At 32.3% G+C, this 144,179-nt stretch overlaps 2 protein-coding genes across 3 annotated transcripts in view; one reads left to right on the top strand and one right to left on the bottom strand.

The window, feature by feature from the left end:
* Positions 1 to 5,265, bottom strand: part of LOC149909100 (uncharacterized) — a 15,648-nt gene extending 10,383 nt beyond the window's left edge. Inside the window, exon 1 of the mRNA XM_090120229.1 lies at positions 5,133 to 5,265. The gene's annotated coding sequence lies outside the window, so the exon portion shown is untranslated. The remainder of the gene's footprint in view (positions 1 to 5,132) is intronic.
* A 31,080-nt stretch (positions 5,266 to 36,345) lies between these two features.
* Cad86C (Cadherin 86C) lies at positions 36,346 to 141,356 on the top strand. Of its 2 annotated transcripts, XM_090120699.1 has the most exons (15): positions 36,346 to 36,621; positions 67,299 to 67,391; positions 114,059 to 114,252; positions 114,655 to 114,899; positions 115,796 to 115,879; positions 116,392 to 116,517; positions 116,864 to 117,128; positions 134,840 to 135,032; positions 135,354 to 135,597; positions 135,718 to 136,303; positions 136,605 to 136,950; positions 137,058 to 137,205; positions 137,541 to 137,671; positions 137,985 to 138,311; positions 138,485 to 141,356. In XM_090120699.1, exons 3-15 carry the CDS (start codon positions 114,060 to 114,062, stop codon positions 140,934 to 140,936), a joined length of 5,340 nt encoding a protein of 1,779 aa, XP_089976825.1. In that variant the 5' UTR covers positions 36,346 to 36,621; positions 67,299 to 67,391; position 114,059; the 3' UTR covers positions 140,937 to 141,356. The 2 variants fall into 2 exon arrangements, with proteins under 2 accessions (XP_089976825.1, XP_089976826.1); XM_090120700.1 differs by lacking the exon at positions 137,985 to 138,311.
* The last annotated feature ends 2,823 nt before the right edge of the window (positions 141,357 to 144,179 follow it).

Raw genomic sequence — 144,179 nt, 5'->3', positions numbered from 1 at the left:
CCAACAGCATGGATTTGTCGCTGGTAGGTCAACCGTATCGAATCTTCTTGTCTTTTCCAATTACTTATTCAATGCACTGGATCATAAACAACAAATAGAAACGATATATTATACTGACTTTAAAAAGGCATTCGACAAGGTAGATCACTTACTCTTACTACAAAAATTATCATTTAATGGAATTAAGGGAAATCTGCTACGCTGGTTTGCTGCTTATTTAAGCAATCGAGTACAATCAGTTGTTATTAACGGTTACACTTCCACTCAAGTTACTGCTTCCTCGGGCGTCCCGCAGGGCTCGATCCTCGGGCCCCTGCTTTTTGACTTATTTATTAATGATATTTCACAATGTTTTGAAAAATGTAAATTCTTGTTGTATGCAGACGACCTAAAGTTGTACTCTAATGTTGTTGATACCAAGGATATACTTCATATTCAAGATGACCTAAATAGATTGGATGATTATTGTAAACGCAATAAATTATTTTTGGCTTATAATAAATGTAAACATATTACTTACTCTAAAAAGAACAACAAAATTCCAACAGTATTTAATCTGGGAGGTCACCAACTGGATTCGGTTTCCTGCATTCGTGATCTCGGTGTCTACTTCGATGAATGTTTAATACTCGATCAACATATAGACCACATACTCAGTAAGTCTTACCGCATGCTGGGCTTTATTACACGCGTTACTAAGGCTTTCAAGGACGGAGACGCATTTGTATGTCTCTATAAAACTCTTGTGCAATCTCAATTGGAGTATGCCTGTCCCATCTGGAATCCGTTTTACAACATTTACATAAATAAATTGGAGATGGTTCAAAATAAATTTCTACGCATCCTAAATTTCCGCCTAACACCTTGGCCACGGCGGCGCGACCGACGGCGCGACCGGCGGCGCGGCAAGTCGCGCGGCGCGGTAAGCACGCCACGGGCAGTTGCGTTCGCCGCCGCGACCAGTGTAGACGAGGAGACGAGATATAGCTTTATCAAAGTTAGCTCGACGTTGTTTGGAGAGTAGCAGCTTTTTTGCTCAAGATTTAATGTTTGGAAGATATAGTGGAGTACACGAATTAAATAGAAATCGTGTTACAGACGGAGAATTCCACCAAAAATATGAAAAATATAGGCATGATGAAAAATTATGTTGCGGGTGGCTAGACTTCCAAATAGCTGGTCTAGCTAGAATTTCTGCAATAAAAGCTTCCGTCTCCATTTTCGCGAAAAAAAAACAAACTATTTTAAATTAAGTTCGCTCCGGGAGTAGTCGCCGCGTCTGCCGCTCGACTCCGTGGCCTGCGCCGTAATAACTCATACATTTGTTTCGATCGCTAGTCGTGCCGCGCGATTCGCTCGGGGAAATTCGCCGGTCGTCTCGCTGGTCGCCGCTGCGCGTGGCATGCCCAGTACATTTCCATACATTTGATTCATTCGCAAGACGCGCCGCCAGTCGCGCCGCGCGAATTTTCGCTATAGCGAATTGTCCGTGGCCAGCACGTAAGTGGTGGTCGGCAACATTACGAGGATCTTTTGCGTCGTTACAATTTTCTTTCGTTAAGTCAGCGCCGAAATTTAAGAATGAATGTCCAGTTTTTATAATACCTATATGAATGATCTTGATATGTATTCTTGTTCCTCTTCGTCTTACAAAATGAATGTAAAAAAATTGCTATTCAACATGTAAGAATGTTAATGTGTAAAGATTTTGCAAATACTTGTTTACCTCCGTTTTTATGTACGCATGATAAATATTAGGCGCGGGTGAAACACAAGCGGCGCGGGCGCGGGCGTGCCATAAGCGCACCTCTTGAATCTGTTTTGCACCACGTCCTTCTTATACATTTTGTATGAAAGAATTTTGGACAGGCGTCGAGACGGCACGCCACGGTTGTGCCAAGGTTGCGCCAAGGTTGCGCCTTTCCAAAATTATTTCATACAAAATGCCAATAGCGCACCCGATGCACGCCGGCAGCTCGCCCGCGGCGCGCCCGTGGCGCGCCGCGCCGCTTGTATATGTTGCGCGCCTTACTTATCGATTATTTTTTCTTGTCTCTCTTACTGCTGAGTGTTGGCAAAAATAATAACATATGTTCCCAGTGAAAACACTATAAGGAGGCATTTTCATGTATCTTTAGTTAATAAGATTTTTTTGTTTTATATATCTCTGTCTTTGTCTCTGTATGTTTTCCAATAAAGAAAATAAATAAAAATAAAATAAATAATTATTTTGGCAGTGTACTGTTTATACAATGGAGAAACCGATCGCGATGTAAACAACAAACGTTGTACTTGTTGCCGAATTATGTATGTTTTTATCCAACTGCAGTAAATAAGAGGTTTTATTATTTTAAATTGTGAGTGTTCAATGCACTATATAATTTAATTTTAATTCAGTAAATTACCATTGCTACAACATAAAAAATATCTAAATTACACTAAGAAAAATGTCAACGTCAAAAATACTAGTGAAGACAAAGCCTTACAATTACATAACTTTCATAAAAAAATATACATAAAAATGTTCTATTTTTAACACATGAAGGCATTATCTTGAATAACAAACAGTGCTAGTGGAGCTATTTCTGCTGGTATAAAAATATTTACGAGGGTTTGAAAGCGAAGGTACTCGGCAGAGACGTCGCGGGATTGTTGCCTATCATGCTCCAATTTTGCTCAAGTACTAGAAAAATCGAATAAACGGGGTGAGAAAATAAAACACGTGTATGTGAATGTTTTGGATATTGATACTTATGCATTTTGATTGGAGTTAATTGTAATAAGAGTTTTTCTGATGTTAAAGGCACCAAGGAAGGAAGGCAGTTATTGAAGAATTTGTACAGAACAGTCAAGAATGCATTGAGTTTAACATTCTAAAACTTTATCGTATTAAGTATTATATTATTCAAGTAAAACTTTGATGGTTTAAACGGAAATTTAATGAAATTACAAATTAAAATCTACATTTTTTTAAGAAGATTGCCTTAAAATGTTGTTTGACAAATTTTATCTTTATAAGTCATTGCTTCTCTATCGTTCATATAAAAAAAGAATAAAGACAATATTTGATTTATCAGACAATAATTATTTAACTTATTTCTATACAAAAAAGAGTACAATAAACAAAAGTGTTTATCTTTGACACACAGTTTTTATAGATTAAAAAAAATATAACCGACAGTAGAGCTTTCAATGATTATAAAAGATAAACAATTTGTTAAATAATGTTTGTATATTTAAATACCAACAACTGGCTTATAATATCATGATACATATTGGGTGGATAATATCAAACTACTCAAAGGGAATTAAGAGCCTCCCTGTTTTTTCAGCTTTTCCAGTATAGTACGAGTATTGGGTTTCAATAATTAATTAGTGAAGAGACGTTTTTACGTTATGATTTTTTTGTCATTGATATCATGTCTTTTAATTTTAGCACATTATCTATATTAGTATACTTTAGTCACTGCTAAAATACTGAATCCTAGTATTATTGTCTTTTATTTTTATTATTATGAACAACTCAAATTCCATTTATTTCCACTTAGAATCGTTGCATTTTCTAACAATGCTCACAGTTATTGAACATTTCTATCTAAAGCTCTTCAGCTTGAGGATATTATACGCAGTCAGATATTGGACAAACTTAATCTCTTTCTTCAAGAAACAATATTTCTCTGCATTGTAAGAATTATGGAAAATGTTCGTTGGATGAAAACAGACGACCGAGACGTTTTGCTAACATCATTTTGGTATGTATTATTGGTAAGTAATCATCGTATTTTTTATCATAAATTAAGATTTAAAATCATTTGTTTATTTATAAGTCGAGCTTCATTTAGAACTGAAAACTGAACTGAAGATCGTTAATCCTACTTTTACTCTTAGTCAGATGTTATTAAAAAGAGTCAATTTATAATAAAAGTCAAAAGTCATTTATTCTGGCAACATTCATCAATAAATTGAATGCTTATAATGTACGTTATAGAATTTCCTAAGCTAACAAGCAATTGTTTCTCAAATTGTTTGGGACGTCCCGGAAAATCTGACCTACACAATGTCTTTTCAATAGTTTCGATTCATATCTGGTCAAATACAATACGAAATAGTTATAAATTATCGGAGAGAGGATTATTTAGCTATAGTTTGAGGTATTAAATTAATTCATTATAAATTCATGATCCGGTGAGCAAATGGTTATTACGCGTTTATGTAAGATATTAATATTTCGGGATTACGAAACAAGTAGTACTAATGATAAGAATGACGTTGATACATTGAACTGTTCATGAGCATCATTTGTTCTGTTACATAATATGTTTTAATATGGTTATTGGATGTATTTTTATAACAAAATCGCTAGGCATGTTTTATCAATAGGTATGACTTGTAGTTTCTTGTCGTCTTCTGCATTTTGTTAATATAAGATATGTAGTTTAACTTACAGAATAATTAGGAAATAGGATTAAATATATTGTCTGATAGATATTATTTGATCAATTTCAATTCGCTTTGCTGGTTTTTAATAACACAACAACTATTTATAATTCGATTAGTTTGAGATGAGCTTTTAAGTTGTAAATTATTAATTGATTGGTGATGTAATAAGTGTGTAATAAATATTCATTTAAATATTAACATAGTTGTGTAAATTTATTATAATATAGTTACTACCCACCTAATAACTTATTTATGCAAAATATGTTTCCACTAAAGGGCTTGAGTTAAAAGCTCTGGAGAAGACATAAGAGTACTTGTCGTCTGTAAAAAGCACGAGAAATTTATTTATCAAACCAAATTTCCAATCGATTTGTATCTATATTTTTAACCTCTTAACATTATAAGATAGGTACTTAGATTTTAATATTTATGTACTGACATTTAAATAATTTAAAAGGGTTGCTATTTTAATGAAAGCTCTTGTACTTTGCACCTTGTATTTCAGTCCTTTCTCTTTAATTTACTTAATTCTGAACCGGACTTTAATGAAAAGGGTGCTAGGCTAAAAATAAACTCTTAAAATCTTATAATAATAGTTAAATAAAAATTAAGTGTCATTTAAAAAATAAACTGTCACATATCCTTCTAAAATAAAAAAAAAACACTATATAAAAATAATCATACAAAGTTACCTGTAAAAAATTGGTCCAATTTTAAAACGGTGTAAAATCACAATACATGGTGTTCTTTTTATCTGTCACTAGACGCGAAGTTTGCGCTGTGCTTGAAGGCAGTTGTTGCGACATTCGCGCCGGCCGGCGTCGGGCGGCAGACTGCCGGGCCCCGCACTCGTGCATTCGCATTTCGAACCTTAGCTGTTTTGATTTATAAACACCGTGTCTGTTTGACATAATACCCGAAATTTTTGTATTATGTGGACTGAATAGCATTGTGTGTGAGTAGAGCTTTATCTGCGTTGTGCTTTTAAAGCGTACGGGCAGAACGATATCTTATTTGAACCGTATCTTTCGCCCTATTGCGTCTAGCGGTTACATGATTATTGATAAACAATTTTAGATAATTTAAGATCACTGAAGTATTGAAGATTTCACCTTTTTCATTTCATTTATTAAAGATTCTTTAACCGCAACCAATGAACTAGACCACTTAACTGTTTTATAACGTTTCAAAGTTCTTCATTTATGTACCTTTTTGATTTCCCGCACATTTTGCGATAGACACGTATCAGTAATTGGTTTCCGTTATGCAATATGCAGGCCGAAAAATTTGCAATCGCATATTCGAAAACAATATCCGGCGCGATCGCCCTCAGCGCGCCAATTACCCGACGCTTATACACGACGTGTACGACTAAATCTCGAATTAAGATACACTCTGTATATTGCAATATTCGAAATAGATCGTATTAGTAAATATGTCATGGGAATTTCAATAGGTTATACTTTATAGGATAGATTCATTTACTATTAGGTAGGTATATAGCAAGTCAATTTTGTAAAATAATGATTTGTAAGATAAGGTAGCATTGGCCACTAGATGACCAATCTAATGAATTGCATTTAGATAATAGCACCTAGAATTTGTCATGCGATTTTTTCTGGGACGTGTTAATGTTTTATCCTACCTACTTGATAAAATATAACACTCAACACTTATAAGAATTTTTAAGCTATTGCATAGCTTCTATCGCGGGCCTTGAGCGCGGGGACTGAATCGAGAAATTCCGTAACGAAAAAACCTCACGCTTCCACTCCGACGGACACGGAGGTGTGGCTTGAAGGCATGCTATGCATTAGCTTTACCGCGGCAGTCCCCGAGTGCCACACGTCTTTTTTTTTTCAGAAACTACCTAAAGCTACCTACTCTATCAATATTAAAAATTATTTTACCATTAGTTTTTTAGCGAGAAACAAAAGCATTGTTTTTGACTTGGGCAAACCTTTTGTAAAATATTTGAGGAATAAATAAATAATCTACTTACATAAACATGAACCCAATATATATTTGAAAGCAGTATTTCCCTGAAATGATTCCTCTCCAAATACAGATTTAAGTCCTCAAATTCAGACAAAAATCAAATAACCCTAACGTCCTTTCTTAGCTTTAATAAATAATACAGCATTCAATATCCATTATGAGATAATACTGAAATTAGTTTATTTTCTTACTTTATTGTGCCATCCTTCAAAAAGATCTAGAGAGATTTAAACTAATAACAACAAAGGTTTATCATTTTAAAAATATCTTCAAGAGTTTCTCTTGTATTTTGTAAATATGTTAAAACCATAAATGTTTTTACTTCATATAATTCTGTCAATATTTTACCTTTTACATATGTATCTTAATTTCACAGATACATTATTATAATTACGAACAAAATATATGAAACTAGAGTAGTGAAGTGGTTTGCTTTGTATGCTAAAGTATAGAGCTATCAAGAAGGATCACTTCAAAGTACAATTGATGTTTTAACCGTTTTCATTTAGTACATAGATTTTTTTATGTATAGGATTGTAATGTAGTATACAATTACTGATATTAGTGAGAGTTTTTTTTATGAATAGCAAAGGCATTCGAATACAATAATACTAAATATTTAAAATAAATTTATTTTATCATATTTTCGCAAAAAATTTAGTATCCTATTAATATAGAGTTTAGTGACTCTATATTAATACGAAACTAAATTTTTTATTTCTCTTTATAGATAGACACACAAACTACAAACTATAATTTTTTTCGGTACAGAGTAGTCATTTATTTCTATCTAAATATATAAAAATGAAACCCGTTTTCCGTTGCACGGCATCACGCGTGAACGGGTGGACCGTTTTCGATAATTTTTTTTTAATTATATTCCTTGAAGTACAAGGATGGTTCTTATGTAGAGAAAACGTAAATATGTACCACGGGTGAAGCCGGGACGGACCGCTAGTAAAGAATACATATCAGAGATAACCCGCTGAACCTTACACTGGTACATATTATGAAAAAACCGTGAATTATTTTTTATGATGACTTTTCTTGCCATTATCATGAATGATTTGGATAAAGGCATTAAACATCTATCTCTACATAATAAAATATTATTATTTGAAGCGAGATCACTACAAGGCAAGTAACCAATAACTAACACTAAAACGAATATACGATCATACGTATTTATAACATTTATAATTATATTATAATACAGCGTATGAACTTCCTCTGGCAAAACTTTTATCATCATAGCTCGCATAGTTGTAGCTCATAAATGAAGTGAAACTTTTGCCGAAACAATAGCTAACTAATCGATCGGCAAAGAACTTGAGATTGATATTATATGGTTGATATTCTAAGTTACCGCCGATGCGATGTAATAGATTTATCTTTGTAATTCAAAATGGTAATACTATTTATAGAGGCAATAGTTTAAATCCTTGCTAAATTGTTCAAGAACTTTTATTGGAGTGCATAATATAATTACTATTAACATTAATGCAAACTTGTTTGTTCGACTTGTATTCTTTCACGGCATGACGGAGCGATTATTTGGTATGATTTTCATATTTTGAAATTGAGTAGTGATACATAGAAGGCTAGAGCGACATAGGCTACTTTCCACGAGGTGTTAAATCTCTTCTCAAGGGAATTTCTTTTGAATACGTAGATGAAAAGCTAGTCTATATAATAAAAATGAATCGCCAAATGTGTTGGTAAGCGCAAAATTCGAGAACTGTTAATATTTTTTTTATAATATTCCTTGAGGATAGGATGGTTCTTATGGAGAAAAACGTAAACATGTACCATGGTCTGTACCACGTGTGAAGCCGGGGCGGACCGCTAGTTTAAGATAAAACTCTTTACGAAATTCCAAAACATAAATACCTATCACTGTTCATCGCATTTCACATTTACAACAATGATTCAAAAGCTGTTATCTTTAGGGTCATAGTGTAAGTGTCAGATATGTCGAGCAATGTCGGGGAAATTTAATTAAACTCTGAATGCGACACAGATGGCCTCTTCCTCGTTTGTAATGTAAGGGTAACTTGCTCTATTGTTTTCAAATATTAGATTTTAACCAAACAATTAAATTTCTAACGTCGTTTCTATTCATGTTTTATATTATCTGCTTTTGTTCTTGAATATTTTCTTTGAAGCCTGCGTCTATTTTGTTTGGAAAGCTCAGAAAGGTCCTGAAATCTGAATGTAGGTATTATTCTCCTTTCAAGCCTATATTTGTGTATGTTTTCATTGTGTAATACTATAATTTCTTTCTGCTATAAGTAATTTTAAATTTAATTATGATTTTTAAAATTACACTGGGATTTATCCTTCTACAAATATAATTCATTGCAGTAACTACACTACATATTACACTATGTATGTAATAGTGCATCTTTACATCATAAAATTGAAGCGACTGTATCTACTATTATCACTATTAGAACTAATTTTACATTGGAAAATATTTTGTGGTTATTGTTTCATACTACAACAATGTTTCTTATTGTAAACAAAGCTCAGATCAGAATTCTATGAAATCAACAATGATATTTTTCTTACGGCCAATCGTTTATTAAGTTGAGCTGTTTTCGGAGCGTGACTTATACAATTTTCAGAAAATTGGGTCAATTTTACTACAGACATTTGACACGTTTATATTTCTATATTTCTTCCCTCATTTATGTAATCGAGCATTAAAATGTTAGTCTTCTAGAATTATAATAATTAAGGAAAATGAATCACATTAGAATTAACTGGTTTCAAAAGCAAATTTAAATGAAAGTTAAAAGGTATAAAAATCATAGTTGTGTAGCTTTTATTATAGTATTTTTAATAATTGGAATCACTAGAGCATCCCTTAAAATATACGTTCAAAATAAACGCTAGCATAAATCCTCGAAAATATTTTCATTTAAATTTCAAGGGAATCATATAACAGCGGCAGTCCGGAAAAGTATGTAACGTTAATGAAAAGCATTCCGTGAGGGCCTCATTCGAAAGGCTTACTAAGTTTGACAACGCGTCATAGTGTTAGGAATAATATTGCTGCCTAGGTATTTAAGTATAAAATATGGGAACCTGAATATTTTTGGGAACGTCGGTGTGAAATAAATATAGGTCGTCCAATAATTCGTGGTTTCAAATTTCCTGTATACCTATAATATGTTTGGCGAGAGCCTTTTAAATTGTTGCTAGCTCGACAAGTTTATTGCGTTATATTGGTATTTCCTTTTAAAGATAAGTAACTTGAAATTAAAAATTATGAAAAGGAATGAAAAAAAAAATTACAAACAAATTATTATACAAATAAAACATTTTTCCCCTAGTTTAATTACAATACTGTATGATCACAATAGTGCAAGAATGAAATTTGATATTAAAATAATGTTGAATAAAAGTTTTGTCTGAAACACCAGCATGGACGTTTATAAAACGCAATTATTCGCATACCAAGCCAAAAATAGAACTCCACCGCTGAAAAATGAAATGCAATCTCAAAGGCACGAGTTGCAAAATGCCTCCTCTAATTATTGTTTCAAATCCGAATGACTGAATTTTAAAATTGAGAAGCGCTCTGCAAAATAATAAGCAATTCTGTAACTTTGTTGTAACTATACTCGTGCTTTATGACTTAAAAATTGACGACAAATAAAAGGTTTTGCAACAAAACTACAATTGTTAGACAATCCTTGTTTTAATACCGAAAGAGTGTTCTGTGAATGCGTAAAACCTACAATATTGATAAAAGATAAGTCGGCCACGAAGTAAATAAATATACATTGTATTTTCAATATTCAAAATGAAATGACTTTTCATTGGACATTGATGTTTAAATTGCGTATGATAATAAATTCGTATGATAATAAAATAATAAATTGCAATTCATTGCTGGATTTAAATGGTGTCCAAAATATTATTATTTTATTACTGCGGTTTTTATATGATTTTGTTGTCAAAACTATGAACTGAGTATGTAACTCGGCGAAACCATCAAATCAAAATATGTCATTAGTACCTAGCTAAACTGAATAAAAGTGTGTAAACAAAAAACAAAATGATTTATGTAAAATTATTGCATAAATAACTTTTACTAGCTGCCTGTTTAGACCATTACTTTTTAGCAATTAACAACAAAAGTTATTGCCTTTTTAAAATGGAACGCCACAACGCGTTTTAATAAGTTTGCTGCATAATTTTAACAGGCGTTTATAAATTGCGATGCTACGTGCATTGTACATAATTGTAATTGCTTTTAAATGTTGAAGACGAAAATATAAACATACTGACTAAAACCTGAGTATGATGTGTCATAATATGATAATATGGTAAAATTTTCGAATTAAAAAGCATTGATTTGCAATAAATTTTGACATAGGCCGTACTACATATAACGCATTGACTCGGGTAATTACTGTAACTGAGTTTCAAAATAACTACGTTATAGCTAACTATAATTGTTAGTTTAAAGAGCTAAAAATTATTCTATATTTATTTATACCTACATTTTACAAAATGGATCAACGTTTCAACGCATTAAAATACATTGCTGCTTAGAACGATTTCCTTTTTTTCCGTAACATTTTCCTTTTAATTGTCAATCATTGAGAGCGAATATAAACCGTTTTATTTTTCAAACCGTCTAGTAAGCATTATCCTTCAACAATAAGTGCATGAGTAACTCTGAAATATCCAGTAATTAAAGCCTAATATGTTAATCTGTAGATACCAGTCGGCACCACTGATGCCAATCGTGTGGACTGGGGTCAACTGACCAACGACCTATGCTCCGTTTATGTCATTGCATGTTACGTCATTACCAGTCGCCAACGTGCAAGCGAAGCTAACACGAACCACCAACTAAGAGGTCAAATTGATTTTGTGTCGTATGGACTATGGAGCTCAGGTTATTCCATTTTGTTTATTATAGTTGATGTGTTGTATGTTATTTTATGCGATGTACTATTTTCTGGTCTATTAATAACGTTAAATGAGCTGGATGGGTTACATTAAAAATTATCTAATTGTTCTAGAGCTCTAGAGTAGTAGAGTTTTAATTGTTTCTACGTTCCACTATGTACATGTACACAAAAGCTAAGTGTTACTTAACTAATGCAACATATACTTATAAGTAAATAGTTTGTGTTAACGTCAATAGAATAATTCTAGTGTGTAATTTACCAGAACTAAATACCTAATACATTAGTCATACAGCACATGTTATATTACGAAATGCATGCAAAATCTGTGATTCCATTAAAGCAACGTCGCTATGAAGATCACGGTGCATTAAATTAAAACTGAAACGTGCAGAGTTCAATTACATTAATGTGTAAATGTCCACATAAAATGCTAACAGAGGTCACATAATGTTTGCCCTGCTTGAACACGTCCCTCGCTCGCTCAAAACATTCCCTCGCCTCGTCTCAGCTATAAAGCTTTGTAATTACGGAATAACTCTGTACCTGGGCTAAACCGGGATATTTATTTAATCATTTTGACGAGAAAATAACGCAAGTACGTTGTATCCATAGTTGAGGCTATATCGAATAAGTGGCCATCGATGTGGTAGATAGATTTTATGGTATGAGTCACTGTGTACGGTTGTTTCGAGAAATCATGGAAAAGGAAAAGCTCTTGTTGTTCGTCCTTAATTATTAATAGGAGATAGCGCATAGACGGTAAAAAACTCAGGGATTGGTTATTCATGTAAGGCTCAAATGTAATTAAATACAATTTTCATGATGATAAGTTTCAGTGCAAACATAGTGCAATTTAATTACAATCCTTGTTAGACAGGTTTAGGTTCTTTTTTTATTTTTCTCTTTTTATGCAATTGTGTATCCACGTGTACGTTTACTATATTTTTGATCTCTATGGAACTTTTAATTACTATTTGCTGGAGCTATTAATAATTTGTTTTTGAATACTTTATATATTAATGGATATGTTATAATATTATGTTTTCAGTATGATTTAATAAATTAACTATATTTGCTACGCTAATACTTAAGAGCACGTTTTTCAAAAATCACATTGTTTCAATTCTCTCCTTCGATAAAACATTGAAATTGTAAAAAAGAAAGTTTTTAGTGAGCGAAGTTTTGAAACAAGTAAAAGAAATTGCTAATGCAAAAGTTTGTATTAATCCCATTCCAATTTGGTAAAACGTAGGTATTTTCTAAAAAATTAAATTTTGTATCGATTTATTCGGATATAGTATTTTATATGGAAGGGTTAAACTTTTTTCAATTCGTCTATTATGTAATCTTTAGTTAATTTTTATACATATAACCATAATTAAATTGAATACCCCGGTTAATACACGGAGTTACATGTAAAACTTTGTTGTGTAGAGCCTTCCCGCATATTTCATATTAAAATCGATCGTCTTATTAATAACTAGTTCATTAATCGATACACACAGCCCCCGTAGAGACTTCCTTATAAGGATAACGAAGTCATGTTAGGAAGCTATACGATGTACTATAATTTATACGATGTTCTGACTATTATGGCAATGGATGATTTATTTTTACTTCCGATGATCAAGCTGGTTGTAAATCAAATGCATTATATATATTTAATTAATAATTACTAACTTTGCATATGTATCAGTATTATAGGCATATGTACAATATTATATTATTGAAAACGTTTTTGTTTTTCAATAACAGAATTAATGATGATGACAATATTTTCATGAAATGTTACAACGCATAAAACGTTTAATATTACTGGCCTATTTAATGTAATCGTAAACGACTGAAAGACGGGCAAATACACTTTTATACCTATTTCTTTTCTTCGTCTCGAATACAATTCATTATGTTACTTTTATGCTTAAAAAGCACATTTGAAAAACACAAACTTCTGCTTCAACGATTAATGATTATGATTACATTTACGTGTTTTGAATTAATTTTATAGTTTTCAATTTCTGACTCGTGTATTTTTATAAGAAAACTAATTCTGATCGTCTTATTTAATTGTTAATACTAAAATAATTGATTGCCATTCAGTTAAATACAAGTACGTTTTTATTGCAGACATACTTAATTGGGACATAGATTCAACAGATGTCGTTTGTACGACAGAATCTTAGGGCATAACATGGCACCAATTAAAATTGTATGAAATTAGTTATTATTATGCAACATGTTCTGTTTTAATTTTTATAGTTTTAACCGACTTACAAAAAGTGAGGTTCTCAAATTGCATAGTATTTTTTTGTGTTTGTAACAGCCTGAAAACTAGCATTTATGCTGCCTTAGAATTAGTATATAATTTGGATTTTATATGTAAGCGAATAACACACGATGATCATATATATCGCACTATCATACATTTATTGTTTGAATTAGCTTCTTCAATACGTGCAAATTTCATCTCAATTAGTACAATATTTTCTGTAACACGAGTGTGTTTCTGTCTCCCGGTTTCATCCGGGACATAAACACGAGAAAAAATTTCAAACCCTATTTCAAACTAACAGACAGAATTTCTTATAATATTTATAACATTTATATATGGCTCTAGACCAAATATTATTTGAATTCAGTTCTATTTATGTAACTTTTGTTACAGCGACACATTATATTACGTTAGAAGTAATTAAGAAAAATTAAACGTTTTACGAAAACACGTACCGCGTTAGTAATTAAAATTAATAACTTACAAGTACATGATTTTTCAAGAATTGGGGCCAACACATACATGTCAAAAGGAAATATTTATGTTGTATGACTGATGAATACGAAACTAATACATTACGAAATTTTATTAAAAACAAAAAAACATGTACTTACACATTTACTGTAAAATTTTACAAAATTATGTTGAGTCTCGGTAAAAAATACTGGTAGGGTACACAAGTTTTAACTTTGTGAACTATTTTTATTTCAAATACATATTTGAGAAAAAATATATTATTAGCAATGTAACAGACGTACGATAATTTGTTTCTTCAATAGAAATTCATCTTGAATATCGGAAGAAAAGACGTACGATATTTACAATATGGTAAGTAAGGTAATACAGATTACAGTAACTTTTCAAGACGTCGTAGGCAATATAAACTGAAAGGGAAGCAGAGTACGGGCAATCTGTAAACTTGTGGGGGCCTGTCAAAACTACATTATCGGATCGGAAGCGTTGATAACTACAACAACCAACCCACCTACATATTATGTAGGTTTAATATATGTGATATGGAATCATTTATGATAGTTCTCTGTTGATTTGTTGCGATCTTTATGAATGTAAAAAACAACTGCTTGCATGTTTTTATACCACTGTATAACTATGGAGTCTAAACGTACTTACACAAATAGCATAGTACAACTCAGATTTAGTATAATATTTTATTTATTTTCAATGCCTGAACAGATTTTTATAATTAATGGAGTATCATTATAAATCATAGAGTTAATATTGGTATAGATTTCGTGCATCTTTCGTATCTAATAAGTATATGAGCCTATTTCAATAAAAGTTGAATCTATTTCTGTATTCGCATTTTTCGGGCTTCTGAAAAACAGCCAAATCGGTGCGTGGGTTAATGGAATTTATTTTAGTTCGAATCTTGAGATATTGATCCTCCTGGAGGCAGTAAATAAAAAACTTATTATTTCCTTTCTGAACCTTCATCTGAGAGTTTCTTTATACCAAAAAATACACGTTCTTTCCCACGCAGATTATCCATAAGTATATAAATATTACTGTGAATAGGTTACATGTTTTTCTTACCTTTTACTGTTTGACATTAAATCATAGAGTTGTTTATATACACCCTATGAGTTTATTGCATTTTTTTGCCAAGAGACAACGTAATTTATTGTTCAGAACACAATATTCTATTCATTCTAATGCTACAGTTCCAATACAACATTAAATAACTTTAAATACTTTATATTTTTCACTAGGGCTAATAGACTCTACCTCTAAAGTAAAGCTTATTATTTTAAAATTACTTTCTTATTTATTGTCAGAGGTAAACCACTCAACAAGAAACATTACTATAAAGTTTTGTAACGTATTATCACAGATTAGGTAATAGTAACTTGTATCATGGTGAGATTTCTAATAACCACGCCTACGCTATTTATTTATGACAACTGTTCAACAATACAATTAATTGTTCATTGTATTGACAATAAAACAATTCATAGTCGAACTAAATGTTAACAATTCAGAGTATTTTAGATAATTCAATTGAGTTTTTGCTTTTATACCAGTTAACTCTGATATATTGTATTAACATGCGTTTAAACGATGTAAAACACTACTAAGTTATAGATAATTAACTAATTAAATTGAGATAATGGTTGCAATGAGGTTGATTAAATAAAAAACTAAAGTCGACTGATTAAAGGCATTTCAAAGATACGAAGACGAAAATAAATGGAATTTTTCACATTTTACAAGCAAAATAATGCAAAATAATGTCGTTGCGCCGGGGCTTGTTTTAAAAATGCTTTAGTTCTCGTAATGAACGGTGGTTACATTCCTAATGACATTTCACACGACAGCACAAGTGGTACACTTTGTTGAATTCGAGGTAATCTCGGATGCTGATCGTTGTGAGGCTCTAATAAACGCCAGGCGGGTTGATTAACAAGCCTGTTTATTTTTTAACGACATCGTTACGTCGTGGATTCAACTGTCTTTAAATTAATTTGGAATGTGATTTACTGAGAAGTTCTGGCACGTCAAGCGGTGCTTCACGGTCGGGTTGGGTGGTTTTGGAGGTTATATTTTAAAATGAAAAGGAGATAAAAATATACCTACAGAAATATTTATATGAAACAAGTTACACTGGAATTGAAAAAAAAATATTGTTATTAATAATATTATTATTACTAAGTATACACTAACATTATTAACGAAAGGTTGTAAGACACGCAATAAATTTCTGATCCAAATTGGATGACAATTTTTACAGAGATAGATTAAAGTCTGGATAAGCTACTTTTTACCCGGGTACAATGCAAGTGACGCCGCGAGTTCCAGCTAGTATTTTATAAAATGGGTCACCAATACAACAAAAAGAAGGAAATAAAAATATATTTGTATGACGCACAAACAAAACAGTTTGAATTTTTATTGTTCTGTATAAAAGTTTCGGAAAATCATTCCTTAAAAGCTGTATTGTTCTCGTATTTTTTCAACCATTCTATGAGGATATTTTTAAACGAAACTGACGAGAATCCGTATTATTTTTTTATCTTTTTAAATAGAGAGTATTTCCGTTTGTTTAGAAAATTGAAAAAGGATAAGACGAAATCGATAGGGGTTAAGTTACAAATTGAGGGCTTGTCTGTAAATACATTTTTATTCATTAAAGTAAGATGATTATATGTATTATATTAAGTTATGAGATAATTTTTAAGCTTTAATCGATAATAGGAGTGGAACAATACAGTTTTTAAAAGGCACTAAAAAAAGTTAAATGTATTATTTGATAAAAAATCAATATTCTCATTTATTTTCTTTATTTTATACCTAATTGTTCTATTTATTTTTAGGTTACGTATTAAATAATGCTATTTCCTATTGCTGTTTCATTATACCTATCCTTCTTATCCGCTTTAAGCTAAGTCCATACTCCATATCCTTGCCAAATGAGTTAGACGTTATGACAATGTGATCGACCGCTCTTGCTTTCGAATGTGCCCCAGTATGTCAAAATAACAATTATGCAATGCGCTCCGCGGTCAGAGGCGTGGTATAGTGAAAGCTCGAAGATCACGACTACAGCATTTGTCCTTTATACCACATCAATCAATGTAAACATCTAGAACTGTAAGGTAATGGGCTTGTTATATTTCACACTCGAATCGGTGGTAGCATTTCCTTTTAGGTTCGAAAGGTCTGAAACAGATAGCGAATCGAGGCGTGGTCCGGCGTCAGTACACCCGTTATGTAAATATATGTTTATAATGGTTAGAAATTAAAGACTTTTTAACGGATTTTAAACGCGATTTATTCATTCTATTATTTTCCCGACGTTTCGAACACTTTACAGCGAGCGTGGTCACGGGGAGACTGAGATGTTATGCGTCTTGACGGTCATTCAAAAATTGCTGTTTGTAAACTACCTCCACCTATTCCTCCGTAGTTGGTATGTGGAGTATTTTTCCGGATGTTGGCAGTATTGGCTGATCGTGTCTTCTAGTCTTTTGGTATGTTTGACATGGGGTTTTAAATTCTTAATAACAGGATCCCAGGTGTTAGAAAGTTTCAAACCATCTTCTCTATTGAAATTTGGGTGTTTTTTAATTTCAATAGCCTCGCGCACAAGTCTTGGAAAATATTTATTTTCTCTGGCAAGGATTTGTGGTTGGTCGAATCTTATGAAGTGGTTGTTGTCCAGTGTGTGTTCACATACCGCAGACTTCTTATGACGCCGATGCTTGATATCCGCAATGTGCTCCTTCAGTCGGTTAGCAATGCTTCTTTTTGTTTGGCCGATGTATGAGAGTCCACAGTCACAGTCTAACTTGTACACGCCTGCTTCTCCGTTAAAAAGTCTTTAATTTCTAAATGTATAATACTCGCGTAAAATCAAACATCAGAAAATACTTTATAATGGTTGTTCGTTTGTTTAGGCATATATAGTTGTGTTGCTTTGAAAGGAGATTTTACACGAAAATATATAAATAGTGAAGTACAATGCTAATTAATATGTACGTTAATATAATACCTAAAGCTTGATGAGAAAGAGTAGAGAAAAGAAACAAATTTTAGAATACTACACAATAAATAGCTAGGGAAACAATCGAGAGCAATCTTCGTGTACCAATACCTCATTACGGACATAGTATTTTGTTCTCTTATATGATATCGAAAACATTCTGATTTATTAGATAAAATGTGCATTATTTTCACCCGTATTATTTTCTTTTATAGTTTTAAACACGTACAACATAAGTATGTTATTTGCCCTGTTAAAATCACATTCTTAATGATTGTAAAACACGATAGTCGTACCATTAGTACTGACTATAAATAGCAACTCAACAAGTAAATTACTATCCCACTGGTCTCCCAGTTAATTTAGTTAAAATGCCAGTTACCCAAAACGTAAAGCATGAGCGCTTTTTGGTTTTTGTAATGTTTTTTATCACGCCTAAATACAATTCGACTTGCAATGATGTTGGTGGAATTACGCCTGTCAAAAGGTAGAGTCACTGACTATGACGATTCAGGATGTTGTATGGTGAAGGAACAAATCAAATAATCAATTTCATTTAATAAGGTGTCTCTAGAGAGCTTTTTGCACTTCTACTTTTTGTTTTGTAGTAGGTAATTCGCAGCTTCCTACGACTTTTTGTTATTAAATTGAATTTGTACAGTCAGCTTAATTAAAAACGTAGCTTATTATATTCTTATAAAGCTTATTTGTAATATTATCATTTAAAAAGGTTTAAAAGTAAAATTAACTTTGTTATGTATTTATAGTTATGAGTTATAAGGATCGCATTAATAATTATTCTAAATACCTAATATAAACTCCCTAAATAAATTGATCTTTTGTTATATCGAGAATGTTCAGTTCCTTTAAGATACGAGTATGAGGGAGTTTCGGGATTGATGCTAGCAATGAAATCTTATCTAATCCCGGCGTAGGTAAGCTAAGTAGTTTTGCTGCAATGTGCTCTTTATCGTACCTAATATATTATTTCCCCCCGTATGCCCACGTATTGTATTTTATTGAGATTATTTACAATAAAGCAACCTTTCATTAATCTAAAGTAGATTAGATTGTTTTTCAAATTATTAAGAAAAACTTATCCAATATTTCGATAATCAAAAAGCTTTCTAATTCATTGTCAACAATTAGTAAGTGTTTATTTAGTTTATATATTATAACGAAAAATTAATGACGTTCTTATTCTCAGTTTGGTGTAGGTAGCAAGTTATATGCAGTTGAAAACCATGATACCATAATGTAATTATCTACAAGTGAAGTTAAATGCAAAACTATCGCGGATGCGTTGCCGATCCACTTCGACACCATTAGTTGAGGTGAAACTTTGTAATTTGCGACCATGAGAGTACTCCGACAGTTTGCGAATTAATCTAGCCAGAACACTGTTCTTTGAAAACTTTGATGGTTGGCAGTTAATAGATAATTTTAACGTAGCATGCTTTAGTGTAGTTGGTAATGTTACCATGAGCATGTGCTCATGCTCCATCGATCGTCGAGGCGCACAGATTCTAGGCATCGCCATATGGTGGACGTTCCATGTACCCGGACTAAGCGGTTCGATTCCACATTCTTCATCCGAACCGCGAGGGACTGGAACGCGCTTCCTGAATCTGTGTTCCCCGACGAGTACAGTATGGGGGGTTCTTCAAGCGAAGAGTGAACCGGTACCTACTAGGGAAGCGCGTACCATCTTAGACCACATCGTAGCTTTACATCAGGCGAGATTGTGGTGAAGCGCTTCCCTATCTAGAATAAAAAAAAAATGCTAATAAATAATGATTTTATTAAGTAGTAGTTGTAGTAATCATTGATTTTTACGTGTTTTGAGATGTTTTATTACACTACTAATTGGACACTATTATATTTTACATGGTAATGCTTAATACAAGTTTGTTTATCAATTTTAGAGTAAGGTACTAACATACCTATATACTTTTCAGATTTATAATAGTACTATATACATTTGGGTGTGAGCTAATTTAATAAATTAGAATGGAATATAATCCATTCAAATCAATACGCAAATTAAGCCGTGGTTTATGCCTTAAAAGTTTTCAGTTGTCGCAATAGCCCATTAGGGCATAATCGTGTCTAAAATAATTCTTTAGTTAAGTAAGCACCTTTAACAGTACAGCTGAAAGTTTGACGTCAATTACGATCAATTGACGCCGACTTAATGTGACCATAGTGTCGCTTGTGTAATATATTATCTAATTATTTCCTCGGGCACATTAACCTTTCGAAATATTATCGCGTTATCTGGGTATGTCCGATTTTTATTTATTTGTTCCGCGCTGTTAAAGCGTATGTACCGTAGAGCTCTTTTTACAGTTATACTGCTTTGTACTTTTTACTGCACCTGAAATACCTATGCTAAGAATTTTAAAATAATCAGTATAAATAGACATGGTATTAGTAGTCATAAATTACTTATTATCTCCCGAAACCTATTGATAAATAACATTACTTTTCAAGATAAAGATAAAAACCTTTCTATACTTTCACTAAAACTCGATGTTTACTTTCAAATAATTGATTAACCAATTTTAACTACATACCTCTTCAGATTAACTGTAATTAATCTTTCCAATTATATCTCAGGTAGTTGCTGTGAGATAATGTTTATTGATTTCCCAAGAAGCAGATTATAAAATGATGTAACGTATAGATAAAATACGAACAATAGAAAGAAGAGTACATATTTGTTTTTTGTTTCTATTGTTTTACCTACATTTTAACCCAATAGCACATTTTAGTACTTGCGTTTTAAATAACTTAAGGCGCCACAGATTCAATTGCGTATGCTCGTATAAAATACAAGCTATTCATCTATGAAATTTCTACTCAAACATGTCACGTACTTCTTTTGCTACATTGCACCTACTTCGGTACTTTGATTTTACGTGAACGCGGGAACTCCTGCGTGTACAAACCAATGTAACGTGGACACATCGATGTCACACGTCCGTGAGACGTAAATTGACGTCATTAGGTATCGTCATGGAAAGCGAGAGTTGCAATTATTGCACAAATTTGTGTTCTCTTTGCAGCTTTTAGAGACTGCTACTGATTCGTGTGTTAGGAGGTGCCGCGCAGTTTAAAAGAACTAGGAGTGTTATTTTTTTAGAGGTATATGGATGCGAGTAATAATTGTCATTCTATAGGGTATTCATATTATGTCATAATTATGTTCGTGAGTAGTGTCGCCTAAATTGACGTGATTACATATCGTCATGGAAAGCAAGAGTTGCAAATATGCACAAATTGATGTTCACTTCGTAGAGCTTTTAGAGATTACAAATTCCTTGATTGGGGAGATAGTTTAAACGACTGGGTAATATAAGAGTGTTATGTTTCCAGAGATGTATATTTTTCGCATAGGGTACAGAAGAATGTGTCTCGCGTACGATAGTGATCGTTTAGAGTAAATTGACGTCGTTACGCCTTGTTATAGCGAGTGACAGTAGTTGCAATTATTGCATGAATTAACGTACATTTTGGAGCGGAGCTTTTGGATAATGCTACTTCTATTTCGTATGTTAAGAAGTTATAAAAATAAGCGGCTGAATAATGTGGTTATGTATTGTTTTAAGAGTTAATGTGTGTAGGTATGTTAGGTATAGGTTTAAGAGACTTTCAGAAATGTCCTTATTTATGTTTAGCTTGCTAATATACGTAAGTTGACAATTCACTAACGTATTTTTAAAGACAATTAAACACAATAAAAAACTGGCGCCAGATCTCCAATTATTGATCTGTATATTTAAGAAGTTTGTCAGAGACATGGTTGCAGCGACTGTCGATTGAGTAGTGAATTAATTTATCATAGTTACCATTGAATCATGAAATGAATTGCTATCGGATGTTGTTACGATTCAAAAAATTACAAGTCACTATATTTATTGCATTTGAGACAAAATACATATTATAAATACAAGGGAAAACAAGAAATGTGTATCATGTTCTCTATCATTAATAAATTTCACACTTTAATTAATTATCATTGATTTGTATAAATTAACATTTATATTCATGTACTAGCTTTCCGCCCGCGACTTCGCCCGCGTTTTCAGATAAAAACCCGTTCCCGTAGGATTTCCGGGATAAAACCTATCCTATGTCCTTTCTCGGGTATCAAAATATCTCTATACCAAATTTCATGCAAATTGGTTCAGTAGTTCAGGCGTGATTGAGTAACAGACAGACAGACAGACAGAGTTACTTTCGCATTTATAATATTAGTATGGATTAGAACTTTCGTCTTTATGCATGTAGGATGAACAATACCTATTGTGATAAATTACAATTAGACATTTTAACTATGTACCTAGTTTCACAGAAGCAAGTTAGCTCCGAAGTTTCTGTAATTGTATTGTTGCATTTCTAACTTCATAACTACTACTTTGAAAACAAAGTTCCCTTGTTTTATTGTTAAATCATAAATAATAAAAGTATAATCTACGAGGTCTATTTTTTAAATTTAAAATATTTTGAGAAGTAGTGCTTGAAATCTTTACATAACTATTCTACATATAATAAAAGCATAACTTCTCAACAAAAACCTTGTTTATTATCTGTATTGAAGTATCTTTAATCTGAGTTTCAAAAGACGAACACACATTTCTCTTGGATTTTTACAACAAGACTCCAGTCGGAATGATTGTCCAAAATAAAGTTCTGATAAAAGATCGTTTGTGTGAAGATAAAAGTGATATTTCGTCCTCATTACAGCTGAATTCAGGGCAAGCACAAAGCTTTGAGGATTCTGTGTGTTGTTGAACTCGCATCTAAGTAAGGATAACTAGCCTGGTATTGCGTGAACGCAACAAAGATCCCTACTTTATGTAGTCTAAGAGACAGGTGGAATTATTCGTTGTTAATGTTTTCTTATATTAAATAGGTGCTGTATCTAATCTTTTTCTAAGCATTGAGTATCGAACCCACACTTATGAAGAAATAAAGACTAATGTAATTTTTTTAATATTGTCGTTAATGTGTGTCTTTATAGTTTTCCTGTATCTAATTGCATAATCAGAAATGTTGTGACTGTTTAGAAATTGAGTCAATATATATTTTTGAAAAATAAATCCACCTGTGTAGGATAATAATGTACTTGTATTATAATTATTTATTAATGTACAATTTGGATATAACATAATATAATTGGAAAAACACATGGCATGCTTCGTCAACTATAGAATCTTACTTTTCTTTATTTTTGAGAGAGCTATGCTATTGACTCTACATATCACTCAAATCGTACATTTATCTTGAAGAATCGCTTCTCCTTCCTCTAACTAATTCATAAATGCCTCTACAAACAAACATCAGATAACGTCTCCAATCCTACAACCGGCTCTCGGACTACTAACCTCTGGGAACCGTTCCGGGCGCTGTAATAAGGAAATCGTTCCTGACTCGCACGAAAATCGCTCCGGCGTGAGCGAGCCCTCCGTACGCCTAATAACCGGCCGTGTTCACTCCTGTTATTTTCTCCACCTTTTTTATGCATGTACGTAATTGCTTGATTGTAACTGGTATTGAGAGGTTTTGGTAGATGCAAATACTATCTAACAAATTACGAGTAAATGTAGGCACTTTAAAATCTGGTTCAAATAATAATAACTGCACAAATACTTAACACTTCAATAAAATTTAACTTACGGAAACCCTGACAACTGTTTGAAAAAAATAGTACCTTTTGGGCGGTCGCGTACACATCTAATATAAAAAGCATTGCTTTCTGCAACATTTTTTGTACTTAGGACAAATAAAATTAAACAATAGAAGAAATTCAAATTCAATTAAGTAGCTCATTTTACAAAGAACTAATTTTTCTAGGTATGCATAATTTCTAGAGCTAATTGAATTTTCCTTATTAAAACTATACGAAAATCAAGCATTCTCATGTGGCACTTTATACCATTCACAGTGAGAATATAAATAATCTACAAATCCAACAGGGACCCGCATATCGCTATAGAAAATTAGCCACAGCTCCATAATCGGTCATCAGCTGAATTCCCAGAAAAGCGCTGTTAGCGCAACAGAAGTTAAAATATTGTTAACTTACCCCATTCAAATCCTAAAGCATATGATAATAAGCATATACATTTGTGGGTATGCCAGTGTTTTCTGAATCTATAGGCGTCACGATACAGCCTTAAACTGTTAGGGACATCGTAACTTCAGCGTTAATACGACGATTGCGTTTGACAATATTGCACTTAAACGTTAAGTAGTTAGAATTGAAAATGCATTGTCCCGTGCGAATAATAGGATGGGATGCCGGAAAAGTGGACACACCGACTGACGATGTGATGAAGGAATTTAACAAACTGCACGTTTATCTTAACGTTCGCTTGTACGTGGGAAACGAAATTCTACAGGGAAATAGATTTGCATCTTTAGTTACTTTTTTGTTTTATACGATCGGACACAGGTTCGTCACGATCTATTAATTTTCTCAGGCAACACTTCCCAATATTTGCATAATACAATTTTTATATGCACACTGTTGCAGAATGCATCAAATATATGAATGATATACATGTAATATTCATTGTAAGTATAAGGCAGATGTGTTAGCATACTAGATTGCACTTCTCAAATGCAGCTTAAAGGCCAATTTAACTATAAACATATGCTAATATAAATTGTAATCCTTATACAACATATTATCGAATAAAGAAATTACCTTAAAACAACTATGTACTTATAAGTGACGTGACCATGTTACACATTGTAATTCTGATTAAGTTAATCCATCCAAAGTTGTCCAACTATAATTGCTTACAATATCTTAAACGTGATAGTTCAAGTAGCAAACAGATTGTATGGTAATATCTCTTGAGTGAAGAACTTGGGCACTTATGAGTACAATAGCATAGTATAAAGAGTAAAGTTGGCCAACTCCCAGCGTTTAGGAGCGCACGGTACACGCGCTTTAAATAATAATTGTATATAAACAAACACCGAACCTCGGTTCGAAGATATCATACTTCTCTCTTTTTACTATGACCATAGTGTGCTTGGAGCCTTATCAAACATTACCATGTTTCAGGTAGCCGTAAATAACATTAGGTCTAATAGACGGAACTGAATATAATAGATGTGTATGATAGGAAGACTGTTTACTGCAACAATGTATGAAAATAATTGAAAGCTTTCATCCATAGTTAATATTATATTTAATAGATACAGAATTGTGTTGTTTTCTTGTTCAAAAGCTTCTCATAAAAAGGCTATATTATTATGCCCTTTAACAATGTGCCTTACTACACACTTGATATTAGGTGAACTCTATTACATTTATTTATTTTGAACACTTTATTGTGCTGCCAATATAACAATAGTAGGTACATTAAAAACTTAAGCTAGGACATACAACACAGAAGGCGTTCTTATTACTAACAAGTAATCTCTTCCAGGCAACTAACAGATTGTGTGAAAAACAATAAACAAGTACAGCGGAGGTAGGTAAAAAGTCATTCATTCTTTGTAAAATAATAATATGTTAATAGCTGAATTCAAAACCAAATTTAACTATAACCATATTTTTCTTATAACTCGTAAAAAAAAGTTCGTACTATAAGCATATTACATTTAAGGCAATTTAATTACTCTCAATATTAACGTTTTTATAATATAATGAATCTAGCATTGTAAGCAAGTCCATTAGATCAAATTATAATGTTACTATTTATAAGTATTCTACATTATATTACGTGGCCCACATGATGCTCTCTTAGAAAAAATGGTTATATAATCTTAAGATGATTTACTATAATTAATTCAAATATATTCAGATTAATTTACCGCTTTAATTTAAGATATCAAAGTATCATAAATAATTGCAATGACAAGAATAGGTAAATGCTAACTAAATGCATTTGGCGCCAACATCTAGACACAACCATTAACAGTTGACTGTAACAGAGCAACAAGTAATCTAGAGTTGATTGTAATTGTATGCTAAGTGCAGGGCTAACGGTTTGTTTTTGGATAATATTGTGTAAGTGAAATAAAATAAAAATGTTGCATATAGGTAACATAATTAGTTTAAATAATTATGCTTTATTTGGTAAATAAGTCTCTACATAATATTTCGCATTGCTCTCCAAATGCTTTAATGTGAGTTGGGTTGTAATAAGGGCTGTAAATTCACTTTTACAAATACATAAAATAATTCTTTGGTTTCAATTTATTTTTTAGTGATAAAAGCTTATATTTATTTCCAAATTTATACGATAGAGCTAGAGCCATAATATATAGAGAAATAGTATAATGCATGTGCTGCCGAAGATTTTATAAAATTAAAGTATTTTTGCCAAATATTAATTTCCGAAATGAAAATTCCAAGAAGGCTAAATGAGAAAATGCTTACGACGAGATTCCCACAGTAAATAAAGGTGTGACTATTATCATCTCGAGAAACATTGATTCCACTATTTACATCGACATTTTCGCTTCGGCTCAAGCACTAGCGTACAATTCATATTGCATGTCCAGTAATGCACCGCCCACGGCGAACCAACGATGGATTCAAAATACAATCTTAATTAATCCTAATGTCACAACATGTCTAATTTATTCACAGAAAATTCAATTCTAATTGCGAACTGTTTACGTTTATTCTTGAGCGACGTATCAATTGTGTTAACGTCATGTCGCTTATGAAATTACAGGCTTAGAGTCATAGAACAAAAATATAAAACAATCGCACAAGGTTCGAGTCGGACGGACATACCATGACTCTTAATAAAGTCAGACTCTGACCTCTACATAACATGACAATGGGGCTCATTATTTGTTGGAAACGAGCGGTAGCAGACTGCAGGCTCTGGGTGGATACGCTAAACGTTTCCTTGTAGGAATATGTATAATGTATACGTCCTAGTTCAAGTTTCATATAGAGATCTTAATGTGCTCAAGTCGAGGTGGGTAACTGTATAAAGTTATAACATTTGAGTCTACGATACAATGCGTAGGACAAGAGACAATAGTTTATATAAATAAGCAGACTGTAGCTGCTACGTTTCATGCTGTGTTATGAGTGGGCGTTTTAAACCAAGGACCATTATTAGTATTTTTTATCAAATAATCAACATAAAATATAGTCAAAATAACAAATATAAATAAATAAAATAAATAAATATTTCGGGACAATTTTCACACACGGCACGATCTGATCCCATACTAAGCTTTCGCTTGTGTTATGGAAACCAGATGGCTGATAAACATACATATATAATATAATTTTAAATAAATACTTATATAGATAATTAACACCCAGACACAGAGCAAACATCTATGTTCATCACACAATTAATATATATTGTATCAATTATTTACGCAGCAAGCAATATAATATAAGGTTGTGTTTACCATTTTTTTTAAAACACGGTTTATCCTATTGTCTGTCTCAAAACTAGACATGCAACTTTGCTAAAATGTCTTTAAATCCTTGACCATTTAGATAATTAGCATATCGTTTGTGTGTCAAGTCCTCGCTCCAGAAGATATATAGCTTTGAGCTTTGGCTTATAACTTATGATGTCTTAACCATTACGAATGTTCAATACGTTTCTATTTGCTATCGGCTTGTGCCGTCGTATATCATTAACATCCATTGGAATCTGCGCTGGTCTATTAACATTCGCGAGCCAACTTCTTGCGTGACTGCCTACATTTTGTAAACCTCACAAACTATACCCTAAGATAACAGGAACATGGGGCGAATGTAACGTACTTTAATTAAAAGATTGCAGACCTTCATTAACATTCATTTGTTCAGTTCTAGTGTCACGATTTATTGTGATCTCGCTGACCGATGACTTTTGTTTCTGATAAGCACGCGGGTTATGTGCATTTCGGTTTTGTGTCTAATTGCTTTCAGGATACGGAAGTCATCTATGTAGTTGATAGTGTTCATGTAAAGGTAAGACAGTGAAGACTCATATACAACAGTTATCATTTATCAGTAATACAACAAAGTATACCAATAGATGGCACATGAACAAAAATAGATCGATCTTATTCAAAATCTTTTTGGATCGCTATTATTATTTCCCTATCTTTGCCTCTATATTTTTACACCATACATTGTTGTGAGTATATTTAACAATATTTTACGAGAGATAAAAATATTCTTTATTCATTTAACTAAAGGCATTGAAATAATTCTTTTTCTTTTATTGGAGGCATTCGATAGCTATTTTTCATGCTAATAGTCTTGAACACACCCCACCATTTAACTAAAGAACTTTTAGTTCTTGCAATTTTAGCTTCATTCTTCGTAAATTTATTAGCATTCTTACCGCCACTTACACCTGTAGATATTATTATCAACGCAGACGAAGTCGTGATCAATTTAATAGCTTATAATAGAGGCAAATAGCATCTTTATTTTTAAGACATATTTCATATCTAGTCGACTTTTTTTGAATATGCACAGACAGTTTTATAGGCTAAGAATGTAAATACAATTTACCATTGTATCAATTAATATACAAAATATACGGCACCTAGAAGATTATATTGTGTTTTCGGGCAAATTATTGATTTGAAATATTACAAAATTTAAATATAATCTGGTAGATATTTAAAGTAGAGCTACATTCTTGGATTCTTTAATCCTCGTGTATCTTCAAAAATTTTCTAATTATAAGTAGTGATTTATAATGCCATTAATAAGGTAGGGTAACTTGTAAATATCTCCTGTAAACGAATAAATAAGAAGACGAATCAGAGAAGAGATGTGATTTTTAACTTTTTGATTATTAAATTATATCTTGAATCGCAAAATATGGAGCCGTGTGAAATTAATCAACGCAACAGTCAACGTGTTACTGTCCGGCCGCAATTATGGATTGAATATTTATATATTTTTTACATTTTACATTAATTATTTACACTATAAATTTATAAACTGTTTTATATCACAGTACCTAATAATTGTATCAACGTTCATAGGTCATCGTTATTAGAGTGTTCATACCTTCACTATTATTTTTAAATCCAAGCTCACTCAAAACAAGTAAATGTTTTCCATACAAAAATATACATCACAAAACACAAAACAAACCAAAAGCGTACAAAATACAAAGTGCAGCCATCAAAATAACTTAGTAAAATGTTCCCGTATCCTCTTACCTATCCCGTCGATCTAAGTGGTAATGACATCGTAATGCGTCCCATAAATTTAGTGAGGCCGTAATATATACACTATAAATATACGAGCAAGTCTAAAGTGGTGATTTACCCGTGTGGATGAACGGTCAAATATAATGGATCGTTTTACCGTAAACGGCCGTGGTCCACCATTTAAGAGTCGTAGGAGTACATAAAAACGAGACTAAGTGAGCTATTTAATAAGCTTGTAATGCTGTTTTCTTGTTATACGAGATTGTTAAAGATTGAACATTAATTTTGATATCCTCTTTAAAATTAATAAGCCTGCTGTAGGTCTTTTTTCGTAAAACACGAGAGCTTCACGCAAAAATAGGGTAATAGCGGGGATGGATATAAAAAGGATTAAGGTGCTCCTTCTTTCTTATTGATTGAACATTACGTATATTCAAATTTTTTGCAATCGTTAAAATATATTAAGTGCTTTTGACAACTACGTTTTTTATAATAATCTTCTTTTTAGAATGGATCATCAATAAATTGTACAGTGCATTTATTATTAATTGATTTGAACATAATATTTTAACTATATCTACATATTCTCTCATATCTATATTTCTTTGCATTCTTAGATACGTAAAGTTATATTTAAAAAAAAATCGTTCGGTCGATGTTTGATCGATCACAACATGGAACTAAATCCTTTTTCAACAGTGTATTTCGTTTATTTCAAGAATATTTACATGTGAAGGATCCAAACTAAGTAATTCATTTTATTCAACCAAAATCAAAATGTAATCTAAATAAGCAAAAGCCTAGAAAAATCTCCTTAATATAGCGGTTCCTATTTAAATTTAACGGTGTACACTAAAACATTACATAAAATAATCACGCACCATGCAACGACTTAATATAAAATAGGGTAATTCCATCGCCCAATAAAATTATCGAAGTGCATTCGAATCACAATATTAAACCGATATCCGATCTCTTGATGTTTGTAAACTTTTAGATAGCTCGAGTCAATAAAAGCAAGGAATAACGTCCCACGCGATCCCATAAATAAGTAAGGAAAGCTACAGTAATCAAATTATTATAACGTTAAATCGATTATAATTCCCGGCCCTTATAAATATAGTTCGTGAGGACAGATGATAGGGTCCACATCACTCTGCGTTTTAGGAAACCAGTTCCAAGATTGGAATGGAACGAACAATTCAACAGTTTTTTTATTTTTTTTCCCTTTTACGACTCGAACATTTATTGGCTCTAAAAGCAATGAACTTTTTTCATTGGAAGTGTGAGTTTTAAATTTGAATGTGTCAAGTATTAGTTCAGCCATGATCATAATATTTTTTATGATCGAAAAATATTTTGTTATTGTATGTGAAGCTTTAAATTCTTTTGGAGTCACAGATAACTTCCTTGTAGTGTCATTATTCCGAAATAAACTATTTACTAGGAAGAAATAACAGGTTTAAGAAAAAAATTAAAAAAAATGTATAGCTCGTCGATATCATGTTTCTATCGAACCATGATTTATAATATTATTTGTTCAAGCAAATTGCAGTTAAACGCACGTGCACAGTTTTTTAAAGGCATTTAAAAAGTCTTATATAAAGAAACCTCTCTCATTAGAGCACTGAAATGAGAGAATCCATATGAATACAGTTTTTTATTCTTAACCGAGCGCTGAGATTAATATTTTTTCTGATGATTAAATTAATAACATTTTGAAATTATTAATTTTAAAGATTTCTTTGTGTATATTTTCAAATAAGAATTCTACATAACTTTTCCTGAATTTATTATAATCCATCTAATTCGTAACATTTTAATGACTGTATATTGTAGCGCAAACTACAGCGCAAGTCAAGAATAAATTTTATTTAAATATTACGACATAAAATTTAAATATTTTAGTTTAAAAATCTATTAAGTTTTTGATAATATCCTCGGTTGAACGATAAGTTATTTCCATACGACAATTAGCTATTTAATTTACGTTGTATGTAATCACTCATCGCCATACCCAACACACTTTATCTAAAACCTATTCACCCTACTATCAACTCCAACTTACATCTAGGAATTCAATTAATACGGCTTCACCCGGTTCGTGACCGTAATTACATATAACAATAAAAACTACACAACGTCACCACACTCAAAAACGTGTTGAAAAAACACGTGCCCGTAACAGATACCGAACAATGAACGATGATATGAGATTCTCTTGTAAACAAGAAGTCTTATCAAACCAATTCTGAGAAGCAGTCGGAGTCACGATCGAACTGTACTAACTAACAAGCAATGGACTATAGACAAGATTTACACTCGCCATTCATCATCGGGAAATGGAAATAATATATTTATGGTAAGCAACCAATCTTCTTAGTTAAAACAGTGCTAGAATCTATCATAGAGCGCTGTTAATTCTGCGAAAATTGTACTGGTATGATTTACTTCAAGGTCAGGAACAGTATACTATGTAACGGTACTTGATCTTATTTCCGTATCTAAAATAAATTCTTTGTGAAAACAATATGTTATTCATAAATTATTAACGTTTAGTTTTTCATTGGTTAAAAGTGATCAAAGCTCTTTTACTCTGCCAACTATGCATTTCAAATATCATTGACGCCAATCAGACGCTGCATAAAAAGCCGGGACTCCAACAAATCCTCAGAATCCTATTTATCTCGGCATACCTGTTCACGTCATATTTCTGCGGGATAACAAAGCGCGGGTTCAAGGCGTGACCTTTAGGCGAACGGCGCGGACGCAGCAAGACTTAAAAAACAGCCAGCACGAACACGCAAATGAAATCGAAATAGCAAAACTCTAGACCGAGCAAGCCAGTATGAGATACGGCATTTTGATTAACTATTGTCGGGCACCGGCCCGAGAGGCGGCGGTCGCGTTTGATATTCCCTATCTACATCTTTGTCACAAAAACCGTATTTTATATGTTTGTTTAATGCAGAATAGCTTTTTTTGTGAGAAACTTTGGGATACGTTTTATGAGCTTGGTCCTAAGAAGTCTTTTAGACATTCTAAAAATCTCGACTGTTCATTTATTTATAGAAAAACTTAGTTTTACAAACATATTTCACACACTCATAAATAATTATTTATCAATACTTATGTAACATAATACACAACAGATATTTGTTATAAGCAATATTAGTCAAGACAATGACATCTCCAAAAGAATTTAATGCAAATATATGGATGCCGACGGTGTATTCTTTTTAAATTTGCATAACCCGTATCGAACATTCGTATATCTTTATTGTTTATTTTGTTACGTATAGGTTTTGTAATAATATATTTATCAAACAGTTGTTCTTTTATCATAGACTTAAGAGTTAAGACAGCTTAATAACTCTTAATTTGTTTCGAGGAATTTTTCTTGTTGGTAAGTTAAAGGCAAGCTTTTGTGTCATTAAAAGACTCTTTCAAATGTAATTATTGTTTGTTTTTTGTTTATGTTATAGATGCGATAACGATACTTCAAGTCTGTATAATGAAGCGGCTGAGAAAAATGCTATTGTACAGATAAAACCAATAATTATTATTCAATAAAAGCCTGTGAGTCAATAGAATTTGTTTTATTGATTTGTAAATTTAAATAAAATAAGCATCCAAACCGCTGGATCGATTATGAAAATTATTTCACTATTTAAAAGCTATATTATTCTAGAGTGCAATGGAGAATACTTTTGTTTAATTTTTATCTTAAATTCCTAGGTTTTCCAAGGTCGGAGTAAGGGTAAATGACTAGTGTTTTACAACCACACACATTTGTATATGAAAATTTCCATATTTTTATATCAGATTAACACAATATTTATTTACTTCATAGTTAAAATATGAAATTTATTGTTTATCTTTTGTGTGGGTTTTCCTTCATTACGCACCCTTTTATTGCAATATGACGTTAAATCTGAGAAGGGTATTCGAAGTCACGCGGCTAAAGTTCTTTGAAAGCGAGAAATGCTATTTAAAGTTCACGACTTTCTAAATATTGAGGAAAATAATAGAAATATACAATTTTATTGTTTTTTTTGCAGCTTAAAAAATTATATAAATGTTATTAATTAGAATTACTAATGGATAATAAACTGTATCAACATAAGATGTCGCAATAATTTTACGATTATTTTACTTTACATTGCTCAGTTATCAAATCAATCATTGTGTTTGATTAGCTTCAGTGAATCGAAAAATAGGATTATAGCCCTTTTTACGCAGTAATAATACAAACTACATTTAAGTGTCAGAATTATCGGAATCATTTCATACTTATACGAAATAAAATCAAATTGCCATTCGATAGTAATGTAGGTACACGTAGAAGACATAAATCGTATCGTAACCATATCGTATCGTGTAAAGGTAAGCTACCGAAAACTAGCAAAGTTCATTCTCTTGGTAATTATAAGTGAACGGCTATTTCACCCTACATACGTCACGCAATCTGATGCTTTTCGAGTTAGGAAAAAATGTGGCAAGAAGTAAAAACACCCTCCTTTGTTAAAAGCTAAATAAGTTACTGTTTTGATTTCTTGTTCGGTTTCTTTTGTTACATGAAATATCTCTTCTAATAATTGATTGAATGTTCTATTTATATTAAACTAGCTTTCCACCCGCAGCTTCGCCCGCGCAGTCAAAGGAAAACCCGCATAGTTCCCGTTCCTAAAAAGTAGCCTATGTCCTTTCTCGGGTCTCAAAATATCTCTATACCAAATTTCATGCAAATTGGTTCAGTAAATAAGGCGTGATTGAGTAACAGACAGACAGACAGAGTTACTTTCGCATTTATAATACATATTAGTATGGATGTATCTAACTTAAAATTATATTAATTATCCTTGTAATTCAACATACCAATAAACTTTTCTGTACTACTACTTTACTCTATAGTCTATACTCTACATGGAATTAATTTTTGAGGGAAAATTAGTACCTATATTGGATACGAATTGAAATTCATACAAAATTTTTTTTTCCTCAAAAAAAAAAAACGTACAGATGATAAATATTTATTTACGATGGTAAACCACAAATTATTTTATTTTATTATTCATAAGAAGCTTATTTATTTTTTTATTCTATACGGTTGTTTCGTAATATTATCGAAACTGGCGCCATTTGATTGACTACACCTTGTAAAACGCCAGTCAATATTCAAATTAGAAAATTTAGCGAGTTATGTAAATTTTTTCTATTTATATCTTTTTTTTGTGGTTTTTAACTAAACATAGATAAAAACTTGAAAGCGTGTTTTCGAGGTAAATTATCTTATTAGTAGGCATATCGCATTTTAATTGTGACTTTTCAACCGACTTAAAAAAGGAGGAGGTTCTGAATTCGAATGTACTTTTTAATTTCTTTACAGGTTTGTTACCGCAGAACTATCGACAGGGTTAGCCGATTTTGATGATTATTTTTTTATTCGGGAGATGATTATTTTCTTATATTTGTTCTTAGATTTTAGTAAAAAAAACTATTAAACACTAGCTAGGACGTTTAATACTTGTACCTTACATTACATAGGACAAAATATCATATATAAGGTATTTTAAAGAATATAAAAAGAGTCGAGAGAATATAGAATGTGTCGGCATAATTGAGTCACGTGCGTAGTAAAGTTACCCTCTTCAATTTTTAAAAGAAGATCGGTGGCAACGTTGCAACTTGCAATATCCAATGTTCTTTTATAAGTGACAAAGAATAGTTTTTTTTTAATACGAAAGAATGTAATAAAATTCTTTGAGAGTGGGGTTCAAAACTGCCTTGATATCCGTCGCTTCAGAGTAATTTTTGTTTGCAATAAGTTTTGAAAAATATTTTATGGAATCATTTTTAATTAAACGAAAACGTATATTTTAATTATTTAAAAACCTAACTTCATTGCCTTTTTTCAACTTTACTGATCTATACTGGTGATTATCAAATTTATAATTAAATTTAGGTTAACTGCTCAGTTTCGACTAATAGTCGTGAATAACCATACCCGGCATTCATGCCTCAACATCGTACATAGTAACGTTCATTAAAACATTATTATCTACCGATAAAAACCAATATTGGAAATTTAAAAGTATTAAACATAAAAAAAAAAGTATTTAAGTGTTGGGAAGTATGTAACAAACATAAAATACGATACATTAAGCTAACACCAATTAAGCACTTATGTTCTTGCCTACTGTATTTACGTTCTCTAAGTATTTTTAATTTGAAGTGCCATACACGGAAAAATAGCCATCAATACTTCCATGTTAGTCAAACCTGTTGCCATGAACTTAATTAATATTTCATTACGGCTTCAAATCAATCCATATTGTAAACGTCCCATCGCTATAACACGTCAATCTGTAGTAAATTACAACGTTTATCCTCGGTATACAACGAGTTTACGATCTTATGCAGGCCTGGAATAAATTTCTATAAGATACAACCAGGAACATAGCATAGTGAAGTGAGTTCACGATACTTGATCGTTCAAATGTACACTCTATGAGCCGGCTGACTGGGAGCTTTGTTAATCCAAACTATCAAACGTTATTCGAGAATCATTTTCATACTAAACCTTGTTTTTGTCCTGTTTATAGCTCGGACTTATTTGGATGCAACGTAATATTCTATAAAGCTGTTTAAATTTTATGAGGCCATAACGCAAGCTATTTAGTTTGTTTTATACGTTTTACTAGAAAATGAGAAATCGAATTTATGGCTTCATCAACTTAAAACCGACTTTGCTAATATAGGTTAATGACTAAGGAGATACGAATATTATTTGTAAAATATGTATATTATTACCCAAACTGCATTTACAAAATACAATTAAAAAATATATTCTCACGTACGCTACCTAGAGAATTATGACCTAATCCATAACAGGCTCGATATAATTTAAGACTGAACTAGTTTTCCCTTCAAGCATTTTCCATTTGACCTTCCTCGCGAACCACCCTCTAGCCCATAATCCCAACAAAAGTTTCCTTAGCCAATACATAATAAGTTCACGTGTACGGTGTGTCCATCGCGCTGGTTAACTCGGTAGCCGGCGGTCGCTCGCTTTGTTTCTATCCGCTAGTACGTTACGAGCCTACTTGCGTGGTGGACGCGCGCGCTCCACGAACCGGCGCGCGCATACATAAACACGACAAACATTTTTAAGCATGTGTGACTAATATTCAACAACATTGAACTTTCTGTGACTGTGAGACTTAGTGAGGTGATATTGGGGTGGTTTTGGCGCGAAACGGAGTTTAACATAGTTTTACATAACACAGAGCTTTCGCAATTGTCTCGTGATAACAGTAAGTAGAACTTTGATTTAGTCGTAATGGCTTTTGTGGCGGTTTGAAATATGGACAATGATAACTGAATGCTAATTAAATTTTATTTATAACAATCGTTTGTATCGAACGTATATGGAGTAACCGTAAAAATGAACAGTTTTATATTACGTTTGACTATTCCATCAAGTATTGATAAATTAAATTATATCAATTAAGATCTAATTAGAAATAATTTAAACTACATGTTAAATGGCTTCGTGTATCACTCTACAATCTACATACTAAACACTAACATATACAATGACGTAATTTTAACATAAATGACGCTTAAGCTTTTTCGGAGCTTTTTAAATTAGCATAAATAATTACATTAAACTCTACATTTTCAATAATTTTAATAACCTACTTTTTAAATGCAATTTTATCGATTTACCGACCATTAATTTTCCAATAAGAATGTTTCCGAAAAAGTTTAGCGGCAACAATTATCGCAGTTCTTTATTACAATAAGGAAACAGCAAGGTATTCAGAATGTTTGCAAAACATTCGCCATGCAGCCGACTAACGAGGCTCGGTTGTGATAAGTGAAGTGAGATGTGTCGTTTAGATATTCGTAGAAATTCAACCGAGATGAACAATCTAACGTCTTTCTAGTATTTCAGACGTGTCAATAGTACCTACTGACTTCCATAGAGCTTTTGTAATGAATAAAAAATTGAAAATTAACTGCCAGTGTTATTGAATAAATGTATTGTCTCTTGTTCGTTGTATTTGGTTGCTGTTTAAATTTCAGATTGTCGTAAAATGTAGTAAGAGCTTTCACTATTTCAAGTGTATATCTACTCCATGCTATAGTTAAATAAATAGATATTAATAGTACATATTTGAAGTATAAGAAATACTTATTAGGGTTGTCCTAAATTTGAATAAATGATATATATATATATATATATATTAGGGTTGTCTTAAATAGGCGATAATATATGACAATTTTATAATTGTATAGTGTATAAGAAAATATGTATATATGTAGTGTATAAGTTTTTAGTTCAGAATAAATGGGCTTTTTATTTTATTTATTTTATTTATTAATATATGACACAATAAACTCTAAATAATTTCAGTAAGGGGTTAAATATAGCTGTATAATGTATAAGAAAATATGTATATATGTAGTGTATAAGTTTTTAGTTCAGAATAAATGGGCTTTTTATTTTATTTATTTTATTTATTAATATATGACACAATAAACTCTAAATAATTTCAGTAAGGGGTTAAATATAGTATTTGATAATAAATTGACGTAAGTCTATCCAACGTCTACTTATTTAGCGCGAATTATAACTTAAGCCTTATTTAGATTGATAAATGTTATTATACTCAATTTAAAAGATAATCGTGTATGATATATTTATTATAATACTTCAGATATAGATCTCATTGAAATTCCTATGTATGTAATTGTTAAATAATCTTAAGATAGTATCAAACATCGCGAGATCGCATATCTGATATAATCTGCGATCTTCATGCATTATTTATCGTTAATACGATACTTTTAAACCCGAAGTCACTTGATGCCGGCTTATCGGCCAATTTTATCTTCAATTATTATTAATTATGCGTATCATTTTATAACGAGTTGATTATATGAACCTTAAAGGATTAATTGAATATTGACTTTAGATTTTAAGATTGTATGCTTTCATTTAAAAAGAGGATTTACAATTTATTGCCCTTAATTCATAAGATACATTATATAAATATTTTATAGCTTAATATGACAGATATATTATGATCTTAAAATAAACGTAATAATTTCAATTTGAATTGTGCGCGTATCGTTGAACTCTTTCATATGTGCGAGCGCAAGCTACTCCTGCGCAGCAATTATAAGTACATTCTATTAATAAATGTTCAATTATGAATCACCACTGCGTGAAATAATTGAAATTAATTCTAGTTTATTAAATATCCCTATAAATAAAAAATAAGGGCCTATAAAATTACTTTAAATGAAGTAGTTATGCATTAATTCATATCAAATACCAAGAATACGCAATTGCTAACTAATTCCGAATTAACGAACGTATTTCAAAATGGAATCCAAAACGAGATCTTTAACAGGCTTACCAAATAGGCATGAGACAATCGTGAGGTCTCGTTGGGAAGACAATATGACCAAGTCGCGGATAGCCCATTAGAGAAATGTCTCCAGCCACTTAGAGCCAATTACAATGAACGTCTTCCTAACTTAGTTCTCCCATAAAAGTATCTTAGCAGCATTGTCGGCCCGATTCTGCGATAACTTGATATTCAGCTGATATAACACTTACTTAATTATGTGGTGGAATACATTTTAATTCCATGTGTAACGACTCTATATTTTGTTAAACTGTTTTCATGATTTTATACGTATATACAAAATAACATTTGTACTACATTTTTGACATATTACATAAGTACAAAGACTGTACAATTACAATAAATTGTATTTATAAAACTATTATTAACTTTCTAGTACCTACAATTAATTGCGACCTCGCTGTTTTTTATTTAAATCGCGGTGCTATACTAATTCATTGTGAGATATAATCTTAGTGAAATGTAAGGGCAAATTGAACCTTATTACAATGGAGGTGGAACAAAAGGGTTTACAAAAATGAGCACGCGTGGTAAAGAGTAATAAAGGACGAGCGGTTGTGGTCACCCTTCGGCTGTGGCTACTTATAGCTATATTAGACCCATGGACCTCAAATTGCTCTGGAGTTTATTACAGTATTCTTCTTGAATTACGCAGAAGCTTATTTTTTATTTTTCAAGGAATATCAATCTATGTTGGTTTGAGGAATGTTGGATTTTATTGTTAAAACTAATTATGGTTTAAGACATTTATTTCTCAAAAAGATTACATTTGAATCACTTACAGAGAAATAATAATATAAATTATAAACATTTTTGCTCGCTTAACGTTGTACGTAGTAAGTAGTTTGTTAACACAAATAGAATACATCCAACAATAATAACAAAAAAATGGTCGGTAATTTTTATAAACATAATTTCAGACTACCCCAACGACATTCTAATTTTAAGTTAATTCCGTGTATCCGCTAATTTTATGTAATGTCCAAGCATGTTAAGATTATTTTACAATTTTTACATAATTTCGATATTATAATAGAAATATCTATGCAACTACATATATACTTTTTTGTGCAATATCGAATATTACCAAACTAAAACTTATTATTGAATAATCTTAGATGAATATAAAGCCCATATATCACAATTAAGTCTCTCAAAATTACATCTAATTTTTCACTCGAAGGTTAAACAATAAAAGCCGAAATAAATCATATAATATTTCAAATAACAAGTAAGCTAATTGTATAGCCGGTTTAGATCTGGGCCAAAGTTTCGTACGTGCTCTCCATTATTCATAGTAGATTGTTAGTTTGACGTAGATTCGTTAGCGCCCTATGACTCATTAAAGAAATTCAAGTGACCGACGTTATTTTATGCTATTTTGTTTGATAATAATGACTCAAGTTCTAGATAAGGGGTTTCGAAATGCAAGACTTGTATTGTCGGATATTTTATGTTGAACTTAATTTACTGTTTGATTGCGTAGCTTATAATAATCATTATTCGTTGGTGCAATGTTCGCACTAATCATTGGTATACAATTGATTTCGAATCAATGTAGTGTTACAATGAATACAGTTTTTGGCTTTTAAATCTAACATTTAAAAGCTTGTAAAGTAAACATTCTGGTAACAATATTAATTTTTTAGAGGTGTTCGTATTCTTATTATATTCACTGTTCAGTACTACTCTCAATAACAAAACAACGTATCCTCAAAATAATGAAAAGCACGAAAAAATTGTAACAAAAAATGTACGTACAACCAAAACATTTTTTGACCATGTCTAAAAATATACCTTTTGATTAGCTATAACCAATACAATTAGTTATACCTTGCAAAAAGTTGTTTTCGTATTGTCTTCGAAATATATTAAAGATTTCCAAGGCATGTTCCAAGATAAGCATAAAAACAAAATAGTAATTATGTTGTACCGGAGCGTGAATGAGCGCTTGCTCTTTTTGAGATGCCTTCGATATTTATGAATCGAAGTTTTCAGATCGTTTATCGACAATTTCGTGGTTGATCCTCGCCTCGGGTCTTTTTATAAAACGATTATTCATTTCAAAATAAAAATCAATGAAGAGTTGAAGCAAAAGTGAAATTAATACGCATGCTTTAATATGAAATTTTATATGATCAATAACACCCACGCAAACAGACGTCAAAGCGATACATTGTAATATTAGTAATGGGCATGATGCGACAATTTTTACTGTGAATAACTTGGTTTGCCCTTGAGGTCTAGACCATTATATGCGTCGTAAGAACTAAACAGTAAATTTTTTAATACTGATAACCATATTTTAATTAAAACATTTTCTAATTATCATTTTCAATTACATCAGAATTTTTGAAGTATATCTACACATCAAATGACAAAAAGCTCTGATTAAACTGTATGAATAAATTTACGATGTTTAAAAAAGTATTTATATTAAGTTAATACATATTGTTACATGACATAGTAGAAGAAAATAATATAACGTAATCTCTCCTTAAGTTTCTTGCAAAAATGCCAAATGAAGTTGAAAGGCATTTTTTTAGTCATGAAAATGAAAAAAAAAACGTTATCAAGCTTATAAGTAAAACTATAAATGATAGAATTAAATCGCGTAGCGCGTTCTCGGAACAAGAGCTTCAACTACAGGCCAAGTTCACCGCAGTTGGATGTTCTTGGTGTCAGAATTTCAATTTCAAGCCTTATTACTTGAGCGATAATATCAACGTTTCGTAAACTCGGCTATAGTATGGCTATAGTGTTGGATCACGCGAATAACCCCTGTAACCTTGTCAAAGTGCTATGATATCACTTCGCGTAATAACTATGAATGTCGTGTAAAACTATTTTTGTACCGTTAATATGTAGTGTCAAATTGATTGCGGTTTATATTAATCATTTTAACCTTTTCAACTTTCCAATTGCAAAAAAGAACGTACGTATGTAAATTTATACTTAATAATATTCCATGTGTAGAGAAAATTTCAGAAAAATAAATTTTGCTATTATTTCGTTAATGATATCCTCTCTCTACGCTAACATAAATAAAAAAAAACTATGTAATAAGTAATGATATTTTTATATTAAATTGAAACTTTTTAGATAACATTCTACATTAATTAGTTTTACATATGCCTTAAATCTAACTTGAAAAATTAATTATCAAGCATCGGAAGGAATTTGCAAATTATTTGCGCGCCTATAAATCTCACAGAGTGATTAAGGCTACGTTTTTAACCCTAGAACAAAAATATCGCCTGAATAAGGAAAACATTAAGTTACACTTAGGCTAATGTAGTTCTACGTGCTACATATTTCAATGACAGTTTTTTACTCGAGCGCATTACAAAAACATTACGATAAAAACACGCTCTCCTTACGCTGACCTCACGTCGTTTATTCGATAATGGGCACAGCTGTATCAAATTGAAATAGTGTGTATAAAAACAGTTATTTATGTGATTTCTTTGATTTAAGAGAAATTTTTGTATCAATGCCAGTTTCACTGAAATCTTTACATGAAGATAACGTGCTTGACATTGGAGGTATCTTGTATTTAGATTTCACACGATGCGATTCGAATAGTCGAGAAAAACAGCTTGAATGATGATCGTTGACGAGCGGAAATATTACAGGTATCATATAAATTACGATGGTCAGCGATGTTTTGCAGAGATTATTTATTAAAATATGGCAATATTATTGTATGGATCGAATATAATTCATCCATCTGTCACACTAAAGATTTAAGTATAAGTATACTCTAGACTCTATTACATTATAGGGAATGCATTGAATTTTTATACGTTTATAATTTGTTGATTCCAAGATAGACTGAAGATAAAATCGACTTTTTTATTACTTAACTCATCAAACAACTTTGTAAAAACAAAAAATAACGTATTGATTTTATATGAAACCTATCTAGTGCATGAGATTCTGCTTATTGAATAATCCGAGCTTGTTATGAAGATACAATCGACAAGAATTATCTACTATTGGTTTGCTTGCGGCAAGTTTTCGCTTCAATTGACATTTAATTATCCAAAGGCTAGATTGGAATGAGAGCCTTTGCGTATCTCGATAGAAAATGCGTGTGCGAAACCCCTGTTTTATTCAACTTGTCAGCCGATAGGATCGGACTGTTATAATAGATTTGTTAAAGACCGCTTGTGCGACATTTGCTTGTAGTTTTGGACGTGTGTTTCGTTGCTCGAACATTTATCTTTCTTGGAATTGCTTGTAAAACTGTTCGTGCCTTGTACTTGTTCCGTATATGTGGTACATGAGCTTTAAGATCAATGAACTATATTAATTCTAATACGCTGAAAGCAACGGCGATTATAATTATTGATAAATTTAAGTAACTGAGAGTTTATGGTCTAATTAACATCATTGTTGTGGCATTTCATTTTATTTTTAATTTATCTATATTAACATTGATATGAGTTTTAGGATCAAGCTGTAATGTTCCATTGTATAAATATTTTAATAGCGGAAAATTAGATGATCGATAGATACGAATCTTATTTCGGTTTTTCACTCTTGTTTCACTTTCTCATCATTCAAGTGTCAATCTACCATCAGTGCTGATGGTCAGTGAATACAAGTAACATTTGCCGGCGCCATACCTGTATTTCCGCATCGATTGAGCTTAATTTATTAACACAGTGCAATGCCTTTTGCTCAATTAGCTACCGTCTTAGACCGATAGATTGTTTATTTACTATGAATATAGCTTTTGTATTTAATTTCTCCTTATCATAATAATGTGTTGTCTTGTGTCTGAAAAGTCAATACTTTTGCATTTTATAAGACTAAAGTTCCATAATTTAATTAGAAATAAAAATCTCCATACGAATAACTTTACGACTTGCAAGTTTGTTGATTACAGTTACCGATAAATATTCATAATATTTTGCATGTTGCGCCAATTCTCAGATATTAGTAGTTAACATATATTGGATATCTATATAAAGAAGTAGAGAACCTACCGCATTACGTGACTACATCCTCGATGCATATTCGCGGATGTTTCATCGAATCAAACTCATTTGGTTAATTAACGAGGAATGAGAAATGCATCGCGTACCGAGGAATAAAGTGTAACCAGCCATAAATAGCTTTATCGACGTAACATCCTACACGATTGCGTAAAATGTATATCTTAAAAGCTAAAGATTGATAGATAAAATATCCGCAGAATATCTCATTCACATGTCTATAAATGGGAAACTAGAAATATAAGCGACCGCGGAAAGCCGCTCTGTGCGAACATGTTTTATACATTTAGCAAAAAGTCAACATCATACGTTGTTACTCCGCGATAAATCTGTGATGTTACTTAATATTGCGCAGATATGACGTGGAGGGCTTATGAACTTGGTGTACCGTTACTAACACTACGAGTTTAGAATACTAAAACTTTGGTATTAAACTTTCCATACAACTTTACGAGTGAATTACCAATCGCTGTACAGCGAACTATTCCTATCAATAATTGTAGAAGATAACTGTTCGAACCCGTTTCTATTCGACTGAAATTCAAATAAATTCAAAGTTTACCTCGCACTCGATTTGAATCCAATTCTGATAACACATTATAAATACAGTTCTGTGTTACACTTTGTAAATTCAATACGTCCTTAGATCTATATCATATAAATACTAGTTACATAGGCCTTAACGGTGCCCGTCTCTACTGCCGTATTTAAACAAGAATATGAGAATTACTAAAATTAGAATAGATAGGTTTATTGCGGAATGTTTACGGAAGTTTACGACTGAGTTCATCCATATTTTGTATTACAATGTCCCTCGCGCTGGAGACAAATGTTGCGAAGTGAACTGAAATCGGAACATACAAAACGATCTGGAATCGTGACTAGAGCGGGGCCCAGTCGAAATATCTATTAGGGTATATTCGAAGCAATATGTCACAGTATAGGATCAGATAGTATGTCGATGGCAATAACGGTCAAGTCGGGACAACGGATTTATCGCTTGTAGGGCAGATAATAATTGTTTGCTATCATTGTGGGATCGTGGGTGCGCTGTTGAGAGGAGTCGTCCACGCTGTCCGTCTGTGCGACTGCGACGGACATACCAGAGTCAATTGCCGCTGTCATTTGCACTGTCTATGCTCTTTTTTACTGACCTTTCATACGTAATGATCATTACGTTGTAGAATATCCAACAAACATGACATTTTATTGAATTCTTTAAACATTGTATAAACAAGTACTTGGCCATGAGATAAACTTTGAACTACAAATAATTAAAGACTTAAATTACTTTTACAGTTATAAGTCAAAACTAGACTACATTGCGGTATTATAATAAAGGGAAGTTCTCATAACTTACATGGCCCTATCATGTGACATTTTAATGTCCGTTCTACCACAGGTTCTACGACCTCTCAAATCACACATAAATAAGGCACCTAAGCGGAATTATGTTACGGACCTCAGAACATCAGCTCAAACTGTACTTTTATTATCTTGTGCGACATAAATCCGTTTTATTCCAAAAATTGTCATATCTGGGAGAGACATCTTTAATATGCGAATGCTTGGCCGAAATAAACTGTACTTTGTAAGCTTTAAAAATACGTTCAATCTAGTTTTATACTCTTTATATTCATAGCGCATCATTTCATTCATTTGTTTTCATGTCAAATACTAAATGACGAGCTCCCGTTTGAAAAATTCAAAAAAAAAATAGCCATACAGGAATAATGTTGGTACCTAGTCTTCTACTGGTACAAGAATGTTTATAATCGGTCACATAGTATATTACATAATATTTTTTCATGAGAATAAGAAAACTTCTAAGAATAAGAAATCCAGTATTATTTCTTCATGATTAAATCAGTGAAGGCAAACTATTGACTTCGACTGTTTTGAAAAAAAAAAGATGAAATTAATTACGGACCGCAAAATCCAAAAGGTTCCGCGTTACAAATTGTGTCGCGTATAAAAATATAAATGAACCTCAACCCGTTTTCGATCAGTTACCATCTGATACATATATTAATTAGTGAAAACATACCAAATGGAGTTCTTCGTGTATAATAAGAGGGTTTAATTTACATAGCTCGTAATTTATGAATCGGGGTAGTGCTGACAGTGAGGACTGTATTTTGCCCTTTGTTTTGTTCCGAAAACTATAATATTAGACTCATACGAACGTATAGTACGTAAATAATTTTTAAGCGAAGAATATGCTTTTTATCCACTTCTTATAACATACTTTCGAGTTGTACATGTTCTCAATTCTAAGCCTTTTTTTATCAATACGTAATTTAATTATTGTTTCTATTAAACTACGCTTAAATATATTTTTAATTGCTTATGACTAACATACAGCGAAGAGACGTTTTCATGTTTACAAAGATCGATATATTATCTACGAAAACAACGTTAGCACACAAGTAAATAAATTATACAATAGCGCTTTCAACAAAACAAACATCGAGGAATCTAATCAAACGTCGCACATCACTAGCCGAGTCCAGTCAGCCGTGTGTGGTCCTTCGTTGCCATGGTTACCAATCGCCTTAACTGATGGACACAGCTAATTGTTGTGCCAAAGAGCAGACGACACGCTTTTAAATGTCACTCGTCGACCCTTATCTGTTACCTATACAAATTAGTACGAGCTCCTTAATCATGACCGTGGGTCCGCTTGTAATTATCCTAACCCTTGAACAGATTTCTTATATAAGGGACGGAGTTTTTGCATGGTTTGTCCATTTGCATCTTTATTCTACCTTTTTTATAATAAGAGAGATGGTGTAAATACGATTCGAATAGGTCTACATGGTTGTATTATTAATATTCATAGTAAGTGACACACCATTTGATCAATACCGACGAAAATTAAATGAACTTTGTAGCCTATCTTAAGGACGAGAATGTACTAGGTACTAGATGTAGGACGGTAAGATGCACTATTAGAAAGTTTTTTTATTTATAAGCCGTTTTGTAATTTGATCTGAATAAGTAAGGTTTTATTTTGTTATGCTGTACTATCACAACTTTCTTCCATCCACTATACAAATCTTACACCTACTTACGTATATAACGTATATAATAAAGTACACTCTATTTCCGGATACAAAACAATCTTAAAAACCTTTTAACCATCGATTACAGAAAACATGAGTGTATTTTGAATCGCTTCCTTATCAATTAAAATGTAATAAAATTCGAATTAGTTCAATACCATACCGAAACCGGTTCCACAATTAAGCAATCACTATTCACTGTGTGTGATCGTTGTGAATCAAAATGCTTTCATTATATTTAAATCTATTACGTCTGCTTCAATAATTTCAAGAGTTACACGCGAATGCTTATAGAAAAATGTTACCTACATTGTATTTAGGTCACAACTCACAACAACTAATTAGAATGGTGAACTCACGCAAAATACTAGCGGTTCGTGTAAACGATGTATTGGTGGTAAAAGCAGTTAAATAAGCGTAGTATGCACGATTTTATAGTACACTTAAATAGTAAACCAGGCCAGTCTGACGAGCGTAATCAATAAGGATAAGTGGACAGGTGTTAAGCCCACTTTATCCTTTAAAGGTATTAATGATTTTATTGATTGTGTAATTGTTTACAATAAATAGTTCGGTCGTGATTGTCGCGATGGTGCAAGCGAACCTTTATGGAAGCTTTGTAAGCTTTTAGCGTGAATCTTGCTTTTAAGGAGGGAAACTTTATAGATTTTTTAACCACAAAATATACTTACCCCCATAATGAGTCTATTTTAAAATAAAGTTTTTTTTTAATATGTGAATTAAATATGTAATTATATTATGCTTTTTTGAAGAGCTTTCCTAGCTAGAATTATATAACTAATATAAGTTTTCAGGAAAACCAATATTTTTTATATACGTAAATAGCTTCGTGTTTTTACAATATATTTGTTGTCAAAATAGAGTCAAATACGCTTATAAAATAAATCTTAGAATCTGGTGTAAAATATGACTTTCTGTTAAAAAAATATGACAAACACAAAGTCCTCGTAAACTCTATCATGTTGTATGCCATCAAATTATATGTTACTAGCGACCCGCCCCGGCTTCGCACGGGTGCAATGCTGATACTATGTAAATACACTACAGAAAAACTGTGAACGTTGTATATAAAAACATAGCGTCGCCCGCTCCGGCTTCGCACGGGTATAAAATAGATAGCCGGGCGGCCGGCCTGTAGCGCTGCAAACGCTACGTCCCGCAATTTTTAAATCTGTAATATCTTCGATAATATTCACTTAAATCATACGGTGTAAAGGGCCATATAGATCTATATTAAATGAACAATGTATTCAAGGTATTTAATTGGTTAAGGATTAATGCTGTATTGGTTAAAATCGCATCGAATATTAGCCATTATTTGTCGTAAAAAGTAAATGACAAAAAAAAGTTATTGTGGGTTATCCATAAGAGATAGACATATACCATCGCGGACTTTTCTGTAGACCTTTTCAATGTGTATAATACTTAGTACATTATTTTGATAAAACTCGTAGGGTTCAGCCTGCGTTTGCAATGTAAGCGGAAAAAATGTAATTTTTTACGACATCACATTAGAAACCTCAAAAATAACAGTATTTCTCCACTATTTAATGGATATTATTATACATATAAACCTTCCTCTTGAATCACTCTATCTATTAAAAAAAACCGCATCAAAATCCGTTGCGTAGTTTCAAAGATTTAAGCGTACAAAGGGACATAGGGACATAGGGACAGGGAAAGCGACTTTGTTTTATACTATGTAGTGATGATGATAATTACTGTTCTGTTCCACTTCCTATCGCACACAATGCCTACAATGCAATATAAATAGATTAATTTCCCATACGTCCTGAGATTGATTATCTTTCCAATTTTCCTGATCGCGGGCTTACATCTATTTTATTACCAGAATAATTATCTATTGATTAATGACCGCGCTTCCAATGTGGTTAACCGTATCATATGTCAAATGTCTGTCAAAACTTCACGCTACTTCTGACCTTTGCGGATGAATGGAGCCCACACATGTGTGACTTTTTAAGCACATTTAATGCGGTCTTCACTAGATAGAATACAGAATCGTTTCCCGCTGTCTTTCCCTATATTATATGCTTAGATCTTTAAAAGTATGCAACGGATTTTGATGCGTTTTTTATAGATAAAGTGATTTTCAAGGAAGTTATTCATTAGTTACTTCATGTATTTTTATTTTATATAGTTAGCGAGCGAAATTGATACTTACCGATGCCGTAATTACATGAAATATCAGGTGTTATCTATTATGTGTGTATTGTGTATTGTCATAGAATCTCTTCCATTATTCTACGAAGAGCCCATTAACATCAATCAACCCTGCTTTAAGCCTTGGAAGAATACACAAAAAAATAAAAAGTTATTGGGGGCATTATATTAATATGTACTTAACATTATTATGGCAATTCACAAAACCGAATTAAGAGTTTAAAAATTTAGTGACAAATCAATTTGAAACCGATTAATTTCATCAAGTTATTTGAAATTTAAAGTCATAAACAAAGTAGGTGGTCGTTATTGTAAACCCCGTAACAAAATTTATTATCTTAAGTCTTATCAAAAAGTCTTATAATATCAGGTAAGTTTACAAATTTCGCCCACCGTTTACAGAATTAATAATAACATACTCTCAAAGTTCTTGCTATACTGTGAGTCATAAATATCTTTTATTTTTATGTGGATTCGTTACACATTTGCAATTTCGTCTGGACCTGACGAAGGTTCTTTGGAAACATGTCAGTCTGGAATTCTAAAGTTTTTGCAAATATTACATTTACGTCGAACTTAATAATTAAATGTTTAAAACGATTTGGGAAAAGATGTGCTATAATAAATAGTTTTAAACACCTGTTAAGCTAAACATTTTTAAATTTAGATTTAATTTAAAATCCGTTGCGTGTTCAACTCTATCTAAACCTGTAAAGGTTCTAAGGTAAGATACTAATCAAAAAAGGTCAACATGGCTGGACCAAGGGTAAATTAGAGCAAGAAAAAGATTTCTCGATTGTTCTGAAACACGTTGCCGAGTTAGACTGGGGTAGAAGCCTTTAAAAATAATGAAAAGATAAAAAAAATCGCAGTCGGATGAAACCCATTAGAAAAGGAGGGGAATATGATGAAAATAAAAGGAAAAATAAATTACGGTCAATCCGAGTTCGGGAAGTGGGAGGGGGGAGCTTTTAAGAGAAAAAAATGGTTTCTCCTGATTTCCGACAAAACTACAAGTCCTATAGAAAAAAGTTCAATGGCAAAGTTGTAGGTAATTAAAAGTTCTACAACTTTTGTATTCACAATTTTTTCACATAACCTCAAAATTTAGATGAAAATTTCAAAATACCAAGTTTTTGGTCTTTTATTTTTAACTACTTCAAAATTTATTTTTTTTTCTACGAAATTTGTTGGAAACTTACTTTATTATGTCCCAAATACACTGTAATTTATTTGATTGAAAATATTTATTTTTTCGCCTTATTTTGAATTAATACCAAAAAAACAACCTAATTTTCAATCGAAAAGTCACCCGTCAAAATATCAGCTTTTTTCAAAAACTTGGGGTGCCTTTTATTCATTGAAATCTCTACTTTCATATGGTGTAAAAAAAACAAACACCACTATAGTAAATGTTCTCAGGAAATGCATACAAACAGTGTGATAATGAGCTTTTACTAAATCAGGCACACTTCTCGAACTCTATAACTTCTCTTGTATGGGCTTTTCGGTAATATTTCAAAAGAAAAATAATTATCTGTTCTAAGTTTAATATTTTACACCATATTCAAAAGCAAAATGATGTCGATAAAAACATTTCAGGTAGTTCGAGAAGTGTGCCTGATTTAGTAAAAGCTAATTTTCACACTGTTTGTATGCATTTCCTGAGAACATTTACTATGGTGGTGTTTATTTTTTTTACACCATATGAAAGTAGAGATTTCAATGAATAAAAGGCACTCCAAGTTTTTGAAAAAAGCTGATATTTTGACGGGTGACTTTTCGATTGAAAATTAGGTTGTTTTTTTGGTATTAATTCAAAATAAGGCGAACAAATAAATATTTTCAATCAAATAAATTACAGTGTATTTGCGACATAATAAAGTAAGTTTCCACCAAATTTCGTAGAAAAAAAATAAATTTTGAAGTAGATAAAAATAAAAGACCAAAAACTTGCTTTTTTGAATTTTTCACCTAAATGTTGAGGTTATGTGAAAAAATTGTGAATGCAAAAGTTATAGAACTTTTAATTACCTACAACTTTGCCATTGAACTTTTTTCTATAGGACTTGTAGTTTTGTCGGAAATCGAGAGAATCCATTTTTTTCTCTTAAAAGCTCCCCCCTCCCGCTTCCCGAACTCGGATTGACCGTAATTTATTTTTCCTTACATTTTTATCATATTCCCCTCCTTTTCTAATGGGTTTCATCCGACTGCGATTTTTTTTTGTTTCAAAAATTATCTACTCTAGCCTAAGTCTTGTAAACGCACCTTCGACTTATCCTCAAAATCAAACTGAGCTTTAATTATTTGCACCAGCTTGTATTGTTTAAGTAACTTTATTAACACGTAACTTTATCTTAAGTTAACTTTTAATCGAGGCTTTGTAATTAGACGCGAATCGAGGTAGCACTTTAAGTTTAGTTTGTAAGGGGTTAAGTTTTTAGTCACATTTTTTTTAAATAAAAATGACACACACACATACTCTTAATTTACTTTTTCATTTTAGATACAATAAAATATTCATGTTAAAACATATTATACTCAAGATTTTATAAATAAGACACAATTTTATGTTAGTAGTAATTATATAAACGCGTATTTATGTATCGTGCAATTAGAATAAAAAGAAGTTTAAACATATTTTGTTAAACACAGACACTATTAAATACACAAGCATCTAAAAGTTACAAATTAAAATTATTAGTTCAATTTGTTAAATTCATGCCCACTCTTAAAATTGAACTTGAGCTTTCGTTCAACAAACACACATAAAGATAACAAGCTAGCATGTGGTCAAAAGGGCCCGTAAACTTGAAACCCGGCGGTCTCTCGTCACACGTTTTTACGAGCGATGCTATTGGTATGCCATTTAATAGCTTCGAGGACCATAAAGAGTGCTATTGGGATCGGATATCTGATCAAAACTTCACAGTTTCACATGTTTTTAACAAAAAATAAGGATATTAACAGGTGATTAATATCACTAGGAGGACTTGTATCCTGTGAATCAAAGATGACGAGTTGTATTGTCTTTCGCTGTCGAGATTTATTTAGAATTACCTTATTATTCTTTGCCTTGTTACGTAATGCTACAAAAATATTAAGTACGCTAGTAATGTATTAAGAATTTACGGTGCTTAATGAAGCAAGGAAATTCTTCAAAAACCGTGTTAACGTCCTTGTTATGTCACTTTTTATTCGAATATTATCGACTCTTTGGCCGTAAACTTTTACGTTTTTCGTTGCCAATGTCTTCTGTTTCTCTGCTCTTGAGTAATCCCGCAAAACTGGTTTTACATATACTTTTTATCTTTAAACAATTATTCCATTCATCCGTTGCGTCCGGAATTCCTTTGCATGTTTATGTTGAAGATATTTTACGAGTTTTTAATACGACTGCATATACCTACCACAACTTTTGTTTAAGCTTAAAACAAAAGTAATATTCTCAAGCAACTTGTAATATGTGCAAGGTAGGAATAGTGAAAGGGGAATCAACATAATTTCTATATATTCAATCGAATCACTTAATGATAAAATTTATTTCAATGAACCCGAAAATGAAAACATAATAATATTATGATAACCATTAAATTGTGTTTATTATCAGAGATATATTTTTCCAAAATTCCATTATCTGAAGATATCATCTATAATGTTCTAATCGACACATATTTTATGAATGTTTTAATTGATGATTACTTCATCTCGACATTGTGTGAAAATATGTATGGAAGAGCGTACAAATCAATGAGTATTAACAATAGCTTGAAGTGTGTCGAATCGTAGAATACGCGTGAACTTACATCTGTGAGATCGCGGTGAAGACCGCATTCATATGGCTTTATGTTCTCATACTAATTAGAGACCAATAGAATATATTAAAAGATATTTAGCGGCTTTGATGCACTCTTTGAAAAAATATGAATCAGCGTATAATGTTTTAATAATCCATAGAGACATTATTAGAACCTTTGTTATATTTTTATTGATCCAGTACGCTATTCGTTCTGTTTTATTATTATTAACCGACGTTTTAAAAGAGAAGGTGATTCAGTTTTTATAGCACGTTTAAAAATAAATTACATAACTGATTCACAAACTTTTACACACTTGATGTGAATTAGACGATTTTATCACTATTAGATTACCATCAATTCGCCCTTGCTTTGATGGCACATTATGTAACAAAACGAAATTACGTACAATTATACAATCACGGAGAGTAATTTTACTAAAACGCTCAATCAAAAGCCAGTGAAAGTAAAATCTTTATGTTCATTGAAGCGAAATAAAATAAGTGGAGTGTACATTACGCCGTTCTTATAAAATTGACGATTCTGAGTAATGGCAGCGAGTTACGTATGTTGTGCGTGGGCGGTCTATATGTTCAGTCGAACAAAGCAGCAGTCTAATGTAAAGCTAGATTTATTTCATTCCCGGGTTATAACTCAGGCCAATACGTGACCGATGCTCACGCCTACTCACAGATATTCTTCAAGAGTAAGACTAAGTACTCTTGAAGAAATATACACGAGGCGTTTTAGTGCTATCACTCGGTTCTCGCATCAATTAACTTGCTAAGCACCCGTCCGATACAGCACACGTCGCGAAGTACAATTTTATGCTTTATTCGAAGCATCGTAGACGCCTCTGTCGCACTCTTGTTAAGTGTAGCAATTTTGTGACACAAATGGGAATTTCGCACACAAGGTTCACGTTTCAGAATTATTTATTAGCTAAAGGTCAATCGAAAGGTTGTTCCGGTTGCTTTCTACACCTATTATAAACTAGTGCATTGCCGGCGGCCGCTTGAAAAGGTCAAGCAGGAAAAATCGCCTGTTTTCTCTCTTGCGTAAGAACAAAGGGCCGTTATGAATTAAATATTTTGCGTTGAACAGTTTCCTTCTAGTAATTACTTTTCAAAAAAAATTCTGCTACATTTTTAACATTAAAAGTTGATTTTAGCTGGCGTATATTTGCATTTCTGCAAGAAGGTAATTCCTGTAGAGCTATTAAATGAGAACTTCATTTTTAACGTTTGCTTTTTTCATACTGCTGAATAGTAAACTAATTATGAAAGAGGTATTATTGTTTCTAAATCCATTCCATTTCCACCTTATAAAGCTTGACTTATTCCCCGTAGGTACCGTACAATCTAGAACATTCTAAAGCCCAGTCAAATTAAAGCGCTATGTTACGGAAGCAACCAAGACTGAGAGAAAAATGCGTCTCATACAAAACACGTCGAGAACGTGGGTAGCAATTTAGTCGCATCAATATCTTAATGCATGAGAAAAGAAATGAATCGCTCCGTCCACGCATTTCATAAGTATCTTAGCGACTTTAAAGGACTGTCATATCACTGGTATTGCGTTGTTTTCCATAAATGGAGCCTTTTTATTGCAGCACAATGAATTACATTTGAACACTTTCTACGTGAACGATTGCATCTCCGTGTGATTTACGTCATACTGATCTCAAAAGCTATACGATGTACACTTATCACACAGTAATTGGATGTATAATTTAGTGAACAGTAAATGCGAACGCGCATCTTTGACTTTCAAATTTTTATTGAGATAACTTGTGAAATTTATTATCAGTACTAATATCTAATTGATTTTCAATCATTTCCAACCTTAGCTTTGTAGTAAATGTTTTGTGTGGAACATTGCGATTACACTATTTCCGATCTTTATCCAAAATTCACTAAATGTATAATAATGTACTAACTAATAAGTGAAATATTTCATTAAACTTATTCCCACTGCCATGTTGGGATTAATTAGCTAAAGCACCTAAAAATACATAACTAATCATGTTTCGCTCGTAATTTCGAAAGTTATTTAAAGTACATTCTGGTATTCGCATTTAAAACACTGAATTACACCACACTAGATAGCCATGCCCACGATATTAAAGAGAAAACGTACTACGTCTTTGTTATTACAACATTAATTTGGATTTAATATTAGTAAGCTCTAAGCAATGCTAACTTTAATGTCTATATTTTGTACCCACGCCTTTCTTAGGCTACTATGGTTACATGTAATGAAATCATTTTATCATAAATCAGTTGAAATGATAAGCTTTCAACGCAGCATGGATATTGACAGCGAATATAATTTCAAATCTATATACTAGGAATATGTTAAAATAAATAGATACGAGTACCTATGACTTACATTTAAATCTTATATGTAAGTATATAAAATTCTCGTGTCACAATGTTAGTCTGCATACTCCTCCGAAACGGGTGGACCGATTCTCATGAAATTTTCTGTGCATATCGGGTAAGTCTGAGAATCGGCCAACATCTATTTTTCATATGTACCACAGGCGAAGCCGGGGCGGACCGCTAGTAATGATATATACTGCTTATAATTTCATTTGCAACTATCCTATGAATTCTAGAAGGAAGTATTTTTATAAATTTTGGTAGAGGCCTATAAAAGTGAATAATTATCTTATTACTATTTATAAGTTGTTCTGATCTCACATATTATGATGAAAGGAAGACGGAAACAAAGTTAATTCTATATCATAGTTTCTATAAGAGAGCTTCAAACACATGAAATTAAATTCGAACATAATTTCATAGTTTCTAGAGAGCTTCAAACACATGAAATTAAATTATGTATAGTGTAGGATATTCTAATAAGAAAACTGAACTGTCCAGCCAAAGCTTAAACAAACATACTCGCCGTGGGAAGAGTGTCACGTGATGGGCTTAAACATCTTGTTCATACAAACGTAATATACCTGACAAATATAAATATTTTAAGTAGTTTTTTTATATTTAATTGGTATTTGAACATTGATTTGGGCGTTAGAGGAGGAATTTTATAAGTGCATTTATGGTTTCCTATAAACATTTTAATACAAAGCTATACTTAGTTAAAGTTAAGTCCCAAGGTTTTTGAATAAAATGTTAACAATAGGATATCAAAACATATTATTAGAAACGATAAGATCCAAACTATTGAATGAATTTCTGAATAGATAAGATCACTCTAAATGCATTTGAATAGATATTATAGGGAAACCTACTTTTCGTTCTAGACATTCACAGCTTTCATTTCAATCTAAATTCTATGTCCATTTTATTCCAATATGAAATATCTATTGATTTTCAAGTAGTAAATAAATTAAAATACATCAAACGTTCGAAGAAATCTAATATTCTCCTCCTCGGTTTAAAGTGGCATCTTCCGCTACTGTTACTTACTGTAAAATCCGTATAAATTAGTATAATCATCATTCTTTTCTTACTGATTCATTAATTTAGCAGTAGGTACTAGAGGAGAGACAACAGGAACCATATACAATACCAGAATAGTACAATTCACAAAATACCCAGTCGAAACTATTAAAAAATCAAATGCTCCAAATTCCAGCATGTACCAAGTAAAACAATTAGGTAAGATGCTGCTTCTATAAAAAATAACATGTAAAAGAGAAATCTATTATCTATAAAAGCACGTGAATCCCACCCACATCACTGAGAATATGGTAAGGTCATAAATGGATGTTGATATGCGCATTCAATCGTAACATGGGTTTATATTAAAGCCCTGAAGACGGAGTTTTATTTTTCCTTGACACTTGTTGATAGAACATGATATATTTTGATTAAAATATTTATTCGAATCAAGTTTCAAAGATAGCGTGAGATGGATGCAACAGCGTCCAATGAAATGTTTAAGAATGAAGTTGTAACGTATGGAATCACTACATAGTATAAAACAAAGTCGCTTTCCCTGTCCCTATGTCCCTATGTCCCTATGTCCCTTTGTACGCTTAAATCTTTGAAACTACGCAATGGATTTTGATGCGGTTTTTTTTAATAGATAGAGTGATTCAAGAGGAAGGTTTATATGTTTAATAAGATCCATTAAGTAGTGGAGAAGTACTGTTATTTTTGAGGTTTCTAATGTGATGTCGTAAAAAATTACATTTATTCCGCTTACATTGCAAACGCAGGCTGAACCCTACGAGTTTTATCAAAATAATGTACTAAGTATTATACACATTGAAAAGGTCTACAGAAAAGTCCGCGATGGTATATGTCTATCTCTTATGGATAACCCACAATAACTTTTTTTTGTCATTTACTTTTTACGACAAATAATGGCTAATTTTCGAAGCGATTTTAACCAATACAGCATTAATCCTTAACCAATTAAATACCATGGATACATTGTTAATTTAATATAGATCCATATGGCCCTTTACACCGTATGATTTAAGTGAATATTTTCGAAGATATTACAGATTTAAAAATTGCGGGACGTAGCGTTTGCGGCCGCCCGGCTATGTAGGTATTTTATACCCGTGCGATGCCGGAGCGGGCCGCTATATTTTTATACGGTCTATACAACGTTCACAATTTTTCTGTAGTGTATTAGTATCAGCATTGCACCCGTGCGAAGCCGGGGCGGGTCGCTAGTTCTACTATAAAACAGTGTGTATGATCGGTTAAAGATATTGAAATGTTTTTATCGATTTTTAAATACATAATAGCTTTTGACTCTTATAATTTTTCGGCACTAAGTAAACGCAAGTTTCCACAATGCGTTCAGTTTGGTCTTGAAATATAATATCTATAATCTACATTCTACAAAGTCATTACAACTGTATTCTGCCTGTTATTAAGCCAAAAGTTAAAAGCTAACTTACTTGTAACGGATGCAGACCAAACTTTTTACATCCAGGTGTAAACGGGTTTCAGCTTCCAACTTGTTAAATATATTGAAGTAGATAATAAATTATTAGTATTTAGGTATAATTGAATTACATAGGTATATGTTATAATGATACTAATAATTAGGGATGTAACGATACATGATTTTGCCGATACGATACCGATACCGATATTTGTAGTAATGTATCGGCGATACCGATACCGATACCGATATCGATGGCTTGGTAGAAAAATAAATAGTGAATTATGCATAAAAAGTTACCAACATTTAACAGAGACAACTGTTAATCGTATTCTTTTAAATAAAAATGCCAAATCAAAAAACAACAAAATTATTATTTTAGTACATATTATTATTTTACGAAGTCAGTTAAACTTTAAGTAATACACATACAACCAGTACCTAATAAAAGTTTACTATAAATTGGTAGAGTTTTTTCAGAAGACAAAGTGCGCACGCGCGGGCGGCCTCCCGCATCGTTCATTGGGCGCGGATTTTTGAATTATTTGATATCAAAAAAATTGGTTGTTTGTAAAGTAGGTTTACGATCGAGATGTTTACGTGATAACATAATGCAGTGGTAGCGCTCGAGATGAAACGGGAGATCGGTCCGTCTCTCTCTCGTTATACCTGCGATCGCGCTCGTGAGGTTTTGGTGTGACACAAGTTTATGAACATGTCACCCGACTAAAACGATTTTAAAAACGTTATCACGTTAAAAATTAAAAAAATTCAAAATTATTTATTTCTTTCCTTTACATAAACAAATTTGTGATTGGAACACTCCTAGTAAGCAAATTATTCCATTGAAAAGTTACATTTGGGGTTGCATTTTTTAGAGGACGCAATTTTATTTTTTTGATGTGTAGGGGGGTTCAGTGTGAAGCTATCACAAAGTTTGTGGGGTCGCCACCCTTGTCCCACGGCCGCCATCTTGAAAATTGCGGTTGATATGGTTTTTACGATATATCTCTTTAACTATTTATTTGATAAAAAAAATTGTTAACATTGTTTGTTGCAAATTAAATTCTCTACAACTTTGGTCCAGTAACTTTTTGTCGTCACTACATAGTATAAAACAAAGTCGCTTTCCCTGTCCCTATATCCCTATGTCCCTATGTCCCTTTGTACGCTTAAATCTTTGAAACTACGCAACGGATTTTGATGCGGTTTTTTTTAATAGATAGAGTGATTCAAGAGGAAGGTTTATATGTATAATAACATCCATCAAATAGTGGAGAAGTACTGTTATTTTTGAGGTTTCTAAGGTGATGTCGTAAAAAATTACATTTTTTCCGCTTACATTGCAAACGCAGGCTGAACCCTACGAGTTTTATCAAAATGATGTAATAAGTATTATACACATTGAAAAGGTCTACAGAAAAGTCCGCGGTGGTATATGTCTATCTCTTATGGATTACCCACAATAACTTTTTTTTGTCATTTACTTTTTACGTCAAATAATGGCTAATTTTTGAAGCGATTTAAACCAATACAGCATTAATCCATAACCAATTAAATACCTTGAATACATTGTTCATTTAATATAGATCTATATGGCCCTTTACACCGTATGATTTAAGTGAATATTTTCGAAGATATTACAGATTTAAAAATTGCGGGACGTACCGTTTGCAGCGGTATACCGGCCGGCCGGGCCGCTATGTTTTTATATACAACGTTAAAAGTTTTTCTGTAGTGTATTTAGTATCAGCATTGCACCCGTGCGAAGCCGGGGCGGGTCGCTAGTAGAACTATAAATAAAAAAGTTATAAGCGAAAATGTTCAGAAATTAGAGATATTTATATTTTTCAATAAAACTTTTTTTATCATTTTACGAAGAAATGATATCAGACCATTATTGTAGATTGTTTTTTGAGGAACAACTTTTACATACAACATTTTTTCATTAAGTAAATAGCTAAGATTTTACAGCGCTCCGAAGTGAGTACTATTTTTCAGTACTCTTAACTATACAGTATACATAATATATTATGTGTGTACTAATAATAATTTGTCATCAGTAATTGTTTTTAATATTTTTAATAATTATTAATTAATTTTGCAATATTATTAATAATTAATTATTGACTGAACTGACTTGAAGTCTGGAAGCGCGTTTTTTTTACGTCGAAAAGCAGGGCTGAAATGTTCTGCAGTGTGCTTCCATTGTTCTGGAGTCTGGGAAAAGAGCCAATAGCCACTAAATGTATAGTTAGGAGTACTGAAAAATAGTACTCACTTCAGAGCGCTGTAAAACCTTAGCTATTGACGTAATGAAAAAATGTTGTATATAAAAGTTGTTCCTCGAAAAACAATCTACAAAAATGGTCTGATATCATTTCTTCGTAAAATGATAAAAAAAAGTTTTATTGAAAAATATAAAAAGCTCTAATTTCTGAACGTTTTCGCTTATACCTTTTTTATTTATAGTTCTACGACAAAAAGTTACTGGACAAAAGTTGTAGAAAATTTAATTTGCAACAAATAATGCTATCAATTTTTTTTATCAGATAAATAGTTTAAGAGATATATCGTAAAAACCATTTCAACCGCTATTTTCAAGATGGCGGCCGTGGGACAAGGGTGGCAACCCCACAAACTTGGTTTTAGCTACTCACTGACCCCCCCTACACATCAAAAACATAAAATTGCGTCCTCTAAAAACTGCAAGGTTAGGCCTAAAAAATGTAACATTTCAATGGAGTAAATAAAATGCTTGTGTCAGGAGGTTCCGCTCTTCCTTAACACTATTACAGAAACAGAAATAAAACAATATGAATGAATACAATGCAAAAACATAAAAGAAAAGAAATAATTTAATAAAAAAATATCGGTATCGGTTGATTTATTATCGGCGATACCGATATATCGGCTTGCCGATATATCGGCCGATATATCGGTATCTGTATCGGTATCGTTACATCCCTACTAATAATGATAAAATAAACACGAAAGTTTCTAAGTATGGATGTTTTACTCTTTCACGTAACAAAGTGCTCGACGGATTTGGGTGAAACCTTACAGAAATATAGGTTATAGTTTTACATAAAAATAATTCATGAGCAAGAAAATACGACACAGCTAGTAATTTCATATGTTGTTTATGTAATTTGTTTACGCTGAAAACGTTTTGTTTACGCTTCATTGGAAAAGATAGAATCAAACAATTTAATGTTCCCATTCTGAAACAAAGCATTCTTTTATTAGTAGAATTTATTGGTGCCTAGAAACGAGGCTTTGATGTTTGACCGCTACCGACGCACGGATTTCTTTGAACTTTAAATTGAATGTGTGTTGATTTTTAAGTATGTGCACAGACACACCGCGTTCAGTTTAACAGAAGGTAATGAAATTGGATTGATAGGAATTTGAACAAATATTTTGATAGACGTTTCTTCCATTTGAATGTAAATCAATATTACGTAAATGCTTTTAATAGGCAATCATTCTTTAACGTAGCTTATAGGAAACCGTATTACCGTATTACCGAACCGTAACCGTAACCTGTAGCTGTGTTGAAAGTAATAACTTTCAAAATTTGTTCTACGACCAATTCAATTTTGCATTTTTTATTAATAAAGACATAAGAAAATAAGTATGATATTAGGGATATAAAATTGCAGGTTTATGTTGTATTAAAAAAAACCATTAGGTGGTTACTTTCAGAACTTGCTCTATGTCGATTAAGTTCGCTTAGCGCATCTGATTTCCATTCATCTCCTAAACTATGCCTGACAGTCAATGACCACGGATACGTATTAATGAGGAGGTCCTACATTCAAGACTCACTCACATTATTTGTCCGCAAGGACGCGACATATCCGGCCGAGTTCAATGAATTCATCATTTCTCAAACATTTGTATTTGTTTCGTATTTTGAATTTCAAACAACCCACAAACCAGTCTCGTTAAGGCACATATTAAGATTTTTCGTCTTGATATTCCGTTGACAGGTTTAAGTTAATTTTTATCGTTGACACGAAATCAGTGCTAGTATTTTGACATTTTATATCCGGTTCAAATACGTTTATATGCAGTACTTTTGGTATTTGAATATAACTTTGGTTTATACATTCTTGACATAGATCATTTTCTGTCCAGAAACGTTTTAAATTCATAGCAATTTCGATCGAAAATTTAGATTATTATAATGTAAACGGTGGCAATAAATTGTATATCCTGTCGTAGATAAATCACGTATGAATAAAAACAATTCAGAATCTGTAAATAAGTTGTAAAGATATATGCAATTCAAATACTGTTCGCCGGTTTGACGCGTCACGAACGTCGTTTACAAATAGACAGCCTTGTCAAGGCTTTATGCATAACTCGTATAAAAATAGCATAAAATATTAACACTGTATTAGTTATTTCAATCAGGAATATTTTCCAGTCGTGAGGAATTTATGTTATACTACATGTTTGTCACATTTTCTATTTATGCAACTATTAACCTCCAGCACTGCATCCGCTTCCAGTATTAATAAAAACATAATATTTTAAATACTTGAGTACAATTTTTACTACTTAAACGATGAATATCTGATAAAAAGGTTTCTTTCCTTATCGCCTTATCGATCGTCGAATCGTCAACTGTCCTTTTTATGTCATTTCATAATTTTATTATTATCTCAATATTTACAACAATTTGTTCCTAAAGATTTCTGTTATGGACTGAATATAACTTTACCTATATTTATATTAACTATTAAGCAATACCTTGATTTTATCTAAAACACCAAAACATAACCAAGTTACAAAGTACTAAGTACATTTGATATTATAAAGGCATAACACGATAACCAATTTATTCATAGCCGGTGTCACTTAAACAGTTATCGGAATTAACAAACTGGTTTATCAACAAATTGAGCTTCAGATTGTTATAAAAGGTGTCCACTACTATTATGGTTACACACAATGGTTGCGTAGATAGTGAGTTAATTACTACGGCTCGGTTGCGAAAAGCACGCTTTCCCTATCTTCATCAGCAAAAACTAGTTTCTTGCGGAATAGGTAGCACGTAAATTTGCTACTGACTCTTGCGCTATTGTTGAACAAGTTCAGAATTGACGATTTCGATAGTTGAGAGTAGGGATGTAACGATACCGATACCGATACCGATATATCGGCCGATATATCGGCAAGCCGATATATCGGTATCGCCGATAATAAATCAACCGATACCGATATTTTTTTATTAAATTCTTTCTTTTCTTTTATGTTTTTGCAGTGTATTCATTCATATTGTTTTATTTCTGTTTTTGTAATAGTGTTAAGGAAGAGCGGAACCTCCTGACACAAGCATTTTATTTGCTTACTAGGAGTGTTCCAATCACAAAGGAGATGGTCCAAAAAAAAACCCAGAGTCGATTTAGACAAATTGGGTATCAATGGCTTTATTATATTACACAATTTACCCCACCGAAAAATTTATGCCCATATCCATGGGGTATGAGTGTTATAGGCTAACAAAGTATATATGGAAAAATCATGAGTAACTTGTTATTTTTACCAGTTTTTACAACAGCAGTATACTATTAAACCATCCATCAGCCGAAGGACGTCAACTGCTGGACATAGGCCTCCCCCAAGGTTTTCCACCGCGATTGGTCCTGTGCCACCCGTATCCAGTGGCTACCCGCGACCTTCACCAGATCGTCGGTCCACCTTGTGGGGGGCCTACCAACACTACGTCCTCCGATTCGCGGCGCGCCCCAACTGCCATCGGTCCTGCGAGCAATGTGCCCCGCCCAGTGCCACTTAAGGTTTGGGATTCTGAGAGCTATGTCGGTGACTTTGGTTCGTCTCCGGATCTCCTCATTCCTAATTCGATCACGGAGGGAAACTCCAAGCATAGCTCTCTCCATCGCCATCGGTCCAGTAGTTTCGGAGCCTAAATAATTGAAATAAATAAGTATGTTTCCCACCATTTTCTTTTTTTTTAATAAATAAAAATAACTGAAAAATAATATGAGACAAAACAGGTAAAGTCAACCGTAAAAAGATGTTACACCAAAAGGAACTAATAAGTGTCCAAAAAATCTAAATCATTAAATGTCTATTTTTGTTATCAAATCTTTCTGCGGTTGACTGTACAATGAGCTACACAAACACACACACACACACACACACACACCCATGCAGACACATACACAAACTTACATTGACATGTCTTGTAAAGTGGTAAAAATAACAAGTTACTCATGATTTTTCCATATATACTTTATTACCCTATAACTGTTATACCCCATGGATATGGGCATTAATTTTTCGGTGGGGTAAATTGTGCAATATAATAAAGCCAATGATACCCAATTTGTCTAAATCGACTCTGGGTTTTTGGTCCATACATTTTTGGACCATCTCCTTTGTTTATGTAAAGGAAAGAAATAAATAATTTTGAATTTTTTTAATTTTTAACGTGATAACGTTTTTAAAATCGTTTTAGTCGGGTGACATGTTCATAAACTTGTGTCACACCAAAATCTCACGAGCGCGAACGCAGGTATAACGAGAGAGAGACGGACCGATCTCCCGTTTCATCTCGAGCGCTGCCACTGCATTATGTTATCACGTACGTAAACATCTCGATCGTAAACCTACTTTACAAACAACCAATTTTTTTGATATCAAAAAATTCAAAAACCCGCGCCCAATGAACGATGCGGGAGGCCGCGTGCGCACTTTGTTTTCTGAAAAAACTCTACCAATAGTAAGCTTTTATTAGGTACTGATTGTATGTGTATTACTTAAAGTTTAACTGACTTTGTAAAATAATAATACTAAAATAAATGGTTTTGTTGTTTTTTGATTTGGCATTTTTATTTAAAAGAATACGATTAATTTGAGTTGATTAGTTTGAGTTTGAGTTTGAGTTTGAACAGTTGTCTCTGTTAAATGTTGGTAACTTTTTATGCATAATTCACTATTTATTTTTCTACCAAGCCATCGATATCGGTATCGGTATCGGTATCGCCGATACATTACCACAAATATTGGTATCGGTATCGTATCGGCAAAATCATGTATCGTTACATCCCTAGTTGAGACGTTGCGATATTTCGGTAAAAGTTAGTGCCTGTAATGACCCATTGATCATGTTTCTAAAGGAAAACGTAGTAGCAAAAATTTATAACGTATCTACAACCAAAACAACACCATCACCTCACTTGATAATAAATTGCTAAACAATTCAATTTATAATCATATAATTTATTAACTTGGATCTTGGAATAATCTCAAATATCAATCAAATATCACTTGACTCTCCAGACAACGATTAATAACTTTTGTATTTAAATTAAAGTATGAAAACGTACTTAAGGCGACTCCATAATAATGAGAAATTGTCATAACCGTCCTTTGATGTACTCGAATGGCTTTAAGAGCTTCAAGAACATCTTACAGATTACAAAATGAACATCATGATAATATTATAATGACGTTACCAACATCCCGCTTTTTCCTTTTTCTTCATACACGAATTGTTGTATTTACATTCTAAATAGATGTAGTTTCATTATCTTAGTTTGTAGCTCATAAAATCTGAACACTTGTTCAGTTCAGTTGTTTTCTCTTTGTTAATTAGATTTTTCATAATATCGTCCTAGTACTGTATATAAATAATTTATGATTTTCTGTTATATTCCAAGAATTATTTATTTTGATACATAATGTAAATACTTTAGTAGTAACAGTTCGGTTCTCTAGCTTATATAAACTTCTGAATTATTTACCACCAACGCAAAAGTTGAATTACCTCAAACCAAGCCAAAACTGACACACCTTATAATCTAATCTCGGTATAACCACAAAAATCTCTTTCACGTTAGGCTCTAGCCTATTAGAATCTAGAAATTGTTATCTATAACAATTTCGTTCTTTATATTAGTTTAGTTTATTTTGCGGTTGTTTGTTTATATAAAGAATGCTTAGATATACTCTCTAAACAACAAATTGGTTAATCAATAAATACTTCGTTTATTTTCTCCATTTATAATAAAATAGTTAGGTATTGATTTTGATGGCACTTCGATGATATACCTTTTTCCATAACGTGCCACGTGTTTCTTCCATTTTCTTGATTTTAAAAATCCTTATCTTTGGAAATCAAAGAATTTCATGTCTTTGAAAATCACACACGCATAAGGACGGAACCAGTATTGATAAAACGCCCTGTTATTAACCGTTATGTAAGCGTTCGTTTGAGCGTAAATTTTAAGTAAATAAAACATCCGTTTGGCCCTTGAAAGGAATGCCTATTCTGTACAAATATTGGGTCATTCAATAAAAGGCCTAAATTGAAGGTAATGTCGTGTTCCCAGAGGATCCGGCCTTTTGTGTTTGTTGTTATTAAACGACTCATTATTATTTATCTTTTTTGGAGTTACTTCACTTTGATTTGTTTTTGAATATTTGAACGAATGTTTGAGTGGTAAAAACCTGATGTTTACCACTAAAGAATATAAGGATCAGTATTTACAATGAAATACTTTGGTTTTCAGAAATTATAAAAGGGCTAATAAGTGCTTGATTCAATTTCCCGCACAGGAAAGTAGCAGAAACGTCTTAATTTAGTCATTAGCCAAACAAAAAGTTACTCTTGCATTATATTGAATAAATAGCGTCCATTGTTAGCCGTCTAGACCTAGTGCCTATTTAGAATATTAGTTCTAAATTGTTGGCGTCAGCTATTCATTCGAGCGGCACGTGCGCTTACCCAACATTATATCACAATTACAGACCAAAACACCACATTAAATATACATTAATACTAATATAACAAAAACACAAGTACACTCCAGTTGGGAAATGGTTGCTTGTTAAATGTAGAAATAAATTATGTTTAAATTAATCTTGTTTATTTATGGTGTGTTAAATTATGTTACGGTGCAATTGCATGCGTTTTATTTTAATACAAATACTTATCTAGTACATTTAGTCACCATGTAATATTATAAATTTCCTAATAATTTTCTTCGTCCAAATTCAAATATTAATAAAGGGCTGATTTTCTTCTATGAAATATATCTAGAGACAAACTAGAGATAAGAAATACTGGTGTAGACGAAACAAACTTAATAACTACCTATTCTAATTTATAGTACGTACTTTATTTTTAATATATCATCAGTATGGTAAAATTAATATTTATTAATAATTTATTACACGAAACATTACAACACCAACCATATACAACATAAGCTACTAAAACATAATTGTATATCTTCCATTCAAGTTATACACACCGCGGCACACAATGTTCCGAGTGTCTGGAACTTATGCCATAAATTATGAGACAAATGACAACACATCCAAAAGTAATGCATATTACTGAGCTTTCACCACATTATCTAAGCATCTGGGCGCGAACAATAGCGCGCGCATGCGTAATGCGTTATCTCGGATCTACCTCTTACCACAGTCTGCACTCCTAATGAGGACCGCCGTTCTAATTCCACGCCACGTACTAATTGAAGACTAACGAAAATGGAAACTTTGCTATCTAATTGGATATAATTGAATTTCTCTTCACATATGAATGGCTATTTTTTTTTCAGGTGCTCGGATACAGTGAAGCGCTTGTCGAATAATGAGGAGTAAACAAAGGCGGTGGGATAGTGTTTTTGGCGCGAAATCGTTGCAACCAACAGGTAAGATTTTATCCTCCTAATATAATAGAATTTTGAAATATTCAAATGCACATGTATAAAAATTTACAAGACGCAATAACAATTCATAGCCCACACATAAAGTTTAAATCTATTACCAACTTGTGCATTTAATAACTATATTTATAGGACACATTTTCGAGACCATATATTAAAAATCAATTTAACTACACACACTCGAATGCTTCGCAATAAGTTGTAATCACGGACCAGATTCAATCAACACTGGAATGTTTACGATGTGAAATAGGAATTACAAATGTGATTTATACAGCTTACAAATGATGAATTCGAATAAACTTGCCAGAGCAAACAATCTTGTCGCTTAACCATTATGAGATAACGTGACAGGCCGTTTCAAATGTTATATCACACTTAAAATCCATGAAAAACCGTTTTGCACGCATTTTGCACGTTGTCATATCACACCCACGCCCCACGTACGTATACCACGACTTAAATGTCCCGTTGAAATATATCTTGAAGAAGCGAATAGAGCGATAAATAACAAACAAATTACATTGTTCTGGCGAACGTGCGACATTTGCATGTTTGAGAAATGTATATGAATACAGATCTATGTAGGAAGAGAATAGGACGATTGATCAAATGAGTTCACGGGTTCATGGACTTTTCGTTGACGAATAAACACCCACATACATTCATAATTCATACAATAAGCATGTAAGCCTTTCTAAATTTCTATGAATTATCGCAATTTCTTATAGATGGGCATAAAACATGCAAGTGTTGTAACGTTTTAATCAAATTTCATAAATCTTTCACTCTTATAAGCGTTGAAATCCAAGAAAGTTACCTCAATTACCAAGATATAAGATGACTGTTTCATATGTAATTCGATTAGTCATGTTACAAATTTTATATTTTTTATTTCCTCCGAAAAATGACTATTTGTTTTACTCAAATGTAAATCCGCTTAGCTGTAGAGGTGCTGGTAAAAACTGTTTGAAATATATTTAAGAAAGGCTTGATGTATTATAATAAATAAAAATTTAAGACAATTTTCACACACGGAACGATCTAATTTTTGTTATGGAAACTAGATGGCTGATAAACATACATATATAATTTTAAATAAATACTTATATAGATAATTAACACCCAGACACACAGCAAACATCTATGTTCATCATACGAATATATGCCCCGGGTGGGAATCGAACCCACAACCTCTGGCTTGGAAGGCCACTACCAACCAAGCCAACCAACAAGTCAGTCAATAATGCAATTGATTTGTTCATCTTCATGATAAAAATTTCGTAAAAGTCAGTCAGTACGAGTCCTTAAAGTTGTAAAATGAATGAATGATTAGTAATTGCACTTGATATTCTATAATTGCGCATGTAAATGTTAAACATTTAATTAGTCCATAAAGTGCGACAATAAGACTGCTGATGTTATATTAGTACGTATTAAAACATACATAAATGGCTCATAGCTTCGTAAGAAAATTTACATTTAAAAAGTGTTTAAGTTTTAACGAGATTTAAGCTCTTAATGGTTATAATAAAGACAAATTAAAGGAACATGTGATATGTAACTCCCGCGCAATGTCTGCTATTCTTCTTATAAAGATTTTTATCGTCTCCTTATCTTTGCTGTTTAAAAACGAGTAAAGCTTTATTTTAATTAAATACTTGAAGGCGTAGATGCTTACTTTATTTAAAATGAAGAAAATTATAACATATTATGTCAAAAAGTTTAATGGTATATAATTATTGTACGAGTGTATTATTTATTTTGCAAATGTTGGTAAAGTAAAAAGTAAAAAAAATGAAATAGATTTTTTTTGATTTTGTGTGATGAACTGTTTTAGTTTTAATAATAAACACACAAAATACACACCACTTAAAATACCTATATTTTATATCCAAATGTTCGTTATATAGTTTTTTTTTCGTAAAGGGAATTGGACTCATAATCTCTTGGGAAGTGATCAAAGTTACTATTGCGGCAACCAGACATTACCATATTTTCATTTCCTTATCATATAACAAATTCAATGCACGATATAATTAAGTACTTCATATGACTAAACGTAAGCAAAGCTTTGTCAATTAGTATTAATAGGTTTACAAGAGATATCATTTGGTTTATATCAATATCAATTATCAATACCAACCGGTAAATGCCTCCTATAAATTATATCAATACATGTCGAGTCACACCTTCGTATGGACTAGTATAATTTTATATTATCTGTGGTATGGATTACATTTCTGGATGCTTATGATAAATATTTAAATTTAAACATAAAAATAAATATTTCGTTTACATCTATCAACATTAATTCGATACTTACCTATATAAATCTCTTTTCAAATTAAATATATAATAATATATAAATATATATAATGTATAAAATTTAATATGTCATTAAATTATGATACTTTATTGATAAAAAATCATTAGCCTTTTAAGAAAATATCTCACTCACAGTAGAGCGATTTAAAACTTCCAGAAAATTCCAAAGCATCTGTTATTAAAAGTTGCTCAAAGAAACTTCTGTTTTATTTTACCGTCACTGGAGTTTGTAACAGAAGAGATTGATATTTCATAAAAGATTCACAATATTCCCTTTGAATATTCGATTTCATGGCTTTTTAGCGAATATTTAAAGCATTTCATAAAAAAATATTCACATAACACACGCGCATTGTGCATAATTAATTTCAATTATAGAAATGTCACATTCCAATTAATTTAATGGAATGTTTTCATGTAAGGCTTCTATTAAACTCAATATAGATTGAATGTTCTAAAAAAAGAAGCCCTTGTACGAGTAAGGAACCTTTTTCGCCGTTATCAAACATCAATGCTTAATATTCATAGAGCTTAAAATACCATAATATGCAAAATATCCCTACATCGCTCTTGACCTTTTCTTATCGATAAATCGTCTTGCTACTACAATTACGTACGATAATAAATGGTCTTCAAAGTAGCTATTTGAAGATATCAAAAATAAAAAGCATAGACTTGAGCGGTCATGCAATTAACGTAGTGAGTTAACTAATAAATCGAGTAGGACGTGATTCGCGGTTGACGGCACTGGTTTTAAGACCACTTAGAGGGGACCTTTAAGCATATTATAGCCACGTTTGTGTTGAATTAATTCGAGAGATTTGAATTTGTTTTTGTGAGAGCAATTTTTTGTGGATTATTGGAGCATGGTTTGACAGATGGGTTTAGGTGTAATTGGATTAAGTAACTGATGATAGTAGGGAATATTGAAGTATTGTCGGTAAAAGACGATAGTCGACTTAGTGAAAAAAAAAATTGTATGTATAAAAATCAGTTTATGTAGCACAGTCACATTTATCTAATTTTGTTTTCAAATAAAACAATACGAAAGCAGAACACGAAAAACGCTCGCAGAACACGAAAACTGCTCGAACGCACTTTACATTTAACATAACAAACACATTTAACATAATTTCAATTTCCATCTTCAAATCCGCTTACCTTAACCGTTTTATATTACATCCACGACAATTACACTGCAACACGAGTAAGGATAAATAAAGCATACATAAGCTTATTATTAATGCTATTTGCGGATTACTTCGCCACTTTTCTTAGCCACTTTGTTCTAGCTTATCTCTGATCGTGACCAACTCTACGTGTGTCAATACGTGCTTACTAAAACCAGTAATTAATCTTGAATTTGTTTCTACATACATTCACTTTAGGTACTTCTATAAATTTCCTTTTATACAGTCACGAATAGCATATCAAAAATTTCTTTATGACGCAAATATATCGTAGTAAATATAACATTATTGAAATCCACAATCCAATTAATCTAATTAATTAGTAAGATATAAATATCTATTAAATTAAACACAGTACTTCATCCAATTACCACTTTCATCCTCCACTCTGTAAAAAGCAGACATTTAATGATAAAACTTTTTCCACTGGTTGTGCAAGCTCGTCAGTGATCACAGCATGAGTCGCCTAAAATGTCCTTCCGCGTAACTGGTCTAACCATTCCAGACCAATCCGACCAGTTAGTTATACAACGTATAGTCGTGGTATAGGTTAATGGGGTATCAATATAATAACGCCTTGGGTGCTCGGTATCTTAGATCGTACGAGATACCGCGTAATGACTGTTTTAGGGATATTATTGTTTGTTCAGCTTATCGTATTGGAAATTGATTGGCTTTTGTTGGTTTGTTTTATTAAATTATAAGGTTTCGTTTCTTCCGTATCAGTTTTATTACGACGTGCCTTTTGAAATACGTTAGAGGGCGTTTGAAATTATAGCGCTGTAAGTACAAGGGCTCTGTAAAATCGATTATTACTTATGCTTTGAATATAGTTTTTCATCATAAAATTATTTAATCGGAAACTCATCAACTTTACTTGCGTATGCGTAGTCGTTTATAATTATGTGCAATAAAACACAATAATTGATTCATAATAAACACAGAAGTTATCTTTATTTGTTCGTTTAACACTTACAAAATGTAAGCTGACAGTCGTACGACAAATCGTATAACATCCAAGTATAAAATGTACAATTTGTCGAACAATATATGCGTACCCACGTGTATTACCAGATTCTGTTCCGCCCACGCTGTATTAGTGAAAGTTCCATAGCTGATTGACGTGCCGTTGTTTTCGAGCCGATGCTGTTACAATATGTTATGTAATGATACTATGTGTAATGGTCAAGGGGGCTCATATAGTTTTTTTGTTTATAATATCTATACGAATGTAGTTCCGGTAAGTATTTAGTTTAGTTAAAATTAATTCATTGTAATAAAGCTTGTGAATGTAACATCGTTATTTTTTCTTACAATTTTTGGTTTCCGGTTTAGATCAACAATCTAAATAATAAAGTCAAAAGGGGAATTCATTATTAATTCTTTAATAAATAATTAAAAATTAAGTTTTGAAATTACAAGCAGGGACTAAATTCTGATGTATTTTTATTTAGTTTTGCAAGCTTTAAGCTATCATTTAATACGATTTTCAATACGTAAACAAAAAACACATTGTTATTTTGTCACCATAATATTGAAAATCTATATTAATGCCATAACAGAATGTATTCTCAGAATCAAACACGGGTAATGCAATGCGCATAATAATTATAGGACTTACCGTTCATATAAAATTTAAATTATACATCCTGGATATTGCACTTCTAACGATATGAAAGACGATATTAAAATTGTTATAAATATTCATAAATCAAGAATGTAATTAATATAACTCAGGAGTAATAAACGTATATTAGAAGTTGAATCAAAGGATTTTAAAATAATATACTACTCTGTTTTTTAAATCGACGAAAAGGCAACACAATATTATGAACATTAAAATGTGAATTATTGACAATAATTAATGCTCTACATATGCATAGGTATATTTTACTAAATCTTTACAATTACTCCGTGTTTTTTATATATCTATTGAACTTTTTTAGAAATAAACATGTCTAGACTCTACAAAGAGTGCTCTAGGTAGAGCTTTTTTTTTTTTTTTTTTTTTTTAAGTGGAGAATGCATTTAGGCATACCCAGAGCGCTCGGGGAAAGGGCCCTGGGTTATGTCGGACTCACCCTGCAGAATGCAGGGACCTACCGACTAAACTCCACTGTGTTCCACCGTGCCGCACTTCAAATGCATCTAGATAGAGTCTTTAAAGTCACTCTGATTGCCATGTCATGAGCATAGCGCTAATGGCAGCTAAGTGTGGCAAGAAATGACTCTTGCAAAACTCTTGACGATGTAGAGATATGTTATTATTCGCAACCGGTAATCTAGCGTCTATTACTTGAAGATAATGCGTTTGAAAAATGTATTCTAACGCGTCTGCGGATTAGTTGCAACGGGATAGCTATGGTGAGGAAATAGCTACATTATCTTGTATGGAATATCTGTTCAACTAGTATCTATCTAAATTTTCCCCCTTAAGATCGTAAACGAACATTTTTAAGAGGCATATTTTTCATTACCTATATAGAATTTAACAATAACAATTTTGTATTGATTTAGAGACGCAAACGTTAATCACCTCTTTGTCTGTTAAGAATGATGAATAAAACATCTACATATAAATTGCGTCTAATAATAATTTTCTATTCAATTATTAAATAGAAAGCGACGTTGTTTCAAAACCTATGTACCTTATGACTCACTCTCACTGAGAAACCAATAAATCGAATGCATTATTATTGCATTCGTATAGCATGAACAAAACGTGTCCACATCGGATTGAAGAGGATTTCCTATTTCCTGTGATATTCATACGTTATGACAACACCTGAATAAGGGTAAACGTGCCTCTTTGTAGCGGCTATTTAACCTTACAACGGATTTGGACTGGATATGCTATGTTCAGATATTCTTTATTTATACCACGAATCTATGGTGAGGTTAAAGCTATCGCATACACACAAAGAACCATTGATTTCAAGTGTATATTAAGCAGAAACTATTAATTTATTTATATACAATATAAAGATGTTTGTCTGTATGCCCTTTATAGAATCGTAAGCAATAATTTTGATCACGTGGTAATGTTCAGAATGAAGATGATGCTTGAGCGACGGTTTCTGAGTTGGTACAACCAATCTTCGACAGCGTACTTTAAAATGTTTGTGTTATCCTTACCCATACAGATTGTACAGTGTACACCCAGCCTTAAGGATCTTTTAAATAGATATGTATAGCTGTGTCTTATACGTGCAAATATTTGCGCTAATTTTAAAAGCAAGGTGTGCCTTTTCGTGATGATGTTACATAATGTATTATCGTGTGCCATATTCAAGATGGATTAAGTTAATCTTATTATATTTAGCCAAGGCGGTTGTGTAAGTAATAGAGCAATATCTTGGTAATATTAATAACAATGTCTTTTTAATATTAAGATTCTAGATTCCCTGTAACAATGGTTAGGTATTATATTATGTATTAGCTGATCTAATGTTTTGATTTGGACTTATCTTAAACCTATTAATAAAATATACCTACAGTTACTGAAAAATAACACAATATTTCACTTTGTTTAAAATTGGAATGTTATGAGACCTAACCTAATTAAAACAAAAATAAAAATTGATCATTCTAAACGAATGTTGAGTGATTTCACTCAATACAAGGACCACACAGACCGTAACTATAATTCAATACCTCATAGCATATAATAAAAACAGTGTTCCTTTCACTAAAACGAGGAGCTGTCACGATCAACGATATTATTCAATTAAGTCAGATGTTTTCACGAAGCAATGCAAAGATTTCGTTAAAGGGAGCAAAAGGTGCACGAAAGCATTAATGTTAGATCATTGCAAATTACAAGTCCATATTTGCAATTTTAGTTTGCACTTTTAGCTCGAAGCCATAATGGATTTAATACGCCGCCATTCGGTAATTTGGAAAATCGTATTTCGAAGTACAAATTCTATTAATGTTCGAGGAATGTGATTTCGTTATTATATGACAACAAAATTATTCCCATATTATAACTTTCGTGAATTCGCATGGTTATCAAGCTTAAATATAAGTATGTCAGAGAAAATGTAGATACGATTTTGTGTTAATACTTTTTTTTTCATAATCTTACAATCTCGCAAATTTAACAGAACTGATCTAAACATGAAATTGAATAAACTATAAGAAAAAAGGCCTCTGATACACGAATTGTTTCCGCCGATTTGATTTTTATAGTGCACAAAATGCAGGAGAAACCATGGGTACATTCTAGTTAAGATATATAAGTGTCAGTGACCCAATGAATAATATAATAGGAAGCGGATAAAGATTTATCGTGATCCGAGATTGAATACAAATGTTTACTACGAGTGATAAATAATTTCGAATGCATTGACTTGTTTTCAATTCACTACTTCTGATTACAATCTATGGATTTCTGCATTGTCTCATTGACAATGAAAATCCTATAATTCATTTTGAAATGATTTGTATTGTGTCATTTGATTTGTACTTGGCACCTAGTAATCTGGGTTCTAAGAGCTTTTAACTGAGGTATTAATGAGTAAATTAACCTTTGTGTGTATAGCTTACGTTTATTTCCTTAAACTGATTATTTAAAAAGTAATGTTTTGAGAAAATAAAACTTATTATCGTAACTCAATTATGTAATGTGCTTATGGTATTAACCGCTTAAATTCTGATTACCTACTCTCAGTCCAATATTTAAATATAACCAATTATACATCAGCAACCAATTCTATCATGACAAATGACAGAATTGATCCCAACATTGTTACAACACCTACGTTACACAATGTGTCAGTAAAGCTATATCATTTGTATCAACAAATCGTTACCCAATTATATAAGTTGGAAGTCAAATTCATTGTCTATACGAACCATTTGATTGTTTCGATACAATGGCATAATATTTTATGGTCTCGAATAAACAATAACAGATAAAAGTAATTCTAGATAATTTATTTCGGTTGAACCTTCGCCTGTTGATATATCTCTCAAAACTAGTCCAATGGAAAAGCTTTATTAATGGTGAACGTAATTTGAATTGTTTCGCAAGGTCGATGAATTATTGGGTACTAGAGTACGCTATAAAAAATTGCGGCTAGCAGTAACTAGAAGTTATGAGTCTGTACTTTATGATGTATTTGTTTAAGGTACTTATAAGTCGTTACATAATTTAAATTTTAAACAATCGCAGTCATTAGATCTACATTCAAATAGATAGCAAGCTACATACTAGTAGGCCACGCGTACATTACACATACTGTCCTCCCATACAATAATATCTAGAACAGTTCATCAAATCAATAACTAGAGGTGAATTACATAAGATCAGAGATTAAGCGTCCAACAGCCGATTGCAAATCCAATTGGTACAGTAATCATCTCACACAATGCTCTGTGACCCGCCTTTCATTTGTCAAACGTTTCTCCGGTTTATACAAGATAGTAATATTCATCTGCATTCGGAAAACTGTAACTTGCACTCGAACCGGGATTTATTTCTGAATTATTAATTGCTTCATTGTTGTCTTGTTAATTAAAGTGTCAACTCAAGGGAACGCATGTTATGTTGTCATAATATTTACACAGTCGGACATGCACCCCTGAAGCGATTCAAAGTTCACGATGTGTTTTTGTACCTTGTATTTTACCTACGCTTTGTACAACAATACGTATGGTAAATGAGCATTATAATAATTGATATGCAGCTGTTCATATAGTTATTTTTAAACAATTTACGTGTAGATTTAGCTTAAAAAATATCGTGATTTCAGGTCTTTAAGCACGCAAATACGTGAGCCAATGAAGACACTTATACTAAACTTCCTTCTCTTTTACTTTTGTTTTATAATGTGTGTTGCGAAGTTTACGGCAATAGGGAGAGCTAGATGCCCTTTCATAAAAAAAGATTTGGCTAGTTTTAATATTCATATATGCAAATCTATGTGGATATATAATATTATCGTGACTATTTTTAACCTAGAATCCTGAGCTAACCCAGGGGTTGAACAAGTGTACTATAAATTTGATTATGCTTATTAAAGCTGTTTTACAATGCTAACTGTTTAAAAGCAAGTCTTTCTTTAGTATTAAATACAATTATAACTCGTCTATCATTTCAGGTAAGCATTCCACGAAGACCGTCGCAAGGCCGCAAATGAGTGAGTTGTAAAAACAAAATAAAAACGTAATTGCTACAGGTTCCAAGAAGAATATATTAAACATATTAATCCCTGTATTCTTAGAATTAGTTAATGCCACGTGTTCTGCTAGGACCTGTTGGCTGTTATAGAAAGCTAATCGACCAACATAATAGTAAATTAAACGCAAACTTGTTCCTATAATGAATTATGTTTAACGGATATAAGATATAACTATTGCAGGCTCGATTAATTAGGGCAAACTTGTGTATACGTAATACTTTGCAACTACCTATACAGTAGCTTCATTGCACGTGAAGCAGCTGTTCTAGGTTTGGAATTATATTTTATGAGAAATGAGATTTATTACTTACACATTTTTATCGTTTCGAAATCACTACATAGTATAAAACAAAGTCGCTTTCCCTGTCCCTATGTCCCTATGTCCCTTTGTACGCTTAAATCTTTGAAACTACGCAACGGATTTTGATGCGGTTTTTTTTAATAGATAGAGTGATTCAAGAGGAAGGTTTATATGTATAATAAGATCCATTAAGTAGTGGAGAAGTACTGTTATTTTTGAGGTTTCTAATGTGATGTCGTAAAAAATTACATTTATTCCGCTTACATTGCAAACGCAGGCTGAACCCTACGAGTTTTATCAAAATAATGTACTAAGTATTATACACATTGAAAAGGTCTACAGAAAAGTCCGCGATGGTATATGTCTATCTCTTATGGATAACCCACAATAACTTTTTTTTGTCATTTACTTTTTACGACAAATAATGGCTAATTTTCGAAGCGATTTTAACCAATACAGCATTAATCCTTAACCAATTAAATACCATGGATACATTGTTCATGTAATATAGATCTATATGGCCCTTTACACCGTATGATTTAAGTGAATATTTTCGAAGATATTACAGATTTAAAAATTGCGGGACGTAGCGTTTGCGGCCGCCCGGCTATGTATTTTATACCCGTGCGATGCCGGACTCACCGGAGCGGGCCGCTATATTTTTATACCTATACAACGTTCACAATTTTTCTGTAGTGTATTTAGTATCAGCATTGCACCCGTGCGAAGCCGGGGCGGGTCGCTAGTAATTCATATATTGCATTTATATGACCTGGGTTGATATGCACAGCTCGATTTTTAAGATATTAACAGGTATCTTCTTATTAATTCTTCTTTAATTCGATTTTAGATTTAAAAAGAAAAATAATAGGTAACTATAAAATAAAATGCATAGATTCCGTATACAGAAGTTGAGCATCAAATCATTTCCATTCAAAGCTTGGGTCGAACAGAGGCGAAAGCATCGACCACTGCAACCGAGACAATAGGTAAGACAGACATTATAATTGTTGGTTGTAATTCGAATGTCATCTCACTAGTATTATAATTTAACCTTTATTTCGGGGTCCTCATTATCATAAAGCATTGTAAATCAACACGCCTTAAACCATTGCAAAATTAAACGCAAACATTCAGGCGTGAAATCATTCTTGATAGTTGCGTTAATTTGACCCATTGGCCGGAGAAACTGGTGATATTGGTGTAGAATACGGTAATATTTTGAGGCACAATACAATGATTAATTAAACATTTCATCGACTCTACAGCGAACACTATTTATACGCATACAAAGCTTTCTCAGTGGTTATTAAACTAACTAAACAAGATTCTTTGCCTGAGATTATTTATGTTCTATTAATGTTTACTTATGATTTGAATAATTGGTATTTTATAATGTTTTCCTTTGTTTTGTTATGGAGATCGCTACAATACTGATATAACTATTGTACCAATAAACAATAAGCAGTTACGATTTTCATTTGTTTATACAATTAAAGTCGTGTCTACCGTTTGCCAACTTTATGATGAGTATTTTATTAAGATTAATCAATATTTAAAGTAAGGAAACTACGTAAATAAACCGTTTTGATATAAAAATATATTCCAGCCAATTGAATATCATGTTTTCTTATTGCAGTTATTAATTTACCTTATATACATAACAGACATGGAAGTATGTGCTTATCACGTATTATTTGTATAATTGACATAAAGCTATTCCGTGTGGCGTCAAGTGGAATAAAAGTAGGTTAAAGTGAATAAAAATTAATCTCGCGACCAGTTTTTGTGGCGTGCTTAAATCAATTCATACGAGCGTATCTAAGGAAAACATTATACATATTATTTCTGTATTGGTTTAGAAATAGCTTAGTCTAATAATTTTGATATGTAAATATGTATTTATGTTCCACCGTTTTAGTAAAATAGTACCAATAAACATAATGTGATTGTTCACTTTTTATTGTTTATTTTGTTAGTTCTTGGGTAAGTAAAGTACCTAAGTTAATAATTAACTTTATAACTTATTAGATATCATATTTGTTCATAACAAAATTGTCTTACGGGATTCTAATTCCAAAATTCATCACAATGGTTTGTCAATTATTCAAAAGACCTTGTCAAGGTCTTCTGTAAACATCCGGGTGTTCTATATTTTTAAGCGCCAATTTATCTGTAAACGTAATCTGTCTGTTCTTTCTAAATAAGTAGATACACCATGTATGGAAACAGTTTCATCACCCAATACCAAAAACAAGTATACTTAACACCTACTCAAAAAGATAATCTCAACCTCGTGTCATGTGAAATATTTAAATTCGCATTTTCAACAACACGCAAGCTTTGGAACCGTGACATGCAAGCGAAGCTGAACATGTTTTTTTAGATTACAACGGGTCACCATGAAATTTGACTTTGATTGCAAAGCATTAAATTTCGTAGTTTAGGTCGTAATTAGACGGAAAAAAAATATATGGCATGAAAAACTTTGCTTTTGTGTTTAGAAGACTGATTGAAGGAAATTTTTAAAAATCTCGGATTTTAATTTTTTATTGAAAATAAAACTATTGAAATAAAAATGTTTATTATTTTTATTAAGTTTTACTATCAAATTAGCTTACAGAGAAGTGGAAAATAACTTAAAAGTGCACACTTTTACTTTTTCTTTTATATTCATAGCTACTTTCTCTCTATAAACCCCAAATATAGTCGCCCATCATGTTTTCATTGTATTGGCCTTGATAGCGTTGTTCAAAATTCATGATGTCCTGATGGAAACGTTCTCTTTGCTCTTCGGAATAGGCTCCCATATTGTTTTTAAATTTATCCAAATGAGCATGCAGCATATGTACTTTTAATGACATCCTGCAGCCCATGGCCTTAAAATTTGTAATTGGAATTTGCCTTTCCTTCCAAACACCTTTTACAATATCTACAAGCAACATGTGGAGCCCATGGCTTATCTTGATTCCGTACAGGACAGTCAAAATATGCTTCATAGGCTTCACAGAGAACGTGAGATGTCTTTAGTTCATATTTCACGTCTCGAACTTTAATAAATTGACCACATATAAAACAAAATGCATCAGCATCGTATTTGCACTTTCGTGACGACATTTTAAGTTATTCTGGGCTTGTAAATAATACCTGATGGTTGTTTATCACTCGGGTGCCATCTAGCGGCACAGTGTAAACGTTAATATACCACTCTCACCGCGCGGTCTTTTTAAAAATATTAAAATCAATTAAAATTTATGAAAAAATTGAAAAATTAGTATTATTATTATAACTATCACAAAAGCAAACTTTATACCGAAAAAAGGTATTTTCTTTTCGTTTTTGTGCATAACTAACTGGAAAATAATAGTATAAACTTTAGGACAAAGAACGAAAATTTTTTTGTCGAGTCGTGTTATTAATGGCTTTTAACTCAATGGTCTATGATTGTTGTTGCTAATTAAATTATTTAAAGGTTAAGTTGATATGAGTACCTACAATGGCACACATACTTTTTACGTTTAATCTATACTAATATTATAAAGAGGAAAGGTTTGTAATTATGTATGTATGTATGTATGGTTTTCACGCATAAACTACTCGACCGATTTTGATGAAATTTGGCACAGACAATCTTTATACTCTGAGAAAGAACATATGCTACCTTTTATTTTGAAATATGTACCACGGGCGAAGCCGGGGTGGACCGCTAGTGTTGAATGTTTAGAAATATTCGATAGATTAGTAAGTCGGAGACTGTTTGAGTAAAAAGTAAAAAATAAACCTACTCCGCACGAGCTTTTACAACGAATAATACTGCTACTGCATTTTAAAATATTCCACTGTGGATATTTCTGTGGTTTTGCTTTGAATAGCCGCGTGAATTTTGCTTTTTGAGTCAAAAGTGACGATATAAAACACGGCTGTAAAATCGGCAACACCATTTCGCACCGAGATGCACTAACAAGCAATTTGTAGTCCAAATACATTCTAAATGTATATCACTGTTTATTTGTACTAGTAATAAAGGAAATGCATTACCGTTGCTGATTTAAATAACAGTTATGCGCACATAAATATCATTTTACAAGTTTATGATTGAACACGATCGTGCGTTCGGATAGCACGACGATAAACAAGGCCGGTTCATATTTACTAATAACTGAGATAGACTTGTTATTCTGTCCACGGAGCTAACAATGTGCGGCGAGATGGCCAGATACGAAGCAGAACTCCAACAACGAAGTACGCTCAACGAATGATAACTGTTGCCACAAGTTACCATAAATTTCCCCATATATGTGCTCGTTAAATCCACAAACCACCAATAATGTCGAACATGCTTACAATACTGCGGACATATTTATGTGTACCTATTAATTTTTAAAGCGTAGATATAAATTATTGATGTATTTTTCGTTTAGCGGGCTGTTACAGGTGATGAGATAAGTGTTTGAAGAGTGGGTATATTTCGTGTTTAATCGAAAGTCAATTATTTTTTGTATTTGTTTTTTATTAAAATATATGCTTATCGAACAACTTGTATTTTTAGTTAAATTTATAATAGAGTAGTTGCATAAAGTAATTAGTAACAGCCTCTTAACAGCTACTCTACCCTTTCCATTCATATCAAATTCAAATAATGGTAAACACAAGGAAATGTTGGGATTGTCTTTAAACAAATGTACGAATTTATATAAACAAACACCAACATTGCTATCATTTGACACCAATATCAATTTTCTGCACTCCGACACACAAAGCATGTTACTAGTACCTATTCTTATTTCTACAACCTATAAAGGAGAAGATGCCGTTACTTTATCAATTTTACACAAATCGCCAGTCACGATTCTACACGAATAGATTCGGATCTGTAGATCTAATATCTTGGTTCAGAAAAATATAGTGGATAGTTCCCATGTATCCGCTAGTCAGGACAATGTACTGTGAAGGTTGAATTCATAAATTGTTCATAAGTTATGTTCGTGTGCATTTGTTCCATTTGTTTTAGTTTGCTTTATCGATGTTGCTTTGTACGGTCAGCAACGAGTCGCTGGACAATTTATTGTAACCTTTTTGTAATGTGAAAATTGTATTAAAGTTCCAAAATTGTTTTTTTTTCACTAGATAAAGAAGTCATTAATTATTATTGCGGTAGGTATTAAACACGGTTATTTTTGAATAAATTGTGGTTTTCAAATTACTACAGGTCATTTAAAATCGTTTGCCAATGACAAGTCATTTATTTCTGCGACTTTTAGCGAATAAAATTCAGGAATTCGATAAACATTTGTCAGACTCACTAATTGCACTAAATAAAGGTTAACTGCTAAATTAAATCCATTTTAAGTTTAATTAAATATACGGATTTGAAATCCTTGGCGTATAAATAATGATTTATGTTCAACAGTTGTTCTTAGTTACCATAGACTAGAATATTTCCTCCTTGAATTTGTTATGAAGAGTAATTAAGTTCATAATATTGATGCAAATAGTTAGATACTTTTAATAGAGAAAGTTTTAGACAGCGTGTTATCATTACAAACAATAGTTTAAAAAAGTTGAATTGTGTTGTTGGACTTTTGAAAAAAGAAATAGGTATGATAATATAATATGAAAGATACCCTATGTTATGCGTGTTATGTATTAGTACAAAAAGATCGCCTTTAAAAGCTTTCAATATTATTTTTCTCGCATGATAAAAATACGCAGCGGCCAACGGGACTTAATTTTTTTTTCATCATTATTAACATGGTGATATGATAAAATATCTCACAATAATAATGGTCATGGTAATTGCATTGCATTTAATCAGCATATTTAATGACTACCTTATTTTTATGCGCAAGTTATTGTTATCATAATTTTTTGTTTCATTATGTATGCAGTTCTATAGTGCATCTATTAAAAATCCCCATTGTATGAAAGAAACAACATCTAATTGAGTAAAAAATGTTATGCATTCATTTGAGATGGAATATCGATGGAATAGTATGGACATGATATACCTACAATCAAGGAAAAATGCAATATTGCATTTTTAATTTAATAGTAAAATATCTGGGCACGGTATAACCGTAGTATAAGTAAGATATTACGGTGCATTGAAGGTAAGGTTTAAACACTTCTATCGACCACCTACGAATTTCTACACAAAAACAAAATTTACCACTCGAATATACCATTTCACTATGTTAATAATATCATCATTATAATAAAACCTTATAACATACATTATAAATAATTACAATCAGAAAACGGTAAAATAAAAAATCCTAACAATGTTAGTAATTTCTTGTTGATTGTACCTCGTACGAGCGTTGCATTTCGATCAACCTTGGCTACTTCCTAGATCCTCTTCATTAGCATACTGACACTGTGGGATAGGTCACAAATGACGTCCAATTTAATTTAACAGCATTTTATTAGATATGTTCAATTTAAAAAATATACTCTGATATTACTTAGTATTTATGCATTAAAATCTAATCAGATCTTCTTAAGTCTAGCAGATCTGAAATTTTGGTTTACTGAATACAATTGAAAACTATGTATATTATAGTCTTTTAAATCCTGCCTAACCTACGTTTTTAATTAATGTATAAATTATTTTCAACTTTTTGTATTACATATAGGAATAAAATAAAAACTAGAGGATTCCATCTCCGTAAAAACATATACTGAGCGGTCAGCCGTGTCCTTAATTTGACAGAAATCAAAGTTCCCACACGCATGAGGTCACGTGCTCAAATAGCAATATTATGTAAACTACTTGCTTTAGTTTTTAACCTGAATGTATAATACCTTATGATATTTTTACGTGACGCGAATTATTTGTGGGATTTTTTGTCATAGAAAATAGAACGCTTTGAATAATATAAAAAAGAGATCATACAGTAAAGCATATGCTCATAGAATAAATTGTAGTATAATATTTTAAAACAGTAGCAACATTTTATATGTATGAATACGGCAACTCTAGATATTCATTGTATTTTTTTAATAATATAACGGAGTGCATAATAATATGATTGTCTTGCCTTTCTAAAAAAGTTTATATTAATTTTCTCAACGACGGATATAATTCTATCAAATCAATGATTGCGTTATTTCCCCATACTTAATGGAAAAAGATTTTCAATTTGCCACACTAAGTATTATTATAACGATGTGTAACAGCAGATGCATTAATTTAAAGGTCTATAGGTCAAGGGTATATTAAAATACAGTAATAAAGAATTAAGTACGCATTAGATTCGATTTATTTACTTACTAAGTAACTTCGAAGTGGTTTGCCTTTAACAAACTTATGGTATTGGATTTTACCGATCTCGAAGTGCATGTTTTCTTACGATTTATAAATTTTGTTAGATTTCATAACGCCATTTTAGAAGAACCTATGTAATATAAGTAATTTCTTACAAATTATATGCATTTCCTTATTAGCTGTAAATTGTAATGCTGTTTATACATTGGTTTATAGATTAAACAAATTATTTGATTAAACATCATAATTCGCAGATAGTTAATAGATATTTTAATTTTTAATCGTAATAAAAGTGTTAACTAATATTGCTTATTAAAACATAGGTGTGTGTATAATAATAATATGTGTTGGTCTGTTTGAGTCATAATTTGTATAGCTTAGTACAGCTAGGAAACGAACTTGCATAACGGAGAGAACATCAGCCTAGATAAGATGTGTAATGTGTATATTACATATTATACTCAATTAGATTCCCGAAAATTCTCATGATACAACAAAGGGTCTGTATCGCTATAAAGCAGAATTAATGGCCAAAGTTCGGAGCTAGTAACATGATAGTTACGTAACACTGAACAATAGTGCCCACTGTTTAAATGATTAGTTCAACGTAAATCGGTCAGCGGTCGATGTGACGTAACACGCTTGGGTAATGATGGAGACGAAGTTCGTGATAGATTCCATACAAAATCCGGTTGTATTCTGGAACGCTGTGGGTTGCAAATTGATACATTAATTGGATATGAACATTTCTCACGACATTTTAGAGACAACTTTTCAGTAATATACCATTAGGTTATTTTCCAAAATAATTATTTTTTCTTTGATTTGTTGACTTCAATACTGTTAATGCCGTTTGTTTAGATGGAAAAATTGCTTATAAATACCTATTTTTTGGTTTTACACACATTCCTCGTTCCGTATTATATATTATGATCCGATAAGTCCGCGTATGGGAAATTACATAATGAATAAATTGCGTGATTGTCTCTGAAAATAATAAATGTATGAATGCAAAATCAACAAGTGCAATTTTACCCTTTAAAGTCGGCCATTTATCGGCTTTAAAGAGGTCGTGTTTAAGCTCCTTAAGTGCTGGCCACACTTGACCGTAATTGTTAGTCTCTTTTGTAGGTCTTGAGGAAGATTAGGTTATGCATTATTATCCGAAAGACTTAACGCTTCTTCTTAAAAAAATGTATTTTAAATATTTTTATATCTCATTCTTAGAAAAAGGTTCTTACTTAGTATATCTACTTAAATAGCATATGGAAAAGATTGCTATACAGGTATTTTTTAAGATTATTTCTTATTTTAGTAATACAATATTATAGTACCTAATATATTATAATCTCAAAAATAAGAAATTTTACGTTTTGTCCATATCAAATGTTAATTGAAAGTTGAAAGGCTATTTTTGGAACAGCGTATGGCCCATTCATTCGATTAACGATCCCTAAAAGATTAGATAGTAGTCAAACAAATTGCTGAAGCCGCAAAAAATTAAGCGTAATCTCTTTCGAGTGTATTTAGCACATGATATTAACAGTTCTTTAGAAAACCCGATCCACTTATCGGTGTTAAACGGATTCTAACATAAAAGGTTTCACCTTTGACTTAAGGAACGAGATTGGTTTAATCAATACACAATTATCTTTTGTAGTAGTCTTCCCACCTAAAGAACAGGGTTAGCTTTTTAACCTCTGATGCATAAGCTACTAATAAGACTTCAAGTTTGTATACTATAATTAAATTCTCACTTCCTTTCATACACGGTACAATACGGTGGCGAAACAAGAAAGTTCAGCTCGTAGGTTGATATTGCCTATTGTATTAAAATATACCTAAATCATTGTCTTGTTAGGTTTATCTAAGCGTTCAATTTTCTGATGTGTTATTTTATTTTCTTGGCCTTTTCATTTTATGTGGCAGAGATAAAAGAGTATAGAAGCTTTTATTCAAATAAATTTTAAACGCTACCTAACGGAATAATGTTAAGGATTCCTATTCAAAAAAGCTTAAAGGTGAATTTCATTGATAGAGCAGAATCAGTAAAATTTCTTTGAAAAATTGTACCAGGGAGGCATAAGCCTCAGGTTGAAAAACCGTTTCTGAATTCGGTTATAGTACTGGAGCGTGTGAAAATAAGAGAAACAGTGACAGATTCGCATAACACAAAGAGCGGACTGATAAGCGAGCGTACCATCCGTCGCATAAGCTGATTTACCGAGGCCCTATAGAGGCTTGCTACAATAGTCTCAGTACGCAGGATTAAAATAATTCAAACTTCAACTGCACTCTGTGAGGGCAGCGCTTAAATAAACCACCAGGAGATTTATAAGTGTTTATTTCTGCACCCAGCTTTGTACAGCCTTTGTGCTAGTAATATACGCTGTTTGTCGTAACAGTGTATTGTTGAATGTGATTGTGCGGGATGAAGAATTTATTACTATTCCTAATAGGAGATGAAAGTATCATTACTTTGCTGATGGTTGATTTCTATGGCTATTTAATTGTGCAACACATGCCTAAAACCATTTCCTCGTTTAAGCTAATAATGTGACACATAATGATAAATAAGAATTTACTTTACTTAAAATTCTCAAAAGATTGTCTATGAGTGAATCACTCCTGGTCCTGAAACTGCAATAATATATTTGCCAGGAAGTTATATTCTTCGATATCAATAGAAAATGAAATTATTCATTTTAAATCACCCATTATTTTCAAAAGTCTCTGTATGTAGTTCTAAAAATTATGCGAAATCTTGCTTAAATTTCGCCTAATTTTTGTACTATAATCCTGTGAATAATATATTATACTTTTGCAAATCAACTATCAAATCAAATTTATATAAGTCAAATAACACAATCCCTATACAAATTGTAAGAAGTAGCATTGGTAGTATTGGACATGGCTTATTTTTCATATTATCCTGATCGCATATCGCTCATCTCATTCCCAGAGTCCGCATTTACAACAAATCCCAGCTTATTCAAACTACTGAAGCACATAAATCATATTTAACGTAACAATGCAGTTCCTATAAAATCGGTCAAGCCGTAGCGTATCGAAATAAAGCCTATTCTTACGTGTAAGCAGATAAAAGTAAATGCTAGAAGCATAATTTGTCAATACACAGTTCGATGGTTGTCTGTTGCTCGATAAATCATAGGAACAGTTGGTTGGAACATTACGAAATCTATGCAAGGCTATGTGCCAGATTCTAATTAACTGTCTGCTAATTCTACCTTATTGCTATTTGGGAAATAGGTACCCTTCGAATTTAGTGTAAATAATTTTAACGCCAGTCATTTTCGTTTGATAACCGGGTCTCGATACAGCTTATAGGATTAAGTATTCAATCAATTACGTAGATGTCTCGTGAAGCGATTCAATGACTCACTTTATTCGATACCAGCTGGTGCCCGCGACTACGTTTGCGGTAAAACCTTTCGTATCATGCGGTGCGTAGGTACTTGAAAATTCGTTCATATTAGTATCCAAAATTATTTATAGTGCTATATTATATGCTCAATATTGCTTATTGCTCAATATGCCAACAAACTATAAAGGTAGAAAAAATTACTCAAAGGAAACATACTTTGAAAATAATGAAGACGGAATTCAAAGATTTCTGAAAATAGCCAATCATAAGGATAAAACCTGCAAAAAAAATGATAAATCACACAATGTAAAATAAATTAAATAACTTTTAGAGGTATTTTAAATGCAATTTGTCCATTATATTATTAATCCCGTAACACTTTACAGCGAGCGTGGTCACAGGCAGTCTGCCTGTAATAGCCTGCTCATAAAATATAATGAATATATCGCGTTTAAAATCCGTTATTAAGTCTTTAATAATAACTGTATAACTAGCCTTAAATCAAACACAAGGAAATGCTGCATATAGTATAGTTTGATATACATGCTTACAGCTTCATATAGCATTTAATCATGTAATGTTCATGTGCATGTACATTGTACGGTCAGCAATTTACGCATATCACGACATAAAACGCGTCGATCTCGTTACCCCGCAGGCTTAGTAACAGTACAGTTTGTGATTAGGCGACACGCACATGCATTGTCGGCACTTACATCTAGATATCTATCGTAAGCATCTGAAAGCTTAGGAGTATCGTTCATAGAAACCATATTACTTGACGTACATGCATAGAGCTGGCTAGCACGTAAATGCATAGAGCTGGCTATTATTTGCGATGTATTTTAAATCTATTAGGAGAATCTTTATAAAAGAAAGTATTGTTAGAAACACCACTGAACACTGAAAAACAACGTTAAGGATTATTATCATTTTGGGTTAGATTTGTCTCCGCTTGGATCAAGATATTAACGGCAACAATTTGAATTCTTACAATAGAAAGCTAGCCCGAGTGGGGTAGAGGCGTTTAGGTGGTAACATATTTTATGAGCGAATTCAAAAATAACAACAATTTTTGTTTTCAAATGCACTTATTTTATTCGATTAAAAGCTCTTAAAAGCTTACACAATAACAATGTTTGTTTTATGCAATAATTGTATGTATTTGGTATCAGTATACATAATTTCAAATAGTTTCAAAACGCTTATCAAACAAATATCTGCCATTCATAAGCACAAGGTTTCTATTGAAATCCAAACATTAACAACTAGAGTAGTGTCCAATAACGATTTATTCCTTAAACATTTACGGGTATGGATTAATTCGAAACAATAGAAACATTTTATCGCTGTTACAAATTGTCGCGCGAAAACTGAATTTATTCTCTGTTTGTCTATAATGTAACACGTTCAAGGAAGAAGTATTGTCGTTGCTCGCTCACGACGCAGAACATTTATTGTGCTCTTGAGTGTACGTTAATAAATCTCTTGAAAAGTGAAGACCATTGGAAAACGGTAAATACACACGACCACTTCACACTTGGCCCGTAACAAGCAATTTATTCTGAGCAGCATGCGTATAAATGACATGATACAAAATTCAATTACATTCGCACTACATTTGATGAAAAGTGCCAGATGGAACACGTAATCAGACGCGCATAGTGGTTATTTATTTATTACAGTCCCGTTACGATTCTACGTCAGCGAGTCAATAGTCATAAAACTGTAGCAGAAGACATTAGTGAGCGTTGGAATGGTCTCTTTTACGAGCTGACTAATGAGAGACGTGGTAATGTCGTGACTAACAAGAACTTCATCCCTTTAGTTTCACAGCTTTACATCAACGGCTTCGTCTCTAATTTCATTCCCTGTAAATCCACTTTGTGAAATATTTGTAATCGGGATCAGAACAATTTTATATCATTGTTGTTCACGCAAACTTTAAGTTATACAGAATAAAACTTTTTATTCGTAGAAAATTCAGAACTATCTCATATCAGACTTTCAACATTATTAAAAAAACGTGCAAACGTGAAATCCACAGAATAATTTGGTTAAGCCTATTCAAATCCAAAACTATTTTTTTAATTTCGTTATAAAATATTAATTTTTTCACATGTTTTACTTACAAAAAATGAAATCAATTATCACTAAAATCAATTTGTCGTTAACAAGTGAAATCATTTATAATATTATACAACTTGCATAATTGCGCTAAAGTATTTGAAACCACAGCTCATAGATTTGTTGATCTATTGAAGATACGGGTATTCGGAAAGGCTCGAAGGAATAATCTCCTCGGTACAATTGGCCCTTGGAGGCCTCGCGTTGAAACGGGAATTACAAGAAATCGCGCTGGGAACTAACGTATCTCATGTTTTTCAAATTTGATTATATCTCTTCGAAGTTTTGATGCGGATCAACTGTTGGCAAGTGTCTTCAATCAAATAAATTATTTTAATACAACGTGTTATAGCCGTGAAAAAATGTCGCATTTGTTGATTTATTAGTGTAAATAATTGTTGTTGTGGTACTACTATTATTATATTATTCTGTATCAACCGCATTTTAGTTCCTCGTTTCTTAATTCATTAAAGTATTGATTAAAAAAGAAAATTCCTAAAATTATCGAGCAACTTATCACGCTCTAAAGTGTCAAAAGATAGATAATTTTAAAAGCCCTTTATGAGACGTGGGCGTAGCACTTAACTAAATAAAAATAAGATAGAAATATGATCGGTAACCAAAACTCCCACAACATAGAACAATCAATCTTCCCTACCTTGAAAGGAATCTCAATCAAAACAAAATATGGAGGAGCTGAGATCGAATAAAGGGTCCTATAAATCATAAAATCAAGCGTCTATTCAGACTGGTTAGTTTGGAGCAGGTAAAAAATGTTTGATCCTTGCTCCCTCGGGCATTGTCAGCCCGTCAGAAGGGTGCATCTTCAATTTGTATTGGAATGGTATTGGTGTAATCAACGCCACAATGGTTATTTATGGCGTCATTAAAACGTCTATAATCATATTTTTTTTTTCTTTGGCGCGTGATATTGAATAGCCTGCGTTTAAAAGAATAATATAAGAGCGAGATGAGCTGTCGACGCTCTAAGTTACAGTTGCGTAGGATGTTTTAATTGGGTGTTTTTAATTTATTGGTTTTAACAATTATTTTTAATTATGGTGAATAACAATATGAGTAATTTTATATACAAATCAGTTTTGTTTGGGTTTCAATGGAGCTAATTAAATAAACAGAAAATTCGTGAGAATAAGATCGTACATATACAAATCTTGAAATCGATCATGAATTAAATACTGTATACGCGGTAACAACTCTAGTTTTTCCAAAGAATTTGTGATGTGTATAATAACAGCTTTTCTAAACTGCCATCAAAAGACCAATTACATAATATGTGACCTTTTGAAAAGCATATCATTTGACTAATTTCACGTGTTCATGAACACACGCCTGCGGTGTCGACACCACGGACCGTTAGCCTCACAAGGTACTCGATTAACCTTTACTCCTTGCGACTGCACGGTGCGCCATTATTCTTGTATCCTGGACAAGTGTAATGGTTCTGATTGATTTTAAGAATGCTCGTGCGTCAGATGAATACGTGCTTTCCCAAAGAGACGAGAAGGACACTCGTGTTCACTTCCGTAGTTCGTTGTCTTATTGACTTACACAATAAGCAGCTTTCCGCCCGTGGCTTAGGAGTTGTTTATATTGACATTATCGTTTTGGTATAGTCATTGTCCACAAATTTTCATCACTTAAAGCATGTTTAGATTTTTTGTCACTTTTTCATTAGTTTCGTATTAAAAATTTGTCGTATAATGTAGTTTTAATTTAGTTGTAGTAGTTCTATACTAAAAGCTTCTCGATAGACATTAAAATGAAATTCAATTAACTTAAGAAGGCTATTACATGAAACAGAACCACTTTATTTGAATGTCGTTTAAATAACCAGTAAAGAGTGAGGATCACATTTATCCGCAATTATTAGTAAATAACTAAAATAGTCCCGCGGTAATTTATGCTTAGCATCCGCTGCTTGCAAATCTCGTTCACAATAACTATAAATAATTTGGAAAATCCAAAAGTGCACGCCTCATAATTTTTTTTTAATAAATATTTATTAATTATTATTTTTGTTTATTTAATACTTAACAATTAAACCACATCGAATCAGACCCTGAAAAATGAAAGGGTTCTATTCCTGAGCATACTCAAGCGTAAGAGAAAAAAAAAGACTCGATTAGTAAAGTATTTCGGTCGCTATCGTGTTAACAAGAAAAAGGATCCGCACATACAGACACACGGTCGTCCAAGACAGAACTTTTTTAAACTGTTTTTTAACTAGTTTAAATAACAAAAATGACATCAAAAATATCATGAACGTTAAAAATAGTGTTTTTTCTTAATATGTGTGTGTATGTATTATCTTACAAGTGCAATGTATGATACATAAAGACATTTTAAGTTTGAAAAATCAGATGTTTTGCGCGAAGTGACAGTAGTACAGTGCCACAAACTTATCTGACCCGGTGGCGAAAACTGGAACTACGTGCCGCCATTTTGAAATGTCACATTTTCACAGACTTTTCATACGGAATATTTTGTTTATATAAAAGAAAGCGACATCAATGACACTGTCACCGGGTCAGATAAGTTTGTGGCACTATACCCACCTCAACGCTTCGCTTATGAGGCGTGCAACAGATCAACATAAAAGGACCGGGCATTCTTTAATCTAAATTCCATAACAATTGTAAAGGTCAACATAAATTCTCGACACGTCACTCCGAAGGGAGTCGTAGTCCGTTATTCGAATCGCTCCATATACAGGCATTGAACATCGAGATAGGTTTATGGTGATTCGATACCATTGACTAGGAAATTGGCGTTTATTTCGAAGTATCGAAGCCACATGACGTGGAACGAATCGAGTCTAGATACCATCGTTCTTAACGCAGGTTCGCTATGGGACTTGTATCGTACTACGAATCTATGAATGTGTATGCATTTATATTATAAAATATAAGAGACTGCATAGAGTTCTGGCATGATGAAAACAATTCAGACATAACATCGTACATGTATGTAGAGATTTTGCAAACGAACCTTACATAGGTAAATAATACTCGCCATCTTTCAATGATCGTTTTACTCCGAATAGAGATGCTCATTACGGAGCACATTCTACTAAGAAAAAACGAACACCTGGACATGCAAATGCACGAAGTCAGCATAGTGAGAATAACAATGAAGCGGTTACATGCAATATTCCACGTAACGACATATCCGTCGGGAAAATGATATTCGCGCATGCAATAGCCAAGAATCCCCGACCCTGACCCGAGGTCGACGACCCCGCGCGTGACACTTCGATTCTCTATCGATCACGACTCGAGATCTCAGCATCGAATCGATATTTTACTCGATATTTTTGTGCCCTTATCTGATCGTGCCGGAACACCGTGACTCCGGCCACTTGCCAAATGTAATCACAATAGACGAGCGGTTTACTTTCGTATTGTAATTTTTTCTACCGTTATCTTCTTGTTAGCAGGTGCTGTTTGTATCTTTTGAGATCCAATTTACAATACGAGCTAGTTACGGTACGGAATTTGGGCATGCTATTCATCAACAAATAGATTTAGTCTGATAAAATTGTGATATATTGATTGGATATTAACCGTTTAGATGTCTGATTTAACGATTAGTATAGTAAAATATTATATGTAATTTAACATGACTGCGATAACAATATAAGCTAAATTGAAATGATATAATTTACGACGGATGTCAAAAGGTCAATATCGGCGATGGCGATCAAAATATCGACGTCTAGTCACGTCGCCGCAACTTCCTTATTGCGAAATTGTAACTAACAATGTAATTTAATCAAATTATACACTCTGTTCCATACAAAATATATCATTTTAAATATATATATATATATATATATACATATATATTTCTTATTATTCCTCACATAATATGCTGTGTTCAGTCGCAGCTATAATTGAAGATAATTATACCAACACTTTTCACTTTCTTTATAACGATACTGCTATAATTAAAATTACAATGATTACCAAATGCATTAAAAGAACAATTGAACTATTAGTCAAACAATCAAAACAGTACATTATACCATTAAGATAATTAATGTTGCTCTTTTTACTGTACGATTAACAATAGGGAATCAATAACAGAATCATAGATAATAATTACTTATAGTATAGCCCTAAAAGAATGTGGGATAGGATGACGATGCACTCTGGGAGCGACGCTCTGCCGCCCACATCAACCAGACTCTTTCGACACTCAACTGAGCAATAAATTATCACTTCAGAACTTACGTAATACGAGGTTTAAATGAACGGCGCTATATCGTTTACCTAAACAAATACCAAAGGTTATATATTCAGGTTATTTTAATCCCAGCCTCTAAAATAGCCTGTCTCCAGAGTCGCTGCATTCACTTTCCAGCTAAATCAGTCTTAGATACAGTATTTGATAAAGTTTTGTTAATTCTTGGATATTTTTATATGATTAAATATACATTTCCACTCAATATCTTTAACCTTTATTCCTTTTCTATCACCCTCTTTTTCGGCTATATTCATTGCGCTCAATATTGGCAGGCATAATTTAAGTTTCACGTGCGATTATATTTCCATAATGATGACACAATTGCAATCTTTAGACTGTAACAAACAAAAATCATAATATAAAACTCGCTATGAAAATCATAGCAGACACAATTGCATAAGACATTTGTAATAGTTAGATGGCTGTCTTCATAGTCTGCATAAAGACGCAACAATATATCATGTAAAGAGTATATTTATCAATATCTACATTGAATTGAAAACAAATATTTCTAGTGGGAAGTGGCCTGGGGCAGCTTCGTTGGACCGTTCCGAGCATTTTGATTGCACCTTACAACGACAAGCTTACGAGGTTTCTAATAACTATTTATACTGGCCATATGTTATATGTATATATAATATTTTGATAGCTTTGATAGTAAAGATTATCAACGTTCATATGTGATGATATTTACTCTTTGTTTCTATTAGTTGTGATAAAGAAGTGAAACAATAGACTCTATAAAATGCATATTATTATGTTTTAGAACAACTAAAGTTGCATACTTAATATGTATAAGTTACTCAAATTGTCATTTAAAATGATATGATAAAATTATGTTTTCAAGCAGTTTACATAATATACTTTACAGTTATGTATTGGTTCCTGTAGTACTAATCATAAAATATAAATTTTAACCAAATTCACTACAAACAACATTGTTTCACTCAACATAAAACTCGTTATGAACGCGTGTAATGTGTTATGTGACAAAAACGTAATACGCTATTTGCGTTCGCGACAGTAAATCCATTACGTTTATTATTTTATGTCTTTTTAAACACGTAACATAAATCAACAAAAAGAGATTTCGGTATGAGAAAGCTTATATTGTGCTTTAATATTAAAGAAGCAAATGCTTAACGTTTTAAGGCCATTTTTAAGCAAACGAAAATGATAAATTTAATCAATTTTGAAAGTAGGTACCTTTAGTAAAAACTTACAAAATGAAACCTCATATTTTTTGCAATAATGCTGAAATTATTGAAAGTCACGATTATTCCTTTTCAGCCTTTGTCAATACTGAAATAAGACGATCTGGCAATTATGTTTTATATAACGGTTTCTTCATTTTAGACTTGATAATACTAAAATACTACTTCAATAATTATAACTCTGTCTAAACCTTAACTACAAAGCCACATAAACGATGCACATTCACCTCTATACATATTTGTAGACGAAAATAACTTTTTGTATTCAATACGTTCAATAGTAATATAATTTTACGGCATTTAGTAATGGCGCGCCGTCCATACAGACATTCTTGACCATGAAAACGAAATACAAAGGCAACAATAAAATCTTCCGTCGAAATAATGAGCGATCGACACGATTATTATGGGGTCAGGGGTCAGATTCTTATCGAAACTGGTCGTCTAACGAACATAATGACATTGGAGATTAGAGAACATTATTGAACGTCTGAATATAAATCGTAAGAAGGAATGGTGTATTTTTATGAAGTGCTGAAGATTACTATCGCTGGTTGGAATTGAATTTTAATGGGTTCGATGTTTACAAATGTAATATTTATCGATTTGTTCGAGATAGTGTGATTTACTGTGGCTTTTTTAAGTCATGTAATCTACGGATTTTTTCAATTTGTAGCGCGCGGCAGTTCAGCGGAGACGTTTTACAAAAAACTTTTTACCCAATAATTTATTTCCAATCACTCACACACATACAAACAAACATAACGACAATTAAAAATTCATAATAGTATACTTAAGTTTGAAATATAATATCCGATGTTCATTCTATAGGTGAATATTATGAAGCTATAATGAACGCGCTCTACCTCATCTTATTACTCGCAGATGTAGCAATAACTCAGTCCAATCTAAAACACATCCAAGGTCAATAATCGCCATGAACTTGCCACAATTTCCTCCATCCAAGTTCTACATAATATTGTTACAACATAACTGTATCCTCAATATTCAGATTGCGTGTTCTATTCCCATGATAGGTACAGACCAATCATTGGTCTAGGGTCAGATGTCTCGCGTGCTACCGACGCTGTGACCTCTAGAGACCACATTCCTTAACTATAATACACAACGATCCATGATCGCTCCCATTAAACCTAAATGTATTCTGTCAGAACACCATATTTTATGTTGCATGCGTATCGTGTATGTTTACTTTATGTTGTAGTGGTTAAGCCGCTTACTGTAAAGTGGACTCACTTTATTTATCTAATTGTATTGGTATTAGACGTATTTTATTAACAAACTTTACATATAAATTTAAAGTCCTCAACACCGTTGGTAGATTAATGAAAGATTGTAGGTCGTACCATCTAGGGGGCTTTACGTTATCCGTAATCAGATGTGGAATGGAAGTGAATTATTTAATCATAATAAAATTTAGTTGTTCAAAGTTTCTAGCCAGCTTTTATATCGCACCTACAAGCCGCTATCAATTCTCACATCACACGTAATTCTATTACGACTGCATCGGAATTCACATCCAATGTGTTGAACGATAAGCCAACAAAAGAATTCCTCTTATTAAAATCGTATAAGTGATGAATTGATGATCCTGATATCCAATACCGATTTGAATACATAACGATAATAGATCAACCATCCGGTGGCATTTTCTTTTTATTTATACTTCCAAAGCTTACCGGAAATCTAGACAATACACCCTTAGAGGCGTGGGTCGACAAACTCGTTTTAGATATTCCATAAACGAACAAAACACGATGCTAGAGTTACTAGCATAATAAACAGTGCGTTGCCTACGAACTAATAACTCTTTGTGAACTATTACAATAATTGAATTACCATTTTATAGACTTAATAGGATTTTATAATTAATTTCTTATCCACGAGATAAGAACATGCATATCATAACAAACAAAAAGTGCATGATTTTTTACGCAATAACAATTCCAAGTAACTAATAATTTACAGTAATACACTTAAAAAGCTGTGATCTGATTTATTCTGGAAACAATCCTGTTTGGAATAACAAAGAATTGTTAAACGATCAATAATAATTTTTGATAAAAAATAAAGGTATTGTATTTATCATATTTATCTACCTACTAGCAATAAGCTCAGAAATAAAAATATTGTCATATCATGATAGTCGAGTACATACAAACAACCGTATGACTCGCAGGGGCAGAGGTCATCGATTTTAAAAGTTTACAGACTTCATCAATAATGTATAGCTATCGATTGATATTCGATAGCTTATCTTTATTTCATGTTATATAATCATTATTGTATTATTGTATAGTGAAATAAACTTGTGTCTTGTTTTAACGGTAAATATAATTTATTTATTAATTGTGATTTACACTACCAAACTAAACTTATCTGGCCAAATAAATACTATCACTACTATTATTTATAATCGAAAAAGTAGTCTCGCCTGTGTATTTTTTCATCTGCTAAAAAAGAACATATTTTACTGTTACCTACATACATGTATTAAATTATATTCCCGAGTACCTACCTACCTATATTTTAAACTATTTAAAAATACCTTCATCTTATATGCTTTTCAACATTTAAATTATATTAATGTTAATAGCATATAAGACGTCTATTGTGAGTGATGAAGCATGTTTTAGTTTCTATTTTCTTTACAGATTATTCAATCCAAAAATCAACCGTTATGCCAGACATTGGATCACGTACTGAGCGTAAAAAGTTCAAAACTGTTTTTTTTCTTCACGGGATTTTCAAATCGTTTTTACGCTTTGATTTCGAATACATGAGAGAATTGTGTAAGATAATTTACTACATTGAATGCTGTAGAAGAGAAAATTGGAACAAAATGCTCATTTAAAAGTATAAAAGCTCCATGTACTAACCATTATATTATTTTTATTACCAATACACAACAAAAGTGTAACAATATTTTTCTTCGAATTCTCCAAAACAAATTGACGTAACTGGAGCACTATAACCATTGATTATAACTACCTAATTGAAGCCAAGCATTATTGCATGACATTAATTGCCGTTTAACGTCGTTCAGATAATGAATTAATTTTATAAGAAACTTAACCTTTATCAAAACCATTTATATAACATATTTGAAAATTTTTTTTTGAAATGTAACATGAAACATCTATGAAAAATTATTTCTATAATAATCGATTCCAAAGCTTTTTCCTTTTCTTCTATGTACTTCATTAAATTTTTTGATGTATAAAAAGTGTTAAATAAAATAAAAACATAACAGTTCTTTATAGTATAATTATTATTTTGTAAACATTGGACAAACATTACTAACAAAAAGGTTGCTTTGAATACAGGCGAATTAAAACAACCTAAAAAGCTTTATAAAATTCTAACAAAAGCATAATTAACAACTAAACAAACTGTTTACACAACCGAATGGCAACGCCTTATACGCTCAGCTTTATTACTACATTAACATTTACAGCTATATGAGATAATTCGTTAGATAAACAAAAACGTAAGTACAATAAAACAAAGATTTGCATTGTTCCTATTTATAAAACAATGAACCGTAGACTGTAGTTGCGTTATGAGATGATCAGCTTTTCTTGGTAATAAGAATAACAATTTTGAAACTATGTGGCTTATGCTTTTGATCACTTATTGTTTATTATATAAAATTTACTACCATCATAATATTATATGAGACAATACTATGCGAATCAGAATATGTGTACTTGTTGTATTTTTCTTATGATTTTAATATCAAATGATGAATAGTTATTTTTTTCAACCTGCAAATTTGTTTAATTTTTGAATAGATTTCTTGAACAGTAATAAACCACATTAAAAATAACAGCATAGAAAGATAACTCATTTCATGTTGATTTTCATTATATGTTACATTCGACAACATTCTTATAATAGAAGTTTCGATCATAAACATACTCTATGTAGAAACAACATCAAGCAAATTATTATCTACCTACTTAAAACAAAACGAACCTTCGGAAATTTCTATTGAAATCAGTAAATTAGAGATTTTAAAAGTTGCACACAAACACAGATAAGTACAGTATTCCTACATTGCTCTCAACAATATACCAAAAGCACACCAACAAAAAACTTGCCTAAAATCTAGCATGAAAATATCCATGGCACATTTTCACTGTAATCGGTGGAAAATCCGCGTGACACGTCGGTTTCATACCGTCTCATTAACGGGAAAGCCTTTCGCGCGAAATGAAGAGTTTCTTCTCTTTTTGCTTTTAGAATTAAACTAGAGTTAAAAGTTTTAATGACGTAGCTAATTTTTAAACGATGGCGTTTATTTGATTTGTCTCTACTCTTTGTTTCTTTTATCGAGAATTTATAAGTTTTTGAATTGAAGTCACAATACCTTGAAGAGCGTAAGTGTTTAAATCATTTACTGATTCGTTTTATTTTTAAATTTTTAAATTTACTGTAACAAACTTCAGTTAAATCTTGGCACGATGTAAACATTTCTAAATGGCTCTACTAAAGCCATACCCGGATTATGAAGTCCTAAATGTGTTACAAAACTCAAAGTATTACATATTAATAGCCGAACTAGGTCGATTCGCTCGTGTACAATAAATTGAGCTAATCAAGGGGAACATACCACACGTTACGTAGTACCTAAAGACGTGACCAGCGAAAGTGGTTCATGTGCATACATATTTATAAATGATCGCCTGTCTGCTTGAAGCTAACAATCGTAACAAAAGAAATCTCTAATTGATTATATGTATTTATTAACGTATCTTACGCATCGGTATCTCTCTTTATACTATGACGATATTTCGTAAAAACTCTTCCAAATTTAACACGAATTTTCGCTTGAGGATGGTGCTTAAATTGTTAATTGAAAATTTTATGCAAGGTAAAGAGGTAAACTTAAGAATTTATAAGTAACTAGAAAATAATGAATTGAGCGAATTGGTCTTTTTTTTTTATATAAGAGGAGGCAACAGAGCAGACGCGTCACCTGATGTTAAGTGTACTGCGTCGCCCATAGGCACCAGTAATGCCGGGGACATTGTTAAATTGTAACATTAACATTATTTTACACGAAATACCACATTGGTCTGTGGTATTTCATGTAAAAAAGCGGTACCTATCTATGCGATGAAATAAAGAAAAGTACGTGTGTATAATAATTAATTTTAAATATTGAAACAGTAAATTAATGATACATTAATTTAAAATCTCTTGGATTTACAATTAAATTAAATCAAACAATTTATTATAATGTATACCTAATATAAATTTAAGTTAAAATAACAAATGATGTCACCTTTGAAAAAAACCTTTGTCACATTATGTCACCAATATAAGTGGCAAAGGTTTTCTCAGTTATAAATCAACAGTGTACTTAATTTATGGTAATTTCAAAACGAGAGCCACTTGTATGAATGTGGCTTGACACAAGAGGTTACTGAGCTCAGAGCTGAAGACAATTATGTGATCATATCAAAATCGTGACAGAGTTGTAGTAGGGGAGCCCAGGATGCTAAATGTGGATTTACTCGAGCGTCACGGGAACCTATTAGAATTGGTAGATTAGACCATAGCGAGAATAAAAGGTCCTATAATGTTTTCACTTTTAGCGGTGGGGAAGGGTTTTTTGATTTTTTTTAATTTAAAAAAGAAAAAAATTGGCTTGGGAATACTCAAGCGCGTTAGATATTGATATTTTGCATGCTCCAGGACGTCACTGAAAAAAAGTATACGTTAATCTGACGATTTAAGTGGCGATTTAATCGCTATGAAGAAAGGGTAAAAAATTAAAGTAATATTATTCGAGCGCGTCAGATTAATATATGGGGGGGTTAATTACAATATAAGAAGTCCCCATTTCGCTAATCTGACGATTCGAGCTCAACCTTAGGGAATTATGGATTATTCAAATTTTCCAGCGGGGCCCCTGAGCGCACCCACCAACCATAACTGCTCATATTGACTAGAGGTACTAATGAATAGCTAAGGTACCGTCCCTTATAGTAATCTGACGCGCTCGAGTAAATCCCAAAATCCCCTCTTGGCCTCCCCTACTAACGTTTGTGTGTACAATGTAACACTAACACGTCGTTTGTAACAAATATGATAAACTTAATTAATATAACATTGTTTTTCTAGCCTACATATTATAGTCACCTTCTCTTTTCAATGCTTATTCCTCTTTAAAGATCTAGATAAAAACAATCTTCTCTTCTACATGAAATATAGAGCAGTTGTATTTCACTGCTTTTCACATGGATTATTTTCCCCTAATATGAAAAAGACATCTTATACCATTTTTCACTGTATCACTGTTTATAGGAAAGAATATAATTAAAATGATCGTAAACGTAAAACGTCCTATTACAAACAAAATTTTTGTATGTATTTGGAATAGTTACGCTAAACCCTAAGATTAATGTCTAATATAACTAATACAATTGAAGTATTTCAAAACTGAAATATTTTATTCATATAGAACCTAACCCAGGAACAAGTCACGACAATTATAATGTTCCAATCACTGTCTTAGTGTCAACGTTCCCAACTCTACGCAAATACTAAATCGATTCCGATTATAATCGATTTGATTTATTTAGAGCACAATGTAATAGTTCATTAGTTATTTCATCATTCGAAACAAAAATGTAATCGTATAATATATGAGATGATTAACGTTGCCCAATAAATGCTCTATATATCGTCAATGACAAGCAATCAAATACCACTTAATTAAAAATATCACAGAGATTACGTTACGTTCTTTTTTCGTTTTCCAAGGCTATAAAAATTTGTATTTAGATCCATCATAGTTGATTGCGGGCTCGACCCAGGCTAATTTACATAATTCTCATTTACTTTTATTTAGTCCACTTCGCCCAGCCGTTCCTAATTCCGAGAAACACCATGTGACTGATTCGGTCGCTTAAAACAGTTTACATTGCTTAATATATCAACAGAATCGGAACACAAAAGTCCTTTTACTGTAACGATAAAAGCAATGTAATATGTATCAGATTTAAATAGTCATTTATTTTCCGTCATAAGGCGTAAAACAAAGTTTTTTGAAACAATCTTGATCGACCTTTTCATTCATGATCGCCTTGCATAACTTTAGCGCTGTATCAAGCATTGTTTTATTTTACAGCTGGTATAGATAATTTGCATAATTCATTTATGAAATGTAAAATTTATATCGAAATCAATTACCTTAAAATTTACTATCGACGTGTACAATTGTCTCGTTTGTAAAGCTAACAATTGGTTCTGTTTCGTTTTGTTTTGTTGCGAATAATGTAAAGCTTGCGGATTTGATATTAATGTAAATTAATACCTACCTTCGTATGCGGTATTTCGTATAGTTGAAGTTATCTATGAATCTAACTAATTACGTACTAGCCACGAGCTCATAGAAATTTTATGCCTTATAGATGCGTAAGGTTGCAAGGTTATCATATTATCATTTCATCTCGGATAAATAAGTAAGAGTAACTAAATAGGTATTAGGGTCAGGCGGGGTTAGTTCGCGTGATCCCAGCTATAAAGTTACTTTTTGTAGAGATTTATTGCGCCACGATACTACCATATAGGGGTCAAAGAGTCGAATATACCATGTTAATAAACCTTAATAAGTCACTCGAGATCGGTTCGATTAGCGGCTACTCCATTTTATACGTATCTCGCGAATTATCTCAAGATAATGAAGTTAGGTTAATCGAGTAATTACTATCTTTGGGAATTAATAGCAAACGCGGGGTAAGAACTGAGAAATTGTTAGTTTCAAATTGCTTTTATAATGGTTTAACATTATTTATTTATGCCTTAGTAAGTACCAAGTACTTATGTAATAGAATATCAGTGTAATTGTCTAACGGTGCATGAAATACAACAATAATTGTAAATGACGCTATCGTTAGTTACCTCGAGACGGTAAAGTGTTGGAAACATTTCTCAAGTAATTAATAAACCGGTCGATAGCACTTTTCTTGGGTTTATGCAAATTTCACGTAAAGAAGCTGCTGCGATAAATCTATTTAACGGTGCAGGCGTATGTATGAGGTATGTTCCTGTGTACTTCATTAATTTAGTCGATAATGTATTCTATAGTAACTTAAAATATTTCTTAAAATATTTAAATTACATTAATACATAATATATAAATCGATACAACTATCTATTGAAATAGCGTGTGAGAATTTTTTTAAGGTTAGCTTTGATTTCGGATCTCAGCTATCAGCTATGTCCGTGCCCAATACCCATCAATTCAGTTCAGAGGTCTGCGAAAGCGTAACAGACAGATAGACAGATAAACTTTCGCATTTATAAATTAATCTATTCCTATCGTTTTTATGTACGTAATGTATATGGTACTGAAACACGAAAATAACATTGCTGGCCTCTCTTAGTAGGATGTGTTGCAGAATCTATTTGCTTTACATGTTATAAGAATTATTATTATTTATTAGAAAAGTCTTACGCCGCGTTGGTCTGTTCGTGATGAACTCAAAAACTTCTACACCGATTTTCATCCAGTTTTCACCAATTTATAGCATAATTGTCATAACGATTTTCGTTTACAATTTGTTAAGTTTGACGCAAGTGTAAAGATAATATATAAAATAACGCACAAGAATATAGTACGCATTCATCGTAGATATAGAATCAATATTATTGACCAATAGCTATTTTTACTCGGAAGGTGCGGTTGACCTGGACTCGACAATAAGCAGTTGGTCCGTTCCACTCCAATTGATATCGGATTTACAAGTGACATAGTGCATAAATGTAGGTGCAACTCGCTTCATGTTGCGAATTTTTTGTTACACATTTACTGTTATTAAAAGTAGAAATCTGTGTATTTTCCTGCCGAATTTGTCGAAAATAGACATGTTATTTGCGTCATATGCATGCACGTTAAAAATGCTCAGAAAAAAATTGTGGGGCTTAAAATTATTTTCGCATTTTATCTGTTGTATCTATCTCCTATTATATTTTGAAATATCGTTCTATCAAATTGATTGTTTGAACAACATATCTACTATAATAATAGTCGAAAATTAAAAGCTATATCTACCTATGTTAGAATAGTAATATAATATTCCTAAATTAATAGCTGTACATATATTATTTCTAAACATAACTTCCTTGAAATTGAATAGCAATTATGTAAAGCTCATCTCCATTCGACTTACTCGCGTAATTCAATTTATTTCACTGATTGCTTTTCGCACCCATAATTTTGAGTCTTTAAAACCATCATTATTGCTGCTGTATATTATCGCTGTATGTTTAATTTAATATTACCCCATTAGCATTTATTACAGTACAGAAATTGTTTTCAGTAATATTGTATAGATATTAAGTATCACAGGAACTAAATATGGCAAATATATTGGAATTAATTATTTTAAATATTTTAAATATTATTATTAAGTAAATATTTTAAATAAGAATACAAAAAAAAATATATATTAACAAATTTCACTCCTCATTAAAAAGTATTTTAAGAGACCTTAGAGAGACTAATCTATGAGATAAATGTAAAATTAAACTTACTTTTTCATTCAGTAGTCGATACGTGTGGGTTCGATAAATAATTTATTCAAGTCCGATAATATGTAAAAATTCTCATCAAAACTAATTAAAATTTTAATGATAAGATTAGATTATTTTAGAAAAATTTGATACCAAATGGATCAAACTCTAATCTCCCTCAGTGATGCGATAAAAAAAAAACATGAATATCCAAATGTCATTCAATTATCCTAAGCCGGGATTTAATAATCTACCCAATATGAGATTACATTATGTTAGAAATGGACTTTACAGATTTACAAGTACAAAGCTAATAAGAGCTCGATTGAAATTGAATTCTAATTTCAGTGAAAATGTTATTAATTAATCAATTATTAATATTTTTCTTTGTTATTTTTATTCATTATTTGTATAGGTAACAAACGTATGTAAAGTGGAAACTTATACTCCTTTTTATAAGAATTACAGGGACTAAGGAGTATAAAATTTTACACACTACTTGCATAATATTTTATAAAAATAATGCATATAATATACAATAAGTAAATAAAAAAGTACTTTTATCAATATCCCCCAAATAGATCTACGACTTGTTTTTTCACCTATGCTGATACATCATAGAAGAATGATGTATCAAAATAGTAGTAAAATTTTATGGCCTACACAAGCGAAGCGTGACTCCGTATCTGAAATTGATCAACCAGCACGACTCATATTGTGTATAGTTGTTAGATTTTCGAATTAGAATATTACATAAAACGATATAGGTGTAATATATAAACGATGTTTCGACCCAAAACACAGTAAAAGGACATACAACCGCGGTCGCACACCTCTCACCTTAAGATACTATAAGTATAAGTAATATACAAAAGAAGGAATAAAAATGACTGAGATTTTACGAGAAAGTCTTATATTTAATGCAGATAAACTTCGAAATCTCATATTCTTAGTAATATTTGGGCGAAATCTAATTAGCCTATATCATAAACTGTCCAGTTCACGGGTTCAAACGCTATCGTAAGGTCAGCCAATCCCTACATTCACATAGTCACACTTAGTGTAATGGTAATGGGAAGCCGTGACCAAAACGGACTCTTTACGAGGACAGGCCTTAACTGCGACATCGTGCTTTGGCTATTTCTGCGATCCACGGAGCCTCCAGGCAGGCTACAATTGAAGAAACTTTCTATATTTATTATTAACGTTAACTTCGTTGTGTATTTCGTCATCTTTGTGTTGAAAGGTTGTGCTAAATCAAATTATATGACTATGTTAAATAATAACTTTTAGACCACCTATTAGAAAGATCCAAGTGCCGCGACGAGAAGTAAAGATTGAATAAAGAAGAATCTTGAACGTTAACAGTTGATAATATCTATCCTAAAATCAAAAGGGATTTAATGTACAACTTTTAAAATACTTATAAGTGGATAAAAAATTAATTTAAAGAATCACACATTAAAAAGTTAAAATATTAAAGCATAAGACACACTTGAAACTAGAAAAGTGTGCACCAACACTATCTCGCTGTAAACACATGCGCTAGACAAAAATGGTCACGACTGCATCCACATTAACGTCCTACGATCCAACAATCTCTACACTTATAGCGATTTAGCGCTTTGCAAAAAATAACAGGACATAGATCATACAGCGCCAATACAGCGCTTTATGTTTACGCGCACAATAGTCCTGGATGATTTAAGAGTTGGTTCGTTCAGGACGTTAGGATAATAGTCCTATAATTACGTTCCTTTGGTTTTCCGAATGATCGAATGGCAGTAATTGCTTTTCTGTCGGCATTAAATAAGCCTAATTGGCTAAGCGTATGCACACTTTATGTTTGAACGCGATATTTCGATTTTGATATGCCTGCCTATTTACCTCAATTAGAACGTGGAATTGTATTCAAATTTGCTGTTTAGTGCTTTAATTTCTTAATTCTAAACTAATTTATCAATAATGCAGGTACAATTTGCGTTCACCATCAAAATTGTTCATTCTTTCCACATTGTTTTCAGTGAAAGCTTTTGAAATAAAATAACTATCTCGACTAAACTATTTGACTAATTAATAACTCAATTCTATAGTGTGTCTTTACTGCTTTCTTAACTACAAAACAGCTTTACCATTTCCAAGGCACCGCCAATTCGAAAATGCAAATAAACTTCCTTAAGCATAAGTTTCATTTCTAGTTAGGAATAGTTGGAAATTAGGTAAATCGAGGTGTTACCGATAGACGTTATATAGTGCGACCGCGGCAGTAGCAATCACGCCATAAGATTTAAGGGCCAAGCCGTTGTTGGCATTATATAGGGCTTTGGATGTATTAGTAAAGGTTGTGGCGCCACGATTTCTAGACTACGGTCTTCAAATACGCGAAAGGAGGTTAAGTATTTATCATATAAATGTATTTCATGGTTATGGTATTAAAATGATGAAAGTACTTATAAATGATATGGAGCTGTCTCGGAATATTATTTTATATCGTGTACAGTTTGTAAGATTTACATGTTTTGTCTTTAATCTCTGTCTGTACTGCACTTTTTTTTAAAATGACGTTTACTTTGTTTAAATCTTGAGACTATGGTTGAGATGATAATCAAAACTATATCAAAACGTTGTTAACGTTTTGATATAGTTTTGATTACTGTATCTATATGTTTGTGCAATATTGACTATGGTTTCTCATCCTTGAACAATATGTTACTCCCTGAAACGCATTATTTATAAAGCTACTTTATTTGTCATTCTCCCATATCACGAACGCAGTCAAGACTTACTCTGACAGTCAATAAATATCAAGTTCAGACAAATTTGCGAAAGTAGATGTTGTGGCGGGCTGAAAGAGCAATCCGTATTGCGAGATAAATTTTGTGAAATGTTAAGCGTCTCTGCGGTTCTATTGTTTGTTTATACGCAAGATAAATAGAGAGTATCGGAACTAGGGATGTAACGATACATGATTTTGCCGATACGATACCGATACCGATATTTGTAGTAATGTATCGGCGATACCGATACCGATACCGATATCGATGGCTTGGTAGAAAAATAAATAGTGAATTATGCATAAAAAGTTACCAACATTTAACAGAGACAACTGTTAATCGTATTCTTTTAAATAAAAATGCCAAATCAAAAAACAAAAAAACCATTTATTTTAGTATTATTATTTTACGAAGTCAGTTAAACTTTAAGTAATACACATACAATCAGTACCTAATAAAAGTTTACTATTGGTAGAGTTTTTTCAGAAAACAAAGTGCGCACGCGCGGGCGGCCTCCCGCATCGTTCATTGGGCGCGGGTTTTTGAATTATTTGATATCAAAAAAATTGGTTGTTTGTAAAGTAGGTTTACGATCGAGATGTTTACGTGATAACATAATGCAGTGGCAGCGCTCGAGATGAAACGGGAGATCGGTCCGTCTCTCTCTCGTTATACCTCCGATCGCGCTCGTGAGGTTTTGGTGTGACACAAGTTTATGAACATGTCACCCGACTAATACGATTTTAAAAACGTTATCACGTTAAAAATTAAAAAAATTCAAAATTATTTCTTTCTTTCCTTTACATAAACAAATTTGTGATTGGAACACTCCTAGTAAGCAAATAAAATGCTTGTGTCAGGAGGTTCCGCTCTTCCTTAACACTATTACAGAAACAGAAATAAAACAATATGAATGAATACAATGCAAAAACATAAAAGAAAAAGAAAGAATTTAATAAAAAAATATCGGTATCGGTTGATTTATTATCGGCGATACCGATATATCGGCTTGCCGATATATCGGCCGATATATCGGTATCGGTATCGGTATCGTTACATCCCTAATCGGAACGGTAATGCAGTGGTTTGATCCCTCGCATTGTACGCGGCTGATTTATATTCAAAATATATCCTAGGCTATAGTTATAATAATCAAGCATAGGTAGCTCTAAAGCGAAATTTATAGACATTGAACACAAAAGTTGGTAATAAATTAAAGAAATTTTAAAAGAAGCTCCAACAAACTTGTCCATTGAACAAAAACTGACCAAGGCAGTGACGTAATTCCCGTCTCCCTTATTCGAAAAGAATATCCGATGGCATTGTAAATCAAAAGTAGCGGGTTGTAAATCTCGTTCTATCACACACGAACAGAAAGAGACAGAGAGCCGGTATTAAATCTTGAGCACGAGTTTATCTGAGTTGCCAACTTCGCGTTCTTGTGCCAGTGAACTTGTTCATCTGTTAGTCTGTTACAAGCGGATTTTACTAAGAGACGATGCACATTTAAATCACACATTCAAATCGCACATTTTTGTAACAATTCGATTTTACCCCTTATATCAATGTATAATATTACATCTGTATAATGTCTGTGTTTATCTTATATATAAAATTCTCGTGTCACAATGTTAGTCTGCATACTCCTCCGAAACGGGTGGACCGATTCTCATGAAATTTTCTGTGCATATCGGGTAAGTCTGAGAATCGGCCAACATCTATTTTTCATATGTACCACGGGCGAAGCCGGGGCGGGCCGCTAGTATTTTATCTATAATTCAAGCCCGTTTTTGTCACGTAGGTAGGTATATAAAATGTCATATAAATTAAAGTATAAAAACTGTACCATTATGAATTTATTGATAGCCATTGTCATAAGTTATTTTTACACTTGAATAAGGTTGACGCCTAACCTTGTAATCATAGCCTGTATAATTTGTAACAATACTTGTTTTAACAGTATGTGACACATGCCAATCATTATTTTTTGCCGATAGCTACTTAAAATAATATTGATAAAATTGTTTACTTTTTGCCCTTTTGTCTATTAAAAACTATATTTTTTACACATTTTCGCTTTATATTTCTCAAAGAAACAGTTTTATTCTAGAAGAGCATTGAATAATAACAACACATTATTCTAATCAGAAAGCATAAAATTCGTACCAAATCTACTGCCAAAGTTACACGAAACAATTTGTTTGTCGACTCGTGAACCACATTGGCAGGGAAGTAGATAAAACTGCAGGGATTTACAATCTGGATATTATTATGCTTACCGCCTTCGGCATAGATCACGTTCGTTATCTAAGATAACTATAATCTTAGTTCGCCTTTTCTCACATTCCATGTATGGGATATCGTGAAGTTGGCATTTTTCGAATGCCATGTATGATGTCATATTCGCAGTAAAAAATGTGTTGCTATGCTGAAAGCTCGTTCGTACTTTCATTTGCCAGTATGAATTGGTATTGATCGCTTGATTATAAAATATCTGCAGCATTAATTATTATCTTTATTTGGTATGCTTTTAAGTTGGTTAATCTTAAATAAATGCTATTAAAATATTTATATCGTAAGAAGTTCTTTTATTTGTTCGTTTTAGATATATAATATCATTCGACAAATATAAGAATATGTAGATTGCTCTTAGCTTTTTGTACCCCACTTCAAAGTTATCAAATTCTTAACTAAAATTGACAAAATATATTTACACCACATTAGATTTGTTTTCAAGCGCAAAATTAAATCATACCATCTGAAAACCAAGCATCATTATGACGACGTAATTAATAACAGATTGTCTATTTAATCACTACATAGTATAAAACAAAGTCGCTTTCCCTGTCCCTATGTCCCTATGTCCCTTTGTCCCTTTGTACGCTTAAATCTTTGAAACTACGCAACGGATTTTGATGCGGTTTTTTTTAATAGATAGAGTGATTCAAGAGGAAGGTTTATATGTATAATAACACCCATAAAATAGTGGAGAAGTACTGTTATTTTTGAGGTTTCTAATGTGATGTCGTAAAAAATTACATTTTTTCCGCTTACATTGCAAACGCAGGCTGAACCCTACGAGTTTTATCAAAATAATGTACTAAGTATTATACACATTGAAAAGGTCTACAGAAAAGTTCGCGATGGTATATGTCTATCTCTTATGGATAACCCACAATAACTTTTTTTTGTCATTTACTTTTTACGACAAATAATGGCTAATTTTCGATGCGATTTTAACCAATACAGCATTAATCCTTAACCAATTAAATACCTTGAATAGATTGTTCATTTACAATAGATCTATATGACCCTTTACACCGCATAATTTAAGTGAATATTTTCGAAGATATTACAGATTTAAAAATTGCGGGACGTAGCGTTTGCGGCGGTACCGGCCGGCCGCCCGGCTATCTATGTCCGAAGCCGGAGCGGGCCGCTATGTTTTTAATTTTTATCACGTTTTTATATACAACGTTCACACTTTTTCTGTAGTGTATTTAGTATCAGCATTGCACCCGTGCGAAGCCGGGGCGGGTCGCTAGTTTATCATAAAGTTTAATCTCCCGTTTAAATTAATAATGAACTATTAGCGCCGGTGTTGAGAAAGGTCATTTTCGTGACACGCGCTCACAACCTCTGCCACGATGCTCATTCATCACTTGACTTATACGTTCATTCACTGTAATAGGAGCAAAACAATAAAAGTGTAATGAGTTTTCTCGTTATATATTATGACATTGGTGTAAGCGTTGATTATAAACTAAGGACTGAATTGTAGAGCTCACGATCTCTTTAGTAACATGGTTAGAGCGTGATTACAATGAAAAGCTAGTTTGATTACAGAGCTGCTTGGTTTGAATGTTTACAATCAATATGAAGTAGGCATTTAATATTGAAGGGAATGAATAATGAAAACATGTGTTTTATACGTGTGTCACTGTCATGGATTTAGTAAAATTATCGCACTAACTAACTAATACTTATAAAGCGATTCTCAGTCAGATTAAATGTAGAAACTGGACTTATACCGAATAGATGATTTAATATATTATCATTCAATGTTGTACCTTAAATAGAGACATTTATTAGTATTGTATTGACTGCAATATTACAAATTAGTTGAAATATTCAAATAACGATTAAACGCAGTCAATAAACCCTGTTTATAATTTATAATAGAACTAATATAATTGAGCTAAAAAGGTATAACAACAGTACATTTAAACACGGAATATCCATTAGATAGCATTATGATATGCATGCAAACGAGGATATATTTTATATTATTTAAGGCGTAGTTGTCTTGCTGGCGAACAATAGCAGTCGTTTCCTAACAATGTTCAATTTTCGTACCAACAAGTTTATGGTGTTTATGTAAGTTAACATTCAGTGATAGCTATAGACACTATTTCATTCTTAATTTAAATAACGATCTTACAATTCGACCCCGAGATCCTGGCTGTTATACTTTTTTAATTTTATTATCTGTGCACAAAGGTTGTATATAAACGGGGTGAACGTATTCATTATTCCCGCTCTTAACTAATAAAAAATAGTCACATTTTGACAATTACTGAAACTAATTTAAAGGTAAAGTTATACAGTTTAAATGTATCACCACACTGTAATTAATGCAAATAAGAGTGCGTGTAAACTTCATATTTACGCTGAAAACCTCAACAAAGGCATTCATTCGTACAACAACAAACACCCAGCCCCCATGTTATAATGACGTTACGTACATAAGTAAATACAAGAACGTGTAAATATAACAAAATATATATATCATTTATAAGATTTAATATACTAATTAACTTGGTTATGGTATAATTATTTCGCACTAAAAATGTTTGCACCTCGTTAAGAAGTGTAATATTATTTTAAGCTCACTTCATTCGAATACAGAATTAGACGCAGACTTACACGACTCGTAATTGTCTCTAACTCAAGTGAGAGGAATGCAGTTTATGGTGATACTGTTTTTTATAAGTGCTCTGTGCAAAATTACACCTATTAAGCACAATAGTTCAATTTTAAACTTAATTCTTGTAAGATATTGCGTTTATTTAAACGAGACGGTAATTCACGAAGGGAAACATTCTTGAGCCATAAATTCATTGCATGTTTCTGATATTGGACACTATTACACAGTTACAATTACTATTAAGTGCATTTTGTTATATTAAAATATTATGAAATAATTACACTTTTACTTTAAAATAAAACTTTAATAACCTATTTTCGTGACAGTTTGAAAAATCTGTGATACTTTAAGTAATAACTAATGATAGTACAGAAAAATAACAAAACCAAATATTTTTAGAAAGAAAACTCTCCTCCTCGTGCTCTTTAATTAATTTCAAAGAAAAATATTTTGATTCATAGATACATTGCGTTACCACTAGGTACACTGTACAGTTGTATACGTTTAATATAAAGAACTAAGAAGCTTGTAGGTATTTAGAATTTTTATTTTTTCTTCAAAATCTTGACAGTTGGCAAAAATAATATACAAACACACTACACATCTACTCATCTAACTCAACTCAATTCAACGAAGAGTCACTTAATTTGAATATCAATATTGTGATCGACAGACAACTTTATCGGTGCTATTCTCTACTCCCCTGTCATAAGCAACATAATATTTATTACCTACTAGCCGTCCGCCCCGGCTTCGCCCGTGGTACATATTTACGTTTTCTCTACATAAGAACCATCCTCGTACTTTAAGGAATATAATAAAAAAAGAATTATCGAAATCGGTTCAGCCGTTCTCGAGTTATGCGCTTACCAACACATTTTGCGATTTATCCATACTAATATTATAAATGCGAAAGTAACTCTGTCTGTCTGTCTGTTACTTAATCACGCCTAAACTACTGAACCAATTTGCATGAAATTTGGTATGGAGATATTTTGATACCCGAGAAAGGACATAGGCTACCTTTTATTGCGAAATATGTACCACGGGCGAAGCTGGGGCGGACCTCTAGTTTTTATATAATATAAGATCTACCCGTCTGTATTTCAAACCCATGCTTAAAAACTATATTTCCCCAGGATGACGTTCACGCTGTCGCTGGTGATGCTCCCGCTGCTCGTGGCGGTGGCGCGCGGCGGCGAGCCGGTGTTCGACCCGACCACGCTCATGCGGCTTGTGCTCGTGCCGGCGGACGCGGCTGTTGGCTCCGTCATCTACCGCGTCCGCGCGTCTGATCCGGACTTCGATTATCCACTGCATTTTGAGCTTATAGGTAGGGGAATACCGTACTATTCATCATCAATGTCGACATATTTAATTTAATGTATCTATCTATACAAGGAAAAGTTGAAATTAAAATTGAAAAGATCCAGTGTGTATCGGTCAAATTGTTTCTGGATTCCTACTTTCTTGTATTGCCTAAATAAATAAAAATTTTAACACGTAAATTAAAACAAAAAATTTAAATGAAAATATTCAATAGAAACAAAAAGTTAACTTTTTTTCTAAATGACGGTATTGGTAAGTGCAACAGTCTATTTAACTACTCAATCATTTTATCGTTAATGTTAACTAAATTGGATCTATCCTTGGTAAAATGACAACATCTCATTCGCACTTCCTTGAATTAATCCGATCATTAAACAGTCTTTGATAAAACATCTCTCCAATTCAGGTCAAATGGGTCGTCTAGACATCGGCATAGAAACTCTGCCTTGCACAAGATACAACTCGGTCTGTCAAGCGAACGTTATCCTGTTACGAAGACTGGAGCCTGGGCGGTATGTGGACTTCAGGCTGTCTGCGAGGAACACCAGGGGACGAAGCGCAAGAATAGCCTGTTCTGTCACGGGAACAAATGCTACTACACCTAGAGATACGATTTTTCCACATCAGCCTAGCATCATTTTGGTACCTGAGGTATGTACTGTTAAGAATATAAGTGACTTGTGATAGAAGTATTTTTAATTGCGACATTTGACGCTTACCACAATCTTTCATAAGGATAGGTAAATTATATGTGAAGAAGTTCAAAATAAGTAATCCATATTATGTCATTATTATCACTCAATTTATAGAATCAATTCAATTGAATAAACGCTAACAGATTTATTAATGTTAATTCTGTACATATAAAAGTACCCACAATTTAAGTTATTTTTTTTTAATATCCTATACTTATAAATATGGAATACATGTCAACACAAGAGATACGGCAGATGGGTACCATGCAGTGATTGATGATGACGCACCGCTTCTAGCGGATATGAAATATCGGAATTAACTCCTACACTATTAAAGCTCATTTCACAGAGCACTAGAGTCGTTTACGTGAATATAATATAAATGTAAATGTGAAGCGACTCATTATAGACATAAGTTCGCTCATTAGACTCCTTAGGAACTGGACTGAGAATAAAGCAGGATATCTGGTATTACTGTACTTGTAATGTGACATATTTCAATTTGTTTATGCTAAAGATACATGCAAGTTTATAGACATGTCTGTCAGGTTTGAAACGGTATTTTATTAAATTTCATTGAAAAAATGGTGAAGGAGATGACTGAAAAAAATGTGCTTTACGCGTGTATTTCCTCCCATTTCATTTAATTTACTTTTGTATGAGACCAAATTTAACACACCTACGGTAAAATTATCTTACATCGTGACAAATTAAATAGATAGTCGAATAGTTAAAAAATGCAAATATGTTTGCTATCTATCTTATCATACATCAGAAAAGCAAAACCAAGAAATAAACAAGCTCCAGAAGATAAATCAAGACACGTAGATAACACTAAAATTTATTCCACAGGACGCGAAGCGCGGCACCGATCTCGAAATAGTCATAGCGAGGAAGAATCCCGTGTCACCGAAGCCTCTAGAACTGGAACTTTGGGTGAGATGAATTATTCATTCGAATTAAACAAGCGAGATACTATCGAGTTTAATGACGGTAGTAACTGCCTTCGACACGCATTTTGTTGTAACCGCATAATGAAATTTCACTCGGCTAATATCTCATTTTCACCAGCTCGTGTGTGCCGTATTATTTATGATTTACATGGATATAGCAATACACGACGGGAAAATTAAAATTGAATCATACGGCGTTTGTAGAAATGGATTCACGCGCGCTTTTGTATCGTAGAAATTATTAGTTTTTATTGAATACTAGCAGTCCGCCCCGGCTTCGCCCGTGGTACATAATATTTACGTTTTCTCTACATAAGAACCATCCTCGTACTTCAAGGAATATAATAAAAAAAGAATTATACATATTATTTTGAAACAAAAACAACACCAATTGCCGAAGCAGTAATTTTCTATATGAATGTCTATTTATTTTTTAACTAATTATTTAATGAATTGTATTGGTTATTGACTTTCAATGATCTTATTTGTTTACAGGGATCACCTCTCTTTGCAATACGTCAGCGCCGCGTTTCGACCGAAAATACCGAAGGCACAATATTTTTGGTTGGTCCTCTGGACTTTGAAGCACAATCTATGTATCATTTGACTCTCTTGGCAGTGGTAAGGAAAACATTTAAACTTTACACAAATTTAACTTTTTGATAGAAAAGTTAAACCTTTTCATAAATCCATTTATGTATCAAAATTTCATTCATCCGTAATCGCCGATCAGGAATATCTGACGCTACGCCTTTTCTCGAACATAACAGACCTATAAACGTAACATTAGAAAAAGGGATATTTACTTAATATAAAGATAGGAATCTTACCTAATAAAGAGGAGTACATACTGTATTTTTGTTTAAATTAATTTCATTGATCTCAAAATCCAAAGAGAATAATATTATTCTTAAATTATTTCCTGTAAAGCTTCGAAACTTCACAACCGTAACCTCTAAAATTACAGGACCCATACATCGAAGTAGGCAAAGACACGCGCAACATAGCAGGCCTGGAAGTGGTGGTAGTGGTACAAGATGTACAGGACATGCCACCAGTGTTCACCACCGCGCCTCCCATCACCCACTTGCCTCGTCAGGTGGTGCCGGGGGATGTGGTGGTGAAAGTGAGGGCTGAAGATGGGGATAAGGGAGCCCCACGGCAGATTAGATATGGTCTGGTGTCTGAAGGGAACCCGTTTACGCCGTTCTTTAATATTAATGAAACTACAGGTATGTTGGTCTTAATGAAAAATGCTTTAGAGTTAAGATATTGTTATAGGAAGGTTGCTGGTGTATAAATCCAATGAAATGATGGACAGAACTAATTTTTTTTAATCTTTCCCTTTTCCACAACAATTTTTGACTAAGTAAAATAATAACCCGATGATCTAAAGTTATGATCTTTTGATTTGCTGTTTTTGAAATTAATATCTTCGCAGCATATTTTTCTTCATTTCTCCGTAACATCATTAAAATTAATCTCACCGTTTTGAAGAAAAATTTCAAGAGTGTTTGTTTCAAGATGCTGACTAATTGCTGCTGAATGCTGATATAAAATAATAACTTCAAATAATTGACTCTTGTGATGTTAATAAGGTATTTTTTGGAAAATTTCCTTTGAAATATTACTCAAGTGTTAGTAAGGTAAACAACAAAAACAAGACGTATAGGTATAATATAATATAATATAATATATAAAAAATATTACCTAATATAGAGCATGACACTTGACAGCTTCATATCACTGTCAGATAGTAAGGGAAACTCACAACATTTATTATGTTTGGTGAAAAAACTCTTAATAAAACTTTATTAGAAACGTATCAACAACAAGCCGTGTCAAGTTGTCAGTCAGCTATGTTCCTCCGCGCAAAACGTTTTCGTACAAGGAATAAAAATAAACAATATTTTTTATAAACGTCGATACAGTGTACAAATCCTTAGTTTCACCTAATTTGTTCTACAAGAGATAATGAATGCGGAATTAAAAGCATTCTTTTAAACAATGGAACGCTGACAGGCGTGAAAGAAAAGTTTCGTCCGATAGAATCGAGAAAAGAATGTGCGTATAACGTGTTCAAAATTTAACGCTTAAATTAGGTTTCATGTAAAATGCATGTAAGACTCGGTTAGTGTAAATTTGAACCTTATTTAAATTTCTGAAGTTTATCAGATAGGAAACACGCGTTGTGATGGCGTGACCGCCCACTACGCGTATTGTTCGCACCAGATTTATTCATTTTATTCAATTTAGTTGGAGATGAATGAATTTAAAAAGATAATGTTAAATTATTTTGCCCTAAAATGTAAACCAGTTATGGTTTGGTTGAAAAGTTCTTTGTAAATAAATTAACTAATTTGATTAACTACTTACAGTAGGTATTATGTTATCGTAGTAAGAAAATATTATCCATAATATTATTGGTTTTCATTCCCCAATGTTTTAACCATCGCGATGTAATAACCAGATATATTATCGAAAATCAATTTCGATTCTATAATATGAGTTTAAAATAATAATTATAATTAATAACGTACATAGGAATAAGATGCAATTAATGATTCCAACGAATTGAACATTATATTCAAATCCAAATAACGTGATTAAGATTTGTAAAGATTAATCAGTCACACGATTTACGATAGTTAAGTAAATAAAATATAAATCGTTACACGGTACTAAATCAATTTAAATCTGAACGAAATCTCACGCCATTTTGCTTTTCATGGTATTGATATGTATCAAGAACAGTTCTAATCTGTTCTAATACATAATTATTATATTTGTTTTACGAAATAAACCCATTTGAATATTACATTTATTACTTCAATTTTGTAGAGACCATAGGATTTATTCTGTGAATAAAGTTGGCTAAAAACACACTACCTACTTTAATATCTACAAATAATATCTGTCTACGGAAAATGTATAGTGAGAGTGAGTAAAACAGTAAGACAGATATTTAAGACCGATATAATTTCAAAAGCGTTAGTTGTAAATAAAAAGCCATGCGCTACATACATGTACACATAAACATTACCTAGCTATTAGGCCAAATATGGCCGGTGAAAGAAGTGAATATTGCTATTTGATTTTGGTAATAACAAAAAGCAAATAGCAATATTCACCGTGAATAACATAGTAAAATATTGCAAAAATTGACAATAATGTGCATGCAGATCCTTCCTTCACCGAGGCAACATCTCCTAGCTAGCGCCATAAACGCAAAAACGTGAGTGTAAGGAATCACCGTGTCCGCAAATGCCAATTTTCCCGTCTCGCGAGTTGCGAAGAGTGAAGAAGATGTATGTTCCCATTGTCCATCATTTTGACTTCCTGCTTTTTAGAATGTGTAAAGTATATGCTTAAGATATGGACAAAAGGTTATGCCTTAAATGTATTGCGACTGTTCATTTATTTGAACTTGTACAAACATCATTAAACATACTTATATCTGTGATACATAAAATCGTCGTGAAATCGCATTGGCATAATACCTAGGATTTTAACTTAAGGTTGATGTTCCGACCGTCCCTCCATACATTTTTGATTACCTCTAAACACTTAACACAGACACTATTTCTTTAAAACTAATCATTTTATCACTTCTCTATAATGAAATGTGTGCGCGTTCGACCTTTTTAATCAATAATTTACAATATTTACTTAGAAAAACAACAGTAAAATACCGGAAAAATTTGACACTTCTACAGTAGTGTGCGTGACTTTTGCCAAGCGAAACACGACATAAAGCACGACATCTAGCGCATAGACTATATACTTATTACAGATCTAGCGCGTCAATGTCTAAACGAAAGGCGATGTTTAGACATTGACGCGCTAGATGTCGTGCATTCGCGTTCGTTATCTTATGCATAATGAGCATAATTCTAATAAATCAAAGTTCTGTGTAAAAATTGAGTAATTTCATTTCCAATCGTTCAAAGAAAATAACAATAAAATAAAATAAAACTAATGACCTTAGAAACTATGTTTTTTTTTATTTATTAAGTACTCATTATTGTTCGTCCGTCGTAGGTCTGTAAACTGTATTGTACACTGAAGGTAAATGGTACTGTAGGTACTTTAGTTCGGCGTCGTCGCTCGTCGGCTTGATATAAAATTACATTCTTGATTTCATTGACACGCGCTATGATTTGCGCGCGGAATTTCTTGTGTTGTGAATTTATTTTTGTATGCTATGCATTTTAATTGATTCAAATTGCAATGTTTCTCTAGTATGCATTTGAGACTATATTGTAAATTGTAATAATTGATCGTGGGTATAGTAATTAATTATTCTAATAACGCAATTAGTAATATATGTATTTTCGGTGGGATTCAAAACAAAAAATTGGCCCGTGATTTTTATGAAATTTCACCACATTGCAAATCACATCAATCATAGTTCATACACATGTATGACGAAAGTGATTAGTATTGTGGCTAACATTGACTCATCAGTTCATCACTGAAACCAGTGATAAATCAGTACCTATATCATATTGTGTTTGAATATTTTTAAACAATGATATAAGTATACAATTATTATAAATCGGTAAACTATCAAAGTAATCACAAACTTGCAAACATTGGTAAAATGTCCAGTAGTTTATGAGCCTATTCATTACAATCAAACAAACAAACAAAGTTTTCCTCTTTATAATATTAGTGTAGACAAACACTATGAATACGATCACGAATGCAAATTCGGGGATTTTCTAATTATTGCTAAATAATAATTGAATTCGTTTTGAAATACTCTATAATTTTTAGTGTATAAATAGACATTTATAATGTGGTGCTCATTTTTTTTGTACTGCTAACGCTATTGTAGGTACCTATTTTCGTTGTTTTATTTCAAGTGAACACGGCCATACAATTTTGTCACGAGCCGCCTATGATTGTAGGTACTTTTGTTAGGCTCCTTCGTCGTCCGCGTCGGCTCGAAAGTTCTTGATTTCATTGTCACGCGCTATGATTTGCGCGCGGATTTTCTTGTGTTGTGAATTTATTTTTGTATTATTATTATTTTTTATTTATTTTTTTATTTTATTGATTCAAATAAAATATTTCACTAGTATGCATTTGAGACTATATTGTATTATGTATAATTTATCGTAGGTATAGTTATTCTTATAACGCAGTTATATTTTCGGTGGGACAATTTGACCCGTGATTTTTCTGAAATATCACCACGTTGCAAATCACATCAATCATACACACGTATGACGAAAGTATAGTGGCTATAATTGACTCATCAGTTCATCACTGAAACCAGTGATAAATCAGTACATATATCATATTTTATTGTGTTTGAATATTTTTTAAACAACGATATATACAATATTATTATAAATCGGTAAACTACCAAAGTACTTCCGAATTTTCAGACAGACAAACAAGTAGTTTGAACACGCAGTTTTCTTATACTAGTAGCAAAAATCAAAACCATAATATTATGTTTCCCTACTATATTTTACTAAAAGTCGAGTGCGTCGAAATCGTAAATAATAATATGTTTTTCACCTTCCTGGTTATTTTCCCATAGTAAATAGTGTTTTAGGTTTGTTGTTGTAGGTAGGAATAATAATAATTATTCTTACATGTTGGTTATGAAATGTATATTGAAATAATTTACTTTTACAAATCATTAGTGATATAAGTTTTGAGTGAAAATGCTTGGATCAGCATAATATTATATGGTACTTCAAATACATGTTTTGATAAAAAAAACAATAGTGTAATAAAATAAAACTGCGTTTTATTGTAATCAATGTTGACAATTTTAAATTCCAAAATTATTGATCAATAAAATAGTTTACACCAACAAATATAACTTTTATTTTTATAACAATCGTTCATAATATAAACCGTAGCAGGTGGCGTTTTGAAGTTCTGTCTACTCATACAGAAAAATGGAAAACTTGTTTTTTTTGTAAACAATTTATTACTCATGTTGTTTGGCAACTCGAAGCGTGGTCGTCCGTCGTAGGTACTTTTGTTCGGCGTCGCGTCGTCGTCCGCGTCGGCTTGATATAAAACATTCTTGATTTCATTGACACGCGCTATGATTTGCGCGCGGAATTTCTTGTGTTGTGAATTTATTTTTGTATGCTATGCATTTTAATTGAATCAAATTGCAATATTTCTCTAGTATGCATTTGAGACTATATTGTAATAATTGATCGTGGGTAGGTATAGTAATTAATTATTCTAATAACGCAATTATATTTTCGGTGGGATTCAAAACAAAAAATTGGCCCGTGATTTTTATGAAATTTCACCACATTGCAAATTATATATTATACAATTACAATTACAATTATTATAAATCGGTAAACTATCAAAGTAATTACAAACTTGCAAAATATGCTTTTCCGAATTTTCAGACAGACACACAATTTTATTAGTTTGTTTTAGCAAAGTAGGTACCTATACCTATACGCTTACGTCGCGCGTCGCGTCGTCGAAAACGGTGCGCCCAGAAACAAACATACCTAATTCAGTTACAATCCTTTTTTTGTTCCGTAATTTATTGTATTTATTCTAATACGATTTTTTTTATTCGTCGGCCAGTTCTACTAGGTATAAAAAGATAAAATTGAAATATAATTATTGTAGCGACAGCCATATTATGTTACTATGTTTTCGTAAATATGTTTTTCACCTTCCTGGTTATTTTCACATAATCTTATCTTATATATAAAAATGAATCGCAAAATGTGTTGGTAAGCGCATAACTCGAGAACGGCTGAACCGATTTCGATCATTCTTTTTTTATTATATTCCTTGAAGTACGAGGATGGTTTTTATGTAGAGAAAACGTAAATATTATGTACCACGGGCGAAGCCGGGGCGGACCGCTAGTATATATATATATAAATGAATCGCAAAATGTGTTGGTAAGCGCATAACTCGAGAACGGCTGAACCGATTTCGATAATTCTTTTTTATTTTATTATATTCCTTGAAGTACGAGGATGGTTCTTATGTAAGGAAAACGTAAACATGTACCACGGGCGAAGCCGGGGCGGACCGCTAGTCTTATATATAAAAATGAATCGCAAAATGTGTTGGTAAGCGCATAACTCGAGAACGGCTGAACCGATTTCGATAATTCTTTTTTTATTATATCCCTTGAAGTACGAGGATGGTTCTTATAGCTAGAGAGCTAGTTAGTTTAGTTTTAGTGCAGTGGCAGTGTAAATGTTGTTGTTGAGGTTATGTAAATTTAACACTTTAGTTAACTACCAAGATATAAAGAAATGAGGATAGGACACAATAACTATTGGTTGAGGTATTTATAAACTCATAATATACTTTTAAAAAAATCACGTTTTAATAAATTTCTAGAATTAAATTAGAACAGCTGATTCAAAAGAGCCTAAAAAATCTTAATAATAATAATTACGCTTCACAGCAAGAAGAAATGTACCATATGTACCCGCACAAAGTCGATATTGTGTTGCCTACCGTTCGACTCAATGGCTAGGGTTGTAACTACCTTTAATAATTATTACCAAACTAATAAACCGAGTGATGCGAAATAACCATAATTCTTTTAGAGTTTGATAAAATGATCAGGCAGGTATTTTCTTTAATCCTCTGAATTCTCGGTTACTAAATTGTATCGTTGAAATTATTCTTAATCGCGTAAATTTAATAAATAATCATATGGAAAACACTTTTCATTTGTTTTTTTACTTTCACGCCCAACTACTATACAATAATTACGTTGTTTCGGTATTTTGACGAGAAAACGCAGGAAACATCCGTTGTATCATTTTAGATAGATTGTATATTTTGTATCTGTAGAATTGAAATCAAAGCTATGTATATATTGTCTCCATTCTTTTCTTATCGGATTGTTGATCCCAATGCGAATGCGTCACTTAAATTTTATAAAAGACAATTAAGAACATCAAAAATAAAGTGATACGTAAATATTTCACAGTGCAATATATTATGTAATTAATAATAATTATATATTTATGAAAAAATAATTACATCAGATTTAATAATAGCAATTGTTTTGAATGTACATAATATGAATAAATGATTACATCATAATAGTAATAATCACAATTGTTTTATTTCCCATTTGTTGCAACCCTAGCATATTTTCATGTAGCAGCAGAAGTACCTACACTGGCGGCGCGGCGGCATCGTGCGACATCAAAGGCATTGCCTTACTAGGTAAGTTTATAATGACTCATTTCTTTTATTATATAATTTACGTTTTACTTTTACAGAATCCGATTCAATGGATTATGAAGACGAGTCACACAACGCCATACGATAGTGATGATGAATGAACATTTCAATAAATGCATGCGTGTTTTTTTATGTTGTTTTGTAATTGTTAATTGTTTCTTAAATAAAGAAATAAACTAAATATTTAAATGATGATTTGTTATTTGCAACACAACTTTATATTTGAGATTCTTTACAAATGTATATTTAGTTTTGTATCATCAAATTTATAAATTTTATTCCATAGTTTTCAAAATTAAATGTAAATGACCATAAAAACATTAATAAAGTAAATCATTGATGTAAGGTCAGGGAACGTAATACATATATACATCTGACCATGTAGAAGCTAAGTCTTGTTGACTGCTGAAGTCTGTAAAGTTTTGTTGTCTGCTGAAGTCTGTACGCAATGAAAATGTCTGCCGTTTCGAAAATAAGTTTTTAAGACCCTAATAAATAAAATATATGAATGGCAGATCTGGTCAAATACTTTCAAAATTGTATTTTTTTCAGCACTTTCATAAGTGTCTGCCAGAATGTTATCCGCGTGATAATGGTCTGCCATTGTTATTTTCCGATAGTAATAATAATCTATTTTCAAATATCAAAATGGCAGACGTGGTCAAATGGTTTCAAAGTTCGCCAAAAATTTCCACCTGTCTTACCTAAGCGCGCGCCCCGTCCACCACTCTGGGCTTAGTGACTCCTCATCTCATGTATAGTAGGTATAGGGGAATCAACACACAAAAATCCAGGTCTGGTCAAATACATACAGGTAGCTTTGCGCTAGCTCTCTAGCTATTACTTCTTATGGAGAGAAAACGTAAACATGTACCACGGGCGAAGCCGGGGCGGACCGCTAGTAAATAATAAAATAATAAATAGTGTATTAGATTTGTTATTGTATCTTGTATACCTACGAATAATTATTCTTACGTCTTGTTGGGAAATGTTCAAATACCTACCTATTGAAATAATTTACTGTTACAAATCATTAGTGTTATTAGTTTTGAGTGAATAGGCATGGATCAGAAATTCAGAATATAATATGCTACTAACTACTCAAATACATACATGTTTACACAACAAACACCACTGACCTCTATAACTATAAGTTATAGAGGTCAGTGACCGTCAGTGACAAACACTATGGATACCTACGCTCGCGAATGCAAATTCGGTGATTTACTAATTATTGATACCTAGTCATTGAATTCGTTTTGAAATAGCCTGTACTTTGTAATTTTTAGTGTTATAGACATTTATAAAATGTGGTGCTCATTTTTTTGTAATAAATCATCCCGAACGCTATTGTATTTTCGTTGTTTTATTTCAAGTGAACACCTATACAATTTTGTCACGAGCCGCCTCTGGCCGCCAATATTGATACATATGATCATTATAAATACAAATAGGAATTAACAATATAACGAATACGTGGCACAACTAAAATTTTACCGATACCACCCGTGGTCATTCTCCTTTGTGGGTCATTTGTAACAGGATGGCGGTTCTACAGCGAAAAAAGAAAAATGATGGTCAGAACGCTGATACCGGATACCTTAAGATACTGTAATATAAAATATTACTAGATTAGATAAAATATTATAGGTAGTATCTTCACCGTGTGTGACGCGCTTTACATTCACGCCATCTAGAGTTAAATCTTTATCATTTTTGTATACGTCTGTGTGTGTAAACGACCCTGTATGCAATGACAGATGTTAAAACGCATAATTTTACCGAATTGGGTGGATTTTAAGGCAATGATATAACATATTTCAATAAAATATAATATTCAGTAACCGCCATGACTATTCCTAGGTTTGATGACTATTCCAATTACGCAAAAACTCAAATAAACTAGAAATGTAGAATTCAGCGCCATCTAGCGGGATATTGGCTGGGAACAGATCGTTGCAATCACCTTAAGTAGCTTATTATTTATTTGCCATATAAACACAGATTAAATACAATGCTATAAGTGTATTGTTAATATTCCAAAACGTAAGCTTATAAGTATGTAGAATGATATATATACCTTATTATTTAAAATTAATGCAATAAAACAATTCCGAGCTATTAGTTTAATATGCATTATAAGTACTTAAAATGAGTCTCAAATTATTTAGGAATACAAAAGGTCGTTACTCTTTCAACGACTTTCTTTCTTTAAATAATAGGTTGTACCTTTAACTGCCCGTCGTAAAATATATTACTTTTGCATAGTTAAGTTGTTGTTTTATGGTTGACTAGCTGTGCCCGCGACTTCGTCCGCGTGGAATAGTGACTGCATAGTAGTTACTACTTAACTTTTATTGAATGTTTATACCATAAATAATTAAAAGAACTGTTAGTAAAATTTATTACTAAACTGAGCTAAAAAATAAAAAAATAAATGCCTAATTAATTTTTTACGTAAAATTTATTTTAAATTATGTCATATTATTTTTAGGCACCATGGGGGAAGGGAGCAAATTTATTTTTCTTCCTTCCTTGTATGGATGTTTTTGACAATATATCGTGCAGCAACTGAGCGCCGAGATAAACGTCAAAACGCAACGGAATAGAATCCGCTATCGATACTAATTGACATAAGCGTATGAATGTATGATGTTTTGCTAAGGATTTGTTCAACCTACCAACGACGACGACGACCACGAACAAAATTTTCATCCAGTCGCAATTTAACAAAATTCTGCAAAACACAATTAAGCGCGTCACACACGGTGAAGATACTATAATATTTTATCTTAAGATACTGTTATATTTTATATTACAGTATCTTAACGCATCCGGTATCAGCGTTCGGACCATCATTTTTCTTTTTGTCATTGCGTACTAATACCCCTGTAGAACCGCCATCCTGTTACAAATGACGCGAAATTTTATGGGTCATTTGTAACAGTATCTTAAGATAAAATATTATAGTATCTTCACCGTGTGTGACGCGCTTTAGAATAAAATATTAAAATTTCCTGTCGTTCTGGTCCTTGGAATTTTTTTTTTTGAGATCAGTGAATGAAAAAATAGATTTTTCGTAGCGCTCAGATTCCTCAGCGCTCAGATCTTTCCTGTCTCACGCCTGTAGTAAATAAAACGTTTAGACCATGCAATAAAAATTAAATTAAAAAAAAAACCCAGCGCAACGAAGAAAAGTGCATAGAAAAAGGAATAAATAATTTTACAAACTTCCCGAAGATCTTTAAAAAATAAATACCATTTTAAATATTAATAAAAATAAAAAAACAAAGTCGTCGGGGCTGCCATACCATCATTATCATACTTAAAGTTATCATAAATGATATATTATATTTTTTTATAATGGTAGATACTTAATTTTAAAGATCGTCGGGAAGTTTGTGAAATTATTATTTATTCCTTTTCCTTCGTTGCGTTGGGTTTTTTTTTATTCTTAAATTTTTAACTTCGGTTTCTTATTTTCATGTAATATATCCTATTGATATCTAATAAGTTTGTTGCTCCTTGACATCTTTTAAGTTGGGCCGTAACCGTGCACAAATTGTAAGTAATGGACCACAGTGGCAAAAGAAGTGATATCTTTAGGAAAAAAAATTGCCAAGGGCCAACCTATGTGGCTTTGAGTAGAGTTCAAAATTTCCAGGGTGTGGCTATCCTCTCGCTCCTATATCCCCCTCTTCTTTCACAGACTTTCAACCCTTCCCTTTCCACCCCTAGTAAATGGCAGAACCGATTTTGATGTAAACCATATTATCTAATTGTACCTATATCTACACGTCATATCCTGTCGTTTGATGCTCCATTTCCTAAAGTACCCTATATGTAATAAACGGATGAACCGATTTCGATAAAACATTACTAATTGTAATTCACACGTTGCTCTTTCATATTTTGATATGCCGCTTGAGTTATTTGAGCATATTCGATTATTGTTCATTCCCACTTTTACCGCTGTAATCTAATAAATGAATAAACCGAATTGGATAAAAATATAACTAATATTTTTTTCCACATTCCCACTTTTACCTCTAGGTATATATAGGTATGATAAATGGATGAACCGATTTTGATACACTTTATCTAAGAACCAGCGTCGGAAAATATGCTGCCTAACAACAAAACCGCATCTAACTCGGATTAGGTACCTGTTAGCAAGCTACGGTGGTACAAACAGACACACACACACACACACACACACACAGGCACACAAAGCGGTCAAACACTTATCACCCATCTTTTTGCGTCGGGGGTTAAAAATATAATACGACATAATTTAAAGGACATTTTATGTATAAAATTTACCTAGAAGTAAGCATAATTCTAATTTGACCCCTCCCCCCTACTACATCAGCTTACCCCCCCACCCTTGGGGACTTTCGATATGATCACCTGGACATTTATAAGGAATAACTGTAGCGTATAACAGATAACTTACGTTTTATCGTACATTGTATAGTGTACAATATGTGTGCGTCCACACTGAATGCGCGGTGCCAATAGAATGCCTTTGCAAATGTTCGCCGTGAATACTTAAATGGTCATAACTTTTTTATTTACGAACCGATTAACATGAAATAAACACTAAATGTTAAATGAAGATTACCTCAATATATTAGTGAAAACACCATCCTAATTGGATAAGCCGTTACTGAGATTAGCATGCACAAAAATACAGACAAACAGACAAAAAAAATTTTAACTACAGTTTTGGGTTTGGGATCGATTTAATAAAAACCCCTGCTAATTTTTTTTTCATATTTTCATTGTACAGACATCACTTTTCTAGAATTTTATTATATGTATTGATGATGATTGACCACGCGCAAGGTTACTAATTTCCACTACATCCTCAGGCAAATCGTCAATTTTTATGAACATTGAATCTGTAAATAAACAAAATCAAAAGATGACTGTACCTAACTTTATTAAAAAGCTAATAAAGTTTTATCAATAACTACAGTGACCTTCTTTGGGCGTTTAATATATAGTCTTGTAAAAATTATACATACAAATAAAATTTCATCATTTTCTTATTTTGTCATAACTTTAACTAATTAAAAACATGAGTCTAACACGATCACTGTTATCTACTATTACCTATATTAACTGTAATGGTGTCTTGTTTGACATCAAATAATAAACATCTACCCTCACTTATAAAAATTTAGTATATTCACATGAAATATAAGCGCACTCGCTACTCTGGGAAGATATGAATTATTTATCTAACTTTAAAAAAAACAACCTCACCAACATCATAATAATATTTAAATTATGAATTTCCAAGAAGCGTTAATATTATGTAAATTGATTTGATTTTAATGAAATCTCATAGATGGCGCTGTTTTAAATTTGTCTTTATACCATTATACATATTCACATGAAATATAAGCACACCTGAAATGGACTCTGGGAAGATATGAATTATTTATTTAACTTTAAAAAAAACAACCTCACCAACATCATAATAATATTTAAATTATAAATTTCCAAGAAGCGTTAATATTATGTAAATTGATTTGATTTTAATGAAATCTCATAGATGGCGCTGTTTTAAATTTGTCTTTATACTACTAAGATTCATTATACTGTTTCTCTGCTAAAATTACTTAAATGACGTAGTTTTTATAATGTAAAGGTAGACAATAGCATGGCTTACTCAAAAACAACATTTAAACATGAGTCTTTAGATTGTACGCTGTCGTAGTACAGAGAATACGTAAGAAAAATAAAGGTTCACAGCTCCTCCCCCGTAGGTGATAGCTTGATAATATGTAGCCTATAGCCTGACCCGACCAGTAAGTAATATTCATGCAAAATTTGAAGTCAATCTATGCAGTACTTTTCGAGATTAGCCCGGACAACCATACAGACAAACAGACAAACAGACAAACAGACAAAAATTCTAAAAACTATGTTTTCGGGTTCTGTATCGATTATAGATCATGGATTATGTATTCTTTTAAAAAAATATTCAATGTACAGTTTTGACTTTCCTACGATTTTATTATATGTATAGATCATTATTCAATACTATACTGTCTTATTTATATTACATCTACTTAAGAATCAAATATTGACATGATCTGACCATGATTTATTAATAGACTATGTTACAAAAAAGTGTAATATAGCGTCTCAAATATCACAGAACATCACAAAAACGGTTTGATTTTCTGATAAAAATTTATCCAGTTTTATGTGATCTTAAAAAAAAAACGATAAACTTACTTTTACAACTATGCTTCAAATTATGATATACCTACTTTTACACCTTTCTTAACTCGATCGGCTTAAATTTAATTGAAACTCGTTCATTTGTAAATAATATAATATTAGTATAGTTTTTATGATAAATTCATTCTTTTGAAGTTGTAGAAATGCATGATAATACGTAAACGTACGTACGTACTAAACGTACGTAAGTACGTTACATATACTTTATAAAATCTCTCTTAATCGGATAGAGTGTGCAAATGAAATGCAGAAAATATTGCTAACCACACATTGATGTGGATTTATAGTATTAAAGTGACATAAATAACCAAAGGCCAATCGTATTTAACACGACTGTACAATTTGTCCGCACATGACGTGACCTTACAAGATAGGAGATTGAATTCACACAATTATACCATTAATCCAATAACTATATAGTGATGAAAATGGAATAATCGCATTGATCTTATAAGCTGAAACCCTATACGTACATCGCTATAAACCACACGTGACATTTTTAATTATAACCCTGACATTAAAATCATTCTTCATATTTAAGTAGACTTATTACTAAATAAGCAATTTCCGTTCACCTTGCTATATAATATTTTTCATACCTATGGAATTCTTATCAAAACTTGTTCACCTCACTCGACTTCACTTTGGCTTCGCGTGACCCATTTCCTACTTTAATACTAGGTAACATGCACCCAACATTAATTTTGGCAAATAAAATCTAACAGCTAAACTTTGTCAATGGAGAATGTTCACTAATTTTGATTATTAGCACTCCATATTCTCTGTCAAAAATAAATAATACTAGTGAAAAAATTACTTCGATACGTCAATTAGTTTCCGATTTAGAAGTAAAAGAAGTTGTAAACGCCCGGTGATGGTGTGACGTCACACTACAACACGCTCAATCTGGCTCACTCAGTCCGCTAGCGATCGCGCGCCCGTGACGTCGAAATTATAATTAAATACTTTTAAAAATGTCCAATCCAAATACCAGAAAATCATGTGTTGTTCCTAAATGTAAAAATACAACTACCAATTCGCCGGATAAGTTGTTTTTTATAGCTGCAAAGGACGTAAGCTACATACATATTATAATATTTTGAGAACATTGCAGCTGTTTTGCGTTATCCTTTGTTTTCTATACAAGTTTTAATATACATTTTATATTTACTTGTATATATTGTTTTGTTTTTATTTACTTGTATACTAGACTGTGCTTCTGCTCTGCTCGTATGGGCTAAGTATAGGTAGATGGCTAGTAAGATTTTTTCTTGTTTTAAGTTGAGAATGATATGGAGAACTATACTAAAATATAAGTTGGTCGGGGGAAGAATTAAACAAAAACAGGGTATATATATTTATATATATTACTTATTATTATCGCAGATAAAACCAAAACTAAAAGTAATTACACAAAATGCTCTGACAAATATCTTGCAAATGTTTTAATATAATTGTTTATGAAAAAAAATCATAATAAGTATTACCATGTCAAGTAGAAAACGTAAAAGTGTGAAAATTAGAGCTAACTTGGTGATTTTTTTTATCGAGTAAATTTTAATATTTTATGTTTTTGATTAAACAGAATCGTTGAACATATCATCTAGTTTGATATATATTTTATTTTTTAGATTTGGTCTTGAATATTACACGTATCATCCAATAGAAGATTGGTAATTTTGCTTTATACACACCGCGCGGGGACGCGGCCGCGCGGTGCGTTGTGACGTGACGTCACAAGCGGTCACGTGACTATTAGCGGGACTCGATATTTTTCGAAACTTTGAATGCGTATAAAATCAAAACTACTTGGTATTTTTGACTACGACAAAAACTAGTGTATTTGTATACATACAGGCTTTACTGAGACACAATTTCAAGGGATTTGGCATACCTAGTAACATTCTTCATTAACAAACCGAGCTTCCTGGTACGAAATTAAAACAAAAATGCCCCTAACTTTGTATTAAACCGCGCGACCATTTATCTCGGGTCTAACATTATGAGGTTTAAAATTGAAAGCGCTTGATAACGAGTCTAATATTGTTTGTGTTGCGAAAGTACGTTTTCAGTAACTGCTTCTGAACAAACGTGCAATGTGGCAAATTATGCTACAGGATTTTACGTCTTATGCTGAGCGATATAGATGTTATACGAGTGCGGATATGAAAGCATCATAACCTTTGGAGGATGCTGGTCCCAGTTAATAGAGTTTGAGATCGCTGGTACAAATGCAAGGTTGCATTCTGCTAAGCGGGCACATAATACCTCATTAGTACATAGCCGCCGCTGTCACGCCTCTCTTACCATTGTTTGCAAAGGCCAGCAAAAGCCAACCTTATTTCGTAATAATCCAGCCATGTTTATAATATTAAAATTCCATGCTTTGTTTATATTTGGATAGCTGAATATTTAATGTTAGCGATGAAATGGGAAATTGTTTTGGGCGTGCTTTAAGCATAGCTAGGATCTTTGTCTTGAATGGTAAACCTATAATTCTTTAATTAACTCTAATAATCTATTATGTGTATTTTTATCAGAAGTTTAATTTTTGAATGTGACATCTGGCTACCATCAATACATTGTTAGTGAGCACTACGATAGAACCGTATTTGATTTAAGAATAAATTATGATCATGAATGTTAAGTGAAGCTGACATAAAAGCTATCCAAGAAAATGGATTAACGATACTTTTTATTTTATTTAAAAAATGGGGTCATGGTATCAGACGCAATCTCATGAAACATTAATGAGGACTTAATATACAAAACCGCTTTGTCACCAACAAGGAGTACTTCCAACGAACCTAGGAAGGCACTTTTGTATGCTAATTACCGACACATATTTTCCCCTTGTCATCTGCTTGCTTATTATTAAGTATTTGACCGCCTTACCGCTTCTTGACTAGTAGCTACACATTATTATAGAATAATGACATGTAGTACCTATTCATTATTAAAAAATAGATCAATATAATGTACGTTGGGACAAAATAGAATAATCATTAAAACATACATAGGTACTATGACAACAACATAATCTAGCTTCTTCCAACTTATAGTACCTATTACTAGGTTTCCGCCCCCGGCTTCGCTCGCGCAGTCAAAGAAAAACCCGCATAGTTCCCGTTCCCATGGGATTTCCGGGATTGCGTCATTTTCCCGGGATAAAAGTAGCCTATGTCCTTTCTCAGGTATCAAAATATTTCCATACCAAATTTCATGAAAATTGGTTCAGTAGTTTAGGCGTGATTGAGTAACAGACAGACAGACAGAGTTACTTTCGCATTTATAATATTAGTATGGATTTTGTATGCTGTGAAATTCAACATTGTAATAGGTTCTAACTATTTTTATACCGTATTAATGCTATAATTTCATTAGCACATATAATATTATGCAAGCTTTGACGTCAATAAATAATGAGTTGCTATAACCACTATGATAAACACTATCCACGCAAGCTTATAATTAAAATCTCTTCCCCACATTCTTGCCTGAAACAATGCCTGCAACAGGCATGTGAAGCTTGTTACTCAGCATACTAGAATGATGTCTTGAGACTCTAAACGATGTCTTTGTAGATAGATACGAAGATTATGCATACATGCCGTTATTGCATACAATTTCAACTTGCATTCTAATTTAGAAACATATTCCAATATAACATGCCTTCCAATAATTGAAGCTATCTTGATTCAGTAATAATTTGGTTGATGCTAGCAAATCTATGTACTTAGGTAATGGAATTTCGTAATTGTGTTCTTGTTTACAGGGCAGTCTCTATATTATCACGTATTATTGTGAGCTTACTTTTAGAATTAAGACAATACTAAAAATATTAACGTACAAATTTTATCATCTTACAATTATTACAGACTTTGTTAATTTTGTTGAATCAATTTTATCAATATTTAGGTATCTACTATTATATGCAACTATAAAAATTAAAAATAATCACATATTTATTTTATGGATTTAAAATATAAAGGGATTGCATATAGGAATTACAGTAATTACAAACACATTTTTTCTTAACACTATTATAATATTATATTGCAAAAAAAATATTTATTCGAATAGAAATACGCAAATAATAATTAGGAATTCATTTTAACTAATAATATATCACAGTAAGAGCCATCTTTCGGAATTGTCATATATTTTTATAACATGATCAGAAGTACCTAGCAGTAGAAGTTAATTCGTTTATAAGAGTAGCAACAGATGTCGCTTTTCTGAAAAGTAACTATCTTTGAGAAAACCTTAGTGAAAACTTATACACATCAGATATTTGAAAACTGAAAAAGCTTCTGATAGATAATGTATAACGAAATAACAATAGAAAAGAAGGCATATCTAAAAAAGCTAGCTAAATCTTAACCGACTTCATTCAAATTGTTCACTCCTGATAGAATCTAACAAATACGTAACTAAAAGGAACTCTTTAACTCTCTGTTTTCAGGAGAAGTAACACTCGAGCGACCAATCGAAGAAATCGCAGCAATATCCCACGCTGGTGCTCCAATACTGCTCACTGTAGTTGCGGAGGAAGTGAGGTTGTCACGGGAGGAGCCAGAAGCGATGTCGTCGACGGTCCAACTGGCTTTCATCCTGCCGGAACGAGATAACTCCCCGCCGTACTTTGAAAATGAATCGTAAGTTTATTGTTTTAATTTTTATTCGGCTCTTATTGACTAGTGGTTCATCTTATAGTTATATTGGTGTTCATTGGCCTAAGTTTAACTTTACAGCAAACGAGACGAAATAGAATATCTGTTTTCCGTTGCACATAAATCAGTAGTTCCATGATTAATATTAGATAACTTTAAAATTATTTGGAGATAACGTTATAACATAACTTAATATTAACATAACGAAATATTAACATTTTCTTATTTGTACACATATTATCTGCTGCACCCCATTTATCATGTGTAATGTCTATAATATTTAACATTAAAATTAAATACTTACAGATACATCACATACTTAGATGAAAACGCTCCACAAGGCACGGCCCTTACATTCAACGATCCCTACATTCCTCAAGTAAATGACAATGACGCTGGTAAAAATGGCGTGTTTTCCCTTTCGCTACTCGGAAATAATGGAACCTTTGAAATATCACCCACCGTAGCAGAGAGACATGCACAATTCATCATTAAAGTACGGGACAACACGATGCTAGATTTTGAAGCCAGAAAATCGGTCGTGTTTCAGGTAATGAAATTAATATTCATAAAGCATTTTAAATATTTATGTTAAAATTAATGTGAGCAATAAGCAATAATTAACTACTATTAAACCCACCATCTAATCAATTCAATTTGTAATTTTCAGATTGTCGCTCAAGAACTTGGACCAGCTACTAACTTGTCAGCCACAGCCAATGTAACCGTATATCTAAATGATGTCAATGATAATGCACCAGTCTTTTTAGCTTTATCATATGACGTTGAGCTTCCTGAAAACATCACTGCTGGAGCTAGAGTGGTCCAAGTACAGGCCGATGACGTAGACACGGGTGCTTTTGGAAAAATCCAATACACTGCCATATTAGGATATCTAAATACATCTTTGAATTTAGATCCCATATCTGGCTTGATCACGGTCGCGACCAACAACCATGGTTTTGACCGTGAGGCGATGCCAGATTTGCATTTTTTAGTAGAGGCTAGAGATAATGATGGAGTAGGTTTAAGAGTTACAGTGCCATTAATAATTAAGTTATTAGATGTTAATGATAACCCACCAGAGTTTGAGAGGACGTTGTATGAATTTGTGCTATCGCCGAATTTGAACAATTTTACATCATCAGCATTTGTAAAGGCAGTTGATAAAGACGCTGAACCACCAAATAACGTAGTCAGATACGAAATAATTGAAGGAAATAGAGAGGGAAACTTTGCAGTTAATGAAGATACAGGTAAAATATTCAAATTAAAATTCATTTATTTTGCCAGATTATTATCAAACTTAAAGTATTCTAAATATGTAAAACATGTGAATAGAAAGCATTGAAAAGTGAGACTTATATAATTTTACTAGTGGTCCGACCCGGCTTCGCCCGTGGTACCTACATGTTTAAACTATCCTATCTCTCAAGTTGGATCGAACTGCACATGGTGTGCGAATTTTATTATAATCGGTTAAGTGGTTTAGGAGTCCATTGAGGACAAACATTTTGACACGAGATTTATATATATTATAAGATGTTTAACTTATAGGTGAATTGTATCTTTTGGAGCCCCTAAAAAGAACAAACAAAAGAAATACCAGACAAAAACGTCAATACGATGAAGAAGAAAGTAAAAATTATATTCTAACTGTAAGAGCATACGATCTCGGTATACCGAGATTATCATCAACCACAATGGTTAAGATTTACCCACCAGAAAGTAATACAAGAACCATGTCATTTATCATACCTGGTGCAAACCCCGATAGAAAGAAACTAGAGGAATTACTAAGTACTCTCTCCGGAGGTAAAGTGTCAATTATAGAAATTAAACCCTATAGAGGGAATGGGAATACCGGTTCTGATCAAAACGGCCAAGAGTCTAGTCAAGAAAGGTGAGCATATTTAAAAATTCTGTGACTCATAAATATATTTATAACAATAAATTGTACACTCTACATGCTTAAAATTATAATATTAAAACAACAATATCTTTCCACAGAAGTGAAGTTATTGCCGTTGTTCGTTCATCCGAAAACACTGCTATAAATGTAGCAAAATTACAAGAACAACTTGCTAAAAATAAGACAATATACAGCACAGGCGTATCGAAAAATGATCAAACTTCTATATCAGACAAGGATGATTCGGTAAGTACTGAATGCTAAAAACAAAATTATCAATCAATAGCTGTCCCGGCAAACGTTGTTCTGCCACTCTTATCGCTTATAAAAAATAGATATCTGGCCTGGATAGACTGGCACACAAAATTTTATGAGAATCGGCCAAGCCGTTTCGGAGGAGTATCTTAGCTAATAAAAATAAAAAGATCACGAAATAATGCCCTTGCTCTAGCTCTAGCTCTATGTCCGTTTGATGTAAATGCATCGTAAAAGATTTTCACACCTACAAGAGTAATCAGTTACTTAAATGATGATTAATAATTTTAATATAACGATTTCTTGTTCTCTTTTCTTCATTACAGAGTGTTTACAAAGCCGAAAGCCGGTTGTTATTCTGGCTATTAATATTGTTAGCGGTTTTGGTGGCACTTGTTCTACTTCTTTTGATATGCTGCTGTATTTGTGAAGGCTGTCCACTCTATATGCCTCCGAGGTAAATATACTTTAGTTATAAATATGGAATCTTGCTTTTCCTTGCTTTTTAGATATAACAAAACTAACATAAATTATGAAAGTAAAAGCTTTCGTTGTATTCAGACACACATTACCTCATAGTTAGCATGCTTTTATAAATTTATCGTTTGCTCTATTAAAAGAAGATCTTTACAAAATTTTAATATTTATTCATTTGTCGTTTTAGTACGTGCATGCATGAAAACACAACACTGTAAAAATATGGCACTATTCATGTACATTGAACATAAGTCAAACCGCTAGGTACATAGATATCCATTAATAAATTCTAGGAAAAGAGTGATACGTGTCAACTCCACAGAGGACGACGTGCATTTAGTGGTACGCGACAAGAGAGTTGGGAGAGAAAACAAAACGACGCAAAACATAGAAAATAAGTCCATCCAATCATCAGAGTGGAGGAGGCGGGAGGCGTGGAGCGCGGAGCAAACAGACTTGCGGACAAAACCAACACAGTGGAAGTTTAACAAAAGAAATCATCGTAATAAGGAGATGACGAAACCTTCATCAACACCTGGAGATATTCAACAAGAATTCGTTCATGCCGCTGAAGATAACGACTATAAATATGATGACAATAGACATTCACTAAGAAATAGGTATGCTTTTAGTAGATTATAACTGAAATAAATATTAGATATGAGTAGTTAGCATTACTAATAGACTGACAAAGTATGAATTTAGATTGTTATTTATTTTAAATTATTATAAAATTATTTATTATTTGGTGTATTGTGAATTATTGTAATTAATTATTGTTACATAATTTCAGAGACGGGCCGAAGATAATATACACTAAAGAAATGCAGCTACAAAAAGCTTTCGCTAATAAACATAAAGAGTACATTGAAGATCTAGAAAACGGTTATGACAGAATTGCTACACTTCATCACAGAAAAGAACAAGATAATGATTCAATCAGAAGGCATGAAATAGATCGAGGTTCTGATGTGGGAGTCGTCATCAAGTCTGAATTACATAAAAATATCGAAGACAAAGATGAAAATAAAACAAAGCATGAGTACCATGATAAATTGCACGCTCCGTCTTCACTTGGAAGAGATCAATATTTTATTAAAGAAGGTAATACTGAAATTTTAAGACTTGTTACGCGTGGTCATAATGAAGAGGAGCGATACGTAAACCTTCCAGTTCATCAACAACGCCCTGTAACATTAATACCACAAACACAATATGTTGTTGTAGATAATGGCAAAGAACTGTTGATGGAAAGATTTATAAGAGAACAGGGTGAAGAAGCAAAGTATATTAGAGAGCGAATGAACTCAAAGTTGGTCACTGATCTAGATGAAGTCATGGTTGAAAAAGAAGTTAAAAATAATGCACAAAAAGTACACACAGATATACACAAAATACCAGAATATAACAATTTTCAAACAGAGGTTCCAGGTACGGTACCAATAAAGGCTGAATACTTACAGTCTGCGTTATTAGAAATACAAAATAAATCTACCTTAAATCAAGAACTACTCGAAACGTCTTTACGAAAACAAAATGAATTATTACACCAAATACTTGTTGAACGAGAAAAAATGTTTCAAAATCAGGAGACCGCCTCTCAGGTTGAAAGTAAATTAGAAACACAAAGTTTACCCGGACATTCCGTCATGGCTACTCAAACTGAGTGTCATATTGGAACACAAACTGAGCCACAACTTTTTAATGACGTTAAGAGAAAATCAAGAAGTGATAACGATTCCTACAGTGAAGATGACTCACAAATATCGGCAAAAGATGAAACAAAAAAACCAACATGGTTAAAGAGAAAAAAACCTAAGAAAAAAATAAAACACAAAGACCCGCGACGTAGTATGCGTTCATACGAAGTAAAACGAAAAATCAAGACGCCAATCCTTGAAGAAAGTGAGGTTTCACCGTCTCTGGAAAGTGAAAAACGTATTAAGATAAGTAAAATAAATGAAAGGCAGGAACATATTAAAAACTACGGTGATGTAACAAAGAGCACGGTGATAACTTCTAAAAATGAAACAACGTCTTCAACAAAAATAAAGCTTACTGACAGTGATAGGAAAGAAAAACTTAAAAGAGAAATTCTCTTGGAAATTTCAGATTCACTGGATGAGAAACTTGAACCTGTGAAACATAAAAAATTGTTTCTACAAAGACAAGACTCTCCATCTAAAGCTTTAGCTTTAGAATATGAAAGTAGCAAAGACAGCCAGAGTATCAGCAGCGGCACGAATCACGAACAAAAACATGCAATAATTTCAAAACCTGACTCATCATCAAGTACTCGAGAACATGGATTGTCAGCAAAAGTTACCAGTGATTTAGACGACTTAGAACAATCACCTGAGTCTAAAAAAGATGAGTCGTCAAGATCTAAAGCTAGTGATAAAAATGAAGAAATGAAAGGTGTAGAAGCAACAAAAGCTCCACAAAAAAGTTTGCCCAGATATATGCAGTGGTATAGTAAAAAAGGAGCAACACCATCAAAACCAACTGTTGAAAGAACTGCACCGGATAAGCCTAAGCGTCCGTCGAAAATAAAAAGTGAAATAGGAAAAAGTCAAGATAAAGTAGGACGTTACGGTAAAATAATGCCTAAAGATCCTCACGATAACACGGAGGCAAAAAAAAACTTCAAAGAAAAGGAAACTGAATTTATCCATCCACGCCTTCTGAAAGAAGGCAAAGTAACTCCTGTTCCAGAAGGGCCTTTACCAGATGTACATCCACTTTTGCAACATTCAGAACATCGTTATGAGCATCAATACGAAAATCAAAATCCCCTGTGTTATATTCAACCGACTCATATTCCAAAATATCTTAAAAACGATTCAAGTGCTCCAGCGTTACCTCGAAGACAATCTATTGAACAGCAGCCAATATATGTGAATCAAGACGAAGTTAAAACTAAGGAGAAACAGCAGGAGAGTGCCGAGAGTGCCTTAACTCATAGTATATCTATTTCTACAAATTACGATAGAGATCGCAAAGCAGCGTCAGAAGTGCACGTTTCGAAGATAAATATAGGAGGCGAAACTGTTCCAACTGTTAATAAAATTGTTACTACGAAAATAGACGACAATGACTCGGGAATCGCGATGAATACGCTGGCTCAACAAACCGGTAACATAAAGAGATTACCGATAACAGAGAAAAAGAGCGTGTTTACGATCGCCTATGATGATGTTCAAACTAAACAATTAAGACCCGACAGCAGTTCAACATCTTATTGAAATGTGATTTACATAGAAAATTATATATACACGTTTGTAATATTGTAATTAGTAGATATTTCAATTTTTAAATTTAATCACATTTTGATACTGTTGTTTGGTTTTAAAGTGCCTTAAACTTAAATTGGGGTGAAATATAATGACATTCCGTCCTAAAGTATTACTTAATTTATAGAAATGTAAATAGTTTCATAGAAATACTTCCCAAATTAAATTATGATCAACTGCCTTTATAAATGACTGTTTTTAAATTAAGTTTTAAAATGTACATAGGTAGTATTTGTGAACACATACTATTATTTATAGCTTTAATTCCATTGTAAATATAATTATTTTCACTCATAATGATGATTGTAATGATCAGATATACGGTATTGTATTTGTTATAAAATATGAAGTTATATTATATTATTATTCCTACGAACTGAGTTTTATTATATCCTGCCATCTTATATTATTCTATCGAACCAAATAAAATTCCTTAAATTTGCAAATATATACGTCTAAACTCTATGCACTAATCTTTTCGATTTTAAATTAAACCATACACTAGTAACAAGTAGTTGTAATCTATTTGTTGTTACCTACCATAGGTAATTTACTCCTTCAATTTACTTTGTTTGCAATAATTTTCACGACATACGAGTCAAATCCAAGTACAATATCAATAATTATTGCTCTACAACTCTAAAATTTTCTATTCCACGTGTAATTTAGTTTACAAACAATTCAAATCAATCGCTCAATGCTCACTGCACCCCTGCCATGCGCTAACAAGGCGATCACTATAAAGAGACCAATGAAAATCGTTGATGGAATATTTGCGGCGCGTGGTGGAACACGATACTATGTTGTCATAAAACGAAGGAGTGTTCACTTAACGAGTCTTACGTCATACTGTGATTTACCTCTACTCACCACTAGATGGCATTTTTTGCTTTTAACAAACATTTACACGATGTGACGAAGTCTATCGTGACGCCGCGCTCTACATTGTAGAGCTTCCGAATTATTGTCGGTAGGTACTAATTTTAGCAGCCACCAATAGAGGGCGGTAATGTAGCACAATAGCACAACAATAGAGACAATGCCTTGTCAATACTGATAAAATATCCACGTGAGTGAATTTTAATCTTGTTATTTAGATTTCTATGATTTTAATATTCTAGTTAAGGTATTTATATTTTTTAGAACTTGTTCACAAAATTATTTACAGTCAGTTGTCAATATTTTTAGTAGCCATCAAAAGAGGACCATAACGCGGGGCAATGGAAATTGGGATAGACAATGATAATTATTATTAAAATGACCACTCGAGGAAATCATTATATTTTATTTTAACTTCGACGTAGGTAATTGAATTTTAATAAGCATTAAGTTTATTTAGTTACATATTTCACTAAATGAACACTAGAATTTTACAATGATTACTCTATCTTCGCTCGCTAAAACGACAATATTAATAGATTAGTAGTAAAACCGAACGATATAAAGTTAAACATTGTTTCATCGAGCATTCAATCATTCGCATGAGCTGCTTCATTCAGCTCATTTGCACAGACGACTCACGCGGAAAATTATTTCTTTTCATATTCCCATTTTTCACGACTTACTTAAAGTTTTCGCTGATGACTGGGGAGTTTCACAATTCCACCGTTTATTTAGAAATTTTGATTATTCCCCGAATCTTGGCATTGTTTATTTTCCCTAATTGTGTTGATTCTTTTATAAAATGTTTGCCTATTCTTCTGGAGAAAACTTGATCTTAATTTATGTAGCTATCTACGAGTATTTAGAGGCTTTTACAAATAGGATTTTTTAAAGTAGAGAACAAAATTTGAGAATCCATACTAATATTATAAATGCGAAAGTAACTCTGTCTGTCTGTCTGTTACTCAATCACGCCTTAACTACTGAACCAATTTGCATGAAATTTGATATCGAGATATTTTGATACCCGAGAAAGGACATAGGCTACTTTTTACCCCGGGATATAGGATAGGTTTTATCCCGGAAATCCCACGGGAACGGGAACTATGCGGGTTTTTCTTTGACTGCGCGGGCGAAGCCGCGGGTGGAAAGCTAGTATATAATAAATTAGACCTACTTTTATTTGCTATAGGTAGGCTATAGGTAAAATTATACATTTTGAGAATTTTGTGTAATTTGATTTTCGGTATGATAAATAGTATCTATCATGTACAGTCACATCTCACGTGTACTGTTTTCTACAAAAGTTTCAAACATTTTTTATGTGTAAAATACATGCAACTCTGGTAGAGTCAACCTTTTTTTAAACTCATTACTATCAAAATTTCGCGGAAGTTTTATTAAGAAAGTACCAGGGCGACAGAAGCAGACATGAGGTATGGAAATTACATCTCCCCGAAGCAACTTGCTTTCACGGTCCACTGGGCTGATCATAATAAAAACTCGCGCCGTCGCCTTCGCACGAAGTTTGACCATAAATTCGGTGGTCGCAGTAATCGCCCATTGCTCGGAGGCAAAATTCCTTCCCGACCCTAGATCTGCTTTTAATATAATAATAAATATCACCGGAATACACTACTTTTTGCCAAGTTTTTTCTCTTTGTTTTCTCGAGGGTGAGACAAGACCATTAAAAAGGTTAGGGAGGGCGATATTTTATGCGATTTTAAGTGTGTTACAGTCTTAATGGTTTTGTATTGTATTATGAAGAAAGGTATCGCTTTGAGCTGACCACTTGGAATAACAAAATATCAAGAGTAGATACGAGGATGTGGTGTATTCTTTGAATCGGTTCTTGGTCTAAAGGAAACGGAAAAGGAAACCTAAATAAATAAACTTTCCCTAATTATAATATAATATACAATTGGATATATTTCAACTTTTCGATATTGGTATCTGAGATTAGGCAGGGAACGCAAGTGGCTAATTTCTCTCATTACTCCGAGAGGGTTAACTTTGAAGTATCATTGCCGTTTATTAATGGTCAAGTTGAACTGCCGCGAACACCCCGAATTAAAACCGATTGTTATGAGCGAATTATTAAATTGATGTCATTTGTTATTTCTTTCTATTATGGAAGTGGTGTTGGAAAGTTATATTATAACGGATGTTTGTCGAATATTTAAAATACTAATAAACCATTTTTTTTTTATCTTAGAATGGGATTTGAGAAAACTGGCAACCAAACTAGTTGTTTGAAGCAATGGCCACTAGGGGCCGAAATAATAAGTATACCATATTACGTTACCGTAATT

Source organism: Colias eurytheme, chromosome 4, assembly GCF_061535395.1.
Source record: "Colias eurytheme isolate Ceu_HAF_F1 chromosome 4, ilColEury1 Martin Lab GWU primary, whole genome shotgun sequence".
NCBI classification, from domain to species: domain Eukaryota; kingdom Metazoa; phylum Arthropoda; class Insecta; order Lepidoptera; family Pieridae; genus Colias; species Colias eurytheme.
This window is presented reverse-complemented; position numbering and strand designations above follow the sequence as displayed.

Excerpts from the sequence above, each read along its gene's own strand:
- Cad86C (XM_090120699.1), top strand. The coding sequence starts at position 114,060 with ATGACGTTCACGCTGTCGCTGGTGATGCTCCCGCTGCTCGTGGCGGTG. Across the intron at positions 136,304-136,604 it reads TGCAGTTAATGAAGATACAG|GTGAATTGTATCTTTTGGAG; the intron begins GTAAAATATTCA and ends TTTAACTTATAG. Across the intron at positions 137,672-137,984 it reads CCACTCTATATGCCTCCGAG|GAAAAGAGTGATACGTGTCA; the intron begins GTAAATATACTT and ends AATAAATTCTAG.